The 117,441-nt window shown below is 39.0% G+C and overlaps 1 long non-coding RNA gene across 1 annotated transcript; it reads left to right on the forward strand.

Annotated features, from left to right (window-relative positions):
• The first annotated feature begins 48,658 nt into the window (after nucleotides 1–48,658).
• LOC145522061 (uncharacterized) lies at nucleotides 48,659–103,742 on the forward strand. Its single transcript, XR_014065882.1, has 4 exons — nucleotides 48,659–48,907; nucleotides 75,808–75,980; nucleotides 89,697–89,802; nucleotides 100,935–103,742. It is a non-coding gene; the product is annotated as an uncharacterized LOC145522061 (long non-coding RNA).
• The last annotated feature ends 13,699 nt before the right edge of the window (nucleotides 103,743–117,441 follow it).

Raw genomic sequence — 117,441 nt, forward strand, 5'->3', positions numbered from 1 at the left:
ACTGATTTGAGAATTCCTGCTTATCTTCCTTATAAAAGTATCTTTATAAGCACCTGCTATCAAGGCTTAAAATTCTACCATTAAAGATGAGACTTTAAATTTAACATAAAGTCTCCTTCCAAAAAGACACTTATAAGGAGGTTGTGGAATACTGACTACAGAGATAACCATTATCAGACAATAGCACCTTAAAGAGAATTAGTTTATCAAATGTGTTACACCTCATAACTAAGTTCAAATAAGCTGTTGAGAAAATGGAATTCTTAACATGGCTGGAAACACACTAAGAAATGAATACTGGCCTGGGAAGGTTTTAAACAGGAGGCACCAGAAAGTCAGCAGTAAACGTGAGAGTACTGTGTGTCTTGGGACGAAGGCCCAGAACAAAGAAAGAGAAGAAATCAGAAAAGAAAAGCAAAGAACATATAGGCATAAATTTTTCTATGACTGAACCCTAAATTTTCTTCTCAGGACATGCCTTAAATTATTATCTTCATTAGAAAAATTAAGGACAGCAGTGGTTCTGGAATCAGCACTGGACATAAACACTCCACAGCCCATTCCTCTAGTTAATCACAGAAAAGAAAAAAAAAGAAAAAAACCACTTTGTTGTCAATTACCTGAGAGCTCTAGAGTCAACTTCTGAGGCTTCTGAAAAGTAAACCAAAGAAGGCAGATTGCAGAGAGGAGCAAAATATAGAAAAGAAAGTGAGGGATGTTTCCCTTTTTTTTTTCTCACAGCTTGGCCTTTGACAATGAGTCACAATCATAAACTCACTTACGAGCGGTAGCAGCCACAGGGGAACCTCCTTTTTTTTGGTCAGAGAAATAGGGAAGAGTAGAGTCTATGGTCTAGAGAGTATAAAGAAATCCCAGCATACTGATGGCTAGACAGGGAGTTTCCATAAATCTGTGAACTTACACAAGTCTCAGGCTTATCTATCATCTATGCATGCGTGGGACAGACCCATCCAACACAATAAAGGCATAGAGAAGTAAAGAGAGATTTGAACCACTGCTCACGTCTCACACTAACCTGTGAGCTACTCATATGTGTAAGAGACGCAAACTAGCTTATAAAATGCTTTGAAAACCCAACTGAGATATAAACTAGAGGCAACAAAACAGAACACATCACCTTAATCTACTCAAGTTCTCCAACATTCCCCAGAGGAGTATAACCAGCTCCAGCGTCTACACAGCTTAACATTCTCATTGCCCAGGATAAAATCACACAATGTACAGCTTGCTGAGAACAAGGAAGCTTTCACCAATTCTCAAGTGAAGATACATTATGCAGATGCCATTCTGAAGATGATCCATGTTTTGGAATTATCAGGCAAAAAATTTAAGCTATGCTCTGTGAACTATAGAAAAATACAGTTGAAATGACTAAAGGATAGGAGTTCTTAGAGGAATACATATTCTAAAAAATAACCAAATAAAAAAATTTGAACTGAAAAAGTCAGTATACGAAATTAAAAATTCACTAGATGGATTCAACAGAAGATTGGAGGTAACACAGAAATTATACAATCTAAAGAAAAGAGAGAAAAATATTTTTAAAAATTAACAGATCTGCAAGAGTCAGAAAATAATATTTTAAATGAGAGTGGTAAGTTCTTTCTGATCAATAATTTAATTTAAGTGTAAATGTGCTAAATTCTCCATTCAGAAGATATGGGAAGAATGAATAGATAAAAAATAAAATAAAAACAAAATCCAAACATATGCTGACTATAGAGATTCACTTTAGCTTTAAGGACATATATAAGGCCGAGAGAAAAGAGATAGAAAAATATTTTAAGCAAATGGTAATCAAAAGAAAGCAAGGGTAATTATACTTCTACCACAGTTTTTTTAAGTTCAAAATGCTCACATGAGAAGATCATCATACAATGATAAAAAGTCAATTCATCAAGGAGCTATAATAATTGGAAATATTTATGCACTCAATATTGGAGCACATAAATATATCAAATACTATCATAACTAAAATAGAAATGAACTGCAATACAATAACAGTTATGGACTTTAACACCCCACTCAACAACAGATAGATCAACCAGACAGAGCATCAATAAAGAAACAGATTTGAACACTATAGATGAAATAAACCTAACATATGTATACAAAACTTTCCATCTAACATCATCAGAATATATGTTCTTCTCAGTTGAACACAAAAAATTTTCAAGAATAGATCACATTTTAGGTCACAAAACAAGTCTCAACAAATTCAAGAAGATAAAAAATATATCAAGTATCTTTTCCAACAGAGATAGCATAAAACTAGAAACCAATAACAAGAGAAAAGCTGGAAAATTGAAAACAACATGGAAATCAAACAACATATCCCTGAACAACCACTGAATCAAAGAATAAATCAAAAGAGAAAACAACTGAAATTAAAAGAAGAAAACATAAAGAAAAAACTACTTGACATTGGTTTTAGCAATGAATTTTTGGAAACAATGCCAAGTGACATAAGCAACAAAAGCAAGTGGGACAGCAACAAACTGAAAAACTTCTGCATAGCAAAAGAAATGGTCAACAAAATGAAAATCAGTCTCTAGAATAGGAGAAAATATTTTCAAACCATGTCTCTGATAATAGATTAATATGCAAAAGAAATAAGGAACTAATGTAACTAAAAAAAAAAATCCAATTTAAAATGGATACAGGACCCAAATGGACATTTTTTCAAAGATATACAAATGGCCAATAAGTACATGAAAAAGTGCTCGACATCACTAATCATCAGGGAAATACAAATCAAAACCACAATGAGCTATCACCTCACACCTATCACAATGGATATCATCAAAAAGAACATAAATAACAAGCATTGGTAAGGAGGTGGTGAAAAGGGAACTCTCAATTGGTATAGCCACTATGGAAAACAGTATGAAGGATTCTCAAAATAACTAAAAATAGAACTACCATATGACCTAGCAACTCTACTTCTGGGTATACATCCCCCAAAAAACAAAAACACTAATTGGAAAAAGTGCAGTCTCCTCAATGTTCATAGAAGCAGTATTTACAATTGCCAAGATATGAAAGCAACCTGTTTCCATCAGTAGATGAATAGATAAAGTAGAAAGATAGATAGATAGATGCACATGAACAATACAATGCCACTTGGCTATAAAAAGGGCTTCTCAGGTGGCACTTGTGGTAAAGAATCCACCTGCTAATGCAGGAGATAAGAGGTATGTGGGTTCGATCCCTGGGTTGGGAAGATTCCCTGGAGAAGGAAATGGCAACCCACTCCAGTAGTCTTGCCTAGAGAATCCCATGGACAGAGGAGCCTGGTGGGCTACAGTCCACAGGGTCGCAAAGAGTCAGACATGACTGAAGCAACTTAGCATGCATGCCTGGCCATAAAAAAGAATGAAATTGTGCCATTTGAAGCAACATGGATGGACTTGGAGGGCATTATGCTAAGTCAAAGAAGTGGGACAGAGAAAGACAAATACAAACATCACTTACGTGTGGAATCTAAAAATATAAGGGAAATTCCCTGGTGGTCCTGTGGTCAGGACTCAGAGATTTCACTGCCAGGGCCTGGGTTTGATCCCTAGTTAGGGAATTAAGATCCTGCAAGCCATGTAGCATGCTTAAATTTTTGAAAATAAATACCAAAAGTCTAAAATTATGACAAACTAGTTAATATAATGAAAAAGAAACAGACTCACAGACATAGGGAAGAAACTAGTGGTTACTAGTGGGGAGAGGGAAGTGGGGAAGGGCAATACAGGGGTAGAGGATTAAGAGGTACAAACTATTATGCATAAAATAAGCTGCAAGGATATATTGTACAACATGGGGTATACAGCCAATATTTTATAATAACTATAAATGGAGTATAACCTTTAAAAGTTGTGAATCACTATACTATACACCTATAACTTATATAATATTGTACATCAACTATACTGCAATAAAAAAATTCAAAAAAATCCACAATAAACTATCACTTCATATCTGTTAAAATAGCTCTTATCAAAGAGACAAGAGGTAAGAAGTGTTAGTGAGGAAATGGAGAAAAGGGAAGCCTGGTACATTGTTGATGGGATTGTAAACTGGTGAAGCCACTATGAAAAACAGCATGGAGTTTCCTCAAAAAATTAAAAATAGAACTACCATAGGATCCAACAATCCCACTTATAAGTTCATATCTAAAGAAATAAAATCACAAGCTCAAATAGATATCTTCACCCACATGTTTATTGCAGCATTATTTACAATAGCCAAGATATGGAGACAACCTAAGTGTCTGCCAATAGGTGAATGGATGAAAAAATGCGATACACACACATATAATGGGATATTATTCAGGCATTGAAAGGAAGGGAAATTCTACCATTTATAACAACATAGATGAATCTTGAGGACACTTCGCTAGTTAAGTAACTCAGAAAAAAACAAACACTGTATGATCTCACTTATATGTTGAACTGGAAGAAATCAATCTCATAGAAACAGGAAGTAGATTGGCGGTTGCTGGCAGGTTGGTAGGAAAATGGCTAAACCCGGGCAAACTTTCATTTATAAGATGAGTAACTTCTAAGGAAAAAATTAATGGAACATCAGAGGCCTGTGGGACTTCATCAAAAGGTCTAATATACACGACGGGATTGAATATCTGAAGAACAGCCAAAAACTTGGTAAATTTTGATTAAAAATGTACATTAACAGATCCGAGAAATTCAGCATGGTCGTGTTGGAAGACAATTCCTTATCAGTTCTGCACAGTTTGTAGCAGCTTTTGTTTTGGACTATCTTTTTCAAGCATGCTTGTATAGCAAATAATCTTGGATGACAGAGACAGTGCTTCCCTCTGAGGTAGAGGATAAATTTGTTTCACGACCATTATGATAACAGTAATGTCACTTTTCAGTATCCTTTAAAAGATTGGGATTTCCTCACTTGTGATTCACCACTGCATGCACAATATCCTCCTAGGCTGCCCTGTATCCTAAGACAGGACCTGGGAGGCAAAAAAATTCACGAACATGAAGTTCATGCTGTCTACAGTGTCATAGGTATTAAAATCTTTTGCTTCTTTCCCAGGAGTATCATGTCTTCTGCCAGCATCCGCAAAATTATATCAGACTAACATGTTAGCTAACAGGAAAGGTAAAATCTCAGATTCTTCACAGTTCTTGACTATTCAAACAAGATAACTTCAAAAAAGATTCTAACCTAATTTTTGAGCACAAAACATAAAGACAAATCTTGAAAGCAGCTAGAGAAAAAACTCTGACATACAGTAGAACAGTGATTTGAATAATTATGAATTTCTCATCAGAAGTAATAAAAGACAGAAGACAGCAGAACAACATCTTTAAACTGTTGAAAGAACTGTCAACTCAGAATTCTCCATCCAACAGAAATGTATCATTTTCCTTCAAAAATAAAGGAAAAATGAAGACATTCTCAGATGAACAAAAACTAATAAAATTCATCAGCAGCAGACATGTTCTACAAAATGTGATAAAGTAGATTCTGATTGTTCAAGTTGAAAGGAAATAACACCCCAGGAAAACATAAATCTTTAGAAATAGGGAACAACAGAAATGATAAATATCTGGATAAGTAAAAAAGATTATCTTTTCTGTTAAGATGTTGAAAGCAAAAGGTATAACACTCTGGCCTGGGATTTTCAATGCATGCACAAGTTATACATATGATATATATAATATAAGGGACCGCAACAGAGAGTTATATGGATGCAACTTTTCTACATTTGATATTAAGTGGTAAAACTAACCATAGATTATGAAAGGTTAGGTATGTATATTATAATCACTAAAACAACCATGAAAAATAATGCAAAGCTATATAGTCAAAAATTTAATAGGCAAATGTAAACTGAGTACTAAAATGATGTTCAAGTAATCTAAAAGAAGATAGGAAAGGAGGTGGGGGAGAGGCGGTAATAGCTGAATCAGAAAACAGAGAAGACAGAAAAAAATGATGAAATGGTAGACAAATCTAACCATTTCAATAATTATATTAAAAGTTTATGGCCTATTTTCAGAAAAAAAAGTGGAAAAGGAGGGGATACTTCATAACTCACTCTGTGAAGGCAGTATTACACTGATACTAAAACTGAAGATATCAACGTGATAATAAATGAAAACTATAAACCAATATCCTTTGTAAATATATTGATAGTTGAAAAAAGTCCTCAACATAATGCTAGCAACCAATTCCAGAAATACATAAAAGAGAATTATACACCATGACCCATGGTGCTTCAACATGAAAATCAACCAATGTAATATTATATTGATGGAATATTAATTGAAAAAAGGAATTAAAATACATGCTCATTTCATGGTAAAAACCACTACAATATTGTAAAGTAATTAGCCCCCAACTAAAATAAATAAATTTATTAAAAAAAAAAATAAATAAATAAAATACATGCTCATTTCAATAGACACATAAAAAGAATGTGACTCAACCCAGCACCCTTTCATACAAATAGGAATAGAAAGAAACTTCCTCAAACTGATAAAGGGTATCCATGAAAATCCATAGCTAACATCATGCTTAATGGTGAAAGGTTGAAAGCTTTCCCCCTAAGATCAGAAACAAGACAAGAATGGGCGTTCTTACCATTTTTAATCAACATTTTACTGAAGGTTATATTAAGAGACACAGGCAAGAAAAAGAATAAGCTTGTAAAGGAAGAAACAAAAGTATCTCAATTCTCAAGTTACATGGTCTTGTATATATAAAATTCTGAGGAAGTCACTAAAAATTATTAGAACTAATAAATTATAATTCAAATTAGAAAAAAAATGTAGCATTTAGAGACTTAGAACCATATGAAATAAAATACAATCAACACATTTGATTAGAAATGACAAAAATTATACATAAAAACATGGTTGGATAATATAATAATAATAGCATCATATAGGACCAGGGTAATAATATAATAATAAGAATTATTATCTGGAACCATTTCAATATTTCCAGAGGCTTATTCTAAATTTAAGTAGAACTTGGTGGCTCAGACAGTAAAGAATCTGACTGCTATGTGGGAGACCTGGGTTTGATCCCTAGGTCAGGAAGATCTCCTGAAGAAGAAAATGGAAACCCACTCCAGAATTCTTGTCTGCCTGGAGAATTCCATGGACAGAGGAGCCTGGCAGGCTACAGCCCATGGGGTCACAAAGAGCTGGACACAACTGAGCAACTAAGTCTTTGACTTTTTTACTTTAGATTCTATCAGATATATTGAAAAGAGTGGTGCGTGTGACAGTTTCCCTTTAGAATACAGTAATAACAACCTGCCAGAAAGTACATCCTTTGCAAAGGTATAAAATTATGACTTAAAAATGTTAGATATCAACTTACATAGATCCCTCCTCACGATAGGGTTTTGGAAGACAGAATAAAGAACTACTCTTTTCTCAGCACATCTGAGCATAATATGCTTAAAGACAGCAACCCCAGCATTTTAGAATTTTGCAGGGTAAAAAAATCATGTGGAAATTATATAAAATGAAAAACTGACAACCTGCATCAAAAGCACCCCTCATTTAGTGACTCTGGATTCCATGATCTGGGTCAGAACTCACTTCCGCTGCGCAATTTGCTCCAATATAGGTGGCGCTAGTCGTAAAGAACCCACCTGTCAATGCAGGAGATATAGAAACATCCCTAGGATCAATCCCCTAGTTCAATCCCCTAGGTCAGGAAGATCCCCTGGAGAAGGGAATGGCAACCCACTCCAGTATTCTTGCCTGGAGAATCCCATGGACAGAGGAGCCTAGAGGGCTACAGTCCATAGCGTTGCACAGAGTAGGACATGACTGAAGCGACTTAGCCACACACATGCATAGCCAGAATGAATACAGCATTTGAAGCAGAGGGCTAATCTTTTTAAAGGAAAAATATAAGCTTTGCCATCCAGTTTCTACAAATCTCTCCCAAAATAACCAATATCACACTCTTTCCTTCCAAGAAAGGAGGGGAAATGATCATTGGCTAAATAAATTGTAAAAGAAAATTTAGTTCGTGTTGTTTGACAATGTGTACATGAAAAGTTTTCCATTAAGAACAAAGAGAACAAACCAAAAAACTGCATACACGAGGAACATTGTCTCTGATAGCTATCTGGCCCACAACAGAAGCCACCTCTCCAAATGCAATGATGTTTCTGCTACAGTTTCCTGAAGTCAGAGCATATTTCTTGGACTCCGTGTCCAATCCAGACATGATTAAGTTCCCCCTACACTTGCATAAAAATTAAAAGGGGGAATTGAGAATGAGGCTGTACCTCTATGGCTCTCTTGTTTCTGCTGGCAAGCACTATCATGGTTTTTGTGTAGTATGTTCCAAACTACACTCTCTCCCAGATGCTGACTATTCCCTGGTCATGGCAACTTTCCTGGTCATAAAAAAGACAGAAGCTCTTTTAATAATTTGCCTCTGTGTCATGAGCCCAAAATTGTCCCTGAAAGCATAACTTTCTGTTTCTTCTATTTTCTACCTATCCTATAATCAATTTAGTAATTGTAACGACTATAGTTAATCATTTATTTCAAACAAGCTGGACTATCGGAAACTATCTCTGTTGGGCCTGGCCCAGCACTAACAAGTTGCCATTCACAAATTAGCTTCCAGATTCCATTCCATAGGCGTTCTCTTGGGGGTTGATTAAAACTAGGCTACATCTGAAATCTGCATATTCAGCCTCAGTGCTTCTCATCAACAGTCCTGGGAGCTCAGCTCTCTCTTCTCAAGGATAGCAAAGTAACTGCCTTTCCCATTTATAACTGGTGCTTAATCAGAGCTCCCTAATGGTCTTATCTCCGCCTAGCTAGTTTTAAGCCTCCAGACAGGAGTCATGTTTGGTCTCTCGTCTTACATTTCAACATCATTTGTCTGAATCACCTTACAGTGATTCATCTTACAACATCCCAGTGAAATGTCTCTTTCTTTCCTGGACTACACTACATGGACATTACCAGATTATTTAACTATTTAACTATGCCATCACACTCCTGTCTCTGCTCATATCTCTCTAGAAAAGTTTTTACACAGCTTATTCCCTTTCTAAACTTCAAACAAGTATTCTGTGCAGGTGTCAGAGCTTACCGATTTTCTATCTCTAATTCCCTCCTCTTCTGAAAAATTGAAGTCCTCTGTTTGCTTTAAATAGTAATTTTATCAACACACACAAGCTGGAGCAATTCCTTTAATTCAGGCTATTTGATGCACTGCACAAGGCTCCCAAGAAGAAAGAAAATACATTTTGCTTCCCCAAAACTCACTTCCAACCACAGGCAATCAAGGCTAAATTATTTTAAAGCAGCATGCACTTGAAACTACATCCATCAGAGGATATCAGGCCAGCAATCAGGTCTTTAAGATGTGTGTATAATTTTCCTAGATCTGCCTATTCACCTGGTAGCATCTGAACTTCTTCCCAACCTACTAGGCTCTTTTATTCTTTCCAGACTGATTCACTTTCAAACACACTCATCAGATGTTTTCACCTCTTTGTTGGATAACATCACTATAAATAGAGACGACTTCAAGTCTACTTCATGTCTTCGTATTTCCTGGCCGCACGATAACCCCCTTCTGTGAGTTCTTCACCACCTTCACTGTATGCTCACCTGAGAATATCACACCTTGCCTTGCCACGAGTGCTACAGGGATGAGGTCATGGACCCTGGAGTTGAGCAGTTCTAGTGTCAACTCCCCATTTGACTTGAGTGACAAGGGGCATATTATTTAACTGTTTGAGCCTTCGTTCCCTCATCTATAAAATGAGGTTGATATAAAACTTACCTCAGTGCTGTATGTTGTCAGAGAAAACAAATGAGATAATTTATGTAAAACACCTGGCTCAGCGTCTGGTGAAATTAAAGGGAAAAAGATGAGTCTTTTGAAATGTAATCCTCCAGATGTGGTTTTATAACTCAGTCTATTGCTCATGACTAATAGAGGATTTGTTTAAAAGCCCTTGAGGCACTTTCCCAGATGCTATATGATTCATTTCTGGAAACGGTCTACAAATACTCAAAAAGAAGTTGTTGTTGTTGTTTTAATTTTAAGTGATGTGTTATAGACTTACTGAGATTTAATGCCACAATTATACAGGTAGTAGGGATGCCATTGAACCCTTCCTCAGCCCGGGCCCTCTAGGTCCTGCCTTTCCTGAGTCATTTCATCCGCTCTCTCACAGTACCCCTCCAGTGGTATTCCTCCTCAGGTTAATTCAGGACAGGAATTATATCCTCTAAGTCTTTGCATAATAAAATCACGTATAAAAGCTTTTCTTCCCTATTCTGACCTCAAAGTGCCCAGTGTTCTTAAACACGCTGTTTTCTACAGTATTATTCTCTAAACAAATCTCAAGTTTGTCCTAAATTCCGAAATGTAAGTGACCAGCCCAAAGTTGTAATACAAAAACAAGCATGTAACCAGAAATGGTCACGTCAGTCAGTTCTGGAGCTGGGGATGTGTGCCTATAATTAAGGTCTGTGACTCAGACTGAGGGTCTAGTACAAGGGGCTGGCAATGTTTCTAACTCACACAGGAACCTGAAAGTTGCTTACCCGCTTTTATCTATCACTATGGTTTGAAGACTCATCATCTTTATGGTGAAGCAAATTTAGATGGAGAATTGATACAGGGTAGCATTCAACTTATTTTGTCTCTAAACAAAAGAGGTTACACTTTCTATTTGGTCAGCTGTAGATTAAATGTTATTAAGGTGCAGGGGTCACATACCAAATTTAATTTGTTTCCACAAGAAGATACACACATGAAGAATTGTACTTAACTACTAAAATACTGTAACAAACAAATTTAAGTGATTTTCTATATTTCAGTGTACTTAGGGAGAATATTTTGATAGTAAATATTTTTAAAACTTGTTGTAAGGAACTAGCTGCATTTTGTGAAAAATGTATACTGAAGTAAAGATTACAAAGCCAAACTAACATTGACCTTCATGTTTTAAAGTCAAATTTTATAATGATATAGAAAACTCAGAATAAAATTTAACTCAGAATCAAACTATCCAAATTTTTTTCATTTGTATTAACATTTTGAGATAATTTCTCCCATTCATTTTCTCTGCTCTTGAAAATATTTGCAATGATAAAATCATTAAATTTTTAATGTTGTTTTTCCGCTAATGTATCATTATAAGCCAAATACTCTCCACATCATTAAAAACTGTAAGCATAATTTGAATAATTCCATAATATTATATATGTACATAATTGATTTAACCATGACCCATCTGTTTACTTTCAATAGTTTACTTTTTACACAGATATTTTATGTATTCAAATTTGTTAAAATTTGTGATTATTCCCTCAGTATAGAGTTAGAAAGGTATAACATTTCACTATTCTTGATATAGCACCATGGTTAAAAGGATGGATTTTAAACTTAGATACACCATGAATATAATCCTAAATCCATGAAAAATTATGAGATTTATGTCATGGGCACATTACTTAACCTCTCTGACACTCTTTCTTCATCTGTAAAGCAGGATTAATACCTCAAGAGATGCAGTCCTAGGAGAATTAAATGATATAATATATGTGCTTAAGGCATAGTAGTTACAAGCTTAAATCTATCTGGTTTGAATCCTGGTTCTATCAAGGTCTAGTTATATGATCTTGGCCTAATTTGCTTATGTTTTAGAGTTCTCATCTCTAGAATGGAAAATATAACAGTGTCTTCCTGATAGGGCTATTGAAAGATAAAAAAGAATTAATGTATGTAAAACAAGCTAGGACCTGGTGAATGGAGAGCCCTCAGTAAACTTCCTGTTGGCTATTACTGGTTTTCCAATCTTGGCAAATGGTAAGCACTCCACTAAATACTTTGGCCACCTGATGATAAGAGCCAACTCATATGGAAAAGACCCTGATGCCAGGAAAGACAGAGGGCAGGAGGAAAAAAGAGCAACAGAGGATGAGATGGTTGGATGGCATCATTGATTCAATGGACATGAGTTTGAGCAAACCCCAGGGGATAGTGAGGGACAGGGAAGCTTGGCATGCTGCAGTCCATAGGGCCGCAAAGAGTCAGACTTGACTGAGCAACTGAACAACAACAGCAAAGCACTCCACTACAATGTTAACTATTCATCACTATGCATTTCTTTCTAGAAAAATTGTACATATTTTCTTACAGCCAACATTAAAATGCCCATGATTCATCCATCTCACATAACAACAAAATGAAAAATTAACAATTTCAGGGATCATATAGTTTAACTTGTCAGTTATGATTAGGAAAATAGAGCCCTTGGAGAGAAGGAATATCTGAGAATTCACCCTATCCTACCCAATTATTTTCCTGTATTTCATCATCCTCACTTAAGAAAGATGAAACAGACTAGTTTTTTTCTAATTCACAACCAATAAGTCATACATTTTCAAAAGCCATTGACAGGAATTGGGATCAACACACATACACAATTGGTACTATGTATAAAATAGATAACTAATGAGAATATACAGTATAGCATAAAGAACTTAATGTACTGTGATGACATGAATGGGAAGGAAGTTCAGAAGGGAGGGATATATGTATACCTATGGCTGATTCACTTTACTACAGTAGAAACTAACACAACATTGCAAAGCAACTACTCTCCAATAAAAGTTAATTTTTCAAAAAAAAGCCATTTATTCTTCTCACTTCATTGGGCATACCACTAACTACATAGTTCCTATGGATGTCCAGGTTAGTGGGATCAATCGCTGAACAATCATTTATTGCTTACCTACTATGTACAGTTTCATATAAGTGGAATAAAATAGAATATCCTTAATGGATATGTGTCAGGATATTTTTGAAACATTAGCCAATATCTCTTCTCCCCAGTACCTTACTCTCCCTTCTCACCCACCCTTCAATCAGTCATGCAACCAGCTGCAACCTGTGTATCATTGCCTCAGAGAAATGATCTTAGAGCAAAAAGAAAAATGATAGTCCTTTCCTTGCTTCTATGTTCCATAACTGAGACCTTCACAGCATAAATCAGAGATTTAAGACAAAATACGACGAAGAAGGGCAAGGCTTCCTTCTCTCATGTTCCCTACAGCTAGAGAAAAGGTTTCCTGATCTTAATAAGCCAGGGGACAGAGTCAGAGTGAAAACAAGGGGAGTGTAGGAATGGTGCTTTTCAGAGAGAGGGCACCAGATCTGCTTTCTAGGCAGTTCTAATAAAGGCTTTTAAGATCCAATCTGGAGGACAGGAAGGAGTTTCCCAGCTCAGACAGTAAAGAATCTGCCTGCAATGCAGGAGATATGGGTTCAATCCCTGGGTTGGGAAGAGTCCTTACACAGGGTAGGGTCTGGGAATGGCTATCCACTCCAGTATTCTTGCCTGGAGAATCTCATGGACAGAGGGGTGGGACGAGCTACAGTCTACTGGGCTGCAAAGAGTCGGACATGACTGAGAGACTTACACTTCCACAACTTTCAGGAGAGAGTGGAAAGAGGACTATTTGAAGGAATATAAAGGGGCATAAAAGGGCATAAAGGAACTTTAGGAATGATGGATATGTTTATCATCTGGATTGTGGTGATGGCTTTGTGAGTGTATACATAAAGCAGAAAATATCAACATCATACACTTTAAACAGATGCACTTTATTGTTTGTCCATCATACTTCAATAATATTAATGAGAAAGAGAGAGAGAAAAAAAGAAAGGAATCTGTACATCAATTCCAAATTGATATCCAGGGGGATACAGCATTCAGGGAATAATGGCTGGCTGCCTGACGGTATGTGTAGACAGATAGGACCTTAGGAAGTCTGTCAGCTTCCAGTCTCTCTGGGTGATAAAGGAGACATAGAATGAACATTCTGTACCCAGAAGCGGCACAGAGCAGCAGAGAGCTGCCTGGAGACACGTGGGTAAGGACAAACGACATTTCCAGGCCAGCGTGGGGACCACTGACCAGGCAGCTAATGGAGCAAAGGCCATTTCAGCAGATGCCTGTGCAGCCAGATTACAGCAGGGACCCGCAGCACCTCCTCTCCCAGCCCTAACCCTACTCTCTAGTCTTGGATCAAGTTAAACTCTCTGAAACGCTGACACAACCCTGGGGTCCTGCTCTAGGGAGAAGAAGAAATCTCTGAATTCAATGACATTTAGTTTCTGTCGCTCTGGTAGAAAAAGACTTGAAATAGAAACTGGGTAGTTACAGACTGAATTGTCCCTCAGTCTCCAAGAAGGATTGTTTCGAAAGCCCCCTAACGACACCAAAACCTGTGGATATTCAAGACCCTTATACAAAGGGTGTAGTATTTCATATAACCTACACACATTCACCCGTATACTTAAATCATTGCTAGATTACTTATATAATATCTAATTTAACGTAAGTACTACCAGCTTCCCTCGTGGCTCAGATGGTAAAGAATCTGCCTGCAATGCAAGAATCCTGGGTTCAGTCCTTGGGTGGGGAATATTCCCTGGAGAAGGAAATGTCAACCCACTCCAGTATTCTTGCCTAAAGAATTCTATGAACAGAGGACCCTGGGGGCTACAGTCCCTGGGGTTGCAAAGAGTCAACCACAACTGAGCAACTAATACTTTCACTTTCTTTCACTACATAAATAGTTGCCCATGATCACCCAATTCAAGTTTTGCTTTTGGAACTTCTTAGAATTTTTTTAAAACATTTTTGATCCACAGTTGATTGAATTCACCAATGTAGAACCTGTAGACACAGAGGGCCAACTATATACATGGCTTGTATATCTCAGTTCCAGAGTCCATGACTTCAGGCAGAGACACAGTCCTTCCCTTCCTGGAGCAATATGCTAAATTAGGAGACTGTGAATAAGAATGCAAGAGCAAGAGTAGGTCCTATGACAGTGTCGCACAACTGCCATCTAGTTTCATATCTGGCACATAATTATACTTAATATGTATTCAAGGAATGTTCAAACGGATGGATAGGCAAACTCAAGTATATAATAAATCATTGCTAACCACCCAGAGGAGCACATGATAAGGGCAAAATGAGAAATTTAAAAAGTAAGTGCAATAAAGAGAGACTGCTAAGGACGGGAGTCACCACTGATTTATTCACTGAAGGAGAAAGAACTAAGATGGTACTTGAAGAGTAGAATTGGTTCAATAAAGAGACAGGATGAGTAGAGAAGGTGGGTGGGTAAGCCAGGGTGCAGAGAGGCTGAAAAGGTCACAAATTAAACTGAAGTAATTTTGGTACCAATCCAATGTACGTTATTCTACTCTTTTCTAAACACATACGTGGCAGGGATCTGCTGATAATATTTGATGTATAAGGGTTGGATAGATGGAGTGGAAAAATGTTAAGAATAAACTTTTTTTTTTAATTAAAAGAATTGGATCTGAAATCTTGGGACAATTTAGCCTCTACCTAAAGTTCAACTTTTATTTTTTTTAAATGCTCTTACTTTTATTCTAACAGCAGAACAGATACCTATGGAGGATTGAACAATTCATCAGCCTTATACACTGTTTGTTCATTTTTTAACCTGGAATTCAAGCCATTCTAGGACTTATTGGGTAAACTGTTTCTAACTCTGCCCACCTAAAAAGAGCTCTAAGTTCATATCATTGTTTAGATAACTGTTCTGCAATAACAGTTAATGTTGTTAATGTTGTCTTACAATTTACTAACCTCTCTTACATATGTTGTCTCATTTATTCCTCACAATCCAGCCTCTGAAGTAAATCTGCATGTTTAGACATAGGGTACTCAGACCGAGCAGGCTCACTTACTTCCTCTAATTTACCAGCCAATAAATTGTGTTAAATAGTGATCAGTACCAAGGCTGCAAAGAACAAAGGGTTTTATTTGTGTTCTTAAGAACTGCAATTCAGGAGACACAGATTCCAGTAAAACTGAAAGTGTTTGGGGGAAGAGGAGGAGTCAGGGGTTTATAATGGCAAAAAGCCATGAGGTTATTAGAGTTGCCCGGTGAGAACTGTGATTGACCCTGACACAAGTCAGCAAATGTTTGTCCTTAAGGTATGACGAGTTATTCTGGGGAGGGATGCCATAAGTAGATAGGCTGTTTCGAAGTATTTTTAGGATAAGTGTCAATGAGTATCTAAAGTTTCTAAGACAGTAAGTGGTCAAAGGGTCAGATTTCTTCCAGGCTGAGACATGCCTAAGTCACACTTTCTCAGTGGCTTCCCAGCTCCATTTTAGAGCTCTCTTAGCAATACTGACTCCTCTTCTATTTTCCTTCCACAATGGTCTCACAGCCATGCATTTCCTGAACACCATCTTACTTTGCTATTGTCACCTGAAGTCCTTAAAGAATGAGAAAAAAAATACTAAGCTGCTGGATTGCACATGTGTGTCTGAAGGAGACGGTAAAACAGTGAGTTAGCATACTGGAGGATTTTAACCCTGATGAAACAGTTGTCATTTGAGTAAAAAGGAAATATTTGCATTTTAACCAGACAAGAAGAGCGTGTTCTTTGTTCAGCTACTCCACACTCATTATGTATATTGGGGGGAACTTCTATATGATCTCCCACAAAGTTTCCCTCCTTTTTTAAAAGCTCCTCCTGGAGCTAGAATGCTAGAGATAAATGTTTATGGGGGGGAGGGGGGAATTAAGTTTTCTCACAGAGCAAATCCCACAAAAGTATCATAAAGAAAAAAAATGAACCCAATTTTTTTCCTACCTGAAAATGTTAGGGTACTGTTGACTGAAACCGCCACATTGGCCAGGCATGATAATAGCCATTTATTATCACAAGTTGTCTCACAATAGGAGGTCCTGATAAGTAATGAGATGCTGCCACTGAAAATTCACCAGCTAATTAGAGAGGGGTCAAAAGGAGGGAGGAAACACCAGCCGATAATATTGTCATACCAACCTCCAAGGTCAGTTTTCATTCCAACCCCAAAGAAAGGCAATGCCAAAGAATGTTCAAACTACCACACAATTGCACTCATCTCACATGCTAGTAAAGTAATGCTCAAAATTCTCCAAGCCAGCCTTCAGCCATACGTGAACCATGAACTTCCTGATGGTCAAGCTGGTTTTAGAAAAGGCAGAGGAACCAGAGACCAAATTGCCAACATCCGCTGGATCATCGAAAAAGCAAGAGAGTTCCAGAAAAACATCTATTTCTGCTTTATTGACTATGCCAAAGCCTTTGACTGTGTGGATCACAATAAACTGTGTAAAATTCTGAAGAAGATGGGAATACCAGACCACCTGACCTGCCTCTTGAGAAATCTGTATGCAGGTCAGGAAGCAACAGTTAGAACTGGACATGGAACAACAGACTGGTTCCAAATAGGAAAAGGAGTATGTCAAGGCTGTATATTGTCACCCTGCTTATTTAACTTATATGCAGAGTACATCATGAGAAATGCTGGGCTGGATGAAGCATAAGCTGGAATCAAGATTGCCAGGAGAAATATCAAAAACCTCAGATATGCAGATGACACCACCCTTATGGCAGAAAGTGAAGAAGAACTGAAGAACCTCTTGATGAAAGTGAAAGAGGAGAGTGAAAAAGTTGGCTTAAAGCTCAACATTCAGAAAACTAAGATCATGGCATCCAGTCCCATCACTTCATGGAGAATAGATGGGAAAACAGTGGAAACAGTGTCAGACTTTATTTTGGGGGGCTCCAAAATCACTGCAGATTGTGACTGTCGTCATGAAATTAAAAGACGCTTGCTCCTTGGAAGAAAAGTTATGACCAACCTAGACAGCATATTAAAAAGCAGAGACATTACTTTGCCAACAAAGGTCCATCTAGTCAAGGCTATGGTTTTTCCAGTAGTCATGTATGGATGTGAGAGTTGTACTGTGGTGTTAGAGAAGACTCTTGAGAGTCCCTTGGACTGCAAGGAGATCCAGTCAGTCCATCCTAAAGATCAGTCCTGGGTGTTGATTGGAAGGACTGATGTTGAAGCTGAAACTCCAATACTTTGGCCACCTCATGCGAAGAGCTGACTCATTGGAAAAGACCCTGATGCTGGGAAAGATTGAAGGCAGGAGGAGAAGAGGATGACAGAGGATGAGATGGTTCAATGGCATCACCGACTCAGTGGAGATGAGTTTGAGTAAATTCCAGGAGTTGGTGATGGACAGGGAGGCCTGGCGTGCTGCAGTCCATGGGGTCACAAAGAGTCAGACACGACTGAGCGACTGGACTGAACTGAACCAACACCCCACAATCCTTTGCACTGGAATCTATCTCAGCTGAGAGATGCGCAAGCCACCTTGAAGAACCCTGAGTCAGAACAGATGTTGACACAAGCAAGATGATCAGCCAGAGACAACCCAGAAAGCTAATTGCAATACTGTAAACCCTGAGACTGCGAGCTGCAAGGCAGAGCAGTCCTCCTGATTTCCGTCACCCTGCTCCTCTCCACACCAACGTACTTCCCAATATATTCTTTTGTTTTGTCAATGTGTGTCTCCTTGGATAATTCATTTCTGAGTGTTAGACAGGAGCCTACTCTTGAGCCCTGGCTGGAGTCCTCCTTCCAGTAACAGAAGTGTGTGTGTTAGTCACTCAATCGTGTCCATCTCTTTGTGATCCCATGGACTGTAGCCCTCCAGGCTCCTCTGTCCATGGGCTTCTCCAGGCAAGAATACTGGAGTGGGTTGCCATTCCCTTCTCCAGGGTATCTTCCTAACCCAGGGATCAAATCCAGATTTCCTACACTGCAGGAAGATTTTTTACCATCTGAGCCACCAGGGAAGTCATAATAAAATTACTAATTTAATTTTACTACAGAACAGCATTAGGGGTCCTAAGAGCAGGATACTCACTTCCTACAAATACAGGTTTGTTTCATACTAAGAACTATTTTGGACTTTGTGGAGTGTGGTTTTAAATGTTTCAAATAATAAAGCTTAGGCTACTTAGAATGGAACAGCCTGCTTCACTAATACTAGTTTTAGCCCTCTTTCTCCCTTAATGGGAAATGAAAGTAGAGGTAATTTTTCAGGGTAAGATGAAATGTTAGGTGTCACGAGGCAGTCACAAGTGGCTGTCATTTGATACTTTTCAAACTCAAGTATTTATAAACTGCAAACACTTTCTCCTTCCCACTTCTTCCACTTCTTTCTCTCTCCTCACACTGACATGGTAACCATGTTCACCCAAAACAGATGACAGATGAAAATGTTAATTTGAGAGATTGTATTGACATCTCTCTGGGAAAAAAAGAAAGTTTGAAAAGTTACTGATATATGGTGCCAGGCATTTTGATGCCTTTTGCCATAAAGCAGAACAGCATATTCTCAAGTATATGCAATCTGTTTCAAAGTTTTATTTATTCATTTGATACCTGGCTGTTAAAGGAGAGTCACAATTGAACAATGGACTCGCACTCGGAAAGGCCAGGCTACTACTCCCACATTTCCACTGCAACCTACTGATGTGAGAATTTTGACATTTCTATTTTGATACAGTCATGTTAAGGCAGCCTCATTGACACAATCTGTCAAAATGTAAATTCACTGTTTTGTATTGCCAAGTAATTCGTGTGACCCATCTCTCTCACTCAGTATTTAACCCTTCCCCTGATTACAGGGCACTTTCACCTCCTAACTGATCCACGTGTTCATTGTTTATGTTTGCAAAAGTTCTTAAGTTAATTTCATTCTTAGAAGAAACCAAAAGTTGCTTTAATTTTAATCTTTGAGAAGCAGTTTAGTCCCTGAAGTTTGCTTATTGTCTATCCCCCAAACAATCATAAAAAAGAAGCATATATACTTTTCCAAATCGTGAGAAGACTGTCAAAGAGTTCATCGAGATTTCCTGGGCTCTTAGGAATGGAGTATAAGAGAATATATTTTGGAGGTCTGCCAAAAAAAAAAAAAGCTGCCCATGCTCTAGATTTTCAAACAAAAAACAAAGAACCATTATCAAGCAGAGAAATCAATTCATTAATTGAAAGTAAAGGAAACAATATTATATGCAGAATAGTCAAGATTCACATGAATTCTCAGGGATTGACTGAATAATTAATACCTTGTTTAGCATGATTAAGTCACCCTTTCTGGGATGAGTGTTAGGCAGACATACAACTCCCACTTTATGTGATTTTGCCTATGTAGCAGGTTTGAATTTTACTCAGTCACACAACCCAGGTGTGCATAAAGTGCTAATTTCCTTATATTTAAGTTAAACTTTTCTTTAACACACAAGTCCCTATATTTGCTAAATCGTGTGAAGTCATGATACCTCATCACTTCCAGTCTTCAGGTATCCAGTTATCAAAACTGCCATTGCTCCCCCTCCCCAACTGTGTGTCCTGCTTCCAGCCACCTGCTCTCTCACTTACATCTACATTCACCTCAGTGCTCTGGAGATGTGCTGGCTACTCTCCACACACCTGTGGGGCCGAGCAGACCATGCCATGTACAAACCAACGTTACGAATGTGGGCAAAGACTGTCGCCTGCCTTATCAGTTAACAAACGACGTTGCAGCCATCAAGCTATCAGCCACTACAACCCCCACCCAAAGCCCACCCCAAAGCACCCAGAAGGGATTCAGTATGGAGACAACAGGATATTGGCCCTAGATCGTTAAGGTACGTTATCAAAGGATTGATTTCAATGAACCCAAACTCTTGCATCTTCTCATGTATAGAAAAGTACTAAATTCATTGCCTCGAGATGCCCATTTTTTCTTTAATGAATAGTAGCCTTTTGATTTTTCAACTACTTTGTTTTTGTTGCAAAAACTCCTATACATCCTGGCTCCTCCCTTATCTCTTCAGAACAGTCCCTCGGAACTATCTGAGAGGCTGCATCCGGGCTTAAGTCCTTGGTATATCTGCCAAATAAAACATAATTCTCAACTTTTAGGTTGTGCTTTCCTTTTTTCCCCTGTTGACAAGAAGATAAGAAATAACAGAGAAAGAAAAAAAAAAAAACCATGGGGGTTGGGTAACATAGCGGTAAAAAGAAAAGCAGGCATTTGGAAAGTGGCTGAGTCAGGCTAAAGGGCAGAGACTAGAGCAAATATTCCTGACCCTGCGGCTGAAGCTTCCAGGGCTTCCCTCAGGACCTGATCTTTCATGCTTCCTGAGGCCAGATTGTTGGATTTTCCCTCCATCTGTGCCCACACTACTTAATTCTGAACTACTGTTAGTGGGAACAACTTGAATCTCTATTGTTTGAAACCAACAAAAAAAAACAAAAAGAAAAAGAAAAAAGAGACACAAAACAGTATATCTACCTTGAAAGAAGAGCAGTTTCTGGAAAACAGCAAGTCATTTGTTCCATGTGGTCACCTAAAATTGTCCTCATAGAATAGTCTGCAGGTCCACCTGCAGACAAATGTGTGGTGGCTCAGATGGTAAATAATCTGCCTGCAATACAAGAGACTAGAGTTTGAACCCTGGGTTGGAAAGATACTCTGGAGAAGGAAATGGCAACCCACTCCAGTATTCTTGCCTGGAGAATTCCACAGACAAAGGGGTCTGGTAGACTACAATCTGTGAGATCCCAAAGAATCAGACATGACTGAGCGACTTTCACATATTTTCTACGTTACACCTGAGAGAAATTTCAAATACTTGTCCTATCTATAAAATACTTGTTATCCAATTCAGACAAAAATTCTCCAAATAATGTAAATTTTAGGGATATTTTTCAAGCTGGAATCAAGATTTCCAAGAGAAATATCAATAACTTCGGATACACAGATGACACCACCCTTATGGCAGAATGTGAAGAGGAACTGAAGAGCCTCTTGATGAAAGTGAAAGAGAAGAGTGAAAAAGTTGGCTTAAGACTCAACATTCAGAAAAACTAAGATCATGGCATCCAGTCCCATCACTTCATGGCAAATAGGTGGGGAAACAACAGAAACAGTGAGAGACTTTATTTTCTTGGGCTCCAAAATCATTGCAGATGGTGACTGCAGTCATGAAATTAAAAGACGCTTGCTCCTTGGAAGAAAAACTATGACCAACTTAGAAAGCATATTAAAAAGCAGAGACATTACTTTGCCAACAAAGGTCCATCTAGTCAAGGCTATGGTTTTTCCAGTAGTCATGTATGGATGTGAGAGTTGGACCACAAAGAAAGCTGAGCACTGAAGAATTGATGCTTTTGAACTGTGCTGTTAGAGAAGACTCTTGAGAGTCCCTCAGACTGCAAGGAGATCCAACCAGTCAATCCTAAAGGAAATCGCTCCTGAATATTCCTTAGAAGGACTGATGCTGAAGCTCCAATACTTTGGCCACCTGATGCGAAGAACTGACTCATCAGAAAAGACCCTGATGCTGGGAAAGATTGAAGGCAGGAGGAGAAGGGGATGACAGAGGATGAGATGGTTGGATGACATCACCAACTTGATGGACATGAGTTTGAGCAAGCTGTGGGAGTTGGTGATGGACCGGGAGGCCTGGCATGCTGCCAGGTCCATGGGGTCGCAAAGAGTAGGACAGGACTGAGAGACTGAACTGAGCTGAATTGTGGATATTTTTAAAGTCAGTTTGCCATTATTCAACCTTACTGAAGCCATTATGGCTCAGACAGTAAAGAATCTGCCTGCAAGTGCAGACCTGGGTTCTATCCCTGGGTGGGAAAGATTCCCTGCAGAAGGGAATAGCTACCCATTCCAGTGTTCTGTCTGGAGAATTCTATGGATAGAGGAGCCTGGTGGACTACAGTCCGTGGGATTTCAAAGAGTCAGACAAGACTGAGCGACTAATACTTTCACTTTCCGATGTATATATAACCTATTCTTTGAATGCTGCTAAGTCGCTTCAGTCATGTCCGACTCTGTGCGACCCCATAGACGGCAGCCCACCAGGCTCCCCCGTCTCTGGGATTCTCCAGGCAAGAACACTGGAGTGGGTTGCCATTTCCTTCTCCAATGCGTGAAAGTGAAAAGCGAAAGTGAAGTCACTCAGTGGTGTCTGACTCTTCGCAACCCCACGGACTGCAGCTTACCAGGCTCCCCCGTCCATGGGATTTTCCAGGCAAGAGTACTGGAGTGGGGTGCCATCGCCTTCTCCAATTCTTGAATACCTTAGACTAATTTTGTAACTTTATTAATATTTCAGTAACATTTCCATATTCCATTTATATATTTTAAAATATTCCTCACTTCCTTAGTTTTAAGGTTTTACAATTATATCAAGTTGAGTATTAACATCCACTGAATAATAACTATGAGGTTCTGTACAAATGTCATTATCATTCATTGTTACTAAAATGTGGTTCCTTTCCCACAATTTTATTTACAATAATACAAACTACCATATTCCTTTAGAGATTTATAAATATCTTAATGACTTTTAAATTGAGAGGTATTTTCAGAAGCCTTTGGACACAAGATAAATGCATAATTGGTGAGAAAAGAATTAGAATTCTTGTATCATCCTTGTTACTTGAATGTCTGATTTAAGCATTTCTACACCTGACACACTAATTTAGCTACAATATAGCAAAACCAGCATTGTGGTAATGGAATATTGATTGTACAGTGTTCAAAGACAAAGAACTTATGTTGTTGTACTTTTTATACATGCATGATAGTGCAGCCCAATATCCATGTCAATAATCTTCACAAAATGAACTCACTACCACTGTGCTCAATTACAAAATAGTCAATCTTTTGATTAAACACTTTATCTTACATAAGCCTAAAATATAAGTAACCATGCTGGACTTGGAAGAGTTCAGTACAAAAACAGTGAAAATATACTTACCAAGTTCATTATTTTTCTAATTTTTTATTACTAAGATTTGTATTCTCATTATGATCATTTGAAAGAAATTTCTCAAACAGATTCTAATCTCACAGGGATCAAGCATTAACCACATGTAGTTCATTTCCCAGCACACAAAAAAATTAGTAGAAATTTTATCAAGGTGCCGAAATATAATTAAAAAAAAAAATCCCTCCTATGGGACCAATTTTATGGATATAGTACTGATGCTCTTTTTAGAAATAAATTAGTCATGAAGAAATCTTATTTTTTATTTACTTGGAAATGCAAACATAAGACCAAATGAGAATTGTAAGTAGAAACCAGAAAGCAATCTTGGCATCAAGATCAACAAGTCTTTACTAAAATGTTGTTTTGAGAGAATTAAGCGGTGACGAATGAGGAACATGAAGTTGTACGTTTACAAATTTGAGGGTTGAAAAGGCCATTAAAATCTAAACCTCCTGCCATTGAATATCCCAACATCCCTGACAGATATTTATTCAACATCTACTTGAATATCTTCAGGACAGCTGTTTTGTTAAAAGGTTGTATCTTATACTGAGACAAAATCACTTCTTTCTCTTAAGCTCGTCTCCTATATCACAGGTAAGAGTCTAAAACTACAACTTTCCTGAAGTTTATTCTGGCAAAAGAATATATAAAAAAAAACAAATTACAGAACTCTAAAATATACCTATTCCTTGGGCCTGTAGTTCTAGGGCTTTTACCTAAGGAAATAAGTTATATGCAAGGAATATATATAAATTCCATATACGTGTGTGTGCGAAGTTGCTTCAGTCATGTCCAGCTCTAAACTAAACAGAAATAGCATACCAATTTTATGAAGGTTGAGGCTTCTGGAAGGAAGAGAAGACAGTAAGTTTGTAGAAGATTAGAAAGAAATGTAAATTGTGTCCATAAAGTTTTATTTCTTTTAAAAATAAAGGAAAATATCTAAAACAAATGATAGGATGCTACCATTTTTCCATTATGGGTAGTAAGCATGATCACTCTGAGTTCCTTTTTTTAAAAGATTAATAGTATAATAAAATGTAAAACTTTTAACAATAAATAAAACAAATACTGCACTGCAGTAAGATTATAAAAAGAAATAAACATAAAAATTATGTGTTCTATGACTGAACAATTCCACTCCAACTTAAATGAGTCCATATGTTTGCCAAAAAACACATTTAAAAATGTTTATTGCAACTTTACTCATAAGAGTGCAATGCTGAAACTAGTATATGTGTCCATTAACTGTAGAATGGATAAATAAACTTTCAACAACTTAGGTGAAATATTTAAATATCATAACATTCACCCAACTTAAAATGTACAATTCAGTGATTTTTAGTAAATTTACAAAGTTGCACAACTATCACCATAGTCTAGTTTTAGAATATTTCCACCAGCCCAGTAAGATCCTTCATGTTACTTTAGAGTTAATTCCTGTTTCCTCCTCAAGAGGAAGCAACTACTAATCTACTTTCATTCTCTATAGATTTGCTGATTTGTGGCAATTTCTTACAACTAAAACAAATTACGGCATAATCTTATAAAGAAAAACATATAGCTACACTCAGTAATAATGATGAACTATCAGAAAAATATTACATATAAGTAGCCACACAAACAAGAAATAGTTTATGCTATATTGTTTCCATTTATAGGAAATTCACGAAGAGCAAACACAATTATGTGATGACAAAGGTCAAAATAAAGTTATCTATAAGACAAGTATTGACTTGGAATGAAAAGCTACTGAAGTACTGGAAATACTCTGCATGCTGATCTGGGAGGTGGCTCCATGGGTATACACAGATGTGAAAATTAAAAATCATTTCATTTAAAATTTAAGATCATTTTATTTTTATGTTATGCCTTAATAAAAAATTTTGAAGAAATCAAATACCACCACACATACTAATTCTTCTTAAATCCTCATTTACCTCACTATTTATCCCCTCCCATTTCATTTACATTTATAATACATCATTGCCAAGTTCAAACATGAATGTTCTGAGAAATGTTACCAAAGCCGTTGAGCTATTTAGTTAAAAGACCCGAGAAAAGACAAAGCTAATGTCACAAACTCACCTTCTTTCTTCTCTACTAGTCTACATTTCTGAAGTGATGTATTACCATAATGGGTATCTGATGAGAAGAGGAAATGGCTTTATGAGGATAATAAAGCAACAGTGAAAACAGAATAACACACCCACTTTAGCTGAAAATAGTGGTACAATCAGCACCACAGCCAAATAGTTATGTCTTTCTTTAAAAAAAAAAAAAAAAAGGAAACAGAGAGGAAGGAGAGGAGGAAGGAATAAAGGACTTGCCATCCAAGCTGTTCAATTGCTTAAATTTTTACATGCCTTTTTTAAAAGTGTGAAATGTATCATGTAAAAAGATTTTAAAAAATTGAAGGATTTTTCCTTTTGAAAGTCACATTTAACATCTTAAAGTGGTAACACACATTGACTCAGATTTTAAAAGACTAGGGTTTGAATGTTACTATCTGGTATTCAAAACTCAGCAGTGTAGTGAGGAGTAACAGCTCTGTGGTTTCTATGACCTGGATAGTGTGCTTCAAGAGTAAGTCAATCATGGTAACCCAGCACCACAAACCCATCTCTAAATAGAGCGCTTAACCACAGGGGAATGACACCCTCTACTGCATGACCACATTCTCTACGGAATTCCAGCCATTTGGAACCATTTAATCAATCGCTCTCACAACACCTGTGCTTGAGAATTTGCATCTTAAAGAGCTACTGTTCACTGGAGGAGGCTGTGGAGAACATAGTTTAGTGACCCACCCAACTATTCTTAGCATCACTTCAAAATCAGTCTTTAATGATACAGCCATTTTCAGAAAAGACTTATGCAATCAATCAGTAGCAAATCAGAAAATAATTCTCAGGCCCTTTTATTAGAAAACCAGAGCATTATCTCACAGTTTCAAAGTCATGTTTTTTCCTGACTCTATTCCTATTTACCCAGGTATCAAAGTATAAAATCAAGCCATCAGCGTCTACTCAAAAATAATAATCTTGAGCATCTGAAAGACTGTGACTTTACTGAGGTATTAATTCAAAATCTTTCAGTTGCAAGTGACAAAAAAGCAGTAACAATTCAACTTCATTTTTTAAAAAGAAGAGAAGCTAATTTCTTAGGTAAGTATCTAGGAGTAGAGGGTTAGTACTCATTTCAGGCTTAGCTAGATTCAGGTCCCCACTGCTCCACCTCACCTCTTTCTCTTCTTCTTTACCAGTTGATCTCAATTTCTTTTACAGAAGAAGTAAAGAACATGACTTTAATAAGCTCTAACTGACATTTTCAATACAATTCATCATCCAAAAGAAAAAGTAACCTTCCCTTCCCCACCACCCCAATCCAAAGGCTGATATATCAAATTTTAAGAAAAGCTTATCCTAGTTTTGAATCATGACTATCATTGAACAAATCATGAAGACCAAGAGAGAGAAACGTGTAATCTAATTGGCTGTTCTGGTTATAGACCCATCCCTGATGTAGAAAAGAGAGAGCACCCATAGGACCACATGGAGCTGAGGAGAGGCTATTTCCCCAAGGAAAACTGGTGTGCTGGTACAGAAGGAAGAAGAAATGGTGAGGAAGCCAAAACAACAGATGTCTACTGTTGTCATCACACTTATGAGCTAATTCTTTCCATGTACTCAGCAGAGGTTTTCTGGAAAACAAAATGTGTAAATCTGGTCTTCTTCAGTATTGCAAAATATTACTGTAGTGGGCCTTCAAAAAAGTTAAAAGTCATTTGAGACATTTAAATGCAGGGGGGAAGTACCTTCATTGTTTCATACACTTGAGAGTAAAAATTATGAAAACCCCCATAGAAAAAAGTTATTTCTGTGCCCATCCTGAATACATTTTAGCAATTGAATTGACCTACCCATTTAAACATGGATATTTTGACTTGGTTGCAGCAAAAGGATAACCAAGATATGTAAAAATACTGGGGTTTCTTGTTTGTTTCAATGATGTGTAAAGTCAAACTGATGCCTCTAAGCCTTATCCTATCTGCCAACTTTGCTACATCTGATGAAGCTGAGAGTTAGATAAAGCTGAATGATGGGCTGAGAGTATCTGTTCTACACCATATTGATAGTCAAAAACATGAGAAACTAAAAAACTAGAAAGAAATCTGGATAAACATTTCTATAACTATAAACTTGAGAGTTGGACTGTGAAGAAAGCTGAGCGCTGAAGAATTGATGCTTTTGAACTGTGGTGTTGGAGAAGACTCTTGAGAGTCCCTTGGACTGCAAGGAGATCCAACCAGTCTATCCTAAAGGAGTTCAGTCCTGGGTGTTCATTGGAAGGACTGATGTTGAAGCTGAAACTCCAATACTTTGTCCACCTCATGCGAAGAGTTGACTCATTGGAAAAGACCCTGATGCTGGGAAGGATTCGGGGTAGGAGGAGAAGGGGATGACAAAGGATGAGATGGCTGGATGGCATCACTGACTCAATGGACATGAGTTTGGGTAGACTCCAGAAGTTGGTGATGGACAGGGAGGCCTGGCATGCTGCGATTCATGGGGTCACAAAGAGTCAGACATGACTGAGCAACTGAACTGAACTGAATTATAAACTTGGGATTTCAAAATATTTCTAAAGCAAAATATGAAGGCCAAAAATCATAAACTAAAGACATATGTATTCATCTGCAACAGTGGACATAGTCATTAACAAAATTACAAGAAAATGGAAAATTAGTTAAAAAAAATTAAGAACATATATCATGGACAGTGGATTCTTATTTTTAATATAATAAAAATTTTATTATATTAAAGTACTAAAATTTTAAAAATCAATGAAAGGCAAATGCAGCAAAAGAAAAATAGTCAAGAAATACATACAAGTAACTCCAAAAGAAGTAAAAGAAAAAATATAGCCCATTGACACATGAAGCAATATTCAGATTCATTATTGATTAACTGTTAATCAAAAAATAAAAATTAAATGTTATTTTACTTATAATGGAAAATATTAAAACACTTAATAACACCCACTGCTGTTATGTCTAGATTGGGATAGCCTTTCAGAAAAGCCATTTAGCACTGTATATAATTTTAACTTTTAAGTGTATATTCCCCTTGGCCCAGTATTCCTGCTTCTGAAACTTATACCAAAGGGTAAAACAATAGAACCACATGAAAAGATCATGAGTGTATATGTGTACATTTGAGTGTATATGTCTGAGAGTATGTTTTGCAAAAGTACTATAGAATAACAAACAACCATAACTCCCTAAATGCTCACTAACAAGGAATTAATTAAATAAGCTGAAATTTGTCTTTAAGATGGATCATCAAAAAATATTAATTGATAGTGTTGATCTCTATGTGGAGACTTAAAAAGATACTCCTGTCTTTTAGGTAATGTTAGCCTTTTCTTTGCCAACCTCAACTATTTTTTAAATATATGCATGACTATGAGATCAAGATTCAGACCACATATTTCCATGCATGTTTCTCACCTCTTCTTTGGGACCATTGTTTTTTATTTAAATTCTTAATGCTGCTGCTGCTGCTGCTAAGTCGCTTCAGTCGTGTCCAACTCTGTGCAACCCCATAGACAGCAGCCCACCAGGCTCCCCCGTCCCTGGGATTCTCCAGGCAAGAATACTGGAGTGGGTTGCCATTTCCTTCTCCACTGCATGAAAGCCAAAAGGGAAAGTGAAGTCACTCAGTAGTGTCCAACTCCTAGCGACCCCATAGACTGCAGCCTACCAGGCTCCTCTGTCCATGGGATTTCCCAGGCAAGAGTACTGGAGTAGGGTGCCATTGCCTTCTCCGAAATTCTTAATGGGGAGAGCACATTTCTCACCACCAGCAGAGTTTCCTGCATGGCCAAACTCCGTGGACATCCAGGTCACTGAAATCCTCTAAGCAAAATGGTACAAAATGGCAAGCATGCACAATTTTCCTTGCCAGAGGATTTGAAACTGGATTTTGCAGAATATTTTATGGAACTGATTCCATCCTAGTTGTGAAGCATATAAACTACCTCATAAGATAAAATAGTTATGCCTAAGCTCTAGAGATAATAAATCAGCTTATAAATCAAATCTTTCCAGAATAGGGGAAAATATTCATATGACTTATGACCAGGAAACTCCCAAAAGGCAATACTAAGGGTATAATCTGAGAGTCTCTTGACACATAGGACACCGGGGATGGGGAGGGTCTAGATTACCAAACAATATAAATGATGTGTTCTCAGTTTTACTTTTTTAAGTGTACATATGTGAAATGTGTTAGCAATGATCATAGCTGAGTGGTAAGATTACACTTGATTTTTCTTTTCTCTTTACATAACTCATAGTTTGTTTGAATCTTTTATGGTTACAAATAGCACTATTCTTTTTAAGTTTTTTTTTTTTTCAATTTTCCTTGGAGATGGGGGAATCACTTTACTAGTTAATTTGTAGCATTCGTTAAAATATACTGTTGTCAAAACTATAAGCTAAAACTATTGGTATTTCATATGGTCTTTAAGACAATTCTGTTCACCTTTTACATTCATTACTTCATTCTGCTAGGCCAGAATTTTCTAAACTTCTATGATATTTGTTGTTATTATATAAATATATATATGTGTGTGTGTGTATACATACATATATATGTATGTGTATATATATATATATGAGAAATACTAGGATTTTAGGCAGGTTTCATTGCTTCAGAACTTTTCAGACTGTTAAATACACTAATATAATATGCGGTTAGCAGCAGCAGTGGTTTAGTTGCTAAGTCATGTCTGACTCTTGCGACCCCATGGACTGTAGCCTGCCAAGCTCCTCTGTCCATGGGATTCTCCAGGCAAAAATACTGGAGTGGCTTGCTATTTTCTTCTCCAGGGAATCAACATAATATGTAATTCTTCCCAAATTTATTTTGCTCCAGGTTTTTTTTAAGGAAGTGTCTCACTGTATTAATGCTCCAAGGAACAGAGTTAAGCTAATATTCTGATCTTCCTAACCTCCACACAACTCTATTTACAATTGGGTCCCACCGGTGGTACAATTTACTTCTCCACCTAGAGACAGAGTTCACCTCATTTTCTCAGCCAGTCCTCGTTAACCCAAGATTATCAATGGAAAAGCTAGAAAGCTTTGTTGGAAAGCTAGAAATGGAATCCTTTTTTCCAGCCCTTGTTTTACTATACCAGTCCTCAAATTCTTACAAGTTGGACTTCTACATCTTTGAAGGAGTCTTCTTCCTGAGTTTTTTTTTTTCTATTGTCTTTGGCATTCTCACTGAGTTTCCTTTGCAGCTGTTGTTGCATTGTTAGCTTCCTTTTCCCATTTTGCTTTTCAAATGTTGATTTTCCTTGGAGATTCTGTCTGGCAAATAAGCTTTTGACTCCAAACACTCCCTGGGTGATCTAATTTTCACCTATTATTTTAATAGGCGGCTCTAATAAGTTCATGATCCATAGATCATAATCTTCAGCCCAAACCTTTCTTTGTAGTTTACAAAACTACCATCCTTAACACTTCTCCTGGAAGTCCCAGGACACATCAAAATAAATATATTCAAAACTGAAAAAGCTTTATCTCTCCCCATGTGACATTGCCTCCTACATTAGCAAAGATGTCACTTGTCCATGTAGGTTCCAGCAGCTTCACTTACCTCTCTGCCTCACTACCAAGCCCTGTTAATAATCAATTACTGTTGATTCACCTGCTTAATATCTCCCCAAAATTCTACTCCTCTCCATCACTATGGTCATTATCTTAGTTCTTAGCACTTTCATTTGCTACTTAAATTACTAGTCTCCCAGTTTGTATCTAATTCAATGTTAACACTCAATAAAAATATGGTGAATGAATGAATAATTTTCCTTAAGTCTTGCCCGTCCAACCCACTATCTCCACTGTGACATGGTGATCATACTAAAGCTTAAACTGGATCATTTCGTCTCACTTTGAAGGGTAAATCCTGCCCCAAAGAAAAACAAAAATTGCATTAGGCACACCAGTTAATGAGTTGACTCTTACACATCTCCCTAGCCTCACCTATCACCACTCCCCAGCTCAAAGCATGTCCTCCACCCAGTCATACCGAATATGTGCAGCTCCTTAAATGGTACCAGAATCATGTTTCTCCTCTTTCTTTCTTCCTCCCCCAACCTCACATGAACCTAATTCTTACTCAGCATTCAGGATTCAAAATGGATGTCACCGCTTTAGGAAATCTCCCAATTTGCCAATATTGAGGTAGATGTCCTTTCTATAAGACTCTATAGCACTGTATTCTTTCCTCTATTATTACACACCTCACACTGATGAGTTGTTTCCTGGTGACTTGACTGTAGTATCCTTAAGGCAGGATCTATGAATTATGCATCATCTCATGTGCAAGAATAGCTTGGGATCTGACACATAGAAGGCAACTCAGATTTAAGGTCCTTATCTATATAATGGGGGAGATTGTCTTACCAAATTTACAGAGTTATCAGAAGACCAAATACAGAGCTGCCAAATAAAATACACAAAAACTGGTTAAATTTGAATTTCAGGCACATAAGGAATAACTTTTAGTATAAGTATGTTCCATTCCATATTTGAAACATAGTTACACTAAAATTGTATTTGTTGTATATCTGGAATTCAAATTTAACTGCGTGCTCTTTTTTTGTTGTTGTTAATCTTGCAACCTTAATCAAATATGATTATATATAGATGAAAGTGCTTTACAGTCTATAAACATTTCTATAAGAATGTAAGCAAATATAAACTCTTCCTCTCAAAATCCATTACAGCTTTGAAATGAATAATGAGAGACGTTTCCACGTCAAGCCTCTGTGATTTTCATCCATAATTGACATCTCTTGCTATGTGAATGTATTTGCTCTTCCCAAATTAAACGATATTATTCTTGGAAATAAAAGTACATTTCTTGGGGAAATATGGTTTATTCAGGGCTACTAGATACCCGGATGCAACCTGATCACCTAAAATGATCATTACATAGAAGAAGAGCGGGAGCAAGAGAAGAGAGGCAGGGAGGAAGGGAGAAAAGGAGAGAATTACAACTGTGTTTGTATCAAGTAATTTCAAGAGGAAAATCCCTGGGGCTAACTCTTCTTTTAACACTATTTCTACATTTACTACCATAAACTTAATGATCTACTGATCACTCTTTTCCATACTGATTAACCTAAATAAATTAATGAAACATCAGTTTTCTAATTACCTGCTTGATTTAAAATGTAAGAACCATTATCAATGTAAACTTGAAAAATCTCTGTCCTGGAGAGAGCTAAGATGCCTACTTTTTCAACTATTATTCTCACCAGCCTGGGTGACAGGCTGTGTCTGTCATTTTTTTTTTTTTTCTCATCTTTTAAATGACAGTTTATTCAAGTGATTGCTAAAGTTCTGCCTAGATCTAACACTGAGATTTTATGAACTACTCATTGATATCACCATGTTATAGGCATTAGAAGAAATAAAATAATTTTAAAATGTCCTTTTTGAGTATTAATTTATCAAATGAAACCTTATCCAATGAAATTCACAACTCCTTTCTTCAATCTGTTATAATTGTACAAGTTTAGTCCACCCACAGACAGCAAGTAATGCTACCAAACTTTTAGCTGTGGCAGAATCATAATGCTTGAAATTTCAATAAAACTACAAGAGACCCACATTGGTGATGTTCAAACTAAAGAACATGTCTCCTCCCCCTTCTCCTCTTCAATCTTTCAGGAGGGGAGAGAAAGAAGAAACTAATTTGGAACTGAGCTTGAATGTCACAAGTGCAGGACATTAGGAACAAGGACAATTACCAGATTCACTGGACTGGAAGAGATTTAAGAAATCATCCTAGACAGACAAAAATCACCCCTGGGAAACTGATTCCCTTGCAAGTTGCAAAGTTAAAGCACAGATGTTTCTGTTTTGCACATACCAATATGACAGAGGAGGATCCCGAAAGATAGCTAACCTTCAGTATGTGAGTGAAGTAAACATAGTTTGCTCCGCTCATTCTTCTCTTGTCTTTTTTATGCCCTCACTCACTGAGACCCACAAGCTCTCAGAATATTTGGGCTGGTGGTAGGGAAAGTCTTAGGCTTCCCTTGTGGCTCAGCTGGTAGAGTCTGCCTGCAATGAGGGAGACCTGGGTTCAATCCCTGGGTTGGGAAGATCCCCTGGAGAAGGGAAAGGCTACCCACTCCAGTATTCTGGCTTGGACAATTCCATTTAACTTTGTTCGATGTGGGAGACCTGGGTTCGATCCCTGGGTTGGGAAGATCCCCTAGAGAAGGAAATGGCAACCCACTCCAGTATCCTTGCCTGGAAAATCTCATGGACACAGGAGCCTGGTGGGCTACAGTCCATGGGGTCTCAAAGAGTCAAGCACAACTGAGCAACTAACACTTACTTACTTAGGGAAAGTCTGGGGAAAGTTTCTAAGGTGCTTGAGGTGATTCCTGGGAAGGAGATGGAGTCAGCTAGTAAAGACAAAGAACATTTGAGGGAGATATTTACTGTTTGAGAGACTGTTCACCTCCTTTGCTTCTGCTGAGTCTTGCATCCTGCCTCTTGTAGAACATGGCCCTCCTCCCCATGGTTGTGCTTAACAGGGAAATGCCATCTTCCTCAACAGTCCTGCTCTTGGGCCATCATGATTGGTCCAGGTGGAAAATGACATAAGATGGGCCAATCATAATCTTTCTTCATGATTTTCTCAATTAGAAGGAAAAGAATAGAGAGTCTTCAGCTCTCTGATGGTGAAGCAAGGAAAATGTCAGGCAACAAGCTTTTGGCAGCCACATTCAAGGCCATGTGGAAGAAGTGAAGTCGCAGAGAAGAGAACTCAGCTAACAAGCAGACAAAAGCAGAGATCACTGGCAGCTGGAGAGAGTCCTTGCTCTATCTGAGGCTGGGTGCCACTTGTATTCCTGCCCTTCTCTGCTTTGCTCAATTTATGTGAGCTGACGACCCCTCCTTTTCTTTCTCTGGGGTTTTTGCAAGAAACTTTGATGATAATATTAAAGACTGAGGTAACAATATTAACTAAGGCAAGAAGTAGTGACATAACCACTAAAATGTCTAATCTGGGTCCCCAATGTCTCTCTCTAAAATACTGGGAAAATATGCCATACTATAATAATGTAGCCAGAGTATGCTTTTTTCTAAGGATTTATGGCATCATTAATTTGGGAGAGGTCTTCACATGAGCAGAATAGCAGAGTCTGAATTATGGCCGGAAAACTTTGATAAGTACAGTAATGTATTTGGTATTGATTATACTCTCATGGATACTTGATCTGGAATTTATAATTTGGCTATTCAACAGTTCAGGAGGGTGGGGCTTAAATTGTACTGTGCAGTAGACAGAATTATGAACTACCCACGGGCCACTTGCTAGAGCTGACTTCACAGTCTGTGTTCTGAGAAGAAATATGCATGCTTACACAGGCTCAGGAAACTGCCTGATAAAGCCTTCCTCGCGGAGATTCACAATGCATAATAACACATAAGAATAGAATCAGTAAATAAATCTGCTTAATTTTGTGTAACAGTTAAATAAGCAAACATATTTGTACAGGGAAAGATTTGTTTTATTTTTCTCACACTGAACAAACCTCAAAGCAGTTTGCCCTTCACATCAGTTTGCATTTAATACCAGTAAGGGAAGCTTACGGTATAGATATGGACTAATATTTCAGGTAGTTTCCCTTCCTCTCTAGTCATCGAGACTCAATGGAAAATTAAATTATGTGTTCCAGTACCATAAAATCACAGGCAGATTTTAAAGAGGTTCCAGTAAATTTCCTTTCTATTCAAGTACAATTTTTTTTTCTTTACCTGTTAACGGTATTAAAACTTACCTGTGATCCACTGGGAATTTTATCTCCGATTTTTACCAGAACCTTTAAAGCTCAAATGAGCACACAGAATGCCTGAGGTATGGTGGTGTTAGCTTTGGCCCTGGAAGAAAAACGGGAAACAACAGGATTTATTCAGGGAAGTATTTGATAAGAGAGTAAGCGCAAAGTTAGGTAAGGCAAGTAAGGGAAAACGTGAGTCCCAGATGTGGTAGTTAAGATGAAGACATGGACATGAGTACAAAAGATTAAATAAATGCTGGCTGGCCAGCGTGGGAGGGGGTGAAAGAGAACCATGGCTATGATGGAGTTTCTGGCTAGACTACCGTCTGTGTGGTGGACTGAAAAGCAAGCAAGCAATTTCTCATTCCTGTCAGAAGCAGAAAGCCAGGCCCAGTCAAGAGTCAGAGAAAGGAGAAATTCTCTCCTTCTTGCTGGGCCAGCTCCTTTCTGATGTCCTCTCACTGTCATATGATTCTAGAACATCAAGGGCATTTAAATCAGCACAAGGTGACAGAAATGAGAGCACGCAAGAAACCTTCTCATTCACAGATAAGCACGTCTACCCAAGTGTGGAGAATCGTTTAGAACCATCCGAAACCAAATGAAGTGTCAATACACACTGGATGAGAGCTAGTAGAGACAAAAATTGTCATCAGTCCTGCCTCACCTGGGCAGAATAAATACAAAATGAAATCCACTAGCGGTACTTAAGATGCTTCAAATTGACAAGCTTGCTTTGATGATGTGAAGGATGAAGGATTAATTTTCTTTTAAAAAAGAGTTTGTCACATAATAGCCAGTAGTTCTAAAGTGTTAGAAATAATGACAAATGGTTCATAAATAGACAAACAACTGTATTAAATAAGGATTTAAAAAATTCATGAGGTGCCATCCTTTGCTAACCTATACAAAATTTTGCAATATTTTAATAACTTGACAGTAGGATAATACAATCAGGATTTCTAGAATAAATCATTTCTGTTTTTCACTATTGAGAACACAATCCAAAGCTTTTTATGAATTCCACTTAACTATATTCAAAAGGAAATGCCATATTCAACCATATCCAGAATATAATGGAAAAATTTTAGGGTAAACTCTAGAGTAAAGGTGTTTTCTTTATTTTCTAAATAAATCTTTTGAATATATCTAGTAAATAATTCTCTCTTCTTAAAAAATATATATTGCCTTCTTAGTTATTTCATGCTATCCTCAAAATTGCTTACATACTATCATGTTCTATCTCCTAAGTGATATCTTGATTTCTTAGGGAATGAATGACTGAAGTAAAAATGTATTCTGTTTTGTTAATGCTTTCCTGTGAAATAAGTATATGTGTATGTATCTCATGTTGGAATTTCAGTTGCTTTCAATCTGCCATTATTCACAGATTATCAGAATAATACATTCTTTGTAAAATAATTTTACTTATTTTGCTAGCAATGCAGATTTAGGAATAACCGATTCTTTACCAGTTCCCAATAAGATAAAACGTATAATGGCATTAAAGAGTAACTTGGATATTTTACTGACTTTATATTTTGGCAATGTTTCATGCCTCATTTGCCTGAAAACTCATTAGATTAGTGCAACACCATGTTTTAATGCAATAGGTTCAGACTTATTTTTCCAAGTAAGTTGAGCCCTGCTTATTTTCTGTACTTTCATGCTTGAGTTAATAAATTGCAAAGTTTCCCTCTTCTGTTTGCTCTGTTTTCCTTTATATACCATTTGTTGGAGGTTTCTCTATTTTGAGAACGAGGGAGGGGATGAAAAGTAAATTATCCCCTTGGGTTTGTGAAATAAAGTTTGCCTATCTATAATCTGCAATCTCAATCATTTCTTACATTTACTGAGCCTTCAACTTGTGACAAGTATATGCACTAAAACTAGCAGATCAACAAGGAAGAAACCAGAAGACAGTGATTGGAAGGGTGCCTGATGAAGACAGCAATGGAGATCACATCCTCTCAGCAAGTGTCATCACTAAGCACTGAGGGTTTGAACACCAGGAAGGCAGGGTACGTGGGCTTCCTTGGTGGCTCAGTGGTAAAGAATCCACCTGCCAATGCAGGAGACATGGGTTAGACCCCTGGGTAAGGAAGATCCCCTGGAGAAGGAAATGGAAACCCACTCCAATATTCTTGCCTGGGAAATCCCACAGACAGAGCAGCCTGAGGGCCATAGTCCATGGGGTCTCAAAAGAGTTGGATACAATTTAGCAGCAAAACAACAACAAGGCAGGGGGCTTCACCCTGTCCCAGCACATGGTCCCAGGAGATCTGGGCCTTTCTTTCACAGCCCTACAGAGGGCATATTTTAAAAGACTGGGATGTATCTTGACCTTCTTCCTGGTCATCCAGCTTCATCTTTCTTATAATTAAATTTTGCTTGAACATAAACTCAAATATACTTTCTAACAGAGAAATTACCGAACCAGTCTCAATCAAAGTTTCATCTAAATGAGTCCTGTCATCTGGCCAGTGGTCTCACTCTGCTGCATTTAGGAGGCATCTGAGAGTTATCTTAATTATGAAAGCTCCACCAAGCTCTAATCGTGACATATAAAAGTCAACTGCATATCTTCTTAAGAACCTGAACTACTTTCTCTTTAGCTTGTCAACATTTCAAACTCTACACCATCTCTCTGGCCCTCATATGCCCCAGCTCTGGCTGGAGGTCACTCTATTGTACTCCCAGCCCAGAGCTTCAGCTCATCCTGACCCTAGTAGGAAGTACTGCTAACTCCCATTAAACCAGTAATCACATCCCACCTCTTAGCCCTCTTCACATTACCTGCCTTTTCATGTAGTGTGGTTTTAGCATGTGCCTGTGACATCTCTTTCACCTTTGTACACCCAATAATGCCCTAAAAAGAGTACACGCTCAATAAAGTCATGTGAATTTGTTCATTTCCCTCATTTTACAGACATCTTTAAGACAAAAATAGAACATGAACCTTTGTACTTTTCCTCCCAACTCTAACTTCAACTCACATCTATCATCCATCCCCATATTATCTTTCCAAATGAGATTTTTCTCCCCTATGTACATTTTAAAGTGAAAGTGAAAGTTAAAGTGGCTCAGTCATGTCCAACTCTTTGCAACCCCATGGACTATACAGTCCATGGAATTTTCCAGGCCAGAATACCGGAGTGAATAGCCCTTCCCTTCTCCAGGGGATCTTCCCAACCCAGGGATCGAACCCAGGTATCCCACATTGCAGGCAGATATTTTACCAGCTGAGCCACAGGGGAAGCCCCAGAATACTGGAGTGAGTAGCCTGTCCCTCTTCCAGCGGATCTTTCCAACCCAAGAATAAAACTGGGGTCTCCTGCATTGCAGGCGGATTCTTTACCAACTGAGCTATCAAGGAAGCCGTGGACATTTTAAGAACCTATCCAATTTCATCATCGCTCTAAAAACTGGTGTTTGTCTACTATAAGTTTGCCAATCCCTAAGAAAAACTTAAGAAAATCTCTCTCCATTCACATGTCACAAATATTTTCTTTCTTTTCTCATGGGGTTGTCTTCACTAAACATGTAAAAACCTCCAGTCGTCCTCATAATATTTTGGTTATTCTTGGTTACCCACTATTCCCCTATAGTTATCCTACAAGTCTGAAAACTACTGAAGTATGGCAAAAATAAAATATTACTCAACTTGTATCACCAATTTCATGCTCTGATGCCCAGTCTACTCTGGTCATGAACAGCCACAAGAAGGGACACAGGAAAAGCACAAGAACACGAAGTTTATTACACTCATAGGTCCTAGAGATTACCGGTGGAGGGGTGGGGGGCATTTACTACATGCCACACAGGGTCACAGGGGTAGCACCAGGATTTGGTCAGGTGATAGAAGATAGAAGCAAGAGGTGTGCTTAGGCCACGGCCTTTATGGGTGTTTCTGCAGGAGAGGTAAGGCAGGACAAACAGCTTAGATTTGGCTGGGTAGAATATTTCAGTGTGCTCTAAGTCATACATGTGATTTCCAGGTCCTAGGGCCTGGCCCTGGGATGATTAAGGTAGAAGAATAGTGCCTCCTGGGTGTATGGGCCAGATAGAGGAGCCATGGCCCTAGATTGGTGCAGTGGATATCCAAGGCATGCTCAGCTGAGTCCTTCACTATCTAAAAGAAATGGCGAGCCCTGGGAGGGGCACTCTCTTCCCAGACAGAATGATTTTTTTTAAGATGCCTAAAAATCATAATATGCAGAATGTAAAAAATATATACAGTCCATTCAGGAGCACACTCTATCAGCAATTGAGATGGGCAGCAGTGCTGACTAGTGCGAAAGTAACTAGATTCTGGTTTCACCAGGTCTAACTCCAATGGCAATGTCTTCTCTGTGAGGTGCTGAGCAAATTATTTAATCTCTCTGTTGATCATCTTTGTCCATAACATGCAGCAAAATCTGTACAGTTGTCTTGGGAATTAAATGAGATGATGCATACAAAACATTCAGCCCAACACCCATATCAAGTAGACAAATTTTTTAAAGTAAACTCAGTGTTTGGAAGGGGAATGGGAATTGATCCAAAAGTTTAAAGAAGGAATTGAGTCAGAAAGCAGAGGCAGAGAGTAGCCTCATATCAAAGAATGATATGGGATTAAGCATGGAACCCTTGTCAAGTCACCCCAAAGAATTACTTTTTGTCTCAAATAAGCTTAGTACCTTTTATTACATAGCTCTTTATAGTTATTTTCTAAAGTGTTTTCATATGTCTAACTGCACATGGTACTATGGCAGACGGAGTTTACTATTTCTACTTTCTGGGTATGGAAATTAAATCTCAGCAAGGTTAGCCTGAGTTGTCCCTGTCACGAATAAATGACCTTCCAAAACTAGAGTTATCCGAACACTTGTCCCAGGATTCTGTTCACCATACCAATCTGTTTCAGTAAATCACTTTCTTTCCATTTGGATCTTAGGTACTAATACACACACACACACACACACACACACACACACACACACACACACACACACACACACACACACACACACACACATATATATAAAGAGCTAAAACTGTCCATTAAAGGTAAAATATGATATCTATGCCTGGCTGATATTTCAATATTTCCTCCATGGACATAAGATTTGGGTTAGATTTTTGTCAGGAATTCAAATAACTTGAAGATTGAGTGACTGGCCAGCACTGTGCTGGCTAGTATGGTAAACACTAGCCTCAGGTGGCTATTGAGTCCTGGAAAAGTGGCCAACATCTCATGTTGAAATGATAATATTCTGGATATACTGAGTCATATAAAATACATTACTAAAATGGATTTCCCATTTCTAATTTTCATTTGCCTATTAGAAATTTGCTTGTTTTTACCACACTTCATGACTTACGAGATCTTAGTTCCGCAACCAAGTATCAAACCTAGGACCTGGGCAGTGAAAAGCGTGGAGTCCTAACCACTGGACTGTCAGGGAATTCCCTAAACATTTCTTAAATGTGCGAAGTGTTGTTTCTCTTGGGTTGGGCTCCATGCATCACCATAATCTGAAAGCTATGGTCCCTCTCAACACCTTTGTGCCCAGCGCTCTTTGCTACTGCTGAGCACTCTCGGTGACATAAGGAGACAGAACTCTCTCAGGATGGGTAATCAATACAGTGCCTTTGTAAGAAGCAACGGCCAGGACTTCCTTAGTGGTCCAGTGGCTAAGACTCCAAGCTCCCAGTGCAAGGGGCCTGGCTTCGACTCCTGGTTGGGGAACTTACCTCCTTCTGTGCTGTAATTAAGAATTCACATGCTGAAACTAAAGTCCCTGCATGCCAAATGTAAGACCCAGTGCAGCCAAATAAATAAAAACTTTTTTTGAAAAAAGAGAAGCAATTGTCTCTGTTCATATATCCCTTCAATAAAGCAGGTTGGTACCTACCACAGCTTGGTGGTTATTTTGACTCCAGGGAGTAGCATTGGCTCAGTATGTGAAAGACCAGAGGAAGTCTGCTGCTAAAATAATTTCTTTCCAGTTAACACAAGCAATATAAGAAGAGGAATGTTAATTTTTTTTCAAACTGTCATCATGAAGGAAAGTACCTGAAAAAATTGAGTATTTTATAGAAAGGTCAAGGACTGTTAAAGTTAATTGTACTTGATAGCTGCATGTCAGAGTCTTCTTTCTGACTCAAGAAGAACCGATTGCTAGGAGCCCTTTGAAGTTCTATGGGTAGATATAATAGAAATGGATTGTGATATTCCTACCTTCTAATTTAGCATTGAAATGTTCACAATGTCAAATGTGAAATTAATAATTATACTACTTTTCACCACTGAATGTCTGTCAAAGAGAACAAAACCATGTCAAGCAGAAGCGAAGTTCAAAGATGGAAGCATTTGTGACACCAGCTCTCGTCCCTGTATGGAACAGCAAATCAAAGCCAAGATCAGTACGTTTCCCCAAAAGTTAATAGACAAATACGTGCATGCTCAGTCACATCCAACTGTGTGACCTCGTGGATTGTAGCCTGCCAGACTCCTCTGTCCATGGAATTTTCTAGGAAAGAATACTAGAATGGGCTCCCATTTCCTGCTACTCCAGGAGTCTTCTCGAGGGATCAAACCCACATCTCTTGTGTTTCTGGCTCTGGCAGATGGATTTTTTGCCACTGCACCACCTGGGAAGTCACATAGTCCTAGTGTAATAAGACATTTAAATTAACTTAGTATGCAGACTGCCTTTAACCATATATTTAGAAATAAATTCTGTCATATTAAAATATAGAGAGATTTAAGTTAAAAAAATCTCAGGTCAGAAAACAAACTTCCGTAACCTAGATTCATCCTTACCTGTATAATATCCATCTGACACTAATAAAAAGTCAAGTCAAATTTCCTACTAGCTACACTAATAAAGGAACTCAAAACATTGATTGCTTCAGATTATCACACCTCAGTCTTGCAGCCACCTGTGGGTTGCCTAAAAGGTAAATTAAGCCAGTTACCAGCTTAGCGTTTAACTGTAAAAAATTATATCCTTCGGGGTTTTGTGAAAATACAAGCCACTTTATTAATAAAGTAAGTGTCCCCTACGTAATCTGATTTGTGATCTGCCAGAAAGGTCCCTTCCATGAAAAATATTTTACCAATGGATTCTGAAATTTCTTCTTTAACAAAAGTCATCCATAAAATCTTTGTCCTTATTAGCAGTATTTTGGGCATCAAAATACTTTATCAGAGTGGGTTTATCAGGCAGCCTCTTTCCTAGTCTGAAGTAAAGAAGGGAGAGAGGTAGAGGTTAAAATCTAAAGAGAGTAGGGTATAATTTCAGAAGGCTTAGAAATAGGAGGCAGGGAATGCTAAAAACTACAGCATACTTCAATATTTTCCCCAGAAAAAGGAGTAATAGTCTTGAAAAGATGGCTAGGGTCTCAGGCTCACCTTGTATGAACCACATTAAAGACAAATGTGTACTTTACATTCATCATGGACTTAAACTCCAATAGATCATCTTCTTAAGTCTCTGATGCTAAATCATTTTTTAAAGAATACTAAAGAGCTTTGTGTTGAAAAGGAAATCACCTGGGTAACAATTTCAAGATGCCAAGAGTCTCAAAACCCTGCTTTTATCACCAGCTGAAAAGCCAATAAGTCTTAATTGTCTCTAAACAGTCTCCAGCTGTGTAACCTTCTTTCTGTGCAGGATCCTTACAAGAGAGAGGCCTATAAAATAGTTTTCTAAGTGCTGTATTTATGCTGGGATTTAAATTTCAATTACAGAGAGAAATTATATCTCCCATTTGATGCAAATGCATTTGAACACATTATGACTATAAAAGTAAAACCTGCTTAATCCTCTCGTAAACTTAGTAATTTTATAAAACTCATATTGTTTCATACACATAAAATGTGCATGACAATCAGCATTCTAAACAGTAGCCTAAGTCAAAAACACAAGACTTCATAATATTCTCAATGTTTTCTCCTTCCATTTGCTCGGTATAACAAGCAGAGTGAAATATGCCTCTCATATTTTAAAAGTGAAAATAGGGATTTATAATTCTATGATTTCTGGATCTCATGAATTTAATGTTCTACACAAAAGGCATTCAGAACTACATTTTAGCACAGCAATATTTCTCTGAGTCTAACCTAATTTACCATATAAATCTGGATGTTTTAAAAACTAAAAAAAACACTTCCTTCACTACTTAAAACACTCAAGTTGTTATGGAAATCTAATAGCTCCTCAGTTCTCCTTCTAATCACAAATCAAAGTGGGGACCTGGAGCACTCTGGAAATAATTTGCTGCTGTCCCTAGGTTCTACGGGCCGGTAAACATTCCCTAAGTACTACTAAGGAAAGACCACAATTCTGGGGAAAATGGGGAGAATTTGCATCCGGAGGTGGTTGGGTGTGCTATTCTCCAGAGGGACTGATATTCAGAAGAAAGGATTTGACATGTCCCTTTGCTCATAATTCAAATCCTCCACCATTCAAATCAAGTCCTGTGTTAGAGACACAATTTCTGCCTTCAGTCCTCTTCCCTCCCACAGTCCAGGAAGCCTTGTGCAGGCATGCTAAGTCGCTTCAGTCTTGTCCGATTGGGACCCTATGGACTGTGGCCCACCAGGCTCCCTCTGTTCATGGGATTTTCCAGGGAAGAATACTGGAGTGGGTTGCTATGCCTTCCTCCAGGGGAAGGAAGTTTGATCCTTGATCTTCCCGACTCAAGGATCAAACCCAAGTCTCTTATGTCTCCTGCATCACAGGCAGATTCTTTACCACTAGCGCCACACTGGAAGCCCCCTAGGAAGCCTGAGGAACCTCCAAAGCCATGAGACTCCTCGGTCACATCCATTCCTCATTTTCTCACTTTCACAGGCTTTAGATGACATTCTAGATTTGAAAATGTTGGGTGAAGAGCCAAGAAGATTGAGAATAAAGGCAAAAGAACTTTTGCCCAAACTTTTCTTTTTTAATCATATACTTCTTTAGAAATACTAAGGTCAGTGTTAAAGAATTACAGTATTTATTCATGTTCATGTTTTAGGATGGTTTTCAGAATAATATGTGTGTGGCATATAAGAAAACGAGATATTAATAAGCAACCTAAAAATAGTACCTGTTTTACTGCCTTGCTCACTATTACTAAGGGGAACACAAACTCGCCCTCTTAGAACTCATGGAGTTATCTTTGCCTAAAAAACTGGAACACATGAGGGAAACGTTGCCATTCACTAACTACAGAACAAAGAAAATTCTGCACATCATGCCAAGACATTATGCAGGAGGTGGTGTTAACAGGGGAAGCTTTTATCATGAGAAAGTAGAAACCCCATTACCTCCTAAGTTAATAACTGCAACCTATAACATGAAGTTCTATTTTAGTCGAGCTTTGTGTATTTTTAAAGAGTAAGAAAAGATCATTTGTCTCCCTTTCCATGAACGAGGCCACACAATCAGTTGCCAATGCCTTTTCTTTTCTATAAAGAGAAGGCAATAATAGTCCTAATGAGGTTGACTCTACATGAATGGATTAAATTCACAAGAACGGAATTTTTTTCACAAGGAAAAGAGCGTCCCAGCGGTGTAGGCAGAGATTAATATCTGAGAGTAAGTAGACCACAGACCATTTGACCAATTTTGTTTCAAACATTGTCTCTGAAGAATGATTTCAACAAGCCAGAACAAAATCCATCTTTTTAATCTGTAGTCACACCATGTAAATCAGGCCTTCTACGGAAATGCATCAGGCTGTCAGGAATGACCAGGGATGGATGATACACACATTCTCTGACAGTGCTGCTGAGGGCCAGGCAGGAAGGAGACCTGCGCTCACACCAGCCCACCTGCTGGGGCCAGGCGAGAAAGAGGAAGTGATCCTTGAAGCAAGCTTCAGGCGAAAGTACGACACTGATGCTGCAGGCCCCGAGCCACACGTGGGTCTCCATGTCTTCCAACAATCTTGCTCAGAGAAAACAGGAAAGACCTCAATACACATTTATTGGCCAGCCCAACTTACGTAGTTTTGCCAACCTTGTAATATCCTTAATGCAACACTCTTTCCCGTGAGACATGCATGACAGGACATTTCTGTGATGTAACGGAACTTTCTTGTGTTCTGAAGGGCATAGGGCATTCTTGTGACTCTTCATGGGCATGTCCAGAGTCTCATTCCACTGGTCTGGACATCAGCAGAGCCACTAAAACAATCAACAGAGAACACGCTGTTGAAGCACTTCTCTGGAACGATACAAAGGAGGGGGCTTTACTTTTAAACTCTGTAAGCCCAAGAACAGGATGGGCTGAAAGGAATCTCACTCTTGTAATGCAATAAACCCCATACATTAAATTAGTTACCTCAAGTATAACTTCACAAAGCACAAAATAAATAACACCCACAGTGGTTATACTTTGGACCTACTGTTTAACTGGCAATCATTTTCTTTTTTTTTTAATATTGCTTTACAATGTTGTGTTGGTTTCTGCCAGACATCAACATGAATCAGCCATAGGTATACATATGTTCCCTCCCTTTTGAGCCTCCCTCCCACTTCCCTCCCCACCCCACCCCTCTCACAGTCATTTGTCAACAAGTCTTCAGTAAAAATCCTAGCTATTAGGCTGGGCTTCCCTGGTGGCTCAGATGGTAAAGAATCTGCCTGCAATGCAGGAGACCTGAGTTCAATCCCTAGATCAGAAAGATCCCCTGGAGAAGGAAATGGCAACCCACTCCAGTATTCTTGCCTAGAGAATTCTGTGGACAGAGGAGCCTGGGGGCTACAGTCCATGGAATCGCAAAGAGCCGGACACGACTGAATGACTAACACTTTCACTTTCATATAAGGCTAGGATAATATTTCTGCCTTAGTGTGAACAAAATCTTTTCTCTCTTTTACTATTTTTCTTTTTAATTCAAATTAACTTTACTATTAAATACCACCCCCAAAACTGTTCTAAGCAGTAGAGAATATAGAGTAAGGTAAATGTTACATATACATATACAGAATGCTTTAGACTGGAGTAAAATGGAAAGATTTCCCTACCCATTCCAGCTAGTTCCCGTGAAAATGTGCTAAGAATACTAAAAGGAAGGGAGGGAAGAAGGAATTGATTTGCAGGTCCGCATTTTATCCACCCTGCTTCCCATGTCCCTCCTATGCTAACTTTGCTGGGTTTTGAAACCCTTTCTTTCACCTTATGTCCCTGCTACTGTGGCTCTGCACCCCTACCCACCCCACTCCCCTTGATAGGCACCTAGGTTTGCATTCACTTTCTGTGCTTCGGCTTCAGTACTGTGCATCCAGGACCTGACGTCACCTCTCACTGACCACCCACTTGTGAGACCATGGGATAGAGGCCCCCGAGACCTTACCCCACTGCATCCCTGTGGGACCAGCCAGAAGAGGAGACTCTTTTCCCAGTTCCCATGTGGGGAAAGAACTGGGCAGACTACCAAGTGAGAAGCTCAGTGAGACTAGGGAAGCCAGAAGGTATTGGTCCTGCCTTTCCTAGCCCCACCCAGCTGCATGAATTAGAAGTTTAGACTGTACTACACCTAGCCTGAAATAGTCCCTGGGTCCAGCATACAACCCAAACAACTATTAATAGTATCATCTCTCCAGTACCTCAGATCTAAAGTAAAATAATCTTGCTACCTAAACTCTAGCCTTCCTATTCACCTCAGTCACAGCTTTCTCCCAACTCCCTCTACTACTGCCTTGTTCTATGCTCCAATTCCTGATTCCAAGCAGGTTTCCAGTTGGGCTGGAGTTCTACCTTGATGCCAAATGCCTGCCTGTAGCACTAGCAACATACCTAATTCCTAACAACCCTCTCTCACCCAACATAATTGCCGTCACCTGATAGTTTTGGATCCAGCGGCAATCCAGACTGACCCTTGGTGCCAAAGCACAACCACCACAATGATTCCAGTATCATGAAAGCCAAAAACTCCAGCCTCAACCGTGAGTAGGAATTATTAGGTATTAGCATCAAGCCTCGCCTCCTTGAACCTTGTGAATGACCTCCTGATCTAAACCCTCCACCGCTCTTACCGAGTCTGTTCTCACATCCCTGGCTCTGGCCATTGCTAGCTTCCTCCCCTTTCCTTCATACTATGTCTCCTAGTGAAGCCAGCATGGGTTATAACAAAAACATTCAGAGAACATTGTTGTCCAAGATGGAAAACAGGTTTCAGATTTCATATGTATAGTTTTTCTGAATGATGATAATAAGATCTAGAACTGACTATCATTTAAGTAGAGTCAAGAAATTTGAAGATAAATATGTGGCAAAGGTCTCTGCACAAATGGGGACGTGACAGGGAGAAAGATAATGATTGTGATGTTCAAGTGGTCAGTGGGTAGGGAAACACAGCCTGGAGGTTGGTAGGTGGGGTAAATAGGGCTCTAGGATGGTCTCATTATCTCCAACCCCTGGTGTTACCCCAGTGATTGTGTCACATTATACAGCATAAGAGATTTGCAGATATAGTTAAGTGCTCTAATCAGCTGACCTTAATTTAGAAAGGTTATCCAGATAGGCCAAACCTAATAACATGAGTTCTTTAAAACAGGAGTCCCTAACCTCTTGTTCACAGACTGGCACTGGCCTGTGTCCTTTTAGGAACCCAGATGCATAGCAGGAGGGGAGAAGCAGGCAAGCAAGAGAAGCTTTGTCTGTATTTATACCCACTCCCCATTGCGTGCATTATCACCCGAGCTCAGCCTCCTGTCAGATCAGTGGTGGCATTGCATTCTCATAGGAGAGCAAAACCTAACCCCATTTGAATCTTCCCGAAACCACCACCACCCTCTCCACCCTGAGTCCATGGAAAATTTTTCTTCCACAAAACTGGTACCTGGTGCCCGAAAGGTTGGGGACTTTTGCTTTAAAAACCACTACAATATTGTAAAGTAATTAGCCCCCAACTAAAATAAATAAATTTATTAAAAAAATAAAAAAAACAGAAAGTTTTCTCCAGCTTGGTCCAGAAGAGGAAGTCATAGAGTAGAAAAGCAAGCAGGACACAGTCCACGAGAAGTTCTCTGTTGCTAGCTTGAAAAAAAGGGGAATCACATGAAGGACCAGAAGCAGCCTCTAGGAGATGAGCTGGACCCCTTTCCAATAGCCAGAAAGGAAATAACCTCAGTCTTACAACCACAAATAACTGGATCCTGTTAACACCAAGAATGATCTTGGAAGCGTGTAGTTTCCTCAGAGCCTTCTGAAAAGACCCCAACTCATTCAATACCTCGATTCTGACCTTGTGAGCAGACAACCCAAACAAGTTTACCCAGACTGTGATCTACAGAACTGTAAGTTAATGAATGGGTGTTATTTTAAGCACCAAGTTGGTGGTTATTTGTTACATAGCTGCTGCTGCTGCTGCTAAGTTGCTTCAGTCGTGTCCGACTCTTAGTGACCCCATGGACTGCAGCCTACCAGGCTCCTCCGTCCTTGGGATTTTCCAGGCAAGAGTACTGGAGTGGGCTGCCATTGCCTTCTCCGTGTTACATAGCAATAGCACACTATTACAGTGGGTGACAGTGACAAGGATGGGAAAAGACTCATATGGATAAGTGGCATGAGTATCACAGGGAAGGAAAGGACTTCAAGATATTTAGAAGTGCCACAGGTGATTCCAGTGTGACATCAGTGTTAAAAAACCTTTGTCCTATAGGTTATGTGTTTTACACATAGGTACTACAGGTCCTCACATAGTTGGGATCATCAGTGTACACTAAAATCTGAATATTAATATTAGATACTAAGATGTAGAATGTATTTTTCTCTTGTTACAAATTTTTTACTGTAACCCACTACTTTTTAAGAAACAAAATTAGTTGTATCAAAAGATATTTTGACAAATTTATGCTGTTTAATTAATTTTATTTTAAATACAACTGCGATAGATAACTATGTAGACATATAGATTTATAAAATTAATGAGCTTTCAGCATTTTATCAGTATTTCCTTCTCATCAAAGAGATTTCTATATGTTTCATGAACTGTATATTGGTAAAACAATTTATCATTTGATGATCTTGTTTCTATAACAAATCTAAACTAATTTGGAGACAAATATCACTTCATACATGAATTAAGTCAATTATAAAATTTTTTCATGTAAAATTATGATCACAAGTTGAATGCAAGATTATATTCTGCACTTTTGAGTGGGAATGGAGAGGTTTTCCTTATGATTGTGATATAAGAGAGCATCTGCTTCAATTAAAAAAAATTTTATATCGGTTCATGGTTCCAAATGAACCAAATAAAACCATTATCTCAATGACTTGTAATTTATAGGACTTTTAAATCTCTATAATTAGGCAATGTCAAGGTGCCCTTAGAAATAGCCTGGCATTTCTGAGTAATAAATAATCACTCTGAATTTACTTGCAATTCACTTATTCAGGCAATTTTTCACTAAATTCCCTGTTTTTAGAATTCACTACCTAATTAGGATTTTGTTATTTTCTGACTATGAGGTATAGCTCTTCCCACAAATGTGTAATTTTCTCCTATTAGTCATAGAAGAAAGGACACCTCATTGAGCTTCATAAACATGAATACTTAAAAATGCTAGTTGATTGTAAATGAGAATCTGACTAACCTAAAAAGAGAAATGGGGTTGCAGACATTTTAAAAATGAAGAGAGTTTTATAGCTGGAATAAGAACATGGATAAGGTAACATGGATATGGGAACAAGAAAGGTGAAAGAAGGGGCCAAGTAAAAAGTAAACAAAAAAAGGCCTGAAGAAAATAAAGCAAAATATTATCCTTTGTGCTATGAAAGTGAAAGTGTTAGTTGCTCAGTCATGTTGGACTCTTTGCTAACCCATGGACTGTAGCCCACCAGACTCCTCTGTCCATGGAATTCTCCAGGCAAGAATACTTGAGTGTGTAGCCATTCCCTTCTCTAGAGATCTTTCTGACCCAGGGATTGAACTCAGGTCTCCTGCATTGCAAGCAGACACTTTACCATCTGAGCCACCACAATAAAGCAAGTCAAAAAACCAAAAACCATGAAGATTGAAAAGAGGTTCTGTAAAACTTCCATTTTCAGATAAAAAGACTGTCCTACAGAAAATTCTAAAGCATGTACAAAAGCAACTAGAACCAGTAAGTGAATTTTAACAAGTCATAAGATACAAGGTTAATGTGAAAAATTCAGGGGTATTTCTATACATTCCCTAAATAACAATTCCATTTACAAGATTATCAGAAACAACCTGCATACTGACCACAAATATTGTTGAGAAAAAATTTTAAAGATCTACATAAATGAAGAGATACATTATGGCAGGAGATTAAAAGAATCATTATTAAAATGTCATTTCTCCCTAAATTAATTCATAGATTTAAGGCAATCATAATCCCAAAAGACTCTCTTACAGAACTTTACAAGTCAATTTTAAAATTTACTTGGAAATACAACATTCCTCAATAGCCAAATCAATCTTCAAAAAGAAAAATAAAGCTGGAGGACTTTGACTAGGTAACCTTAAGATGATCAAAAGCTACAGTAATCAAGGCAGAGTGATATTGGCATAAGGACAAACAAGTAGATCAATATATCAGAAAGCAGAATCCGGAAATAGAACACACTTAACCAGTTGGTTGATTTTCAACAAAGAAAACAAGGCAACTTAATGGGATTAAAAAAATACCTCAATAAGTGGTTCTGTGGTAACTAGATACTCATATGATAGAGAGAAAGACAAAAATACATGCAATAAGCACTGAAAAATTTTCGACATCTTTAAAGTGAAGTGAAAGTCACTCAGTCGTGTTGGACTCTTTGTGACCCCATGGACTATACAGTCCATGGAATTCTCCAGGCCAGAACATTGAAGTGGGTAGCCTTTCCCTTCTCCAGGGGATCTTCCCAACCTAGGGATCGAACCCAGGTCTCCCGCATTGCGGGCGGATTCTTTACCAGCTGAGCCACAAGGGAAGCCCTAGGTCATCAAGAAAATGCAAAATAAAACCACTAGAATGAATAAAGTTGAAAAGACTGACAATACCTAATATTGAGGAGGCTGTGAATCAACTAGCGTTCCAGCACATGACTGGTGGGAGTGTAAAATGCTACAGCCACTTTGGAAAGCAATTTGGCATTTTCCTGTCAAGTTAAACACACTCCTACTCTCTGACTCAGCAATCCCACTCCTAAATAATTACCCCCCTCCAAAAAGAAAGATAAAAACACATCCATAAGAAGATTTGTACAGAATCGTCATAGCAGCCCTAACTGGAAATGACCCAAATATCACACGTCAACAGGGAGAATGAACCAATGCAATAAAATACTATTTCTCAATGAGTAGGAAAAAAATTGTTGTAATAGGTACCAACACAGATGAATTTAGAAAACATCCTGAGGGAAGGAAGTCAGACACAAAGGAACATATACTATTTAATCTAATTTATATGAAGTCAAAAAGCAAAACTGATCTGTGATGACAGAAAATCAGAAAGCAGATCGGAAAGATTTCCCTTGAGTGGTGAGGGGTGGACAGGAAAATGGCTTAAGGGAACTTTTTAGACTTTTTAGATCCTGAGAGGTCTTGTTTTAGGTGGTTGTACAATGGATGTGTACAATTGTCAAAATTTCTCACACTGCACACTTTTAAGAGCTATCCATCTTGATGTGAAAGTGAATGTCGCTCAGTCATCTCTGACTCTTTGCGACCCCATGGTCTATACAGACCATGGAATTCTCCAGGCCAGAATACTGGGAATAGTGTAGTGGATATCTTTTCCCTTCTCCAGGGGATCTTCCCAACCCAGGGATCGAATCCAGCTCTCCCGCATTGCAGGCAGATTGTTTAACAGCTGAGCCACGAGGGAAGCCCAAGAATACTGGAGTGGGTAGCCTATACATTCTCCAGCAGATCTTCCCCACCCAGGAATCGAACCGAGGTCTCCAACATTGTAGGTGGATTCTTTACCAACTGAACTAAAGAGCTATGCATCTTATTGTATACAAAGCAAACCTCAATACTCTGCCATACCAACAAAAAGACTGTAAGAAAATATGACAGAATGTCTTGTCACCTTTTGTTAATGTTGGTTAGTGGGTGTATGATAAAGAATTATTCTCTGCATTTTCTTGTGTTTACAAAAACCTCTAAAATATTTTGAAGTTACATTTTAAAAAATCTAAATCACCAATGGAACAAGATAAAAAGCCCAAAGATAAACCCATGCACCTATGGGTATCTTATTTTTGACAAAGGAGGCAAAAATCTATAATGGGGCAAAGATAGACTCTTCAATAGTGGTGCTGGGAAAACTGGACAGCTACATGTAAAAGAATGAAATTAGAACACTTCCTAACACAATACACAAAGATAAACTCAAAATGGACAAAAGACCTAAATTTAAGACCAGAAACTAAATATAGGTAGAACATTCTATGACATAAATCACAGCAAGATCCTCCATGACCCACCTCCTAGAGCAATGGAAGTAAAAAAAACAAAACTAAATAAGTGGGACCTAATTAAACTTAAAAGCTTTTGCATAGCAAAGGAAACTATAAACAAGGTGAGAAGACAACCTCAGAAGGGGAGAAAATTATAGCAAATGAAACAATTGACAAAGTATTAATTTCCGAAATATACAAGCAACTCATACAAGTCAACACCAGAAAAATAAACAACTCAATCAAAGTGGGGAAAAGACCTAAACAGACGTTTCTCCAAAGAAGACATACAGATGGCTAACAAACACACGAAAAAATGCTTAACACCACTCATTATTAGAGAAATGCAAATCAAAACTACAATGATATCATTTGACATCGGTCAGAATGTGAAAGCGAAAGTAGCTCAGTCGTGTCCAACTCTTTGTGACCCCATAGACTATACAGTCCATGGAATTCTCTAGGACAGAACACTGCAGTGGGTAGCCTTCCCTTCTCCAGGGGATCTTCCCGACCCAGGGATTGAACTCAGGTCTCTTGCATTGCAGGTGGATTCTTTACCAGCTGAGCCACAAGGGAAGCCCAAGAATACTGGAGTGGGTAGCCTATCCCTTCTGCAGTGGATCTTCTGACCCAGGAATCAAACCAGGCCGATCAGAATAGCCATCATCAAAAAGTCTATAAACAATAAATGCTAGAGAGAGGTTGTGGAGAAAAGGGAACCCTCTTTCACTGTTGGAAATGTAAACTGACACAGCCACTATAGAATACAATATGAAAATTTCTTTAAAAAACTAGGAATAAAACCACCATATGACCTAGCAATACCACTACTAGGTATATACCCTGAAGAAACCAAAATTGAAAGAGACACACATACCCCGATGTTCATGCAGCTCTATTTACAATAGCTAGAACACAGAAGCAACCTAAATGTCCGTCAACAGATGAATGAATAAAGCAGCTGTGGTACACATATACAGTGGAATATTACTCAGCCAGGATTCCTGAGTAGCTCAAATAGTAAAAAGTCTGCCTGCAATGCGGGAAACCTGGGTTCAGTCCCTGGATTGGAAAGATCCCTGGAGAAGGGCATGGCAACACACTCTAGTATTCTTGCCTGGAGAATTCTATGGACAGAGGACCTTGCATGCTACAGCCCATGGGGGTTGCAAAGAGTCAGACAACTGAGCACCATTATTTTTTTTGTTACTCAGTCATAAAATGGGACACATTTGAGTCAGTTCTAATGAAGTGGATGAACCTGGAGCCTATTGCCTATTATACAGAGTGAAGTAAGTCAGAAAGTGAAAAACAAATATTGTATACTAAAGCATATACATGGAATCTAGAAATATGGTACTAATGAAATTATTTGCAGGGCAGCAATGGAGACACAAACATAGAGAACAGACTTATGGGCATGGCAGGAGGGAGGAAGGAGAGAGTAGGATATATGGAGAGAGTAACATAACATTGCCATATATAAAATAGATAGACAATGGAAATTGGCTGTTTGACTCAGGGAACTCAAACCAGGGCTCTGTAACAACCTAGAGGGGTGGGATGGGGAGGATAGTGGGAGGGAGGTTCAAGAGGGAGGTGACATATGTATACCTATGACTGGTACAGGTTGATGTTTGGCAGAAACCAAGATAATTCTATAAAGCAATTATACTTCAATTAAAAAATAAATAAATTTACAATTAAAAGAAATTTAAATCAAATAAGCAACAGTTAGAACTGGACATGGAACAACATACTGGTTCGAAACAGGAAAGTTTATAAGCTATAAATTTATGGACAGAGGACCTTGCGTGCTACAGCCCAAGGTACATCATGAGAAACGCTGGGCTGGAAGAAACACAAGCTGGAATCAAGATTGCCGGGAGAAATATCAGTAACCTCAGATATGCAGATGACACCACCCTTATGGCAGAAAGTGAAGAAGAACTAAAGAACCTCTTGATGAAAGTGAAAGAGGAGAGTGAAAAAGTTGGCTCAAAGCTCAACATTCAGAAAACTAAGATCATGGCATCCAGTCCCATCACTTCATGGCAAATAGATGGGGAAACAGTAGAAACAGTGTCAGACTTTATTTTGGGGGGCTCCAAAATCACTGCTGATGGTGATTGCAGCCATGAAATTAAAACATGCTTACTCCTTGGAAGGAAGGTTATGACCAACCTAGACAGCATATTAAAAAGCAGAGACATTACTTTGTCAACAAAGGTCCGTCTAGTCAAGGCTATGGTTTTTCCAGTGGTCATGTATGGATGTGAGAGTTGGACGGTGAAGAAAGCTGAGCGCCGCAGAATTCATGCTTTTGAACTGTGGTGTTGGAGAAGAGTCTTGAGAGTCCCTTGAACTGCAGGAGATCCAATTACTCCATCCTAAAGGAGATCAGTCCTGGGTGTTCATTGGAAGGACTAATGTTGAAGCTGAAACTCCAATACTTTGGCCACTTCATGCAAAGAGTTGACTCATTGGAAAAGACCCTAATGCTGGGTAGGATTGGGGGCAGGAGGAGAAGGGGATGACAGAGGGTGAGATGGTTTGATGGCATCACCAACTCGATGGACATGGGTTTGAGTAGACTCCAGGAGTTGGTGATGGACAGGGAGGCCTGGCATGCTGTGATTCATGGGGTCGCAAAGAGTCGGACATGACTGAGCAACTGAACTGAAATCAAATAAATACTTTTTTGCTCTTAGAGAGCTATCAAAATAATGCAGGGTCGGACAAGTGGATGACTCTTTGCAATTCATTAAGGTCATTATGACAGCAAAGACTTTATTCTCCTGTTCCTGAGATGCATTGTGTCTGGGACACAAGAGATTGGATCTGAAATGGGAGACGTTCCTGGCGCCTTCATGAACTTACTTTGGGATGTGATTACAGTGACCTAGCACCTGGACTTTTGTTTTGGGTCACCAAAATTTGTAGGAAGCAAATAATAAGCATTTACAAATTTATTTCTTTGAAAATATGTGGCATTTATGTTTGTAGTATAGACTGCGGCTGCTGCTGCTGCTGCTGCTGCTAAGTCGCTTCAGTCGTATCAGACTCTGTGCGACCCCACATACGGCAGCCCACCAGGCTCCTCCATCCATGGGATTTTCCCGGCAAGAGTACTGGAGTGGGGTGCCATTGCCCTCTCCAGTAGTATAGACTCCCTTTCAGTAATTCAGAAACAAGTGAGCTCAATACCTGCAAATCAACTAGCTGCAAATTAACTAGTAAAAATAGGCAGCAGATGGCATCTGCTGATAATAGCGCTGTCTGAAAGCCACGTCACAAATAACACAGGTGACAAATTTGCTTTTCATTCTACTTGTCCTGGGCTCCAAAACTGCTCTGCTCTGAACTCTAAGCTCACACAGAGAATGTTTTTCACTCTAAAACAACTGGGTTCCAACAAGGAAGAGGAACTTCTAAACACCAAAATGACAGCTGGCTATACAGATGGAAGTGTTGGGTTGAGCTAAATGCCAACTTCCCTGTGGTCTGTGGTTGAAGTCACATCAGCAGAATTCTAGATACTCGAGAAACATTGCTTTGACACTTTATGATACCACTTTTCATGAGCTGTACTTTATAGTATTCTATTAGTTTTCCCTGGTGGCTCAGACAGTAAGAATATGCCTGCAATGCGAGAGACCTGGGTTCCCTCCCTGGGTCAGGAAGATCTCCTGGAGAAAGGAATGGCAACCTATTCTAGTACTCTTGCCTGGAGAATCTTATGAACAGACTATAGTCCATGGGGTCACAAAGAGTCGGACATGACTGAACAGCTAACACTTTCACTTTCGCTTGATAATATTCTGTAAGTTTTAGAGATGGCATTGAGGACATCTCCCATATCATGAGGTCCCATGTATGAAGATCTACTGGAAACCCTTCTCTAAGGCCCCAGTGTTGGGGGAAACTAAGCTACTTCTGAACAGTGTGGGATGACACAGGAGACATTCAGCAGACTGTGATCTCTTCTTTGCTTGCCCAGTAAAAAAACTCAGAATGAAATTTGCAATCCAGTTCTGCAGTGTTCCATAAACTTATTGTATGATTTATTTTTATCTATTTATTTTATTATGATATATTACTGCATTCATTTTTAGTTTCCTGAAATCCTTTCTGTAGGAAATAAGATTATAAATAATTAAATTTACAAATTCATCAATCATATGACTATTTTTATTTATTTACATCCATATCTACTTCCAGAAAGGATTTTAAATGTCTCCATCAGGTATATCTAAAGATAAAATTGAAATTCAGATTATATTTACCTCAATTTCATTTTGTTTCATGGAGATACTGCATATGCATAGACCATGTAGATGAATACTTACTGAGATAGCTAAAAGGATGAATAGTAAAACAAATTATTTAATGCACTGGTATAATTTAAAATGTAAATTGGTTTTTTCCCTTAGATAAAACTCAGGACAGGAATAAAGGACATTTTTTTATGGTACCTCTTTGGATGGACAGATAGCACTGAGTACTAGCTACCTTCCAACACCCTGACAGAGTGGAGATCCCCCAGACCTTACTTACGGTGCTCCAGAACATAGGAAGGCCCCCCAGATTGATAAAATTAAATTTCCATCATCCTATAAAAATAGAAGGTTGAAATATAAATTACAGGTTTAGAAAAATAATGTTCTGTCTTGTACAACTTAATTTGTGTCCATATTGAGGCTTATAATATGATGCAAGATGATATTTTCTCCTGTGTTGTTGTTGTTCAGTCGCCCGGTTGTGTCCAACTCTTTGCAACCCCCCGGACTGCAGCACCCCAGGCCTCCCTGTCCCTCACCCTCTCTTGGAGTTTGCCCAAGTTCACATTAATTGCATTGGTGATGACATCTGGCCATCTTACCCTCTGCCGCCCTCTTCTTCTGCCCTCAATCTTTTCCAGCATCAGGGACTTTTTCAGTGAGTCAGCTATTTGCATCAGATGACCAAAATACTGGAACTTCAACTTCAGCATTAGTCCTTCCAGTGAATGTTCAGTGTTGATCTCCCTTAAGATTGACTGATTTGATCTCCTTGCAGTCCAAGGGACTCTCAGGAGTCTTCTCCAGCACCACAGTTCAAAGGCATCAATTCTTTGACATTCTGCCTTCTTTATGGTCCAGCTCTCACAACCATATGTGACCACTGGGAAGACCTGTATAGCTTTGACTATATAGACCTTTGTCAGCAGAGTAATGTCTCTGCTTTTCAAAACACTGTTTAGGTTTGTCATCACTTTCCCGCCAAGAAGCAATTATCTTCTGATTTCATGTCTGCAGTCATAAGATATTTTCTCTATGTACATGCATATGCCCATCTGCATGAATTCATATATGTACAGTATTCTTCTGAGCAAATATTGACAGGGAATATAGAAACCAGCTGGTGTTTAAAACCTGTATTTTACCAAAAAGGAAACTTCCTGTACATTTTCCTGTTAAATTAAACCTGTCATTTTTGTTTGCTTTTATCAAAAACGTAAAGTGGTTCATTCCACATAATACAGTTATTTTAAGGTAAATATTAGGAATATCAGTTGGAACAGTTATTGATATACTATATTTCTCCAAGGAGAAAAATAATTTACTATAACTTCAAAGCATTTTTAAGAAATTTTTCTAATCAATCTTGACCACATATAATAAATAGAGAACAGACATTTTTGTTTTCAGGTGAAAAAGTTGCACTCCAAAATGGCTAAATGATTATTGAAGTTGATATAGTGGGTCTGTGAAAATGGAATGATCAAAATATTCTACATATTGTTTGACCTTGAACATTATTTATTGATTAATATATAGCCTGGTTTTATCATGAGTTATTTCTTCTTTGTCCTTTTTTCATTGTCACTTCCTCTTCTATAAATAGGACCCACTTTTGAATCTCATCTATGGAATATGTAAATTCCTTACTGTGGTGATTGTATATAAATATTCTCCTCTCTCTCCTGAAATCATGAATCTGATAAATTATTCAAAACAGTAGGAACCAATAGTTACGTGTGTGGTTCTCAAGACCCAAGAGCACACATACCACAATTAGAACTACAGCCTATATTCATCAATGAATCCACCCTTTACCAGGTCAGTCATGGCTTTGTCTGTATGCTTCCTACACTAGGTTTGGATCTCTGCCATAAGACTTTCCCATCTTAATTTATGTTATAATTTTCTGCTCACATGAGCATCTCTCTCCTTGGACTGTAAGCTCCTCGAGGGTAGTAACAATCACATCATCTTTGTATTCCCCCTCAGAATCCAGCACAGCTTTATGTAGGACTGACCTATAACAAGTGTGCACTGAGCCAAAACAATATGCAATGTGACCCAAAAGGAGAGTCTGTTTACACAAGGTCTCATTTGCAGTGATTCATTTAGTCATACAACAAGCGGTCCAGCCAAGAATTGGAACCATTCAGGAGCTGTGAAAAGCATCCTACTATTGCCTATTCACATTTTCCTCTCTACTGCCTGTCATGCATCTTAAATGACTGCAGTGCCAAGGCGCTGATGGAGTGCCCTTGCCATTAGCCCATGGCCATCTGTCATGCCAGGCTGCGGATGGCAGCAGGTCGAGGGATCCAGGCAAGGAGCCAGAACCAGGAAACCAGGATACAGACAAGACATGAGGGTCACAACAGTAACAGGGTTGGTCAAAAGTCATTAAACAAATACAAGTCCAAAGGACACTGACAGCAGAGGACAGAGAATGATAAAAGGCTCAACAAGGAACAAATGAGAAATGAGCAAAAGTTGAAGGTCAGTCCAAAGTAGAGGGTTATGATGACCAAATGAAGTTACACATGCAGATATCAGGAATGGAAGAAGGCACCTGTCATGGAAATTTAAAGAACAGTTCCATGACCAGACCCACTCGTGCATGTTGAACTATTATATATATTTTTTATGAACTATATATTTTTGAATAAATCTTGTAATATCTTGTAAAAAGCATTATCTTATTGTACGATAAAATATTAATTTATTAAATTTAAACACTTTCAATAGACCACAATTTTTGCAAATCTATTTTGGATTTTCTTCTATTCTGCATCAAGAGCTTCAAAATAAGAGATACGTGACTGAAGGGGTACCTGAGAGGCCCCATTCCATACATTGCTTTGATCATACTGACAAGCATCCAAGCAAGCAAAATTTAACCCCTAGCTCACTAATACCACATTGGATCTCCTTAACCTGGTTTTTTTCAGGCCCTCCAAAATGCGGCTCCAACCTATTTTTCCAACCTGATTAGCTATCCCCTCAGAGCAAAAGTAAAGGAGAACCCAAGAGTTCCATGAGCTCTGGGTAATTCTGAGTCTTCCCCATCCTCCCTCTGGCCATCAGTAGGAATAAAGAGGGGTACCTCCTGGCAAGACCTCCACCCTTTCCTCCCCTGCCACACTCACAGTCTTCCCACCATCATCTGCCTTGAATCCTGTGAGGCCAACTTCCTTATCCTGTATCCCTATGCACATGTATCAGAGAAGCTGTTTCAGGCCTCCAGATCTAGACTCAATGCCAAAAATCACAATATCCCCCTTCATCATACTGCCTCCTCCTTCCTGATTTTCCATTATCACATTCGACATGAGATATATTTTTCTTATTCCACGGCTATCTTCCTCTACTTGAATAAAGCCTGTACTAGGACAGGAATTTTTGTCTGTTTGGTATTCTGCCGTATCCTCTCTGCTGAGAACAGAGCCTGGGACATCACAGGCACACACACACAAAAAATATTTTCTAATGAACAAGTGAAAAAAATCAGTTTTAACAATCTGCTCTACATCCTGGATGCAAGGAAATATCACATGGTTCCTCCTTCTATTCAAATAGTTCCTCTTCCTACAGCTCAGGGCCCTCCCTTGCTCCTGTCTGCCTCTGCAGACCCTATCTGTCAAGACCCATCTACAATCCCTCCTCTTCTGGAAAGCTTCCTCAGCCCGTTCCAGCCCACAGGTATCTTGTCCTCCCCTGAACCGCCATGGTATTTACTGTCATTTAACCATTAATCATTGTCTTGCCTGTACCAGCTCTGCACACTTATGTAGAAACCACTGTTTATATCTTCTGAGGTTATTTAACTTATCACTTTTAATTTGTCTTCTAAACCAGACTGTACAGTGATAAGAGCAGGAATCTTAATTTTATTCTTCCTTATTTGCCTTGTAGAACCTTCCCACAGTAGAGGAGTTCATCAGGTTATTGTCAAATAAATGATTGAAATAATTTAGAACCAAGCCTTGAAGGAGGAACAAGTACAATTTTCAGTTATCTATTCTAAAGGATGAGAGCTTCTTTTCGTTGTTGTTAATCTTTTAGTGAAAGATAGACTAACAGAAGTATTTCTGAAAAACAGAAAGTATTTCAGACAGAGTGTCATAAGTTAGGAACAGTAGAACCAGTGTGAAAGTAGCACGGAACAGACTTAAGGACTGCAGTAGACTCTGTCTACCCAGCATCCATTTTCTCTCCCTCCTGGCAAACCCTGGCTTTGTTCAGGTCTCCATTCTTTTCTACACAGTCATGTGCTTTAGGGGAAATAACATAAGCCTCATTGCCAGGAACTGAATTCCAAATCTCTAAGTTAAGAGAATCCCACTAACCTTGCCATTAGTTGTTTTAATCATTTGATCCATTTCTGGGCATTTGATACAATTCTAACCAATGAGAACTGAGGCAAAGTCTATTGAGGGACTTTTGGGAAAGACTCCTTGATCTTCAGAAAAAAAAACACAAGGGAAAAACAGCTCCATCTGCTACTGATGAACATTGTTCTATCTGGGTGTAATGGTTGGTGCTGTCGCAGCTATCCTGTGACCAGGCTAGCTTGAGGCCCAAACCAATACACAAAAGAATGGAACCATCAAAAGAGAGGAAAAGCCTGGGTTTTTGATGATGTTTACTAGCTGAATTAAACACCCCAGCAGTCACTCTTCTTTCGGATTTTTGTTAATAAGTTCATAAATTTCTCTTATGTATATTTTTATTGAAGTATAGTTGACTGACAATATTATATTAGTTTCAGGTGCACAACATTGTGATTCAATATTTTTAAATATTGGGGTTATTTTTTAAATATTACAGAATGATCACCACTACAAGTCTAGTTACCATCTGTCACCATATGAAGATATTATACTATTATGACTATATCCCCTCTGCTGTATAGCGTATCCCTGTGACTTATTTATTTTATAACTGAAAGTTCGTACTTCAATCCCTTTCATTTATTTTACCTATCCCCCACCCCTGTGACAGCCACCTATGTGTTTTCTGTATCTCTGTTTCTTTTTGTTGTATCTGTTCATTTTTTTTAGATTCCACATGTAAGTAAAAGCATACAGTATATGTCTTTCTCTAACTTACTTCACTTAGCATAATATCCTCAAGATCCATCCATGTTGTCACAAATGAAAAGATTTTGAAATTTTAAGTTGATTTGAGACAATTTTCAGTTACTGGTGCCATGAGTGTTCTGCATGATGCAATGATTTAAATGTTTGCTCAAAATGAGCTAGGAACAAAAACCTGTAACTGAATATTTATAGCAACCTTAATAATAATAGCAAAAATCTGGAAATAATCCAAATGTCAACCAGGTGGCATACAGTTAAGAAAACTGTGGTGTATATTAATACAATGTAATAATACTCAGTAATAAAAAGGAATAAATTCCTGATACACCCAACAATGTGGATAAATCTCAAAAGCATTATGCTAAGTGAAAGAAGTCAGCCACAGAAGGCTACATGCTATATGATTCCATTTATCTGATATTCTAAAAATGGAAAAATTATGTGTAATGGTTAGTTTTATGTATTAAAAAGCTATAGTAGCAAGTCTTTGGTCAAACATCACTCTAAATTAAAAAATTTTAATTTTGTTATAATAAAATACATTATTGTATAGTAAATGTATTATACAATGTATTATTGTATAATAAAATAATATTATTTATTATGGTAATAAATACATAATACTGTATTATATTGTAAAATATAATAAAATAACATAAAATTTACCATTTTAAACATGTTTAAGTGCACAGTTTAATAGTGTTATGAACATCCACACTGCTGTGCAACCAACTCCAGAAATCTTTTCTTCTTGAAAAACTGAAACTCTATACCTACTTAAACAATAACTCCCCATTACACCTCTCCCCAGCCCCTGGAAACCACAATGTTTTCTTTCAGCTTTCTATGAATTTCACCACTCTCTGTACCTCACATTAGTGGAATCATACAGCATTTATATTTTTGTGACCAGCTTATTTCACTAAGCATAATATCCTCAAGATTCATCCATGACGTAGCATGTCAGAATTTCCTTTTTAATGCTGAATAATAGTCTATAGCTGGGCTGGATGAAGCACAAGCAGGAATCAAGACTGCTGGGAGAAATATTAATAACCTCAGATATGCAGATGACACCACCCTTATGGCAGAAAGTGAAGAACTAAAGAGCCTCTTGATGAAAGTGAAAGAGGAGAGTGAAAAAGTTGGCTTAAAGCTCAACATTCAAAAAACTAAGATCATGGCATCTGGTCCCATCACTTATGGCAAATAGATGAGGAAACAATCCCAACAGTGACAGATTTCATTTTCTTGGGCTCCAAAATCACTGCAGATGGTGACTGCAGTCATGAAATTAAAAGACACTTGCTCCTTGGAAGAAAAGCTATGACCAACCTAGACAGCATATTAAAAAGCAGAGACATTACTTTGCCAACAAAGGTCCATCTAGTCAAAGCTATGGTTTTTCCAGTAGTCATGTATGGATGTGAGAGTTGGACCACAAAAGAAAGCTAAGTGCTGAAGAATTGATGCTTTTGAACCGTGGTGTTGGAGAAGACTCTTGAGAGTCCTTGGATTGAAAGGAGATCAAACCAGTCAATCCTCAAGGAAATCAGTCCTGAATATTCATTGAAAGGACTGATGCTGAAGCTGAAGCTCCAATACTTTGGCCACCTGATGCGAAGAACTGACTCAATGGAAAATATCCCGATGCTTGGAAAGATTGAAGGCAGGAGGAGAAGGGGACAACAGAGGATAAGACGGTGGGATGGCATCACTGACTCAATGGACATGAGTTTTTGAGCAAGCTCTGGGAGTTGGTGATGGACAGGGAAGCCTGGTGTGCTGCAGTCCATGGGGTCACAAAAAGTCAGACACGAATGAGTGACTGAACTGAACTGAACAGAACTGAATAGTCCATTGTATGTGTATACTACATTTTGTTTATCCATTCATCTGTCAGTGGACACTGGGGTTGCTTCCACCTTTTGGCTACTATGAATAATATTCAAGATCCTGCTTTCAATTATTTGGGTTTATATTAAAATTGTGGCATCACATGAAAAAATAATGTAAAATATGTCAATACATTTTATATTGATGACATATTGATTGATATGTTTTATATATTTAGTTAAATAAAGTACCTTATTAAAATACACTTCACCTTTCTTACTTTTTTAAGTAAGGTTTTTTTAAGATTGTGATTAACATTTAAATCAGTGGGCTTTAAGTAAAGCAATCCCTCCATAATGTGAGCGGGCTTCACACAATCAAAGACCTTAAAAGAAAAGACTAAAGAAGAAGAGGAGGAATTCTGCTTCCATACTGCCTTTAGACTTGAGCTGCAAGAGCAGCTCTTCTCTGGGTCTCCAGACCACAGGCTTGCCCTGCAGCCAGCCCCACAATCACATGAGCGCATTAAATCTCTCTAAATCTATGCAGAGAGGGAGAGGTTCCTGTTTCTCTGGTGATCCCTAACTAATACACACAGGGGCAAGAAACAGATGGGTAGTTGCCAGTGGGCAGGATTCAGGAAAACAGATTGACTACAAACAGGCACAAGAAAACTTTTTTGATATGAGGGGAATATTCTAGATCTGCACCATTAACTATAGTAACCACTAGACACGTGTGGCTATTAAGCACTTAAAATGTGACTAGTAGTCTGAATTCAGACATATTATAAGTATAAAAAATCACATCAGATTTCAAAGACTTTGTATGAAAAAATAATGTAAAATGTGTCAATAAATTTTGTATTGATTACATATTGATTGATATGCTTTATATATTTAGTTAAATAAAGTATCTTATTAAAATACACTTCACCTTTCTTAGTTTTTTAATGTGGCTATAAGAAATTTAAGATTACATACATGGTTTATATTATATTTCTACCAGACAATGCTGTTCTGTATTTTGATTGTGACATTAGTTACATGATTGTATACACTAACAAAACTCTGTACTCTAAAAATTTAGAGTGAATTTTGTTGTATATAAATTATAAGTAAATAAATAAAATTTTAAAACATGGGCTAGGAAAAATAGAAACAATTTTATCATATAAAAGATACTATAATATTCATGTTAAGCTCATCCCCACTGTTGGATCTTTGTCCCATGTTCTTCTCTGTCCCCAGAAATTAAATGTTATTCACCTTTTAAGAACTGGCTAAGTCAATCTCATGCATTGCCCCCATTCCAGCTCTTCCCTGACACTCTCTCTTCTAAATTCTTGTTCCACTGAGAGCTGCAGTCTTATTCTTTCTTCATGACATGGAATTTGAGCTTGCTGAGTCAGATACCAGCCATGAGAGGATGAAGGACTTAGGGGCAGGGATTGTGTTCAGAACATGATGAGTTCAAAACTTTAGATCCAGCCAGACTGGTTTTAAGAACCTGGGCTGACAGCCAGTTGCTACAGCGCAGCATCGTAACATTTTCCAGGTGTTTTTTTGTGAATGTTACTTTTGGCTTCCTAGCTGAAGTAAGTTACCTAAAGCCAGGAACTATGTCTTATCCTCCTTGGGCAACCCCTGAGATAACCACTGCCCTTGAGTTTGAAGTGCAAGACTGTTGAGTCTGACACCAAGAGCACCCTTGACTTACTGAAACCTAGTTTTCCAAGGACTCCACATCCCTTATGACCTTCTCAAGGAATACCTATTTATTCTCTCACACCTCATGTACCTGAAGATCACTGGATATGGTTAGTGTCTATTTTATTCCTCATTGCAGCTTCCAGAATCACACTCCCTCATTCTCTTGGGAAAAAAGCCATATGCTTTTAAAGAACATGAGCTTGGTGCCGTTCCACGCTCTCCCTTTCCTCCTCCTTATATTTGAGAATCGCATGGCACATCTCCTCACCTGTCAACATTTGTAACACCTGGTTCACATCTTCCTCTCCACTCTACTCCAAGTCCTGCTATCAGTGACTTAAGAGAAACAACCCAGTCAGCCCCAAAAACTGACTTCTGCGGTTATATTAAGCAGATGATTTGGGGCAAAATGCATACAGTGAATTAGTCTCCTATACCTCCTGCTCCTTAATTCCATCTTCTCTTCACCAGCCTGTAGTATTTTAAGGAATGCACTGGAGAAGGAAGATGGCTTGTGCAAGAATAGAATGTGGGGAACACTGAAAGGAATGGGGTCTTCTAGAAGCTTTCAGGGAAATAATTTGTCCCCAAATATTTACTGTTCCTTTTATAATTTAAAGATTATTTAATTAATACATTTTAGTGTGACATGTTGAACAATTATAAGCAAAGAGAACAAAAGTCAAAATGATCCAGAATTTCACCCTCTAGAGAAATCTCTATTAAAATTTTACTGACTATTTCTTCCCAGACTTCTCCTTCTAAGCACCTAAATTTTCCTTTTCTATAAAATGCCAACTTAAGGAAGTTTGGGGGAGAGTGGATACAGGTACATGTATGGCTGAGTCCCTTCACTGTTCACCTGAAACTATCACAACATTGTTAATCAGCTATATTCCAATACAAAATTAAAAATTAAAAAAATAGAAATAGAGAAATGAGTGTTGATGGGGAAAACAACAACAACAAAAATTTAACCAGTGCTCAATAAATTTGTTTATATTAAACTCCTGGGGAAAAAAATAAGATGCCAACTTAGTAAATATGCTATTTTATAGCTTGTATTTTACATTTGAAATAACATGAGTAGCTTTCCATATTAATATGTTCTACATCATAACTTTTAATTTTATACCATAATTTATTTAACTAATTCACAACTGTTGGTCATTTAGTTTATCTACAAATTTTTGTTATCATAGGCAGAATAGAATGAGTACTTTTGTAGCTAGATCTTTGTGCACATTTGTAATTTCCTTCGGGTAAATTTCTATACATAAGATTTCTGGGTTAAAGAATCTATAATGTTATATATTAATATCTAAGTATGTTTTAGATAGAATATCTAAGATTTGTGAATAACTACCTCTTTTTAAATGTTAGACTATTATTTGGCAGAATTCCCTTTCTAAGTTACATCACCAAATAACTAAGCTTCTATCAGTATTAGCATAAATGATTTGTTTATTCATTCTTAAAGTTGCTAGCCTTTCTCACACTTAGTCAATAAATATTTATTTAGAAACTGCTATGTGCAGGACACTGTACCAGATGCTAGGGATAGGAAGTAAGACACCTGAAATAATATTCCCAGTGTGATTCAATATATTTTTCTTGTCTCTATGAAGCTACAGAGAAAGGTAAATCTATTTTTTTAAATTCTCAATTGGAGAATAATTGCTTTATAATGTTGTGTTGTTTCTGCCATATAACAATGTGAATCAGCTATAAGTAGAGAAAGGTGAATCTAAACCAGCCCACACTGATCAATAAAAATCTCTTATTGTCAGGAGATGCCATCTGGAAGTCATCTTTAAGGAAATCATCAGGTAGCCCAAATATCGCAAGTGGTCCAAAAAAGAAAGAACACCCCAGGGTAAAGAAAAAAAAAAAATGTTCCAAAGGACAGAAGCATAAAAGAACAGGTCATTTTGTGTGACTGTAACATACACAATTGGAGCCTTGCCTGAAACCTAACATCACTAAAAGTATTTGCTAGTAGTGAGGGAATTCTGTGCAGAGGCTATATTACTGGACTGCTACCATCGTTAATTAATTGTTGTTCTTTGTTGATTTCCATTAACCTTCTGAAGTCCTATTAATTCTGAATAAACTCAGTCAGGTCAATTTTTCTGTTTGAGCCCAGGAGCTAATGTTTGAAAGAAAGTTCCTCTGCACTATTTCCATGTTTTGGATAAACTCTGTACAAGGGAACAAATGGCTGAAGTCCAGACCCCACAGCCCCAGTGGAATATACTTTTCAACCCCAAGAGACACCCTATTTGACCAACATACTAGACCTATTTTTCAGATTTTATAGTCTTCTGCAATAAGTAGGAGGAAAAAAATTCTGTTTCAGTTCTGCATATAATCAAAACAATAAATCCACATGGGATAATTTTTTCTCACTAAACATTGTTTAAAATGCATTATTATACCAAAGAACACAATTTTTTTCATTACTCCAACTACAGCTGAAAAAATAAAAATTTTCCATTTATATACAGCTTTAGAGTATTCAAAGCACTTTTACATATTACTTATTTGAACCTCAAAACAACCTTGAAAAGTCTTGAGACTCATAACAACCTTGAAATATTACCCATATTGTAGCACATATTTTTTCAGAGAAGGAAACCAAAGTTGAAAATAAGTAGCTTACCCAAAGTGACACAATTATTATGACTAAACCACACTGCTCAGAAGTCTGAAAAGTCTCATTTAAGACTGGACTAATAGTCCTTCTCTGGGGCTCCCATTGCCCCATTGCCTTTCCCTTCCAAAGCACTCATTTTACCAGTGTTGCTCAAGCTTTAATGTGCATGTGGATTATGACTCCATTGACTTTGGGGTAGGGCCTGAAATTCTGCATTTCTAATGAGCTCCAGAGTAATGCTGGTGCTGCTGGTCTAAGGCATTCCAATGGATCATGACAGCCTGGTTTGGGTTTTTTTTTAATTCTCCTGCACCCCACTGGAAGCTCTATAAGGCCACGAATTATGCATTATTAATCAAAAGCATTCCTAGCATTTAAATCAAGATATGACAGGGTATAAAATCTCCATAAATATGAAATGAATGAAAAATTAAGTAAATAAATGAAATCCATGTTTCTAGCCTAGAGCTGCCTCCAGTATATTATGCTGTCTCTCACAAACAGTGGCCAGGACTACCTTTCCCTTTTAACAACTACATTAGTTAAGGAAAACTCCAGCTTCCTTAAGAAAACCCATTATCTCAGTGGCTAAACACATTGAAGAGCGTTTTTTCTTGCTCATGTAAGTATATATGAGTGTTCCCTCTTGGGGTAGGTGAGGAAAGGTAGGGAGTACTCTGCTCCACTCAGTCATTCAGAATCCAAGCTGACAGAGCTGCAGTACGAGGCTGTCAAGGTCACCTCAAGAGTCAGCTTCTACCTAGCATGTGAAGCCTGAAAATAACTCATCTGTTCTGCCTCTATTCCAAGAGAACCTGGGAAATGCAGCCTTCAACTGGGTAGTCACACTCTCGCAACGATACACCAGAGAAGAGGGCAGAAGCCACAGGTGGACACAGTGCCCTTTACTCCTGTACAAGCCCCCATGACAACCCACTGTGTGTTAATGGTGCTCCCTATTTTCCCAGATTGTATGGGCAAATTCCTGATTTTCCCTTTTCCCGGATTTCCTTTACCCAAGCAAGCTCCATCTGTTCAATTCCTCCCCACCCTTCAGTGCATGTCTCAAAAGATATTTTTATGCAGCTTTTCCAGGTCTCACAAACAATATGTCATCTCCCTTTCTTGAATCTCTCTAATGCTTTGTACTTTTCGAATACTCTCCAACACATTCTACCATGCAGTTCAATTATGGTGTACTTATAAATTCCCCAGGTTTATACCTGAATCATCTTGGTAGTCCTCTCAAGCATCTAGTACAAAACTTTACATACAGCAGCAATTCAGTAAATAGTGGCATTTGTAAGTTGAACTGAAAACACATATAATAAATATAAAGAACTCATCTGGTAATAACCTTGCTCTCTGTTTTTCGACAGAAGAGACAGCTGTAACTCCAAAAGTGAAAGTAGAAGAACTGCCAGTGCTCAGAAGCTACAAATATAGCTAGAGCCAGGGCATAAAATGAAATACTTCTGGTTCATATAGTTCCACTGAGCCACACTGCATTTTATACACTTCTTCTTTAATGGTTCAGATGTACAGTTCTTAATATCACATGGAGACTCATAACCTTCAGAATACAGCATGAATCAGCTGGCTGCACTGCAAAGAGAATATAAAATGCCATCAAGAATGTCCTAACTGGAACAGTAAACTTTTAAAGTACAAACAACTCATCTGTTAGCAGGCTGGCATTTGACTGTCTGGAAAGTAAATACATTAGAAAGATATCTTTAAAGAGATTCTATTACCTGTGGAAGTCAGCAATTTTCAATCATGAGTCTGTAGCAGATCTAGGTAAGAGATGCTGTGGCCCAACCTTTCTGCAATGAATACAGCGTGTTTGCTCAGTATACGTGCTCACTCAGTCGTGTCCAACTCTTTGCCACCCCATGGACTGTAGTCCACCAGGCTCCTCTGTCCATGGGATTTTCCAGGCAAGACTACTGAAGTGGGTTGCCATTTCCCCCTCCAAGGGATCTTGCTGACCCAGTGATCAAACCCGGGTCTCCTGTATTGCAGGCAGATTCTTTACTGTCTGAGCCACCTAGGAAGCCAGATATAGCATAAACAATCCCTTAGTCCTAACATGAAGAGTTTCTAATCACCAGACCTTGAATCTGCAACAACTTCCTTAGTCTGAGCCCAATTTGTCCTCACTTACCCAGTTTATGGGGCATGGATTCTTGGAAATACAATGTACAGAAGGATATCGTTAAAAATGTAAATCCGAACACAAATGCATCCTTCATTGTCTTACCAAATCGGTTTTTCAAAACTTTGCCTGAGCAGTCTGGTTTGCTTAAAAGTGCTCCAGGGAACCCAACGTCCAGTCCAGGGACCTAGTGAAGAGCCCACCCAGAGAAAGAGTTCCTGCCTTGGCTTGAACAAGGCTGTTGCTTTTCCCCTGAACCCTGGAATTAGCAGCTCTCTGCAGCTGACCCTTTTGAGGGTGTAGGCAAGGGAATGTAGTTTAGAGTATCTTCCCAGGAAAAGGGATCCTCTTTATTCCTTACTCTTCCCTGTTGGTTCTCAAGCTATCCCGGGCAGGGCAAGATCGGAGAAAGAGGCAGGTGACTCCAAATTGGTAGGTGGTGGGTTTAATACGTAAGGGAACTTACATATGAGGCTCAGCTTGGGCTTTTTCTGCAATCCGTCTGACTGGTAAAACCTTTATGTAGATGGCTTAGCAGAGTTCAGTCACTTGTAGCAGCCAGATGGTCTCCAGGACACCTTATTCTCCCAAGGCTGCATCCATGAAAATGGCTTCTACTGTGGAAACGGTGGGCAGGACGTACAGTCCCAGGACAGGAGACGAGATGCCTCTGATTACCCAGGTCTGGCTCTCAGATCACATGACAATCACTTCTTGTCAATGACCTCCTCCAACACTATCCCTGGTGATCCGACCCCCAGGCTATGGGACTCTAATAAATCAATATTCAGATCCTGATGCTCTTGGTAGAAAAAAAAAAAACACTCTTATTTATTTTGGGAAGTATTACCTTGATCTGTGTTTTCTCTTGCATGTGCCTCTATTGCTGCTATGGCATCTGCCTCCAGGGCAGCCAGACTGCCATCAAAAGAGCTGCCTCCAGGCTACCGAAACCCCCTGCTGATAACTCAGGGCACATTGTGGAGACAGGATGCTATATGGAGTTGTACGAGCCAGTCACAAGTGTGGACGGTTGGAGAGGTCATTGAGAGGTCATGACCGCTCATTGACCCCAGCAGAGGCTCCTCTCTCCCTCCCTTGACCTTGGAATTATGTGCTGTCCACAGAGCCACCAGGACTTCCCTGGTGGCTCAGACGGTAAAGTGTCTGCCTACAATGCGGGAGACCTGGGTTCAATCCCTGGGTCAGGAAAATCCTCTGGAGAAGGAAACGGCAAACCACTCCAGTACTCTTGCCTGGAAAAGCCAATGGACAGAGGAGTCTGGTAGGCTACAGTCCATGGGGTGGCAAAGAGTCGGACACGACTGAGCAACTTCACTAACCTAACCTAACCACAGAGCCCACAATACTGTGCTATTTCATGGAGAAGCCTTGAGAGAGTAACATGCTTTTGACAGCATATGAACAGTATAAGAGACTGAGCCCAGTTAAGGCTTCAGTGTAAATTTTTAAGATTCTGACTGGGTGGGGGTGCAGAGATCTTCTGGTCCTCCTGTAGCCACCTAAGACAAGCCCGGAATGAAGTTTCCTTGCTTCCTAAACCTGCCACCACTAATCAGGAGTGAACTGCCTCCTTCTCCAGGGCCTCCCTGCCCTCTGTTCAGAGACCAATTTCAGATTTCACCCAGAGAACTTCTGAGGTTGTGAATCGACATTTCCACTACCTCACACTCAAGTGAAAAACATGGCCATACTGAAGAATAAAGGAGGGAAAAAAAAAAAAAGCTAAGCTTTAGCAAATTTCCTCTTTGGTAAAGATTTAAAAAACAGGATCAGACAGCAAGCTTCACAGCTTAAACATTGAAAAATGTTTAGCACAGTCCTTCCACCAGCCCCAATATGTATAAAGGAGTATCAATAATGTTCTAATTTTTCGAGTTGATTAATCTTTATCTCTTAACAGGGAAATATAAAATATGAAAATTTTCTTGATGGATTTTGGACAACACAATTTTATGGTTGTCCTAGGGTAGACCTTCCTATTAAAAAGTCTCCTATAGGAGATTGGGACTTAAGAAAATAGTTAACACTCGTTCTATGGCTATCGTCTCAAAATAAAGCATTTCTAGTAGTTTTGACAGGTAATCCAGCAAACTGAATTTCTCAATTAAATGTAAATTATCAATTAAAGGGGCATCGAAAGATGTGATCATGTTGGATATTTCAGAGAATGCAAAGATGAGCTAAGCCGTGATCCTTTCTTCAAGGGATAAATTGTGTTTGGGAGTTTTTGTTATGGGGATTTTGAGTGAGGATGGCTGCAGGAAAGGTTTTTAAAAGTCAAAAATAATTGTAGGACGTGGAAAAAATATAAGTTTCAAAGGAAATAGCACATGAGGGTTCAGAGGAAGGAGCAAAGGTAACTGGCTGGAGGGAGTAAGAAAATATGCTATAACTGGGGTTTGAGAAGACTTAAGACTTGGAGATGGCTAGTGTTTTGTCCAAAGGAAAAAGGTGGAGAACATTTATGTAAAAAACCAACATTAATAATAGTCATCATCCTCATGACTGGCATTTGCTGAGAGCCCACTCCAGTATTCCTGCCTTGAGAATCCCATGGACAGAGGAGCCTGGTAGGCTACAGTCCATGGGGTCACAAAGAGTCGGTCACGACTGACTCGACTTAACACTCACTCATGCACTCTTGTATTAGGAACTGTGCTAAGCCTTTACAGACAATAACTCCTGTAATCTACACAACCACACTGCCAAGTAGGATCTATTATTATCACTATTTTACAAAAGAAGAAACTGAAACTCCAGTTAATTGCCCAAGACCACATGGCTAAAAGTAGCACACTCTGAAACTGAGAACGGGTCAGGTAACTGAAAATCTAGTTTGAATAGAGCATTCAGTGAACATCAATAAACAAAACGAATTAAGTGTAGAAATGCAGGTCAGAATTTCCCAAGGCCCCAGATGTTGGATTAAAGAATATTTGCTTAGTTGACAGGCAAATGAGTAGCCACTGAAAGGTTTTGAACAGCCTTTGACATTACCCAAGCTGATTCTGTTGTGCAGACGTAATGGAGTGGAGGGAACCAGAGGGACAGCAAGACCAAGAGGTCACTGCCAATTTTTCAGATAAGAAGCAAAGTTAGAGTGAAGGTCTTGATAATGAAGTAAGAGATACTATAAACATAAAAAAAAAAGTCAACAGAACTAGCCAAACAAAGGATTAATTTCCAGATATCTTAGAGAAAATCAGAGTCAACAGTGACACCCAGATTTGGGATCAGAGGCTGAAATGATGGTTTCAGAAATAGAAATAGGTAAGAAAGAATTGTTGAAGGGACAATAATGCCCATGAAGTTCTCCACCTTCACCCCCTCCTCCTCATCACTACCACCATGGTCTGCAGGTGATGGCTCTTAGCCTAAGTCAGGCAGCACTCTAAGCAGTTTACACTGATATTAACTAATTTAGAAATAAAAGCAAGTCATAAGGTACATACTGATAATACCCCTCATTTGATAAATAAGAAAATGGAGACACAGAAGGATAAAAGTCCTATCATTAATAAATAAGCAGTGGAGCCTGAATTTAAAGTAAGGCATGCTGGCTCCAAAGTCTATCTTGAAATTTTTAAAACTGTATGAAGGGGACTTCCCTGGTGGTCCAGTGGTTGAGACTTCGCCTTCCAATGCAAGGGATGTGGGTTCGATCCCTGGATAGGGAGCCAAGATCCCACATACCTTGTGGCCAAAAAACCAAAACAGAAGCGGTATTGTAACAAATTCAATAAAGAATTTAAAAATGACCCACATCAAAAAAAAAAAAAAAAAACAGAGTGAAGGGTGGGCATCAAAATGTTATTTTTATTGGGTGAACTCTTTTATTGGTGTTTTTCAGTAGTGTATAGGGGAAATTAGGATGAATAAACAATCTCATACTTGCAGGCAGAACCTCTGTACTTACGTTGCAAGATCTCAGTACTGAAGCCTTTCCTCTTTTTGCCACGGCACCTTCACAAGAGGCAAGGGTTTTGTCTGCTCACACCTTGCAGTGCTCCATTAACGTTCCAGAGGCAGCCAGCCGGTGTCTTGTCTCCTCTGTGTAACCCTCATTCTGCCTCTTATAAGTAATAGGGATTTTCTCTCCTTTACAGAAAGACAGTCTTCCATACTTTCATCCTTCTTCTCTGATACAGCTGGATCACATATGACTCTGCCTGGGGTTTCTCTTCAAACAGGGCAATTTGAGAATATATACATGTTTCACCTGTGGTGGAGAGCTCAGTTCTGGGCTTCAGTGTTGCAAGCTCTTGCTTCCTACAGAGGAATTGTTTTAATTTTGCTCAACTAGAGTCTCCTCCAATGTATTGCCAGTTTTCTTGTCTGGGAAATCCCGTGGACAGAGGTGTAGCCTTGCCGGCTACTATCCATGGGGTCACAAAAGAGTCAGACATAGCAACTAAACAACAAGAACTAAAACCAGTGTATTGGGGTGATATATTTGTTCAGTTTCCTTGTTTCTTCTTTCCTGGTACCAAAACAATGAAATTCAACTGTGTGTGGCCATGAGAAGGGGCTGAAGAAAAAGTTAAGGCAGTACTCAAGGAGAGAAGGCAGGGCCAAGGGAGAGTGGTGAGTGAGAAGCCGGGAGGGGCTACCTGACCTCTGATGGTGAGAGTGGCCAAACAAGGCAGCAGCTAGGCTGGGTCTTGTCTTCTGTCTCCAGGGAATGTAAAATGAGCTAGCACAATTGGGAGGACTCAGAAAACACCACACATTGCTCTGACTTGTCGAGTCATTGGATGGGACGCCAACCCATAAGCTACATGTAGCTCAACAAAAATTAACCAGTGCTTTAGGAGTTCCCCCACTCAATTTACTATGATAAATATTTTTAAACATAAAAATTGAAAGACTGGTACATTGATCATAAGTATTCCTACTGCCTAAATTCAACAATTGTTAATATTTTTGTCAACATATTACCATATTTGCTTTATCAACATGCACATTTACATACATCAAGCCTATATTTATATATATGTATATATTTGTTTTAGGGTTTCCCTGGTGGCTCAGACAGTAAAGAATCTGCCTGCAATGTGGGAGACTCAGGTTCGGTCCCTGGATTGGGAAGATCTCCTGGAGAAGGAAATGGCAACCCTCTGCAGTATTCTTTCCAGAGAATTCCATCAACAGAGGACCCTGGCTGGCTACAAAGAGTCAGACACAAGTGAGCGAGTAACACTTTCACTATATTTATTTTACTAAGCCATTTGAAAATACACTGCCAACATCATGGCACTTTATTCATAATTGCTGCAGTTTATACCTAATAGAAACTAAACTGTTCTCCTTAAAGACCATAATACCATTATGCCTCAAAAAACTGAGTGTTTTAATGTGACCTAATAGCTAGATGATAATTAAATTTTCTATATTGTCCCAAAAACATACCGTCAGGATCTAATTTAAGTTCAGCTTTGCATTTGGATGTTACCTCATCTCATTTTGTTAAGTTTTCTCTTTATTATAGTTGAACATGTGCATAGAAAAGGCAACAAATCATGTGTCAAACTCAGTTTTCATAAAGTGAACACATATGTGTAGCTACCATCCAGATCAAAAGATGAAATATTACCACCACCTCAGAATCCTTCCTTGTGCTTCCTCTCCATCAGTAAGCCTCCCCAAAGGTAATCACTTCTTTGACATCAGTTACATTCTTGAACTTTACATAAAGGCACTTTTATAGTTCACATCTTATTTTGTCTGGTTTCTTCCAATCAAATGATGCTTGTGAAATTCATCAATATTGTTGCATGTAACAGTAATTCCTCTATTCTTACTGTATATTATTCATTTTACTAATATTCTATAATTTAGTTGCCCTTTGTTGACTGGATATCCTCTTTTTTCAAATGCATGTTCTGTCTATGCACATTTTTAAATCAGGTTACACACTATTTTCTCACTAACTTGAATGTTGCTTTTATACTGAGGATATGAGTTCTTTGTTAAATATATGTATTGTAAATATACTCTTTCACGGTGGTTTGCCTATTCATTCCCCTAGCTGTGTGCATTTCTGTTATTTTAGTGAATTCCAATCTTTCCCTGTATGACTAGTGCTTTTTGTGTCTTTTTTAAGAACTCTCTGCCAACTCCATGAATACATTCTCCTTTATTATCTTCTGTGAGCTTTATTATCTTATCTTCATTTAGACAGAAAATCCATCTGAATTTGATTTTTTTTGCATGACATAAAGCATCATTTTTACTTTTTTCCACGTGGGTATGCAATTAAACTATTTTATTTAATAAAATAACTATTCTTTTCTCTCGTCACTGCTATGTCAACATTATCATATATCACATAACCATATATTGGTAGGTCTATTTCTGGAATTTTGACTATTTAACCTATTTATCTTCCAGACAATACAACATTGTCTTAGTCACTATAACTTCCTAGTAAATATTAAAATCTGGTAGTGTGACTTGCCTACCTTTGTTCTTCAGTATTGTCTTGACTGTTCTTAGAGCTCTGCATTTCCATAAGTAATTAAAAGTCAACTTATTCATTTTTAGAAAAACATCTCACTACAATTTTGATTAGGTTTTCACTGAACCTCTAGATCAATTGTGGAGATTTGTCATCTTTACAATAATGACTCTCCTAATCTACAATATGGAATGACTTTTCATTTATGTATTTAAGTCTGCTTTCATTTCTTCTCAACATTTTTATATAAACTCCTTGTACATCTTTTTAAATTGAGTTTTAATTAATATACTATATTATATTATTTTCATATATACAATATTGATTTGATATTTTTGTACATTATAAAATGATCAATACAGTAAGACCAGTTATCATCATCACCATACAAAGCTGTTACAATATCACTGACTTTATTTCTTATGTGAACATTACATCCCCATGACTTATTTATCTTTTAGCTAGAAGTTTGTACCTCTTAATCCCGTTACATATTTCATCTGTTCCCTACCTCCTCCACCCTCAGGCAACCACTAGTTCTATGTATGACTCTCTTTCTGTTTTGTTTGTCTTACTTGTTTATTTGCTTTGTTTTTGGATTCCAAACATAAGTAAAATCATATGGTATTTTTCCCTCTATCTGTCATATTTCAGTTAGCATAATACCTTCCTAATCCATCCATAGTGATAGAAATGGCAAGATTTCATTCTTTTTAGGGCTGAGTCATAGTTCATTCTATATATATACCACATCTTATTTATCCATTTATGGGTGGACATTTAGATTCCTTCCATTTCTTGGCTAATGTAAGTAGTGCTGCAATGAACCTATAAGTACATATACCTTTTTGAATTGGTATTTTTGTTTTCTTCAAATAAATTACTGAATAATATGGTACAAGTGGAACTGCTAGATCTTATGGCACTTACGTTTTTAGTTTTCTGAGGAAACTCTATACTGTTTTTCATAGTGGTTGCTTCAATTTACATTCCAATGAATAATGCACAATGGTTCCCTTTCCTCAACATCTTTATTAATACTTGTGGATTCTTGTCTTTTTGATGATAGCCATTCTGACAGGAATGGAATGACATTCCGGAATACAAAAGTAGGAAGTCAAGAGATACCTGGAGTAACAGGCAAATTTGGCCTTGGAGTACAAAATAAAGCAGGGCAAAGGCTAACAGAGTTTTGCCAAGAGAACTCACTGGTCATAGCAAACACCCTCTTCCAACAACACAAGAGAAGACTTTACACATGAACATCACCAGATAGTCAATACTAAAATCAGATTGATTATATTCTTTATAGCCAAAGATGGAGAAGCTCTATACAGTCAGCAAAAACAAGACCAGGAGCTGACTGTGGCTCAGATCATGAACTCTTCATTGCCAAATTCAGACTTAAATTGAACAAAGTAAGGAAAACTACTTGGCCATTCAGGTATGACCTAAATCAAATCCCTAACCATTATACAGTGGAAGAGACAAATAGATTCAAGGGATTAGATCTGATAGACAGAGTGCCTCAAGAACTATGGATGAAGGTTCGTGACATTGTACAGGAGGCAGTGATTAAAACCCTCCCCAAGAAAAAGAAATTCAAAAAGGGAAAATGTAGTCTGAGGAGGCCTTACAAATGGCTGAGAAAAGAAGAGAAGCTAAAGGCAAAGGAGAAAAGGAATGATACACCCATTTGAATGAAGAGTTCCAGAGAATAGCAAGGAGAGATAAGAAAGCCTTCCACAGTGATCAGTGCAAAGAAATAGAAGAAAACAATAAAATGGGAAATACTAGAGATGTCTTCAAAAAACTTAGAGATACCAAGGGAATATTTCATTCAAAGATGGGCACAATAAAGGACAGAAATGATATGGACATAACAGAAGCAGAAGATATTAAGAAGAGGGCAAGAATACACAGAACTATACAAAAAAGATCTTCATGACCGAGATAACCATGATGGTGTGATCACTCACCTAGAGCCAGACATCCTGGAATGTGTAGTCAAGTGGGCCTTAGGAAGCATCACTACGAACAAAGCTAATGGAGGTGATGGAATTCCAGTTGAGCTGTTATAAATCCTAAAAGATGATGCTGTGAAAGTGCTGCCCTCAATATGCCAGCAAATCTGGAAAACTCATCAATGGCCACAGGACTGGAAAAGGTCAGTTTTCGTTCCAATCCCAAAGAAGGGCAATGCCAAAGAATGTTCAAATAACCACACAAATGCACTCATCTCACATGCTAGCAAATTAATGCTCAAAATTCTCCAAGCCAGGCTTCAACTGTACATGAGCCGTGAAATTTCAGATGTTCAAACTGGATTTAGAAAAGGCAGAGAAAGTAGAGATCAAATTGCCAACATCTGTTGGATCACAGAAAAAGCAAGAGAGTTCCAGAAAAACATCTACTTCTGCTTTATTGACTATGCCAAATCCCTTTGACTGTGTAGACAGCAACAAACTGTGGAAAATTCTTCAAGAGATGAGATACCAGACCACCTTACCTGCCTCCTGAGAAATCTATATGCAGGTCAAGAAGCAACAGTTAGAACTGAACATGGAACAACAGACTGGTTCCAAATTGAGAAAAGAGTATGTCAAGGCTGTATATTGTCACTCTGCTTATTTAACTTATATTTAGAGTACATTAAGTGAAATGCTGGGCTGGATGAAGCACAAGCTGGAATCAAGATTGCCAGGAGAAATATCAATAACCTCAGATAGGCAGATGACACCACCCTCATGGCAGAAAGTGAAGAGGAACTGAAGAGCCTCTTGATAAAACTGAAAGAGGAGAGTGAAAAAGCTGGCTTAAAACTCAATATTCAAAAAACTAAGGTCATGGCACCCAGTCCTATCACTCCACGGCAAATAGATGGAGGAACAATGGAAATAGTGACAGACTTCATTTTCTTGGGCTCCAAAATCATTGCAGATGGTGACTGCAGCCATGAAATTAAAAGACATGTGCTTCTTGAAAGAAAAGCTATAACAAACCTAGACAGCATGTTAAAAAGCAGACATTACTTGCCAACAAAGTCCATCTAGTCAAAGCTATGGTTTTTCAGTAGCCATGTATGGACGTGAGAGTTGGATCACAGAGAAAGCTGAGCACCGAAGAATTGGTGCTTTTGAACTGTGGTATTAGACAAGATTCTTGAGAGTCCCTTGAACTGCAAGGAGATCCAACCAGTCAATCCTGAAGAAAATCAGTCCTGAATATTCATTATAAGGACTGATGCTGAAGCTGAAACTCCAATACTTTGGCCACGTGATGTGAAGAGTTGACTCATTAGAAAAGACCCCGATGCTGGGAAAGATTGAAGGTAGGAGGAGAAGGGGACGACGGAGGATGAGATGGTTGGATGGCATCACTGACTCAATGGACATGAGTTTGAGCAAGTTCTGGGAGCTGGTAATGGACAGGGAAACCTGGAGTGCTGCAGTCCATGGGGTCGCAAAGAGTCAGACACGACTGAGCGACTGAACTGAACTGAACTGATTCTGACAGATGTGTGTTATCTCACTGTGATTTTGGACTTGCGTTTCCCTGATGATTAGCTATATTGAGCATCTGTGCTTGTTAGCCATCTGTATGTCCTTTTTTGAAAATTATCTGTTCAGGTCCTCTACTCACTTTTAATCAAGGTCTTTGTTTTGTTAACATTGAGTTGGTCACATTCTTTATATATTTCAGAAGTCAACTCCTTATATGTCATTTGCAACTATCTTCTCCCCTTCAGTAGGCTGCCTTTTCACCATCTTGATGGTTTCCTTAGTTGTGCAAAAACTTTTTCATTTAATGTAGTCTCATTTGCTTATTTTCGCTTTTGTGTCCTTGCCTGAGGAGAAAAATTCAAAAAAATATTTCTAAGACCAATGTCAAAGAGATTACAGCCTATGTTTTCCTCTGGAAGATTTATGGTTTTAGGACTTACATTTAAGTCTTTAATTCATTTCAAGTTTATTTTTGCATATGGTGTAAGAAAGTGGTATACTTTGTTTCTTTTGGAGGTAGCTGCCGAGTTTTCTTAACACCATCTATTGAAGAGATTGTCTTGTCCCCATTTGTATATTCTTGATTCCTTTGTCATAAATTAGTTGACCATAGAAGTGTGGGTTTATTTCTGGACCCTATTCTGCTCTATTGACGTATGTCTGTTTGTTGTGCCAATACCATACTATTTTGATTACTGTAACTTTGTACTATCAAGTCTGGGAATGTGATGCTCCAGATTTGTTCATGTTTCTCAAACTTGCTTTGGCTACTTAGAGTTTTTATGGTTCCATACAAATTTTAGGATTTGTCCCAGTCCTATGAAAAATGCCATTAGAATTTTGAAATGGATTGCATTGAACCCATAAATTGCTTTGAGTAATAGAAACATTTTAATGATATTGATTCTTCTAATCCATGAGTATGGTTCTATTCTGTTCTGTTCTTTTCAGTCACTCAGTCGTGTCCAACTCTTTGTGACCTGATGAATCACAGCACGCCAGGCCTCCTTGTCCATCACCACCTCCCAGAGTCCACCCAAACCCATGTCCATTGAGTCAGTGATGACATCCAACCATCTCATCCTCTGTCATCCCCTTCTTCTCCTTCCCTCAGTCTTTCCAAGCATCGGGGTCTTTTCAAATGAGTCAGCTCTTCGCATCAAGTGGCCAAAGTATTGGAGCTTCAGCTTCAACATCAGATCTTTCAATGAACACCCAGGACTGATCTCCTTTAGGATGGACTGGTTGGATCTTCTTACAGTCCAAGGGACTCTCAGGAGTCTTCTCCAACACCACAGTTCAAAAGCATCAATTCTTCTGCGCTCAGGTTTCTTTGGAATCCAACTCTCACATCCATACATAACCACTGGAAAAACCATAGCCTTGACTAGACGGATATTTGTTGGCAAAGTAATGTCTCTGCTTTTAAATCTGCTGTCTAGGTTGGTCATAACTTTCCTTCCAAGGAGGAAGCATCTTTTAATTTCATGGCTGCAATCACCATCAGCAGTGATTTTGGAGCCCAGAAAAATAAAGTCAGCCACTGTTTCCACTGTTTCCCCATCTATTTCCCATGAAGTGATGGGACGGGATGCCATGATCTTAGTTTTCTGAATGTTGAGCTTCAAGCCAACTTTTTCACTCTCCTCTTTCACTTTCATCAGGAGACTCTTTAGTTCTTCTTCACTTTCTGCCATTAGTGTGGTGTCATCTGCATATCTGAGGTTATTGATATTTCTCCTGGCAATCTTGATTCTAGCTTGTGCTTCCTCCAGCCCAGCATTTCTCATGATGTACTCTGCATATAAGTTAAATAAATAGGGTCACAATATACAACCTTGACGTACTCCTTTTCCTATTTGGAACCAGTCTGTTGTTCCATGTCCAATTCTAACTGTTGCTTCCTGACCTGCATACATATTTCTCAAAAGGCAGGTCAGGTGGTCTGGTATTCCCATCTCTTTCAGAATTTTCCACAGTTTATTGTGATCCACACAGTCAAAGGCTTTGGCATAGTCAATAAAGCAGAAATTGATGTTTTTCTGGAACTCTCTTGCTTTTTCGATGATCCAGTGGATGTTGGCAATTTGATCCCTGAATATGGTATATTGTTCCATATATGTATGTCATCTTCAATTTCTTTCACCAATGTCTTATAGTTTTCAGAGTACAGGTATGAAAATGTAACCTTCTTGTTAAACTTATTCCAAGATATTTTTTTCTTCTTGATGTGATTGTAGATGGGATTGTTTTCTTTATTTCTCTAACTCATCATTAGTGCATAAAAGTAAAATAGATTTCTATATATTAATTTTATATCCTGCAACTTTACTGACTCTTTATTAATTCTGATAGTGTTTTGGTGGAATCTGTAGGTTTCCTATATGCAGTATCATGTCATCTATAAATACTAACAACTTTGCTTCTTTTTTACCAACATGGAAGTCTTTTCTTTTTTTTTGTCTGATTGCTGGGGCCAGGGCTTCCACTACTGTGTTAAATAAAAGTGGTAAGAATGGACATCTTTGCTTTGTTCCTGATCTTACAGGAAAAGATTTCAGATTTTCATCATTGAGTATGATGCTAGCTGTGGATTTTTCATATACAGTCTTTATTAATTTGAGGTATTTTTCCTCTATGCCCAATTTCTGGAGAGTTTTTACTGTATATTGTTGTTGAATTTTGTCAAATGCTTTCTATGTATCTATTGAGATGATCATATGACTTATATCCTTTTTTGTGTTAATGGGATATATCATGTTGATTGATTTTCAGTTGGTAAACCATCACTGCATATCTGGAATGAATCTGACTTGATCATAGTGTATGATTCTTTTTTTTTTCAATAAATTTATTTATTTTAGCTGGGGGCTAATTACTTTACAATATTGTAGTGGTTTTTGCCATACACCGACATGAATCAGCCATGGGTTTACATGTGTTCCCCATCCTGAACCCCCCTCCCACCTCCCTCCCCATCCCATCCCTCTGGGCCATCCCATTGCCCCAGCCCTGAGCATTTGTCTCATGCATCGAACCTGGAATGGTGTTCGTTTCACATATGATAATATACATGTTTCAATGCTATTCTCTCAGAACGTCCCACCCTTACCTTCTCCCTCGTGTGTGATTCTTTAAATGTATTGCTGAATTTGGTTCACTAATATTTTGTTGAGGTTTTTTTATGCCTATATTTATCAGAAATATCAGCCTGCAATCTTCTTTTTCTGTGATGTCTTCACTGGTTTTGGTGTTAGTGTCATAATGGCCTTGTAAAATGAATTTGAGAGTGTTTCTTCCTCTTCAATTTTTGGGGGATAATTTGAGTAGAATGAGTTTTAACCCTTATTTAAATGTTTGGTAGAAATCACCTATAAAGCAATTTGGTCCCAGACTTTTGTTTGTTGGGAGGGTTTTGATTACTGATTCAATTTTGTTGTTAGTAATCAGACTATCCAAATTTTCTTTCTATTTCTCCATGATTCTGTCTTAGAAGAGTCTGTGTTTCTAGAAATGTATCTATTTCTTCGAGGCTGTCTAATTTGTTGACATGTAATTGTTCATAGTGTTTTCTTATGAGCCTCTGTATTTCTGTGGTGACAGCTGTAACTTCTCTTTTATATTTGGTTTTATTTATTGGGGCTCTCTTTTCTTCTTCATGAGTCTGGCTAAAGGTTTGTCAATTTTTTTTATCTTTCCAAAGAACAAGTTCTTAGTTTGATTGAATTTTTTTTTAGTCTCTGTTTCATCTATTTTCACTTTGATCTTTCTTATTTCCTTTCTCCCAGTAACCTCGGAGTAGCTTATTCTTCTTTTTCTGTATATCTAACCTGTTGCTGCTTTCCTCAAGCATATTTTTTATTTCAGCTATTGTATTCTTCAGTTCTATTGGTTATTTTCTATATTTTCTATATTTTTGTTGAAGTTCTTAAGAGCAACAGCATTTCACCGCACCAAGTAAAATGGGAAAAATAATTAGAAATATATTTACAGTTAGCCCTGTGTATCTAATAATATCCAACCAGTTCCTGACTCCTTTATCTAAGAATAAAACTTAGGAGCAGTCCCAACTTTCTTGAGTGTAATATCATAAGCTGCCATCTGTATGTGAGATACCCAGTAAATAACAACATGAATTGCAGTGGCCTGGAGTGGGCTGAAGACCATCTGTTGCTAACTTAATTATACAATCTTGGGCACGTCGGTTACACTGTCTAAATGTCTGATTCTTCTTCTATGAAGTGGTCAAAGTAATAGTACTGCCCTCTCCTGTTTGTTGTGAATGTTAAATGAGATAAAACAGGTATGATACTTAATATGGTTCCTGGCACATTGAAAATGAAAGTGAAGTCACTCAGTCGTGTCCGACTCTGCGACCCCATTGACTGCAGACTACCAGGCTCCTCTGTCCATGGGATTTTCCAGGCAAGAATACTGGAGAGGGTGGCCATTTCCTTCTGCAGGGGATCTTCCCAACCCAAGGATCGAGCCCAGGTCTCCTGCATTGCAGGCAGACGCTTTACCATCTAACCCACCAGGGAAGTCCTGGCATGTTAAGTATACTCAATAAATCCTAGGAATTTTTATCTTAATCCTAGCCCACTAACATGCTAGTAGTAACTCTTAGAGAAGCACTGAAAGGCCTAGAGAGACACTAAGTCTGCAAATGGAAGGGTAACCAGTAAATTTTACCTCCTTGACACTTTTGTCCTGATAGTGGTTAAAATACTAAGAGGTTAATTTGTGAAACTTTCCTGATTCTGTCCCCTACAATCTGCTGCTTTTGGGTAAAGAAGCACTAATTTTGTCAATGTATATGTAAGCCATCTTCTGGGGAGGAGGGTCTCTCCAGATACTTCCCTCTATGTCTGTTACTGTCTATGCTTGTTTACAAACATTTGTCAAGCACCTCCTATATTCCAGTCTCTGAGCAAAGCGGTTGGTAGACCAACAAAAAGCCTATGCCAAGTGCCAGGGCTCTATTTCCTCTACATATTTATGTCATTGAGTCTTCACCAACGTCCCTAAAATACATACTATTGTTATCCTAATTTTATGGATTAGGCAACTGAGACACAAAGAGGGTAAGTAATGTTTTGAAGTCACAGAGCTAACTACCAGTGACTTAATACTTGTCCTCATGGTGCACACAGCCTACAAAATAGAAGATTTTTCAGTTGAAGGTTTTTAAGCTCTATTAAACGTAATATCGTTCAAAAGCTGGCAAGCATCCAGGTAATCAGAAATTAACTTGATACTCAATTTTTATCTAAACATTTGGAATCGTGTATCCACAGCCTGTCTCTGTCTCTCTGGCATTCTTGGTGTCTCATTATTTGTCTACATAAAAGATATAATCACTCTCTGTGCAATTAATTGTAATGGCCTTTTAGTGGATTAAACTGGAATTCTTTTGAAGCGCTATTAGAAGTACTAATATGACTCTGTTCTAAAAGGAAAAAAAAAAAAGCCATGAAGTGTGTTAATTACAAGTATCAGTAGGTTAACTGACAATTTTGTTAGAAGTGGTGTTAAGAAAGCTGGAATATTTTGTATTAACAAAACACTAGCGTAGCCAAGCTTTGTTAAGAATGACTAAAACATAACATGTAAGAAAATATTTAGTTAATATAAAAGTTAAAATTAAGTGCCAGGCCTAGGTACCTATGATTCAGAATGTTACTAATTAATTTGCAATCTTGTTAAAGTTATTATTTTACTGAGCATGTGTGTGGCATGATTTCCACACTGTGAATTTGATCACTGTTGTTATACTGGGTGGGTCCAAGGAGACTACATCTGTCTTTGGACTCTAAAATGCCAGGTGTACATTTTTAAGATGTAATATAAACATTACTTTAAAGGAGACCTTTCTCAAGAAACCATAATCACACATGAAGGAAATGTTGTTAGGAGCCTCTTCTTCAAGTTACAGTACAGCTTTTTGCAGTTTAAAAGACTCTTGGAATTTCCTCAGGATTTGGAGGTAGAAGGGCTTCCCTTGTGGCTCAGCAGGTAAAGAATCCGCCTGCAATGTGGGAGACCTGGATTTGATCCCTGGGTTGGGAAGATGCCCTGGAAAAGGGAAAGGCTATCCACTCCAGTATTCTGGCCTGGAGAATTCCATGGACTATACAGTCCATGGGGTTGCAAAGAGTCAGACACAACTGAGCAACATTTCACTTCACTTCACTTGGAGGTAAAAGGAAATAACTTAAATCACTAAATATTAATAAGCAATCATCTGAGCACCTACACTGTGTAGGTAACTATGCTTGGGGCTTAGATGTTTCTTCATAACAATGTTTAATTTGTTGTTATTGTTGTGCTTTATGGTTTTTCTCACTCCTACCATTACCTCCCAACACACACACACATACACACACACTAAAATACACTGTAAAGAAAAGAATTTACTTTTGTTTTTCTCTTTCTGACTTACTTCACTCAGGGAACACTACTTAGTGCTCTAGCAGTCATAGTAGAACTAGTTGTTCAGTCGTGTCTGACTCTTTGTGACCCCATGGACTGTAGCCTGCCAGGCTCCTCTGTCCATGGGATTCTCCAGGCAAGAATACTGGAGTAGGTAGCCATTCCCTTCTCCAGGGAATCTTCCCGACCCATGGATTGAACTGGGTCTCCTGCACTGCAGGCTGATTCTTTACTGTCTAAGCCACAAGGGAAGCCATCCAGTGCTTTATGGTGACCTAAATGGGAAGGAAATCCAAAAAAGAGGAGATATATGTATATGTATAGCTGACTCATTTTGCTGTACAGCAGAAACTAACACAACATTATAAAGCAACTATACTCTGATAAAAATTCATTTTAAAAATAAGAATTTGGAGAAGGCAATGGCAACCCACTCCAGTACTCTTGCCTGGAAAATCCCATGGACAGAGAAGCCTGGTAAGGTGCAGTCCATGGGGTCGCAAAGAGTTGGACATGAGTGAGTGACTTCACTTTCACTTTTCACTTTCATGCATTGGAGAAGGAAATGGCAACCCACTCCAGTGTTCTTGCCTGGAGAACGCCAGGGATGGGGGAGCCTGGTGGGCTGCCGTCTATGGGGTCGCACAGAGTCTGACACAACTGAAGCGACTTAGCAGCAGCAGTAGCAGCAAGGGGAGAATGTCGATGAGGTTTGCAAATTAGTCCTGAGAACGAGTGTCTCCCGGTTGAAACCTTGGGACATGTGTTTTCAGCACAGGGTGTTAAGTGAGTGGAAAGAGCTCCTGTCTTGGTGAAGGAGCATGTCCCCATGTTGGCAAAACTATAAAGAATAAATGGATCTGGAATAAAAAAAATAAATAAAAATAAGAATTTATTTTTGTCATATCTCTAATATCTAGAAAAGCACTCATAGTTTGTGGTCAATACATAATTGGTAGATGAATATATGAAACTAGAAGATGTAAGATGCAGACTTCACTCTTACAAGGAAGCAGCAGTGGGTAGAAGAGGACGCTGGATGGGGAGTTCAGAGACCAGGTTTTCCCCTGTGCTTGGCCAAGACTTATTTGTCAACCTCAAGCAGAGGACCACAGGTCCCTCATGTGTAAAGCAGTGGGACTATCACTAAGATCTCCTTTTTACTTTAAAATTCTGTCATTCTATGTCCATCTTCAGGCTTCCCAGGTGGCGCTAGTGGTAAAGAACCACCTGCCAGTGCAGGTAGACGTAAGAGACCCAGGTTCAACCCCTGGGTCAGGAAGATCCCCTGGAGGAGGACATGGCAACCCACTCCAGTATTCTTGCCTAGAGAATCCCATGGACAGAGGAGCCTGGCGGGCTACAGCCCATAGGGTCACAAAGAATCGGACACAAATGAAGCGACCTAGCATGCATACATGTCAATCTTCAAACAAGTGAAGGGTATTCACCCTCAGGTACGGAAAGAAAAGTGTTTACTCAGGGCTGTTCTATGAGGCAGTGCATGCTCAATCGTGAGGCAGATCTCCAGAGAGGTGGATCTGGTCTCTGGATTAGCTTCCTGTGGCTGCTCTCACAAATTAACACAAACGTGACAGACAGAAATGTATTCTCTCCCAGTTCTGGAGGCCACAAGTTTGAAATCAAGGTGTCTGCAGGACCACACTCCCTCCAGTGGTTCAGGAGAGATTTCATTCCTTGCCTCTGACCAGCTTCTGGAGGCTGTCCACGTTCCTTGACTTTGCCTCTGTCTTCATATTCCCTTCTCTTCCCTGTGTGTGTCATCTGTGTGTCTCTTACACATAGAATTGAGGAGGGCCCACCCCGATGTTCCAGGATCACCTCCCCATCTCAAGGTCCTTGATCACTTCTGCAAAAACCCATTTTCCAAAAAATTTCGCATCCACAGGCTCCAGGTTTTAGGATGTGAACATGTTTCTGGGGGCCACTGTTCAGCCCACTACAAGCACAGAATAAGGAAACAATATAACCATGACCATTTTCCATATGTGGTGCATGCGTGGTGAATCGTTTCAGTCATGTCCAACTCTTTGTGATCCTATGGACGATAGCCTACCAGGCTTCGCTGTCCGTGGGATTTCCCCAAACAAGAATACTGGAGTGGGTTGCCATGCCCTTCTCCAGAGGATCTTCCCAACCCAGGGATTGAACCCATGTCTCTTACATCTTCTGCCTGGGCAGGCAGATTCTTTACCACTAGCGCCACCTGGGAATTCTCAGGCCCTAAAGTCTGATGCAAAGAAATGCACGATCTTTTGTTGTTCTATAACTTTACTCTCTCTGTTTTGAATTCCCCATTCCTCTGAGCAGTAGACTCCAGATTTCAGGGAGACAGGACTTCTGTCCTTACGGCGCTGTCTGTCCATGTGAGCATCAGCTGAGACGGCCTCAGTCCGCTGTCGTCTCTGGTCAGCAGTCTGCACAGGTCACTGTCACAATATCATCAATAATATCATCCTACCAACAATATCATCCTTTCCTTTCTCAGGCCTGTGACCTTGCTGCTTCAGTATCCTACAGGGTACCTAGGACTTCATCTCTCTGGCTCAGACCCCTTCTGCCTCACTGTACATGGAGTTACAGAAATTGACCGGGTAAGTGTTCTCCACAAATGAAATTAAAATGAAATTTTTCTACATGGATATCATGGAATGTATTGCCTCACTGTTATGAAAATGAACCTGGATGGTCATCTCATAGAATATTGCAAAGAGATTCTAGATTCTCTAGAATATTGCAAAAAGAACAAAGAAATTCACCAAAACTCATAGGACTTTTCCCTTTATAGGATTTTAGAAGAAGTTCTCATGTCTTTTAATTGTATAAATGAAAAAAACTGAGTCCATGAAGATTTTTAATCTACTTTCACCAAATCGTACTGTAAAATAGTGGCCTCACCCACTGTGCCCCCAGGAATAAGGGTGAATCCTCAGTAAAGGCTCATGCAGTTCCTGCTGTCTGGCAAGGTGCGGACTCTCTCTCTGGCCCATGGCTAGATCAAGCCAGTCCTAATCTCATCAGTTCTAAAGCGAATTTCCTGAAAGTAAGCATCACCTGGACATCTCCTAACCCCCCTGAAGAAAATTCATTAAATGTTAATTGCATCCGTATCTCAAAATGCACACAGCAGTCTTGACACCCCATTCAGCACCCTTGTCTTCTGACTGCCGTGCCCTGAGTCCTCCTCTTAGAGCAGGGGGTCCCTCTCTGAGGCGCTGGGCCAGGTGCGGGGGTGACTCGCCTAGGAAGTGGGTGGGACAAGATAGTGAGGGAGGCGGGACCAAGCAGAAGTGATGGCACCTCAGGGCCTGTGGTCAGGGAAAGGAGAGGGTGACAGGGTTTCCACACACATCTAGGAGTGTGTTCTAGACAGCAGGCTCACTGGAGGGAAACCACACTTTTGAGGAGTAGGCAGGAGAAAATGCTGGTCTTCCCCTTCCCTTTTTTTCTCCCAGCCACCTACTCCCTCTTCTCTTCTTAACCTGCCTCTCTCTTTCCATGCATCACCCCAGATAGAAAATCATCTCCTCTTCTCTGTCTATCTCTCCTTTTAGCCTCATTTTTTCTCTCTCTTTCCTTTCACTCTTCCTCAAAAGGCCATGATATATAGTTTTAATTAAATTTTTGTGTTTTAGATCAAATAGTACAGTCTGTTTTCTACTTCTAAGGAAGAATGAAGCAATTTAAAATTTTTATTCTTTTCTTCCCTTAGCAAAAAAAAAAAAAAAAAGGGTTCAAAGTTTGTTTTAAATTGTCCTTTTCACTCCATTGCCCAAGATTATTTGTACCCTATAGGATAGAGAGTTTCAAAGATAACTAGATTCCACATGAGACCTTTAGAAGTCTTACTTTTGAAAGTTCTGTCCTCAGGAAGAGTTCAGTTCTTTCTCTCTTGAATTCAGAGAAAAATTATATAGTTTGAGTCTATGGAGAAAGTTAATATCAGTGTGATCTGGGGAAGATAGAGGCTCTCTACACCAGGTAAAGAGATGCACACTGCCCTGCCCTTTCACATGACATTGGCCCAAGAAGGGGTATGCTGCCTTTGTGAGATAAAGGGTTTGCCCAGGTTGAGGCAATTGCCACTTTCTTTGGTCTTCTCAGAGGAAGGACTCAGGACTCCTCAAAGGAGGTCTGCACATTGTGTTTGGGAGCAATAGCATTCTATGTATACTTCCTGAGTTGTTTATTTTGTACATGTATTTCTCAAAGACAAGACAAGATTAGGGTGCTCAAGATCTGAGTTCTCCAAAACTATGAAAGTGAAAGTGTTAGTCACTCAGTCCTCTCCAACCCTGTGCAACCTCATGGACAGTAGCCCACCAGACTCCTCTGTCCATGAAATTCTCCAGGCAAGAATACTGGAGTGGGTGGCTATTTCCTTCTCCAGGGGATCTTCCCAACCCAGGGATCAACCCAGGTCTCTGGCATTGCAGGCAGATTCTTTACCATCTGAGCCACCAGAGAAGCCTCTCAAAAATCATAACCTCATCCAAAACTAACATGTCTTCAAAGCTTCATTTATTAAGCACCACACTATGTAGTAATTATTGTACACACTTAGGTAGGTCACTTTACTCATTAATCCTCACATGTGTTTGTGCTCAGTCACTCAGTTTTGTCCAACTCTTTGTGACCCTATAGACTGTAGCCTGCCAGGCTCCTCTGTCCATGAGATTTCCCAGGCAAGAATGTTGGAGCAGGTTGCCATTTCTTCCTCCTGGGGATCTGCTTGACCCAGGGACCGAACCTGCGTTTCCTGCTTTGCAGGCAGATTATTTAGCGCTGAGCCAACTAGAAAGCCTTGACTACCATATGTATAGGTTAAGTACCATTATTTCTATTCTAGATATATAGAAAATAAGGCAAGGGGAGGGAAAACAATGGGACCAAATTAACAAATTTATAAATGTTAGAGATGCAATTTTAACACCAAATCTCATGTTCTTTCTACACACTGTATTTCTCTCATTTAAAATAAATGACCTTTCATGTCCCTTCCAGATCTAAAATTAAAGGACTCTGTGATCTCTATGCATGCTAAATCACTTCAGTCAAGTCCGACTCTTTGCGACCCTATGGACTATAGCCTGCCAGGCTCCTCTGTCCATGGGCTTCTCCGGGCAAGAATACTGGAGTGGGTTGCCATGCCCTCCTCCAGGGGATCTTCCCAACCCAGGGATTGAACCCTAGTCTCTTAAGTCCCCTACATTGGCAGGCAAGTTCTTTACCACTAGCACCACCATCTCTATAAAAATGACCATTTTCATAAATTATCAAAAATATTCTATTCTTTGTCATATTTCTTTATGAAAGTTGGTTTCAATCTCCCAACCTGTACTCTTTCCAAGGAAACTTTTTCAGCTCATGCTTGAGAATCTCACTTTCCACTATGGTTACTTGTTTAGGTAGTCAATGCTTTTCCAGCTTAATCAGTCACCACAATTTTATCCACTCAAGTATGGAGGGCTGAGCACAGGCCACCACCCAACCTAGACACTAGAAATTTGTGCAGAAGTGAACTCGATCTGGGGAGTTCAGGGGCATGAAGAGTAACCAGCATGGATGCAATAAAGGGAGAAGATTGGTCTCTATGGAGGAACAGATTTGCTGGGTAGGATATGGTCAGATTAGGAAGGACACTGAAAGCCATCCAAGTAATAGTTTAAACTTGATGTTTCAGGCCAGTGGAAGCCAATAAAAGTCTTTGATTCAAGGTATGGTTATAGTAAAAGCAATGTCTCAGAAAGAGTCACCTCACAGTGTGATGCTGGATGAACTACAGCTAGAAAGAGAACAGAACCAGATGCATCAGCCAATGACTGATACAGAAACCCAAGCACGAGCTAATGAAAGAAAATTCAGACAGGGTCGATAGAAACAGGAACGATGTCTCAACACTGGACTAAGCTGCATTTCTTTGTTTCCTGAAGACAATTAACTGTTTACGTTACTTAGAGAGCTTAAGTGGTGATGTAGTTGCTGACGTGTTTAATAATGGAAACAAATGAACAAACCATGATAGATTACACTTAATAGCCCTTTCTCCAGGCCTTGCAGCCCTTTCTCTTTTGTACACTGATGCCATTGTCTACTTGATATTCTCCCACTATATATCTTCAGGAAAAGCTAACACTTGGGAGAAAGCTTGAGTTTTTATTACTAGTTGGTGAACAGGTGCAGCTGGGAGAAGGTAGCTGGCATCAAAAGACCTGGGTTTCAAGCCTGGTCCTACCAACTAGAAGCTGTGTGGCTTTAGGCAAGTTATTTCACCATCCTGAACTTCCATTTCCTCAGCTGTAAATGAAGATTACAATAACCTATCTACAGGATTATGGTCAAATTTAAATGAAAAAAAAAAGTACAGGAAAGTACTTCATACATTTTGCAGTGCAATGTGAGTATAGCAATTATACATAAATCGAAACTAAAGCTCTCATGCCTTCAAAATGAAACTTCATTAAAAAGCTCTACAGTTATTTATTTTCCACAAATACTGGTATGTGCCCAGCAGCAGCAAATGAAAGGAAGTGGCCTCAGGCAAGTAGGTGATGTCAGAAATACTTTCAATCAGGAATAAAACTCCATGCAGGCTTGAGAAACAACATCCATGATGCATCATAGCCAGAAAATACATCCAGACTTGGAGGGATGGCCTGGGTATCAGGAAGGTCAGGCATCAGGTGATGGAATCCTAGACAGACTTGGCACTGGAGTTCAGGGTAGGGAGGACTGGCAAGGGTGAAGCCAGACCTCAATTTCAGGGAAACTTAGAGATAGAAAAACCAAGGCAGGATTACAGGCACAGAGACAAAACAAGACAGAGATATTTGATATAATAAGAAATATATATTTAGTATTCAGCCTCTTTAAAATTTCCTGAGCATCTTTTGTCATAATACTTGATCTCTTGTCCTCAGTTCCTGAAACTGCTTCAGAGTCATAAAGGTGGAATGGGTCTCCTGTTGTTCATAACAGACTCCTTTCCATCACAACTGGAAATTTAGTATTGATGAGATTGTATTGTTGTATTGATGACTTTTGGAAAGCACTTGATAATGGGGGCTGGTTGTCAATGGAGCCAGCCATGTGATTAGAGGGTTGGAACTTTCTCTCTCACCACTGAGAAGGTGAATGAGGCTAGAGACTGAGTTCAATCACCAATGATCCACAATTCAATCAATTGTGCCTTTGTAATGAAGCTTCCACAAAAACTCAAAAGGACAGGATTCAGAGAGCTTCCTTGTTGGTGAATACATGGAAGTTTGAGAAGAGTGATGCTCTCGGAAAGGGCATGAAGGCTCCACATGCTTTCCCCGTACCTTGTCCTGTGCATCTCTTCCATCTGGCTGTTCCTGAGTTACGTCCTTTTATTTGTTGTTTAGTCTCTTAGTCACGTCCACCTCTTTGCAACTCCGTGGGCTGTAGCCTGTCAGGCTCCTCTGTCCATGGGATTTTCCAGGCAAGAATACTGGAGTGGGTTGCCATTTCTTTCTCCAGGGGATCTTTCTGACCCAGGGATCAATCTGCGTCTCCTGCTTGGCAGGAAGGTTATTTTACTACTGAGCCACCTGGGAAGTTCATACCCTTTTATGATAAACAGATAACCCAGTAAGTAAAATGTTTCTCTGAGTTCTATGAGCTGCTATAACAAATTATTTGAACCCAAGGAGAATGTTTCTGGAAACTCCAATTTACAGCCAATTGGTCAGAAACACAGAGGATAACCTGGGTTTGCAACTGGCACCTCAAGCAAGAAGTGAGTGTGGGAGGCTGTCAGCTCTTGTAGGACTGAGCCCTTAACCTGTGGAATCTGAAGCTGTCTCCAAGTAGACAGTGTCAGAACTGAGTTAAATTGTAGAATACCAGCTCTTGTTGGGTATTGCTTGGTGGGTAGAGAGGGGACCCTCCCCACCCCACATAGGAAATTGATCCCATACCCTTTCAGGCATGTTGCCAGAGATATTTACATGAAAAGAATTTGACATAAGGAATGTGGCAGCAATTTTGTTATGAAACCAGGATTTAAGATGTGAGCCAGGCAATCATAAAGCTAATACAATGCTGAGTTGCCTGAGCTCGTGGACTCAGGTTCTAGAAATTTCCCCTCAACTGGTGAGGTTGATATGGGTTTAAATTTCAGCGCAGGAGGTTATATTTACACCTATTAAATTTCATCTTGTTTCTTTTGGCCCATTAGTCCATCTTGTCAGTACTTTTTGAATCTTGACTCTGTCATTCAAGTAATTAGTTGTTCCTCCCTGCTTCATGTCATCTTCAGATTTGATGAGTGTACTTTCCGTGCTTTGCAGCTGCTTTATTAAAAGTTCAATGGGATCCTGTGGCACATCCCTCTCTAGGAGATAGCTAGCTTCAAAGCCTCTTAAGACACTCTCAGTGAGCACTCATTTCTTCACCTTCCTACAAGAGTCAGATGCCTTGCTAAAAGCCCCAAACACTAAAGTCACAGTTCTGCCCTCACTTTTTCCACTTAGCTACCTCTGCATGCATGCTCACCTCTTCTTCCCACTGCCTTCCATCTCGAAGTTACAGTCACTCTTTCTGCCAAAGTCCATTCCTGTGCCATGAATCTCAGCATCTCCAATTCTTCTCTAGGTCTTTAATTCATCATTTTTCTTCTTTTTTTTCCCACCTCCTCCTTTCCACCAGCTTCTTCCTTAGCCAAGCACAGTGGTTCTCAACCTTTAGCATTCATCAGAATCTCCTGGAAAGCTTATTAGAGTACAGATTGCTGGGGTCCAAGAATTTGCATTTTTCTGACAGGTTTCAGTGGTTCTAAATGTAGTCCCTGGGCTAGCAACACCTGGAAGCTGGTTAGACATGTGCTCTCTGAGGCTCCATCCCAGACCAGCTGAGTCAGAAACTTGGGGGTTAGGGCCCAGCCACCTGTGTCTTGACCAGATCTCCAAGGGATTCTCATAAATGCTAAAGTTTCAGAGCCACTGGTCAGCATATTGAGGAAAAACTAGGGCTTTACAGCCTGGGAAACTCGAGTTTATATCCCTGCTCTGTCCCTTCCTGTGTACTGAGGTCACATGACTTAGCATCCCTAAACCTCAATATTTTAATCTATAAACTGGGAATGTAATATCTACCTCTGTGGATGTAAATAAAGGTTAAATGAGATAATGTACGTAAACCACTCAGCACAATGCCTAAGTATTCAATAAGTGGAAGCTATTTTTGCTTAATTGATCAGAAGATACCTAAATCTCTACATATCATCATTTTTTGAAAAATCCCTCCCTCTACCCTATGTCGCACTCTACCCTTCATAACCAAGCTCATAAAAATCTGTATCCTTGTCTCTGCTTTCTCATACTTCATCACCCTTTAGGTGTTCCCAGAGACAATGGGAGCTCTTGAGTTCTGTCAGATTATCTCAGATCTCCCATACATGGCCCTAGAGGCAGGCAAACACTCAGTAATATGTGTATATATTGAATGCATGAATCGACAAAGTGAATTGTATCATATTACCTAGTAACTTTCATAAAAGGAAATTAAATGTTCACATAAGAAAAAGAAAATTAATTACTTTCTAAATTCGTGCTGTGAATAGGAGTCATCACTTCCCCTTCTAGATCTTGACTTCAAATTCATCAGTCCTAATTGTCTGAAATCCACTCTCTCCTCTTATTAAAAATTGGGATAATTACCTGTCTTGGACTTTGCATACCTCTCTTCACAAACCCTCCAAAATTACCAAGAGTAGTTTCATAATCAAACCAGTAAATACTTTAATTTTGCCAGAATGCAGATTACCCAGACACTTGAATACCTTAGGGCAGCTAAGTGCTTTCTCACTATTGCTTCCTTTATCGAAAATTTCTGTTCCTTTTTCTATATTTGTTCTGCTGTTTTTAGTTTGACGATCGTTCTCATTGGTAGAAAAGACATAGGTGAAATCAAACCTCAGTAAGTAGTTCTGTTCTCTCAATCATTCAGCCTCACACCTCTCATCCCTACTCCATCTAGCTTCATTCCTTCCTGATTCTTCAAAATACAGATTTGAGTGTCCTTTTCTATCATCTTTAGCATTTTATCATGGCAGAGTTTAGCCTTGCTGATTACATTCTTACATTGTTAATCACTTTAGGAATAGTCATCCTTGGTAATGAGTCCCTTTCAGTATTTTGTATCTTGGTCCAGGGAGAGCAGCTAAAGAGATGGAAGAGCCAGGCTGGCATGGTGCAAGGGTCCCCTCCCCTGGGGAAATCATAGAAGTACAAGCAGCATAGGTCATCAGAAGGACACAAAGATTGCACATCAGATCTTAAAAACCAGTAAAGGCAAGACCTGACTGGCCAGACGTCTCCTGTTGAACAAGACAGTCCCATGATTTAGCTTCTTATCTGATAGCATGGACATTTCAAATTTGCTATTTTAATTTTAGATATGCCCTATCTTAATTCAAGATTGTTATTTAATCAGCAGTGCTTTGGAACATTTCAACTTGTGCTAAGTTAAGTATTTAATGATCTGTAAACAAATACTTGAGACGATGCTGCTTAAAGGGACTCTGATCCTCTGTACTTTACTAAGTGAATGAATTCACTCTTGAAATTATCTTCCAATTTTTACGTAATGGATCTGCTACTAATGTCCAGAAAAAAAAAAAAAATGGGGCTGGATGTGGTGGGGTGGAAGGGATGGAAGCATTACTATAAAAAACTTTTGGGTTTTCAAGCCCCAGCACCAACTGAGGGTACAGTGTTTATGTGGAGACTTTCTGGCCATCATAACTGGGAGGGAGGATTAGGGAAGGAGAAAGAAATCAGGAGGTAAAAGTAGAGGACCAAGAGAACAACTGACCATGAGAGAGAAAGGAAACCTCTGTAAGTGTAGGTTGAAACTTAAGAAAAACTCCAGGAAGAAAATACAAGAATGAGAGAGAGCCAGAAAGGTTAATTTAAACACAAAGATGAGTTTGTTAGGAGATCTAATGCCAGAGGAAATATTAAAAAGCAAACAAGGAAAACAGAACAAGAGTGAGTAGGAAAGACAAGGATGTGATAAAGCTACTCATTATCTACACTCACTTCAGATTCTAAGAATGGGATTGATGTTTTGCTGGTTCTCATGCTTGGAGAACATCCTTTTAAAACATGCATTTACCTGAGAGCTTCCTGTTTCTTGCAATAACAAAAATTTATCCCTCATAAGAACCAGTTCTCACAGGACTGTCAGATTCTTTTTTAAATAACCATTCATGCCTCTTGGTTCCTTTCTAGAATCTCAGGTTTTAAGATTATGTTTTTTGATTAATCTCTCTCTCCCTAGAAGTTAGGGTTCTTGCCTCTGGCTATTGCATATATCATAACATAGACCCTTTCACTTCAGCAATTAATCTTCCCTTATTCATCAAAATTAGCTACAGAGTGCCAGTTCCCCTTTTCAATTCCAAGAAATGAAACTGTCAGGAGGGCAGCTCAAGTGTTTTTAGATGTTTTTCTTCCATTTTATTGTCATCATTGTCTCATCATATTTGAAAATCTGTCATGATGCGGTTTCATCTACAGTTCCCAAAAATGTTTGCACATAATTCTCCACCTCAGATCATAGCAGAAGTAGAAACAGATCCAAAACACTTCTAAACAGACTCTGAAGTCACAGAAACTATCACCATGCAGGCAGCACCACAAGATTTCTTGGGTCTCTAAGACTGCCGGGGCTTGGGAAGGTGGAAATGGGCCTATTTCTTAGGGCCAGGATCACCAGCATTAAGTCCTAGCCTGAAGCAATGGGAACCCCGGAGTCAAACAGAAAAACAAAACTGAAAGTGGTGAGAAACAGCAAGTGTTGACAAGGCTGTGGAGAAAAGGAAGCCTTATGCACTTTGGTGGGAATGTAAATGGGTACAGACATTATGGAAAACATTAAGGAATTTCTTTTAAAATTTAAAAATAGAACTACCATACAATCCAGCAATTCTACTCCTGGGTATTTATCCAAAGAAAATGGAAATATTAATTCGAAAAGATATATGTATTCTGATATTCATTGCAGCACTACTTACAATAGCCAAGATATGGAAGCAACCTAAGTGTCCATCCACAGATAAGTAGATAAAAAAGATGTACATATATACAATGAAATATTACTCAGCCATAAAAGGAATGCAGTCTTGCCATTTGTGGCAACATGGATAAATCTGGGGGTATTATGCTAAGTGAACTAAGTCAGACAGAGAAAGACAAATATTGTATGATCTCACTTTATATGTGGAATATTTAAAAAAAAAAAACAAACACAGAAACAGACTCATAGATACAGAGAACAAATAAGTGCTTGCCAGAGAGAAGGGTGTGGGAGGATAGACAAAGCAGGTGAAGTGCAAACTTCCAGCTAACAGATAAATAAGTCATGGGAATGTAGTGTACAGCATAGGGAATATAGTCAATAATATTAATATTATAATAACTTTTATCGTAGGCAATCTATAAAAATGTGGAATTTCGATGTGGTACACCTGAAATGAATATATTGTAAGTCAATTGTACTTGAGAAAAAGTGGGTTGGTGAGATATACAAAGATCCCAAATGCCTGGAGGGAAGTGTGCAAAAGCACCAAACATGGTGTGCTTCCCAAATGTCAGAGCCAACATTCAGATGTGGAGCCAAGAGGTCATTAAATTTTAAAAAAGGAAGTAGAAAAATACCTGGAGCAAACCAGGGTAGTTTGTTTTTCTTTTCGCTTTGTTTCATCTAATTGTGTTGTTCAAGGGTGCAGAATCTCATCTGTTTGTTCACTACTCTATTCCTGGGGCCTCTCACAGTCTCTTGCACATAGTAAGTGCTTAGGAAATTATAGTGAATCAATCAAACATCAGTGTTTTCAACTCACTTTTTGTTTTGGGGTTTTTTTTTTTTTCTTTTTAATAGACCAGCATGGGTGTGGTACTCAGTGAGAATTGATTCAGAGCCAAGGCCAAAGCAGAGATTACACGGAAGAGCTGAGTCAGCCCATCTGGCCAGGGCGTACCCTCTGTCAGAGTAACATCAATTTAGAATTTTCCTGCAGTTTCAGTACCACTAAGCAATCACTACTATAGAAATGAGAGAGAACCTGCATTATGCATGAGTATGCTTCTCACACTAAAAATCTAGCATTGCTAAGTCTTCATGAGAATGCTAATGTCTTCTGTGCCATGGGTAAGGTTAAAAAGAATAAAAAGATGACAACCCCTTTGAAAGCATAATAAAATACATTTTGAATCAATTGACATTTCAAACAAACAATTACTCTTTTGAAAGGTCTTTCCCTAAATAAAATTAATCTGAAACCTTAGATGACACTATTAAATGTATTTTCACCTTGGTTAAAATTGTCACTAGTGAGAGTCTTTTAATGGACATTTTGTTTTCTGTGCTGCAAAAATGAGTAGATTCAATACTCATCTGAACTGTATAATAAATAACTTAACAATTCTCCAGTTTCAAGCTAAATTTTCCATCAGGAAAACGATCCCACTCTCATTACTTATATTGAAGCCTGCCCAGTTCATTCAAAAGATTTCTGCTCCTTATAATATTGCAGAGCAAGATGTTTTCATCTGGAAGTCTTTGGGGCAATAGAATCCTAGTATCTAGCTCCTTGTAATTTTTAAATGTTATGAATGTTTGGTCTCATTTTTGTAAGAACGTTGAGGGCTTTCTATGCTGGTTTTCTTGATCCTGACCTCCACCTTCATCACCCCCTCAGGGGAGTGTGGCAGGCACTACATAAACCACCAGAAGCCATGGCAGAGGGCGAGCCTTCAAGAACACACTTCCCGCGCAGAACGGCTTTCTTAAGTTTTGACTCCTGATACGGCATCATCTGGTGGCCATGTCCTTGCTGCTGAGAAAGCTGAGCGTGAGGAAACCCAAGGAGGTGAAATGGAAAGCACCGCCTTGGTTCAGTTTTCCTCAAATTGTCCCTGAGACATGGAAGCCACAGAGACTACAAGAAAATTAATGCGTGGATACTGCTGTGAGGATTTCTGCTTTACAGAGTGAAAGGAAAGAGGACCTAAAATGACACCTGGGTAAATGAGTAAGAAAGCTCCTTTCCCTCCCGGTACCCACAAAACGCAGTGATGCTGCACTCGGCTCACACACGTTCACGGCCATGACCGGAACAAAGGAGAAAAGAGAAAAAGCATTTGTGTTTCTCCACTGACTCTCCTTCCCTTAGTTCTGACCCTGGGCTGTGGCTGGATATGGAATGCACAATTAACTGGCTGCTGCCTGTGGAACAAGCAGAGGTGAACTCTGATGGCGAGATTACCACGGCAAAGGTTACCCATGGAGGCATATACACACTCAAAGGGGAGAAATCATCCATGGTACAATTCTGACACCAGTGCCAATGTATGAGGGGTTTTCCCACAGCACCAGCGAGCTGTCCTACTATTCAACTCAATTCTGACAATATCTACCTGGAGACGGCATCAGGTCCCACAGGTTGAGGGCTCAATCCGACAAGACCACCCCCTGCCAAAGGGCAGTCTCAAACCCAGATCATCACCCATGCTCCTGACTGACCCGTTACAGATCTAAGGTTCCAGGGACCCCCTCCTGGGTTTGATGGGTTTGCTAGAATGTCTTACAGAACTCAGAGTAACACCTTATGTGCTAGATTACTAGTTTATTATAAAAGACTATAACCTAGGAACAGTCAGATGGAAGCGACAGGCAAGGCACAGTAGGCGGGGAGGAGCGTCAGTTTCCATGCCGTCCGCCACTCATCATACATCTCCACGTGTTACCATGCAGGAGCTTTCCGAACCTCATTCATTTGGATTTTTCTGGAGGCCTCATTATATAAGCATGATTAAATCATAGGCTACTGGTGACTGGATTCAATTTCCAGTCTCTCTTTCCTCAAACCAGTCAATACTAAGGGAAATCAACCCTGAATATTCATTGGAAGGACTGATGCTGAAGCTGAAGCTCCAACCCTTTGGCCACCTGATGCACAGAACTGACTCATTGGAAAAGACCCCGATGCTGGGAAAGACTGAGGGCAAGAGGAGAAGGGGACAACAGAGGATGAGATAGTTAGATCACATCACTGATTCAGTGGACATGAATTTGAGCAAACTCTGAGATATAGTGAAGGACAGGAAAGTCTGGCGTTCTACCGTCTATGGGGTCACAAAGAGTCAGACACAACTTAGTGACTGAACAACAACTTCCCTCCCTGCAGGGGGGAGGGTAGGGTTGAAAAGATTGAAAGTTCCAACCCTCTAATCTCTTGATTCATTCCACCAATGCCAGCCTCCACCTTAGGTTACTCAGGGACCTTCCAAAAATCACATTATTAACACAATAAAAACACTTTGATCATGCTCAACAGTTAGAAAGTTACAGAGTTTTAGGAGCTCTGTGTCAGGAGCAGGGATGAAGATCAAATATATACTTCTTATTATAAATCAAAATATCACAAGTGGACATGCTGGAAAGCAAGGGAAACTCTAAAGCATCAAGGCCAAGGCCAGATAGGAAAATGGAATCTGAAGCTCAAAATCTAGAAGAATTCAAACTGGCAAAACCAAGAGAGTGACTTCAGGAGACTGAGCCCCAAAATATCCCCTGACACAGCACTGAAGTGGAAAGGAGTCAAAAATTCATGTTTTCTTAGGCAGGAGCTTAGGTCAGAGCAGCTAAGAAGCTTAGGTCGGAGCAGCTAAGGGCATCATGCTCGTCAGGACATTGTTAAGATCATACCCCTGGTTCTTTATAAGCTTATATCTTATATTAAGCTTATATTATATCTTATATCTTATATTAAGCAAATAGTGTGTGTGTGTGTGTGTGTGTGTGTGTCTACCTAGCCCCTGAAATATTCACAATGGCAACTAACAGTCTCCTTTAGTAGGAAAACCATTCATTCTATCACTTGAGCATAAGGTAAGGCCCAACACTGGGCTGGCATGCTGTTTTTTACATCTAAAATCTATGCTCAGAGCATGTATTTTGTTCAGCAAAAAGGAAAAAAGTGAACTAAATAAAGGGCTTGGGTTTTTTCTAAACAGTTATGACATTTGAACAATTATGTAGTTAATTGTTAATGCCATGTAAGCACCCTGGAGCAGGGAATGAGGGGACAAGAAAAATGCTCTGAGGAGGTAGGAATTACACATGTGTGCAATACCTCCTTATCTGCTGGATCTAAGTCTTGAAGAAGGGATAACTATGGAAATAAAACAGAAAACATGAAACAAACAAAACCATTTATAATACATGAAAATGAGCAAGCAAGAAGGTTGGCATGCATGAGGTGTAGAAAAAGGGTGCATTTGTGCCTAATGTTTCTGATGAATTGTTCAAGAACACTTCATCCTTGGAGAAGGATTTCCTCTAATTTTGTCAAGGTTGCTGTCTGCATGGGTTATGTGCCAAGTAATTGTCCAGTCTCAACTTAAAAGTGTCTAGAGGCTATTTTAAAGATGAATGGAAACATAAAACATATTTTGTCCTATTCCCCACTTTGAATATGTCTCTAGAACAAAACTTATACTTGAAATGAAATGGAGAAATGGGATTTTTATGAGTTACAGGTTTCTTTTTTTCCTTCATATCACTGACAAAAACATTTAGAGAAAGACAGACCAATGTCATGTAAGTATTTGTATATATTTGTTCTTGCCATGGTACACAAGACGCATCTTGAACCCCCTCCCTGCCAAAAAAAAAAACTGCCAGGATATTACTTAAGCTTTGCCATCACACTCCAATGCTTTTCAATAGCTGAAAGAATTTTGCATTTCTTCCCATAGGAACTGTTAACTCAAAAAGATAGATTCTCTAACAACATACTCTATCAGCAAATTGTATCCATTTTACTTTCTAAAATAGTTACTTTTTAAAAAACATATGTTAAGAAAAAGTGAAAGGGGAAAAAGAGGACCTCCATTTATGAATTGTGCTCTTTTTATTCATACTATTTCCAAGACCAGGCAAATTATTATAATCTTCCTAAACAGAGATACACAATTCCACCTAAGAATTGTCATTTTCCTAAACCAGTGCAAAGTAGTTTCCATTAGATGCCAAGATAAATCATCTGTGTATTCTTATATGTGCACTAATATGTGCAATTCCTGTTGAATTTCAAGGTTATAAACAATTCCTAAACTCCAGTTCATGTTGGTATTTTAATATGGATTTTTTGTCCGTCTCTGTTGGTGTCACTTCTTTTGATTTAATCGCTATCCCTTTCAGGCTGGCACTAGTACATTCAGTTGGCTGACGGGACCCAACCATCATCCCAGCTAAGAATATCAATTATGTTTTGAAAACATACAATTTAGTTCGTGCAGAAACCACTGTATGTGCATCCTGGTGTTTTCATAAGACCCCTTATTTACTCGAAACCGTCTTATGCCTTTCACTGTTTGGTCATGTAGTAACTGTTTAACCTTCTTAAGTCTTTTCAAGAAATCTTACAGAGAAAAAGGAAAGTTTGGCTTCAAGCATACAATTTCTGTTCTTAGAAAAATCAGTTTCTCCATGAACAGCTGAAATGAGGCAAAGCTTCCGAGCTGCAGCTGAAAGGACAGTACTGTAGAGACGGCTTTCAATCCGTCTGAATCAGCAAAGGAAAGGACCTTTCTGCCAGCTGGATGTGGGGTTCCCAACTTTTTCTCTTTATATCTGAAAGGGATACTGGACTAAATCTCTAATAGGTGTCCTATTTAAGGCCTGTTGACAGGGGATTCCCACAGTAGAATCTGGAAGCGCACGCACACACACTTACAGACGCATGAGTGAACACCCCGCCCCACTCCTTTGCTCACTCAGGATTATCAGGACCCAGCTCCCTGAGCTGCCTGATTCCTGGAAGCACAAAGAGGCTCAAATGAACCCATCCCCTCCCTCCACCATCATAAACAAACACACAAAACTGCTTGCCTTTTTCTATCTCTATTAAATGGGATCATGGCAGACAGTGTCCACTCACATGGTTCAAGCCCTTTGATCCTATAGACCAAACCATCTGCATCCTCTTCACACAACCAGTGCACCCACCCGCACACACACACACAGATGCACATGTGCGTACACAAACATGCAGTGACATCGAGGGTGACCACCCTCCCTTCCACGTGCCCACATACTATATGACGGAGACAGAAACAAGGGAAAAAACTTGACTTCACCCCCTCGAAACAGTTCCAAAGCCCTTTGTTCAGTGACAATGGCAGAGAGTTCTGTCTGGGGTTTTCCATGTAGGAGCCAGAAACCCTGTCCTCCTGCAGATATATGCCCATCTAGAAATAATGTCCTACTGTACCATGCAGAATACAGATAAACAATCACAGCACAGTTGAAAACTGCTTTGTGGAGCCTGATTATCCACAGAGTGCCATGCTCCGCCAGGGTCAGCATGGCAGAGGGGGGCTCTCTCCCCACCTGCCATTCTTTTAGGATCAGCTGTGTCAACTCATGTAGACAACTCTTCATTAAAAATAGTCAAAACTGAGACTTCTCTGACAGTCCATTGGTTAAGACTCTGCACGTCCAATGCAGGGGGGTGTGGGTTTGATCCCTGGCTGGTGAACTAAGATCCCACATGCCCACATGCCACATGGTGCAGCAAAAAATAAATAAATAATAAAATATATATAAAAATTTTAAATAAGATAATAAAAATCTGATATTGCACGTGAGAGAACATGGAGGAAATATTTGTTCATATTCCCATCCCTAGTGGTCTACAGCACCATTTGTCCACACCTTTTTACCATGTTCCTTAGGATGGATTTGAAACATGATCAAATGGTTTTAACAGTTTCCTCCCAATTTAACCCCTCAAAATAAGCAAATAAATAAAAAATTTTTTTGAATGCTTCTCTAACATTTTATAGATGTATCATACATTTTAAAAAATTAAGATCATATTGCATATGCTTTTCTTAAGTTTTTTCACTGAAACATTATTTTGCCATTAAATATTCCTCAGTAAGAACTTTTTGATTAAATATTCTTGACAACTTTTTTTGACATGTATTAATTTAATTAGACATTAAACATTTAGAGGTAACTGGGGACTAATTCATCTTTGGTGTGGATCTGATAAAGCCTGAGGAAGTCCAGATCCCACCAAGCACCTGGAGTCTTACTTTTCTGTTTTATAATACATATTTAAGAAATGGATTTGTTTGTTTCACTGATGGTTTATAATTCTTGAGAACGTGTGTATTTGTTAAATCTAGGCATGATACTAGCTGGCTGGGTATGAAACATTATTTACCTCTTTTGTAAAATGCCAATCCACTCCAGTATTCTTGCCTAGAAAATTCCATGGACAGAGGAGTGAGGGAGGCAATAGTCCATGATGTCACAAAGAGTTGGACACAATTGAGCAACTACACACATATTTGTAAAAAAAAAAAAATGTTTTACAATTGTGATTTTAGAGGATAGAATCACAGGACATTTATTGTCAGACACTCCATATAACCCTTATGACTATTTAATTCTAATTTTTAATCTGAAAGAACATGAGTAGAGATGGTTATCTGTAGTATCCCCTTTCTCACTGTAGAGCCTGTTAAACTCTAATAATTTTCTGAAGACATTTGTCAAGACAAAGTACAACACAGCATTGGTCATACAAGCAGTCATTTTGGTATGAATAAAAGATTGTTGACCATCTTTGGCTTTTAACTCTGCAGACCAGGGACAATTATGGTTTAAACTATATATCCCCAAGCTGAGAATTCTTAAACAAAACCTCCTCTTCATCACCACCATCAGACTTGGGATCTACAGAAAGCTTCCCTAAAAGATCATATTATAATTTAAGCTTCTCTTAAACTTGTATTTTAATTAAATAAAACTTATTTAGGATGACTTGGAAGCACATTCTTCAGCCACAGAGAGAAAGAAAAATATCCCTCCAATACACTGTTGACACAATTTTATTGTCCTCATCTAATAGCAGTAACAGATAATTAATTGATTCAGCTAGCTAATGATTATTGGAAAAAATAAGTTATGACCAATCATTCTGAAGGTAAAAATCATTATTTTTGGCAGCTATTCTCTGGTTCAATTAGTTTATATTCAATAATTCCACCTAACAAATCATTCACGTGGTTACTTAGGACCTTGGCAGTTTCACTGGGAAGCTCTGTTGCTCAGTTTTGCCAAACCAGATTTTTCTTGAGCAAACTACTGGGAACTCTCTACATTGTGACAGGCAGTCGGCAAGTCCTCCTTTGAAAATATTCCAGGATATAATATACCCACTACGTTCTATAGTACAGAGCTTTGGGACATGATGATCCCTTTGTTTTTGTTAACAGTGCAGATATAGAGGGGCTTTCTATAGAAAATTCTGTTCCCCACTCAAAGACTTTCTTGTGAGTCATCTCAGTGGAGAATTGAAATGACCATCCAATCAGTCATGAGCTTAAGTTAGATTCCAACAGGAACATCAAACATGACACTGGTTGATGGAAGATGATGGGGTCAGGAGAGGCTTCTAAAGAATGTAACCCCTGGGATGATCATAAGGACACGTGGGCTGGAGTTTGGTGGGGTGAGGGGAGGAATGACATTCCAGGTAGAAGGATCAGTGCATGAAAATAGTACTGCAGCGTAGAGCAGCACAATGTAATGTAGGACTCGAATGCTGCTAAAAATGGTAGGAATGAGGGTGCTGTAGGCAGGGAGGGTGGCAGGAAATCAGGCTAACGCATGGTGAGGAGACAAGCCATGAAGGGCAGTCTTTGTTAAACCAAAATGTCTGAGCTTCATCCTAAAGAACCCGGGAGCTCATTCAAGGATTTTAAAAGAAGGGACGTGATGTGATACGATATATTGTTTAGAAAGGTTACTCCAGCAACAGTGTAGAGAGTGAAGGCAGGGAGGACTGGAGGCAGAGAGGACAGTTTTGAAGCCATATAGACAAGAAAGGGCTCAGTAAGGTAGTGACAATGAGACCCAAGAGCAAGAGAGTGATATAAAAGATATTTAGGAAGTAGGATTCATAGGGTAAATTGATAGTAGAGGAAGAAAAAGAGTAGAATTAAGTATAGTACTCAGGTTTCTGGCTTGGGAAATTATGTGAGTAGTGGTGCCAGTCTCTGAAATAGGGACTGTTGGAGTACAATTAGAATCTTCTACCAAAATAATAAATTTGATTAGGAGTATGTTGAATTTGAAGGGCTGATAGGATATTCAAGTAGAGCTCTCTTACAGGCAACTGGGTCACATGACGGTGGAGCTGGGGAGAGAGACCTGGGTTGTGGGTATAGATTTGAGAACCTTCAATATATAAGTGGTAGATAAGGGCCATTGGCTTGAAGGAGGTCATCCAGCATAAGTGAAAGGTCATAAAGTAGAGAGCCAGAGACAAAGATCATTGTCCAGAAGAAAATCATCAGTAACCTTAATGATAGCAGTTACACTGGAGCGCTAAGGGACAGAAGGCTCATAGAAGTGAGTTAAGACGTGAATGGCAGGTAGAGAGGTGGCCAAGTCTTTGGACTTTGGTGGAAACAACCAATGCAGAAACGCATGGAGAAATGTGTTCTTTACCAAGGATTTTAGTCACTTTGGCCACCTGATGAAAAGAGCTTACTCATTAGAAAAGACTCTGATGCTGGCAAAGATTGAAGGCAGGAGGAGAAGGGAGCAACAGAGGATGAGATAGTTGGATGGCATCACTGAATCAATAGACATGAGTTTGAGCAAACTCCAGGAGATGGTGGGGGACAGGGAACCCTGACATGCTGCAGTCCATGGGGTTGCAAAGAGTCAGACATGACTAAGCAAGTGAACAACAAGAAACCTAGGAACCTAGAAGGAAGTCAGTAAAATGACTAATGTGATCATAAACTGGATTCAAGAAATGCTGAATCTGAAACAACAAAGAAAGGTGTCATATATGAAGTATTATACTCATTTGGGGCACTAGATCTTAAATTCTAGCTTAATGGGCTCTAAGTTCAAAGATTCACTCCTCCTTTCCATCACTACTGCAAAAGATAAAGAAAAGATCCAAAGTATTAAGCCAAAAGCAAGACCAAAGAATTAGACATTAATTATTATGACAACTGTTGGGTTCCCTAGGAAAATGGGAGGAAGTGGTGGCGCCTCCTCCCTCTCACCCACTCCAAATTAAAAACAGTTACGGCTGACCTGACTTAATCACCCAGGAATCAGAGAAACTGGATATTAAAGCAAAATCATGGAACTTCCTGGCTGCCTCTAGAAGACAGACTCCATCTTGCTGCCAACATGCTCACGGCCTGGAAGGAGGAAGGAATAAAGTCAAGTCTGTTGTGTGATGCTTGGGGCTGAGACCGGCAGTGAAAAAGACAAGACAGAACCTGTTCATCACCTCTTTTTTCAGGCAAACATTTTATTTCCCTTGATCACATTCTTTCTTTTCTATGCATAAATATACATCGATTTTAAAAATATATATCAAGCAAAGTTGGAATTACACTGGTAATGCATAGTTTTGTATTCTACATTTTTTTTTTTGGAGTGTAGTGGATTTACAATATTGTATTAGCTTCAGGTGCATAGCAAAGTGATTTGATTACTCATATACACATATTCATTTTTTTTTCAGATTCTTTACCCATATAGATCATTACAGAATATTGAGTAGAGTTCCCTGTGCTATACAATAGGTCCTTGCTGGTCATCTATTTTATATATAGTAGTGTGTGTATGTTAATCCTGAACTTCTAATTTATCCCTCTCCTCACCTAAGATTTCCGTTTTGGTAACCATAAGTTTGTTTACAAAACCTGTGAGTTTGTTTAAGTTTGTACATAAGTTCATTTGTATCATTTTTTAAAATTAGACTCCACGCATGACTGATATTTGTCTTTGTCTGATTTACTTCACTTAGTATGATAACATCTAGGTCCATTTGTGTTGCCACAAATGGCATTATTTCATTCTTTCTTATAGCTTAGTAGTATTCCATTGTATATATGTACCATATCTTCTTTATCTGTCAATGGACATTTAGGTTGCTTCCATGTCTTGGCTATTGTAAATAGCACTGCAATGAACATTGGGGTACATGTATCTTCTTGAACCATGCCTAGGAGTGAGATTTCTAGATCAGATGATAGCTCTATTTTTAGTTTTTTAATGAACCTCCACACTGTTCTTCATAGTGTTTGTACCAATTTATGTTCCCACCAAGAGTGTGGGAGGGTTCCCTTTTCTCCATACCCTCTCCAGGATATATTGTTTGTAGATTTTTTGATGATGGCCGTTCTGACCTGTGTAGGTGATACCTCACTGTAGTTTTGATTTGCATTTCTCTGATAATTAGTGATGCTGAGTATCTGTTCATCACCTCTGAGGTAAAGTAATCCTAGCCATCATGAAAACCTTGAGCCAAAAGGTATTTTCAACAATAAGATTAGCTGCAACTCTTCCTTACAGTGGGATGAAAAAAAGAGCAGGTAGAGAAAAAACAAGTGTCCACACCAATCTCTCCCTAAAGAAGAAGGAAATAAAACCCCCCTCCTCTGTGGAAGTGTGTGGATAGAAAACAAGAGTGTCTCCGCCAACAAAGGACAGCACATTATGAGCGGATCGAGTGGGAAATAAAGAATCTAAAGTTATGTCAGCTGAGAATGTTTGGAGCAAGAGAAATGTACTTTAAGTGTGTCAAAAGAAGAAGAAATTATTATAAGAAATAATAACACTTCTTTGCATAGCCCCAGATGGAGACTAGGGCCAACAGGTGCGCATTAAAGTCAGAGTGACCATCTGTCCTGGTGTGCCCAGGATCGGGGAGGAGGTATCCCAAGGTACAGAACTTGCCATTAAAACCAGGGCATTGCCAGGCAAACAAGAACATGGGTCATCCGTGATGACAGGTTTCCCTTCAGTTAAAGAAGACACCTTTCAACTGTCAGAACTTTCCAGTGGGAGATAACAAGCTTGCTGTCACCGGAGACATCCAGACTCAACCCAGCGTGAGGTGGTCAATAAAGAGGAGGTGGGAGTTGACAACTTTCCAAGGAGAGCTCACCTGTAGAACTAAAGATTTCATGCACATACAAGGTGGATGCGAAATGAGAAGCATTCCTTGAGTCACCAAGGAAAGGAGTCTCTTTACTTCCATACATGCCTCATAGTCTCAGTATTCACTTTTTTCTCACAGCTGACTGCTTGAAGCAGAGTACAGAGAATAGAGTTGGTGCCCTTCCCCAGGGCCAGCCTTAAGGCCTCAATTAAAGGAAAATAACCAGTATCAGCTCACAGAAGCCACCCTGAAGCAGGGAGAGCATTCTTGTGCCCTGGCCTTTTAAAAAAATATTGGAATATAAGCGTTATCAAATTACTGGCTTGCTCTTGGTATATGTATAATAACATTCCTCTAGGAAACTTTTTTCTTCTTGTGTTATATACACACACATATATTCAGGGGAGAAAAGCCAAATTTAGCTCTAACTAACTTCAGTTCTTTTCCATTCTGTTTTGCCACCCACCCCATTATCTCTAACACACACATACACACATGAACACATATACAGTTTTATTCTGCTGGAAATGACAAGTTCATTGCAAGTCAGATGCTCTCTAAAAAGGACTGGATTTTACTTACCACTGAAGCCTCATGTTGAATTAAATAGTGGTTAGGCTTGGGGAAGGGACATTAGGTCATGTAAGCCTCTCTCTGAAAGAGAAAAAAAATCTCTTTTTTTTTCTCACAAACAGAGAAATTTCCTTCTTTCTCAAAGACATTTATTGAGGACCTGCTTTATTTTGTAAGAGGTGGGCCAGAAAGCACTGTAAAGGATATGGTTTGTGTTATCACAAAATTGTGAGAGTACAAAAATGCACTTGTAACAAATAAGTCCCTAGATCATGATTAACAGTGCCTTTGTTATATCTTTAAGCCTCTGGACCAGGGGCAGCAGTGAGTCACAGCTGAAGGAGCCAGAGCCTGTGTTCTACTTGCAAGAGACTGAACTGGCCCATAGTCCTCATAGGAACTGATGGTTGGAATGACTCCACGTTCCCATTTCTTCAAGACAGCCCTGGTGTGCTCATGTTTTTCCAGCCTAATTTTTAATAGCATCCCAGTGTGGATGGTAAATTGAAGGATCATTTGATATGGCACTTTTACTGGGTGTGGTCAAAGTAAGGGCTGAAATTGAATAACCAGTGGCGCTTGATTGTTCCTCCGGGCTGTCTCTAGTGTTGTTTCTAGCATACACCCATGCTGAGTCCAGGTCTCAAGCAGATTTTTTTGTCTCTGTGCAGTATTTTTATTATCATTAAATCGGAAGTTAAAGGGATTTGCGTGCGACTTAAGTCACTTCGATTGTGTCCGACTCTTTGCAACACTGTGGACTATAGCCCACCAGGGTCCTCTGTCCATGGGATTCTCCAGGCGAGAATACTGGAGTGGGTTGCCATGCCCTTCTCCAGGGGATCTTCCCCACCCAGGGACAGAACCCACATCTCTTACAATTCCTGCATTGGCAGGCGGGTTCTTTATCACTACCACCACCTGGGAAGCCCTGAAGGGATTTATGAGCACTCAAAACACACTAAATTAGAATTCATAATATTTTTCAGTAATACCTTTCTGGGCTTTTGTTTTCTTGTGGGCTTTTGTTTTGTTTTCATATATGTTTAACAATAGGAGAATAGAGAATAATGTTGTTTGGCTAACAGTTGGTGACTTTTTTTTTTTATTGGGTATTCTTTTTGGCACTGTTGCTGCTTTCTCCTGTCAGCTTGGCCAAATCCACCCTAGAAAAACACATAGGTTGGACTTCTCGCAGGGTCATTCCTTCTCATTTTCACTATTTGTATGCTTCACTGGGTGACCACAATATTTTAATGGCTAGGTGACAAAAGTCAAGCCTGCAAATAACATTGACCCAGATACTGAAGATTTCAGAAGACTAGAGACAAGATCTGGAACTCAGCCAGCTGGCCCCAGCCAGGGAAGTTTTACAGATTTAAAGAACAAGTGTAGGACTGTGATATTCCCAAACTGGACCAGAGATGTCCACCAGTCACCAGGAGCTCAGCAACCTATAATTAGTATTTAGAAAAAAGGAGGTTTTAAAACTAAGGATCATATTGAAGAAGGAAAAGACTAGAAAAGTGTCTCCAGAATGACACACACAGGTGGGGAGAAAAAGAGGAGGAGAGAGAGGGGAAGCACAGAACCAAACTGAAGCTGGTTCTTTAGGGGACTCAGACCTGTCCACAAATGAGGGCCACCCACCAGGAAGTCTCCGTGACTGAGGATCTAGAAAACTATACTAATATTAGAGAGACAGGCAGACAAGCCTCATCCAGTTAACAAAAGCTTAGTTGTCGGAGGGGAGAGAAGATGCAAATAAAACATAGTGCTGTCACCCGACAAATCCTTACTGGGCATCTGTGACCTGCCAGGCCCTGTTCCAGGTGGGGGCCTGAGACACCCAGTCAACAAACGAACAGAGAAATTGACAAGGTAAATTCAGATAATAAGTACCATGAAGAAAATAAAGCAGAGTGATGTAATGGCACCATTATGGGGGAAGGGAGGGACTGTTTCAGCTTCAGTCATCAGAGAAGGTCTCTCTAAAGAGAGGGGATCTGAATGAGTAAAAGGCGTGAAACAGCTAAAGACAAGAAAGCAACCATTGGGTTTGCCAGCGTAGAACTCGCTGATGATCTTAGAAAGAGCAGTTTTAGTGGAGAAGTGGCATCTGCTGATGGGAGTGGGCTGATGAGGTGGGGACATAGTGAATGTGGACAAGCAAGCAGAGACAAAGACAGCAATCCCCCTTCAGACCCAAGCTTTCTAGATGTTCAAAGGGTGTGTGCAGCTGCAGAAGGATTTTTAGGACAAACCGACCTGGAGCATTGCTAGAGGAAGAGTTCAACATGCAGAAAAGAGAAGGAAGAAAGTCCTTGCAAAAACAGGGGAGAATCAGATCCAGAGCACATGTGGAGGCTAGTCTTTGACAAAAAGAGGGTACTTCCTCTGTGTTAAAAAAAAGGGAAGAAGTGAAGGGACTCATGCAGGAATGGTTTTAAGTGGGTCTAAAAATGGGAAGTTGAAGAAGGTTTCATCTCATTTCTTCTATTTTCTTAATGAAGTAAAACAAATTAAATCATTAGGGACAGCGAGCGTAAAGAGAAGACGTGAGATGTGAAATGAGGGGAGAAAATGTAAAATAGTTATCTTGAGAACAGTTGAGTTTACTAGGGAAACACTATAATGTCACGCAGTGCCAAGTGCCTATTTAAGGGATTTAATATGATGATGGATTTGTTTAATGTAAAATTCCAGTCTGCCTGGTCATTGATTTTTCTCCAGCCATACACAATTGTTCAGATGTAGGTGCAAAGAAGGTGGAGCTAACATCAGGTGAGTGTGAGGGGCAGAGAGGTGGATAAGGAAGTTGGGAGTCTCTACAAGGATATGATTATGATTCGAGCCATAAACATCTCAGCTGGGCCAAAAAAAAAAGGAGGGATGAATAATGAAATTGTGATGACATTAACAGAATGGGCGTGTCAGTGAGCATGTTCCAGAGAACAAACACTAGGCTGTGATGAGATAGTGAAATATGTGAGGTAGAGATTTCAGAGGTCATGAAGGATGCAGGCTGCTGTTGTGGCAGTAAGGTAATGTGAAAAAAGCAGAAGGAGTTGCAGCAGAGGAGACAAAGGAAAAAGAGCAAGGATGGGGATGAACCACATCATACACTATGAAAAAACCTCGGAGAACTGAAGCATAGAGGGCTTCAAAGGCTGTTAGAATGTCACCTGGTGGTACATAAAGATTAAGGATACGTGTTCTAGAGTTTGAATGCCAGCTCCCCCATTTTCTCATAGAGTCTCCTTCAGCAGGAAAATAACAGCAAATACTTACATGGTATTTACTGAGCTCTTTATATACAGTATAGCTCACAGTAAACCCAATGAGTTAGGCACTCTTTCATCCTCATTATTCAGATAAGAACAAGTTGCTTGACCTCTATAAAGCTCATAATGATATGATAATGATAGTTTTCTACTTTGTGAAGTTATTGCAAGTTTTCAGTGAAATATTGTGTGCATCACATGGCCTGGCTCAATAGAAGTGTTCTGTAAATGTTAACGATTTAATATTGTTAGATGAGAGCAAAAAGGTTAGCTTCAAAGAGCAGGGTTCAAATGATAAAGAATAAAGATCTGAGAGCAACGGTGGAAAGCAAGGAGGACAATGACCCCACTTCTGGGTAGAAGATGGGGCATGAAGCAAATAAAACACTACATCAAATTTTTAAAATTCCTAGTTAAGAGTGTCCAAGTGGGTCTCAGGAAAAGAACTGAAGAAAATAGAGAAAAGCCTACAGATAATTGAAGAGTTTGTTACTCAAGAAAGGAGTTTTAGAACATGGAAAAAGTGACAGTAATGGAGAGTGCTGAGTTGGAAAAGAAATGTACAGAAGAGTGTGGGAGGAGCTACAAGTCCAGCGGGAATGCATCACAGGCACCAGCTGACAGTAGACTGTAGCGCTTGAGAAAGCTCTGACTCCACTCAGAGGTCATGAAACCAGTGCTCATGAAATGACATCTGTTTAAAAAGGAAAAGCAACTTGGAAAACAGGAAACAGGTGGCTCATTTTCAAAGAACGGTGTATATGTTAATCTGACTGGGCAAAATTTATCCTCAAATCCAGCAAACATTTTCTCTTTTTTTTTAGCATTAATTACATGCCAAAGTCTGAGCTGGGTACATTCATATATATTATCTCATTTAATCCTCACAACCACAAATCAAAATTGCAAAAGTTTAATATTAAAACAGAGTGGATTGGTCAGCAGGTAAGCTGGAACGATTCAGAACCTTCCACCCAGTTAACCACCAGGGATGTAACAATTACTTTGAAGGAAACAATCTTTATGTACCGACCTATAGTCTTCCCCTTCATTCCTTCCCTTCATCTACCTCAGTGGTTCTCAAAGAATTTCTGTATAAAACCACTTACACTATCCTGTATGCATAATTTAAAGGATTTTCAAGAGTAATTCTCATTTTGCCTTAAACACTGCCCATATAGTCCGAAGGAAGATGTGAGCCCTCTATTCAAAAATTTACTGATACATGGAAAAGCTTGCATTTTGGGGTGAAAGCGTAAAGTTGAAACCTAGACTGTGTCCCAGTTTCTCTTGGATGACTGGATATCTGCTGGTCCATTGAACAGAACACTGCATAGAAGAAAACCACATTCAGTAGAGACTCCAATTTTCTGACCAAGTTAAGTTTGAGGTGCCTTGACAAAGTCCAGGAGAGATATCTGCACGTAATGTGGATTTGAGATTCACCGTCATTCAGGTCATAGTTGAAGCCAGCAAAATAGAGAAGGCCTTTCTCAGGAAGTGTGTATATTAAGAAGAAAAGAGGTCTGAGCATGTAGGCAACTACTAGTAAGTACCAAGGTTTAAAGGAAAAGTAAAGGAGTAAGGATGCCAAAAAGATACCCTAAAAACCGTGAAAGATTAAAATGAAAAGTTTTCATAGACAAAATGAACAAGAACACTGAACTTTGGGGAGAGATGTAGGAAGAAAAAAACTGAGAAGTATCAAATTTAGCAATGAGATCCCTAATGATTTGGACAGAGAAATTTTACTTAATTGACAGGAGTAGACTGCAGTGAACGCAAGTACAAAAGAAAAAAGAGATGAAGAGGTAAAGACGGTGTTGTCTTCTTTGGATAATTTCAGCTATAAATGAATTAGAAGAATAAGCTAATAGATAGAGCATGCTGTAGGGTGTGGGGTGGGTATAGATTTATGGTTGTATCTGTTTCCTTATTTGATATGGAGATTTCAGTGTGTTCACATACCAAGGAGGAGAAAATCCAAACAGGACAAAGATACAAGAAAATCAGTGGTACCAAAAGAGGACAAAAGAGGAGTGGAGCCGATGGAACAATGGAGATTAAATTTCTGACAGTAGGAAAAATAATTCCTCTAAATTGTAGAGAGTAAGTTATGTCCTGGCCTAGATAGAGCTATCTAAGTAGAAGGGGGCGGAGAGAGAAATAGGAAAATAAGGAGGAGGTTGCCTCCTGACAGGATCTCTCTGATTAAGGAGATAAGAAAATCATCTGCTAAGAGAGGTGGAAAAGTCAGTAGAATCTGGTCTAGGGAAGAATACTTAAGGTCTGAAATAACTTAATAAATTATGGATATGCCTGTCTGCTTACTGGTTAAGTTTATTGAGAAAAAA

Source organism: Giraffa tippelskirchi, chromosome 9, assembly GCF_054371585.1.
Source record: "Giraffa tippelskirchi isolate mGirTip1 chromosome 9, T2T-mGirTip1v1.2.pri, whole genome shotgun sequence".
Taxonomy (NCBI): domain Eukaryota; kingdom Metazoa; phylum Chordata; class Mammalia; order Artiodactyla; family Giraffidae; genus Giraffa; species Giraffa tippelskirchi.